Here is a 143,019-nt window from a genome sequence, read left to right as displayed (position 1 = left end):
TCAACATAATGAGCTTCATAACAGAGTTCATTAGAACCTCGCCTACAGCCTCTCTGGAGGGTGTCATTGCTGTCGGATAAGTGGGGCTGAGATATGGCAGGGCCGAAAGGACACGGCCCATATGCAGTGTCTGCCTGACAACACGGCAATCCACGACAGATGTGCTTGTTTTTCTCTCCCCCGGTGATACATGGGGTTCCTTTATCACACCTGTGATTTCTTAGTCGCGCAATAACAAAACATTTGAATGCTGTGTCAAGGCAAACAAGCGACAACGGCGACGAGCGGTGCATTTTCCTTTCTGAAAAATTCATGTGTGTAGCAATTGTTGCAATCGCTGAATTTGTCTTTCCAGAGTTGTGTTAGCATTGCAATATTGTAATAATAATAATATTAGTTATTCATTTCATTCATTCATCTTCCTAACCGCTTGATCCTCACTAGGGTCGCGGCGGTTGCTGGAGCCTATCCCAGCTGTCGTCGGGCAGTTGGCGGGGGACACCCTGAATCGGTTGCCAGCCAATCGCAGGGCACACAGAAACGAACAACCATTCACACCTAGGGACAATTTAGAGTGTTCAATCAGCCTGCCATGCATATTTTTGGAATGTGGGAGGAAACCGGAGCACCCGGAGAAAACCCACGCAGGCCCGGGGAGAACATGCAAACTCTACACAGGGAGGCCGGAGCTGGAATCGAACCCGGTACCTCTGCACTGTGAAGCCGACGTGCTAACGACTGGACTACCGGGCCGCCCATTATTATATTACTAACTAATATTATTCATTCATTCATTCATTCATGAATTACTAATATTATTCATTCATTCATTCATTCATTCATTCATAATATTCATTCATTCATTCATTCATCTTCCGAGCCGCTTGATCCTCACTAGGGTCGCGGGGGGTGCTGGAGCCTATCCCAGCTGTCTTCGGGCAGTAGGCGGGGGACACCCTGAATCGGTTGCCAGCCAATCGCAGGGCACAGAGAAACGAACAACCATTCGCACTCACACTCACACCTAGGGACAATTTAGAATGTTCAATCAGCCTGCCACGCATGTTTTTGGAATGTGGGAGGAAACCGGAGCACCCGGAGAAAACCCACGCAGGCCCGGGGAGAACATGCAAACTCCACACAGGGAGGCCGGAGCTGGAATCGAACCCGGTACCTCTGCACTGTGAAGCCGACGTGCTAACCACTGGACTACCGGGCCGCCTTCATAATATTAGTTAGTAATATAATAATGGGCGGCCCGGTAGCCCAGTGGTTAGCACGTCGGCTTCACAGTGCAGAGGTACCGGGTTCGATTCCAGCTCCGGCCTCCCTGTGTGGAGTTTGCATGTTCTCCCCGGGCCTGCGTGGGTTTTCTCCGGGTGCTCCGGTTTCCTCCCACATTCCGAAAATATGCATGACAGGCTGATTGAACACTCTAAATTGTCCCTAGGTGTGAGTGTGACCGTGGATGGTTGCTCGTCTCTGTGTGCCCTGCGATTGGCTGGCAACCGATTCAGGGTGTCCCCCGCCTAATGCTCGGAGACGGCTGGGATGGGCTCCAGCACCCCCCGCGACCCTAGTGAGGCTCAAGCGGTACGGAAGATGAATGAATGAATGAATGAATATAATAATAATATAAGTTATGACTTGCGGTATCTTGGCTTCTCGGTACAGTTAACGATTTGCAGTATTGCCGTGAAAGTACACCCTTTGGGTAATTTGTTTATTTATAAAGTACGACAATCTCAATACCAGATTTCCACGTCAAAGTCAATTTTTTTTACACGTTCAATTCCAGTCATTTTTTTTTCCAAGTCAGGAGAAAATTGAGTTCTCTAGCTATAGAAGCGTGGAACCTACCAAAAGAACGATTTCACCCTCTCCCTGAATGAGGAAAAATAGTACATTTCTACATTTTACCGTCTTTAATTAACAGCACTTGAGTATTGCTAAGTTTCTTGACAGTACTTGACAATTGCTGGTACATTTGACAGCATTTTTTTGACAGCAAGTGAACGCGATTTACAGAAGCGACCGAACACCGCAACACGCACGCCAGGTCCGTAGCGAGCAATTCACTTCGTAGAAAGGCGGCATGGCGGATCATGTGGCATACAGACCCCACGGTCATTTCATTGCGTGCGCGCAGCTCAAGTGCAAAGGTTTAAGGGGACTGTTTTATCTGAAAATGTTTCCCCAAAAACTTTCTAATGAAGCAAGAAAAATCCCCCCGCCCCCGCCCCAGCCTTTTAAAACAGCTCCAACTACAGTCTATCCGAGGGCTTGCCAGAGATTTGAATTCAGGCATGCATTTGTTTGCGTTTCTTCAAGTAGTCTGACAGAATGATGATGATGATGATGATGATGGCGGTGGTGGCGGGGGCCGGGGCGGGGGCGGGCTCCATTCTCTGGTGGTTTCATTACATCTGCTGCGAGACGTCTTGCTCGACTTTTCTATGATGACACTCGGCTGTGCGTTTGAAACCAATCAGCCTGCCCCCTAATGTTGCATGACGGATAAGAGTCTGCTTCTACTCTTTCGCCGTTGTGAAAAGCGCTCAAGACGTAGCACTACTAGGTTCCCGGTGGTGTGACGGGGATTCAAATTTGATGAGTAAATTCATGGCGGCGAGATGAAATACGCTTCCTCCTCAGAATGAAAGTGTCACTCCTTTAAATGATGTGCATTGCCAGTCTGAGGCAATGCTTCTCTTTGAACTTGATAGCATTTTTTGTCATGTGCACTATTTGCATTTTGCACAAACTTTAATCAGTGAGGAAGATGGCGGACTCCCGCCAATGTTGCCAGATCCTACTAGAGTGAGCTAGCGTGAACAGATGTTAATTGGAAGCCCCTGGAGTTTTCCATTGAATGTTAGCATCGAACTCAATCGGTATTTGTGATTGACTTGTTTGATTTACTCTACATGAGACAGACTTTAAAAGATATGCCTAAACAAAGGCATAATTTTCCCCTTGCCTAGCAGATACTAACAGTGCATTAATATTATTATTATTATAATGAATTAGTAACAAAGGTGTAACAAAGGCTCAGCGAGAAGCTCAGAAGAAGGTCTCTTTTACTGTCCATTTCAGGGACCTTTTGTGCGCTTACTCTCCATCAATAAAAGGATAGCAACAATTAAGGCTACAAGTGGAAGTGATGAGTAGATCACATTTAGAGGCGGAGCACCCCAGGGCTTTTACCCATCACTGGGAGCCTGCGCTCCTCAATGAGCTGTGGTTGTTATTGCTCTTCCTCCATACACATGGATGACGGATGATGGAAATAAGAGAAAGGTGTGCTTGCTTTTTTTTTTTTTTTTTTAATCAAACTGCATCATCCTCGGCTTTCAGTTCTTATATTGAATTGTTTCATGTTTAAATTAGCGTTGCGGGATCTACCGGGAGCAAGCTGTCAGTAAGCCACATGGAAACTTTGGAATAAATAGCAATTAGTTTGCTTTCTGGGGGGTGACCACGCTTACACGCTGAATTCCAAAATCAATAAACTTGTTAACGGCGCAGCAGCAGTAGCAGCACACTGTTATTTGAGTACACACAGTACGGACCAAAAACCAAAATACAAAGAAACATGACACTGGTTTGCATTCTCATCTTGTGGTTGGAGCAGAGGCTGACACATGAAATAAATGTACCAGTTCCAAAGAGTGAGGAAGCAAATTGACAAAACCATCCGAAGCAGCACCCCCCCTGCCAATTGCTGACTATTCGCAGTAACATGTTCGAATCCCTGTGGACAAAAAAAAATTGATAACAATGGAAATGCTCGATTCGGGGCAAGGGCTGTTATTACATCTCAGCCTTTGAGCTCATCTCGCTTTTAAAACAGAAAGGGAAAAAAAACAGTTTCTCTTTGTGGGTATGTTATTATTATTTTTTTTTTACTTTTTCCTTATATTAAAGTTAGCGTATCAATCAAGTAGGTAATACCATTTTTTTCTTTGACTTATTTTTCCTTCAGAGAGTGCAGTAAAATGCAATCAAGTCAAGTCAAGAGTATTTGTGGAGCACTTTCAAACAGCCATCGCTGCATACAAAGTGCTGTACATGGAGCGATTTAACATACACAATAAACAGTAAGACGAATCGGCAATAAAGGCGGTAGAAAGCACCAAGCAGTAAAATCAAGAACAAATCCAAGTCATGCTGAGTCAAACGCCAAAGAATACAAGTGAGTTTTGAGGAGGGCTTTAAAGATGGGCAGCGAGGAGGCTTGCCGAATGTTCAGTGGATAATCACATGTTAGCTATCAATCAAATGTAGCAACTCGAGTCGGGAAAATATCTTTGCTGGCCATGTCGTGCACTTAAAATCTGAATCCTCTTAAAACGAGCCCTAAAATGAGCCAGTGAAGTCAGAGTAGCAGTGATGCGCTCCCTCTTACAAGTACCCGTCAAGAGGTGAGCAGCAGCATTATGGATCAACTGGAGATGCTTCATGGAGGATTGGCTAACTCCGGAGAAGAGAGAAGCAGCAATTTATCGGTCCGATTTCAAATGGCTGTCCGGTTTAAGACGCAAACGAGATGTATAGAGCAGCTGTCTGGGTCTGACAAGATCCTATTTATTATTTCACGATTGAATCTGTGTATTAAATAGTCCCAAAAGAAAGAGGAAGCATGCGCTGCCACAGACAGACGGGGGTAATCACATCACGTCTTGCACGGGACGGACTCCACACCGCCAGAGTGAAACCAGGTGAGATTTGTCTGAAATAGAAGCGCGGCAGAAAGATGAGACGAGATCTCCATCAGTGGCTTTTAGCGTTGCCGACTATTCCTCGGTGGACGGACGATCCCGTCTAATTAAACTGTGATTAGGTTTCGCATCTCAAAAGCCTTCCAATAATAAAGATGTTTCCGCTGACTCAATTACATCCTCCAGTATATGAATTTGATTTTCTCATTACATTTCTTTTCACTTTGCAGTTTTTCCAAATTGCGGGGGGGGGGGAAGCCAAATGTGTCGAGCTGATCCGCAATCATGCGCAAACGGGCAAATCCCCGTGACTCCGCAGTCGGCAATTTCCCCGAGCCTCTCGGCCTATTGCCTTGAGCCGAGGCTTCAACGGGCTTATGAGCGCCGTGTCATAGAACCCCCCGTCTGACTAATGAACTTGTCCACAACCTCAAACTCCACCGATGCGCTCACAGAAAAAAAAAAGAAAAGAAAAAAAAATCGGAGTGATTTCCACAAGCTTGATGAGTCTTCAGCGGCGGAAGGCAAGTTTGAAGGCGTTCAAAAGAGAATCTGCGGAAGCGCATCGCGGCCGTCAGTCGTCAAAAGATGAGAGTGTGTGGCGGCTCACGGGAACTGAGGAGAGACCCAAAGAATGTTGTGGAGGCGAGCTAGTAGCCCAGCTGTCATGCGCTCGGCCTTATAGAATCACGGAAGAGGCTGCCAGCGCGCGGTGCCTTGACAAGGACTAGGAAGTGATGCAGAGCGCCGTCCCCGAGCTCAGCATTCCCCTTACCCTCTCGATTACAAGTCCGAATAGTCCCGGTAGTCCAGTGGTTAGCACGTGGGCTTCACAGTGCAGAGGTACCGGGTTCGATTCCAGCTCCGGCCTCCCTGTGTGGAGTTTGCATGTTCTCCCCGGGCCTGCGTGGGTTTTCTCCGGGTGCTCCGGTTTCCTCCCACATTCCAAAAACATGCATAGCAGGCTGATTGAACACTCTAAATTGTCACCTGGTGTGAGTGTGAGTGCGAATGGTTGTTCGTCTCTGTGTGCCCTGCGATTGGCTGGCAACCGATTCAGGGTGTCCCCCGCCTACTGCCCGGAGACAGCTGGGATAGGCTCCAGCACCCCCCGCAAACCGAGTGAGGATCAAGCGGTTAGGAAGATGAATGAATGTTTTTTTACCTTGTCATAATTCGGTCGTTCGGCCAGAAATGTGAATGGGTACATAGTTTTTTTTTGCTTTCTGTTTGATGTGCATGAACTTGGGCTTGTTTAACGGTTATAAGCCGCGGCCTACATTGTGACGTGGGCCTTATGAAGCGTAAAAGCCCTGCTCCCGTTATGCGCGCATGCTGGCACGTCAATCAGGACACTTGGTCCTCAATTTTCCTGCCGTCGGACTCCGATACGGTTACTTTTGCCGGATGCATGCGACCGAAAACCCGCAAACACTCCTCAGGAAGGTGGCGATTTCAACATTTGATCCAAAACGTACAACCCCATCGAGAATTGGAAAAAGTAATTGACGGGATGAAGGCATCTCTCAAAAGTGACAGGAGGCAGAAACGCTCCATGAGACATACTTGGAATTTCTTCTTTTTTTTTTCTTACATTGCTGTCAGTTCGTATGCGTGTCAGTCGCAACTTCAAATGGAGATTAGCGACTCTTCGGAACTCGGTGAGTGAGTCAAGACAAGGCACCTCTTGAGCAAAACAGAGAGCGTTTACCCCGTTTTATTCCATCAGGCGCTTCTTTTTTCTGGAATTGAGAGCAGTAATGTGGCAGATGCGCGAGAACAAAAACGAGTGCCTCGGTAAACGGCTATCATCTCCGTGTCGTCAAGTCACAGCTTCCCGTTGACATCCAGCTGCATCCCCAGTGCAATTAATGCGTGCGTCAAAGCGCAAGCGACACGCAGACCGTTCTTGGTTTCTTTCTCAGCGCCGGTGTGAACGTGTTGATGGGGCCCTGAACACAATTTGATGATTAAAAATAAATTGGACGGCGTCTTCGGATAAAGGCGACGTCACTTGTTTTCGTTTCATGGTGCACCTTCGCGTTTTCGGTGAAACGGCACATGTGCCGCGTTATATGTGGAATGTTACAAATGCCCCGCCCCCCCACACACACGTGGAGGGTCGCTGGCATCCGCAAGGTACCACAAAAAGCAATGGATGCAAATAGTGTTCCATGGGTGAGAACGTGAGCAAAGGCGGGACGAGAATCGTGATGCTAGCTGTCAAGTCGGCCCCGCAGGGCTTTGTGAGCGGCTGTCATCATTCAACAAAATGAAATCAGGGAAATAAAACAAGTCAAGTCAAGTCAACGGTATTTCTCGAGCACTTTCAAACAGCCATCGCTGCATACAAAGTGCTGTACATGGAGCGATTTAACATACACAATAAACAGTAAGACGAATCGGTAATAAAGGCGGTAGAAAGCACCAAGCAGTAAAATCAAGAAAAAAAATCAAAAAGGAAAAAAAATCAAGTAAAAAAAAAAGAAAAAACAGTTTTGTTGTATTTACCTTTTTTTACCACAAGTTGTTGCCGTTTGATCGTAAAGCGAAAAAGACAACATAGCATGTAAGAGGGAGTGAGAGGAACTTTTGCCTCGTCTTCATTCCGCGTCTAATTACTCGGTACTAAAGGCGGTAGAAAGCACCAAGCAGTATAATCAAGAAAAAAAAAATCAAAAAAAGGAAAAAAAATCAAGTAAAAAAAAAAGAAAAAACATTAGTTTTGTTGTATTTACCTTTTTTTACCACAAGTTGTTGCCGTTTGATCGTAAAGCGAAAAAGACAACATAGCATACAAGAGGGAGTGAGAGGAACTTTTGCCTCGTCTTCATTCCGCGTCTAATTACTCGGTACTAAAGGCGGTAGAAAGCACCAAGCAGTATAATCAAGAACAAATAAACTTGATATGGCCTCACCCACAGTTAAGAGTGAGATTTTTTTTTTTGGGGGGGGGGGGGGGGACTGGTGGGGTCGCTCCATCCTTGACCTGATTAGGGAACGATGTTTAGCTGAGCAGTCAAACGAAGAGCGGTGATTTGCAGCAAAAAGAAGCGCGCTTCAGCTTTTCAATGTTCTGCTTCTCAAGTGACAAAACATCGAGCCGCTAAATGCAATTTTATCTTGCAAGCCTTTAATGTTTAATACAGTGCCACAACCTTTGTCCTCTCGGAGAACAGAAAAGTCAATGTTCGTGGAACGTGATCCGGCACTTAAAAGCCATGCTCATGCTCTCAACGACAGTGTTGATTTTCAGTGGCGCACGCAAAACAAGGCTTGAGCCCAAGCGTAGTGCACCAGGATTGGTTCTTCCGTCATATGTCTTATCCCTAATATCGAGCTTCACCATCTATACTTGACATCAAGTTTGGCTTTCTCTTGGGAGAGCAAATGAAGAAGCACAAAAAAAAATACATGTTGCAGTTACCACGGCAACGGTTCGTATAAATCGGGCAGACATCATCAAACAGCATTTTGGATGGAGGTCCATATGAAAATGAGCCTCAAATAGTCAGGAACATTTAAAACTTGACATACTCGGTGTTATAGGTTTGAAAAAAAAATGAATCCATTCAAAAATAGGTATCAAAACACTGTACGGGACTATATGGAAATGCTTTTACTTTTTTTTTTTAATCCATTCATCCATTATCTACCGCTTATCCGGGGCCGGGTCGCGGGGTCAACAGCTTTAGCAGGAAAGCCCAGACTTCCCTCTCCCTAGCTACTTCTTCCAGCTCTCCCCGGGGGATCCCGAGTCGTTCCCAGGCAAGCTGGGTGACATAGTCACTCCAGCGTGTCCTGGGTCTTCCTCGGGGTCTCCTCCCGGTGTGGCATGACCGGAACACCTCACCGGGGAGGCGCTCAGGAGGCATCCGAATCAGATGCCCAAGCCGCCTCATCTTTTTTTTTTTTTAATTGTCTCCAAATTGGAATGCTTTGACAAGTGTATTACGTACGGCAGAATCAGTACATTCCTTTCAGGATCAAAAGTCAAATAATACTCAGCACAGACTGCACGGTGACTTGCGGCGATCTCCACATATGGTCTCGCAGAATTCTTGACGTTATCAGGGTTTTGCATCCTGGCCATAAACGACCACAATGGCCCAGTTTTATCAACCCAAATAAGTCACCTGGAGCCACTCCAACAGAAACGATTTTAAACGCCCGTGTTCTGTTCATATGACACGTTTGTCATTACAAAATGATTCTTGTATTGGTTCATTTCCGAAGAAAAGAGCTACGGGGGCATGCAGATGGGCGGGGCCAGTTGGGCAGTGGCAGCGGAGGCTGACATTTGATTTTGGGAATCCCGTCGGACTTCCACGGTGATGGGATGGGAGTCAACTTTACCTTAAATGATTGAACTGACATGGTACAGGATCAAATGTTCATGGGAGCAGACGTTTTCAGTCGGAAAAGGAAAACCTTGGAGGAGAAATGGGCCACAACTCATCAACCAACGAATAAAATGCAACTTCGGTGGATTTTTTTTGTTTTATTGTGTTTTTTTTTTTTTTAATGTAGCTGACCTCCAAAATGGTAGCAGTACGGGAGTGGGAGTAGTCATTCTGAGGATCTTTTTCAGCAGGGTGGGATGAGACCGGATTTCTCTTCTTTTTTTTTTTAAACTACGGAATGCAACGTGATTTTCAGAGCGACAGTAAGACTCATTGTGTCATCACAATTTATTGGTAAACCATAAAACGATCTCATCCGGAGCGACGACTTTACAAGCCATGAACTAAGTCGAATCAAAGAAAGAAGGCGGACCATTTGCGGCGCGATCACGCAGAGAAGGAGGCACACACGGTGGGGAGAGACGAGGAAGCTCCACGCTTGTGTTTGGAGAAGAATGACTCATGGCCTCGCTTTCACACACTGATGATTGTTTACTGGGAGGCATGCTCACCAAGAGCAAGGAGGATCCTGCCTGCCGCACCGAGTTCTTTCACTGCCCTCCAGTGGCTCTCTAATAATAGCACGCTTCATTCTCGCTTCCTCTCTCTCTATCTCACACACACACACACACACACACACACACACACACACACACACACACACACACACACACACACACACAGGCACGTGTTGTGCTTCACAAATATCCCATGAGCTGAAATCCTCAGAGAAGAGCCTTTCAATGTTGACTTATTTCAATGGTGTTATCATTTACGGTTGATCTCGTTTTGTGACCTCAGGGCATTTCTTAATCATTTTCTTTCCGTGTAATTTTCGGAAAGTAGCCAGTTACAACCCGATGTCATTCCAGCACACGGGATAGAAAATAAGCAGAGCGAGCCACTATTTGTCGCTTGGAATCTAATTGTTAAGACCCGGTTGAATGCAGGAAGAGATCCCGGCAGCAAAAGCTAAACCAGATGTGCTTGAACATTTTTTTTTTCCTGACTCTCTCCCTTTCTGCATGCGAAACCGTGAGGAATGCATCACCCTGGCAAGTTTTGCGCAAGCACTTGCGTGATGTCAAGGAGAAAGTTTGAGCGGTCAAATAGTTCACGGTTGTGGAATGGGCCTTCGTGAAGGACCGGTCAAAGGGTCACGCAGCGCATCAAATGAGCCGTACTGGGATATGGAAGGTGGCTTGGCGGGGGTGCATCTAGTCAAACAGCAGGGGGCGGTGTTGTGTTTCCTGACAGTAGGTCAAAGCGGATGGCTGCCCACCATTGCCCTCTCATGTGTCACTGAAACTGTGATCACAAGGGTCTGAGTTGAATCTCTGAAGAAAAATGTCTTTGGAATAATCATTTTGCTACGGACATGAAACAGAAAATCCCCAAGGACCGGAGCGGTCCGTTTGAGTCCACCACATTCCCTACAAGTAGAAAACAAATGTCGGTAGTTTGAAGACCCCGGTAGGCATAGGCAAGCAAAAGTAAGTTGATGCGGACGCGAAGCATTTTTAAAATCCAGGATTTGTTTTGGTTCTATTCAGTCATTTATGTCCAATCCATCCATTTTCGTATTTGCTTCTCCTCTCGAGGGTCAGGGGCACGCCGGAGCCCATCACAGCGGTTTTCGGGCCGCAGGCGGTGCATCCCCTCAACTGGTTGCCAGCCAATCGCAGGGCACACAAAGACGAATAACCATTCGCGCCCACAATCACACCTCGGGACAGGAAATCGGAGCACCGGAGAAAACCCACACAGGAAGGCCGGCGCCGGAATCGAACCCTGCGTCTCTTCACTCTGGGGCTGAGGTTCTAACCAGTCGAGCACCGAGCTGCCCATTTACATCCGATTCATTTAGAAATTCGACTGACCTTTGTACCGACATGTTCTTTGACACTTTCTGGAAAATGTCAAGGCTTTTCACGGATGTAGAGCCGCACGTGCGAGGGCCTGTGAAACGTTAGCTGATGTTTTGTTTGCTCCTTTTTTGCCTCCAGTCATTGCAAAAGATATCTTCGAAACTGTTTACATCAAGATGCTGCAGTCGAGTAGCTTTCAAAAGGTCAACACGGTCTCGTCCGTGTGGCAAAAGACGGCAAACTCAACTTCAAATGCGCCTTTTCTAAAACCACGAGGCACACGTTCCCTTTCGTCATCCACAACTGTTTTTCCAGTTAAAGAAAAAAGACGAGCTATCCGTGCACCCATCGTGATCAATGTGTCAATCTGACTCAAATAGCGGCTCTTTTTTCACATTGCTGGCGTCCACGTGATCTCATCTTTTCAACAACTTAAACCTTATCCGTGTCCCTTTCCATTGTGGCGTATGCTCCGGCAGCAAATTCCCTTTCTCGATGCACCTGGTGTCTCTCGAGCGAAGCCGCGACAAAAGATCAGTGGGGGATGGGGGGGGGGGGTCACATGGTCACATTTCCTTTCTCTTTTCCTCCCTTTGAACTTCGGACGGAGACACGTGAGTTTAAATGCCTCAGCCGAGAGGGTCAAGAAGGGAAAACCAGTTGTGGCATCCTTCCATTCGCCGATTCATAGGGATATTGTGTCTCGAACAGGTGTGTCGATCCCTTTGCGTGCGTTCACTCTTATCATTTGTCTCACTAGTGTGCCAAAAAAAAAAGTCATCAAAGCAGAAAAAGCGGTGCATTTTATTGGTCCTTGTTCACAGCTGGTTGGACTTATTAAAGGTTTAGGCACAAACAGATGTGTAAGTTGCTCTTCTAATGGGATGGACACAGGACTGCGTATGCTAAACGGGCAAAATGGCAGCACAAATCCTTTAGTTTTTTCTGAAAAGTAATGGGAGGAGCCATGGCTGGATTCTGCATCCACTGACCTGGAAAGGTCCTCACTTCCTGTGACGGAAGCGTTAAAAAGAAGCAGAGTCGCTATATATAGTCCCTCATGAAATATGCACTTGAGTAGTAATCCGCAAACAAATCTTTTTCAGTCGATTGTCGTTTTCATTCTATCTGTGGAACTCATCCTGGATACCCATGTCAGCATCACGTCACAGTCATGATTGGCGTCAGCAGCATCGACGACGAACAACTCGGACTGTCTTCCGAGCTAGTTGCACAAATAGCTACGAGAACATCAGTTAACCTGCAAATATTGTTCAGATATAAACCATATTCGTTGACTCCAAACCAAGTCTTGAAGCAGACGCTGGTTTTGGATGGGGGGGGGGGGGGGGGCAAACATACTCATCTGTTTCAATGTGCTCCCTTTGTGACATTTGTATCGTGTTCAGAGCAGCTTGACAGCGAGATGAGAGGGAACGGCGAGTGTGTTGAAAGCGCAACCTGTAATTCCCTGAATGGCTGTTCAGACACGTCCAAACTTTCTGATTGCGCACGTGTGGGTGAAGGAATTCCGGCATTCCTCGTCACGCTCCCTTTCCCCTCTTCCACTTTATGTATTTGTTCGTCCCGTCTCCATGATGTTGCATGCGTGCTGCGCGTTTTCGTTGTGCTGTAATTTGTTCTCACAATGGAGAATGTCCCATTGGACAGGAAGAAAATTTGGTACTCGCCTAAGACATCGGGAGCAAGGGGGGTTGAATTACAGACACTTTAAATGGATTTTGGCATTTTCGTAGACACGTGCGGTTAGTAACGGGCATGCTGCGCCGTTGCTGGCGTGAACACAGCCGACGAGTAAATTGGAAGCATCTCCGCTCATTCCCTTTAAATTTAGCGTGCAAGAGGCACGCGGGGTCTTTGAAATAGCAGAAGAACAAAGTTCCAAGGATGCTAAGTGTATACTTTTTTTTTTTTAAGGACCTGCAAAGCAGACCTCCAAGAGTGGATTTTGTAAAGTTGGCCAGGGCGAAGTCCGCTTTGTGTCAGAGTGCGACCTCAGCTGACTGGCGGGCGGACGCCAAGGCAAGAGGCCAACTCAGGCACCGCAACTGTCGCATTGGGACAGTAGCTTGTGGCACCTGGTACTTAAAAAAAATGAAATCAAGAGGGGGAAAAAAAATCCTTAAGGAGGTAAAAGTGAATTATCTTTTTGCATCACATTTGAATGCAATCTCGTACTCATGAGCTATAGCGGCAGAACTGAATTGAGTTGTGACATTCACTTATGTGGTGCCTGCTGGTCTAAAAAATGGGGTTTTTTTTCTCCAAATGTGTAAATACTACAAATTTTCTTTCAGCAGTCCACCAGATGGAATTTTCTCTGTGTAATTTAGCGGTTGCGCGGATTCCTTGTGGCTTGAGTCATGTGATGTCGTCGACGGCAGAATGAGGACTTTGAGGTCAGTCGATGTTTGCTTTGAAAGCTTTCCGAGTCAGGAGGAAAAGCTTCAATCTTATTAGGAAAAAACTGGAAAAAAAACAACAACAACAAAACTGGAAACTTGCAAATGTGTTGGATCGTGCGGTCGGTGTCACACTGTCATGCCAGAATGCGTCTCGTGCTTGACTGTGAAAAGAACGACAGTACAATGCGTGCGGCGACGACAACATGACTCCCAGAGTTGAGTCTTGGCTTACGCGGCCTGAACGTCCTCAGCCAGTACCTTGCAATATCGTAAGGCTCTCGCTCGAGATGTCCTGTTCTCATCATCATCATCATCAATGTCGTGGGAAGCCAATTTTCCCCTGGCCGCACTCGCTTTCGGCTCTGCTAATTTACTCCATCTGACACGTGACTCGCTCATGAGAGGACGATGGAATTTGACGTTGGTTGACTATGCGCGAGCTTTGGTGAAGCAACCGCCGTAAATCGTCTTTGTTTAAGCCTCCCTCGTTTTAGAAAAATCCCTACAAAGGCTTCTGGGGGTTAAACATTCTTCACAGGTCTCTTTTAGCTCATGAAGAATGTCGCCGGCTTCCTAATGCGCCTTATTTATGTTGCAACATTCTTGATGTACACAACAACGCGGCTCTCACGGGCCTTTTGAGGTCAGAAAGGCAGCGAGGACACGAGGCAGGTGGCTCGCAATGGAGCAAGTCTGCTGGCATTTAGGTCACGGAGCAAGTTTCAAGTGACAAAAATGAATCAATGCCGTAAAAGAGGAGGAAGTCTGCAAGTCTCTGTGCTTTCTCTCTTTATTCTGTTGATATTGCCTTTGACTAAATGCACTCATGTGCCAACTCCTCAGTCAGGAAACTCGCTATTGGCAATCCTAAAAGTCGCTGGAGGTTGCAAAAATGATTCCCTCACCCAATTTGCATCATTGGCCATGTTCCAGCCTGGATAAGCACTCAATGAGCACTCGGACGCAGACCTTTAGTCCCGCGAGAGGACCGGGCCGCCTTTGAGTGCTCCGGGGATGGGGGGGGGGGGGGGGCGACAGAAGCACCCGCTGCATGTCAAGAACAATAAAAACGATGCGTGCTCAACTCTTATATTTATAGAGCACTTTCAAAGAGCCATCGCCGCATACAAAGTGCTGTACACGGAGCGATTTAACATACACAATAAACAGTAAAACAAATCGGTAATAAAGACGGTAGAAAGCATCAGTCATCAGTCTCCAATAACACCAGAAAAGGGCGCTAGATTTGTCGCTAGTCGTCTTTTTTGAACAAGAATCCCGAGAGTGGTCTGGAAACTCGCTAAATAAAGCGAGAAAGTCGCTAAATTGACAACAGTGGACGTAATCCGACCATGGCCTTCAGAGAAAAGACATTTTCGGGTCAGTCTTTTTAGATTAGGACAATTGCTCTTGCCGTTTTGGTGTTCGACTTCCGGATGAGACTTGCAGCGCAACAATCCATCACTATTAGTGTTTGACTCTTCAAAAGCATCGTGCCGAAAAGAAAAGAAGAGGGGTAGAAGGATAAGAATGTGCGGAATCGCTTCAGGAAAGACATAATAAGAGTGTAGGGGTTAACCAACAATTGCGATTTAATTGATGGAGGCGTACCGTATGAGTGCCGAGGCTAAACAGGACCAGCTGCCCCTCCAAGAGGTCGGGGAGCTAACAAGGGAAGCAGGCGCATTCTGGTTTTAATCCCGGACAGATCAGTCACGTAGCCTTGCGCTGGTCAAGCTTCCTGGGCAGTATCAACAACCTCAGCATCTGGGTTGTCATAGATTAAGATATCCTTTATTTGTCCCACATTGGGGAAATGTACAGCCTCCAGCAGCAAGAATGTGGGTAGAAAGAAGAAAGAAAAAAAACAAAAAACAAACACCGTTCAATTCAGTGCAATATAAATACAAAATGGATAAATCGCAGTGCTATTATTAACGAGTTATAACTTATGACAATCATCAAAAAACACTCAGAATCATTCGCCACACACTTTAGCGGGGATCAAATTATCAGTCGCCCCGCTGTGTACTTGAATAATATGGAAAGAATTGTGTTGACAATGGATCAAAACAGTAATCCCCGATTTTGGAGGCGTCATTGTATTGAAGAAAAAAAAAACAATCAAAAATAAAACGCTCCAACTAGAGTTATAATTATCTTAACTGTCATTGCTAAAAAAAATTTTGTCTGTCCTGACTGCAAATGGCTTTTGAAATCATCTTCGAGTGTGAGACAGTATTTCGACTTTGAGACACTTGGATGGGAAGCAAAACAAAAGATCTTTTCCGTCATCACATTAAATAATAAATAATGTCTCGTTTGTTATTGGACTATTTTTTTTCTGTCAAACAAGTTTCATTTATGTAAAAAGACAAGTCTTTCATCATTCAAATGAATCAAGCCAAGGAAAGGTCTCTCTTCAGATTTATCATGCAAGTTAAAACAACAACAAAAAAAAGCCGACCTGAAATGAAGTGACATTATCAAGTCAAGTCAAGTCAAGTCAACAGTATTTCTCGAGCACTTTCAAACAGCCATCGCTGCATACAAAGTGCTGTACATGGAGCGATTTAACATACACAATAAACAGTAAGACGAATCGGTAATAAAGGCGGTAGAAAGCACCAAGCAGTAAAATCAAGAAAATCAAGTCATTCCAGCGTTCAACTTGAGAAAAACGCATCTCGGAGAACATCTGCTAAAGATTTCTCCCTTCGGGGTGTTGCTCGTGACATGACGCGTTCCTACAATCAGGGATGATGATCAAAAGCAATGCCACAAAAAGTGTGTCTATATTTAACGATGCGGATTTTCTCAGGACAAATGATGCTCGCTATTTTTATTCTGCCTTTGGGCATTTTTTTTTTGTCACTGAAATCCTGCTGGAATGGAATCCGTTTTGTTTGGAGGTGCATGTAATGCGCGAAACATATTTTCTTAAAAAATAAAAATGTCAATATTCCCCGCCAGGGGCGGAGCTATTTTGTAGCCAGGGACAGGCCTGGACACCACCAAGCCCTGTGGAAAGTGTTGATATCTATGAATTTTCTGACATTTCCACATGGATTGCGTATTTTCACCCCCATTGATACTCTCCGATATGTTTTTTTTTTAGAAAGAAGAAAAAATATTCAATTGACCTCAATGAAAACTCTACAACAATCTGTCTCATTTGAGAACATTTTTTTCCTCAAGTTTCAAGATTCAAAAGTCAATCCAAATCAACGACTTCCACGCCACAGCAAGCAAACGACATGGCCGAAAAGTTCATGTCGATCGCAACATCCACAGTCACAATTTCACAAAAAAATAAAGTGTGAATGCAGGTGTGATATTAGTGCCATTTTTGAAACTCCATAAATACACTTTTGGATAAGAGTAGGAGGCGACCGCAGTTTTTGCCTCAGCCTGGTCACGTTCTGCAAAATTATTTAAAAAAAAAGACATTTCTTTTTTTTTTGACTGGTGTCATTTCAAAGAAAGAAAAAAATCTCTTTCTGTGCATAGAAATCAAGAGTGATTAAAAAAAATTGTGAAGTGCCAAGAACTTTCACATGCAAGAAGTCAAATCTTTCTCTGCAGGGCTAATTAGACCAGTGCTGCCAGAATAAAAGATGAAAAGAAATCAGACCTGTCATAGAGTTTTTTTTTGGGAGATGCCGCATTCTCCCTTCACCTGACATATTGGATGGCGTGCCTCATGAAGAGATGACTTCACTCTCCGTCTTGCCGCATTAAAAAAGGAGCTTCTTTCATACCTTAAAATATTGAACGGTGTGGGATTCTCTGCCGAAGGAAACACGGGTATGAAAAGGGACGTCATATAAATGCTTTCGTTGCGTATGTGCAAGTACTCTTCCACTGGGCACTTAAGCATGTAATGTACCGAAAATGTATTTGAGGTTATTTTACAATTTTTTTTTTTTCATCTTGAGCCTCCATCACGTCCAAAAGAGGAGCTTCACGATGTGAAGCAAACCCTTTAGAAATCCTTCAGGAGAAATGCGATAGCTTTGAATTTTTTTTTTTTTTTTTTTTTTTTTTAGGTGTGCGCGAATGGATTTACAACCAGTTCAGGGTGTAGTACCCCACCTGCTGCCCGAAAACGGCTAGGATAGGCTCCAAGACGCCCGCAACCCTCCTGAGGATAAAGTGGTAATACGGTCACGGATGGATGGATGGATATTTTTGTTCTGTGAGCAAAATATCCTCCCGCCCACTTTTGTCTCAATACTGAATCGAGTTTCGCTTTTTCTTTCTGGCTCCAGCTTTTTTTTTTTTTTTTCCCTACGCATGTTCGTAATGTTCTGCAGTGCGCGCTTGTCAACGTGCCCCGCCGGCGTAACCAACTCAGCCGCAAATCAAATGAGGAGCAGCTTCAGGAAAAAAAAATAAAAAATGGATGGATGCGACCACAAAAAGAGACGTTAATAACAAATGCAAATAATGTAACTATCTGATGAAAGATCTTTCCTTCAGCTCATATTCGCAATAGTGCAGCCATCCAAAATCAATCGGAGCAAATCGTGGAACAAGACCGAATCAAGACGATCCAATTTGGGGAGGGACGTAACTGAAGCAAGCAGACCAAGTTGATGACATTTGGTGTGAAAAAAAGATTTCCGCTCGGCTATATCCTGCAGAAATGAAGGGCAACTTTTTGTTCCAGGAACGCAATGAAAGCGATCTTTGCGCAGTGTTTCTTGGGGCGTGAGTGGCATTTAAAAGACTCTCTATCGGACTCTCGAAGACCGATAATGAAAAGCAGACCGCCGTGGCTGCGGAACACTCTTGCCGCTAGATTTTATTTTGGTCTGGCTGGAATCCGCTTCAACCTCATGCGTACTTGCCTTCGGAGCGAGCGCTCTTCAATAGTCGCTTCAATTCATTTGCTTATTTGACGATAAAATTGGAAAGATTTAACTCCGCTTCGCAGCTCTGATGTTATGGGTCCAAATCTTCGGGTGACTCAAAATTGCCCGTTTTTTTTGGAAGGGATGTGAGCGTGAATGGGCCGTTTGTCTACACGTGGCCTGCGATTGGCCGATGACCAGTCGCCCACCACCGAGTCAGACCGGAAAGGCTCTAGCGCAAGCCCGGGTGAGGTGAAGCGGTCCAGAAAAAGGACACGCGGATAGTTGTGCCCTGAAACGTTTTCGTTCCTCTCTGTGCAGATTCGTCGAAAGGCAGCTCAGCTTTTTGCGGTAGCCGTTTTCCCACCGCCAACCTTCCTCGTTGCGACAGCTTTGATGGTCAATTATATTCAATAAAAAAGTTGGAGAGCCGAAATCAATCAATTTCAGGAAGGCCTAATCCTCCTTCGCAAGCAGACTGTGAAGCCGCAAGTCCTGCAGAAATGTTTGAAAATGAACTGTAATGGAAGACACATGTTCGGCCGCACAAGTCTCCATGGGAGCGCCGCCTGCTCCTTCAGCAACAGGCGAGCATGTGACATCAAGTAGCCTCAAACTATTTTTTTTTTCTCAACTATCCACAATGGGTTTGTTTTTTTCCTTCTTTTGCAAAAGATATTTTGCGCAATATGTCACCATTTTAATTGAGTGAAAGGGACTGAACACACGACCGCTGTTGAATTTCGGCATGTGGTAAGGGTAATTTACGCATTCTTTGGCAAAACAAAAAATAAAATAAAAATCTGAGCTGGATTAGCCCCTGAAGAGATACACTCAAGAGCACTTGTTGAGGTGTCTCGGCATTTGGAAGTGTTTCAAGATTGAAACCTCCTACTCCTTCTTCTCACGCCGCTGCAGACCTCAACCTGGATCGTCAGCCTGGAACAACGTGGAATCGTTTGGAAATAACATTGCTCTCCCCTTATGGTTTGGCGATTTAATAAAACGCATGTGATGATCAGAGTTAGAGATCGTTCCATAAAGATTAACTAGCAACAAAAATTTCATAAAGTCCACAATACTTAAAGATGTCAATTTTAGCCTGCATGTAAATATAGTTCATGAACAAGCAATACCGTGTGTGTCTTCTCCCAGATGCATTAAAGAAAAAAAAGTATTTTTCTTGGTGATTTCTCACCTTTGGCATCCTACAATTTTGAATGAGGACTGTTTGAATTTTGGAAGACGCCATCTAAGCCTCGAGCACATTTTTTTTTTCACATCTAAATCACTGAAGAAGTTACACTGCATAGATGGGCGCTATTCGACTCGTATCTCGACGTCATCGTTTTATGTTCTGTTGAGTTGTCATGACCGCTGAATTAAGAGTTTGTCTGCTTCCCGTCTTTTTTTTTCGGGATAACGGCGAAAAATGTCGGTCTGGCTACAGCACTGAGAAATATGACATCATCGCCTAACTTTAACACCAAAAAATGGCACAATATGCAACATGACTAAGCTCCATCTGGTGTGAGGACTTTGTGTGCAGTCTTGATGAAATCTGGCAAGAGAAAAGCAAGTTTGTGCAACAACCCCCCCCCCTCCGCTTAGATTGTATTCAATTCTTCAGCACATTTCTCCCGAGTTCAATCATTTTTTTAAAAATTTTATTTTGTTGTGTGATGAAGTTCCTGCCTGGAGAAGGTCCGAACATAACATTATTTTCTTTTCTTTTCAATTTGGGGTTGTTGCAGATCTGCCCTCCACAAGAAACGGGATTTCAAAAACAGGCCTTACACCGGGGGGGTGTCAAACTAATTTTTGTGGCGGGCCACATTACAATTAGTGTTTCCCTTGCAGGACCGTGATGACTGAAACGATATAAAGAAATCAAGAAGATCGTTTTCTTCAACTATTGTTGAAGCACCGGTAACTGTAATGAGGGGTTTTGGTAACACGAAAATGTTGACAATATGTCTCTGTTATTTATTACATCCAAAAATTTAAAAATTTTTATACATATTTTAGCAAGTATCATGGAAGTTGTCATCTTTGATTTGCTGTCGTGGGCCACTCAAAACGATGTGGCGGCCACATCTGGCCCCCCGAGCCTCAAGTTTGACACCGACGCCTTCCACTTGTACTCTGAAATGTTTTTTTGTTTTTGTTTGTTTGCGGAGGGGAAATATTCATGAATATATTTGGGACGAAAACTTTGTTTATATTAAAAGAGAAGAGAAGAAGAACTTCAATTTCAAGCACTGAGGGGTGCAAAGTAGGACGTCTCCTTAAGTGTGCAATTTGTTTACAGCGTGATCATTATCTTGCTAATTGCAGCCGTGAAACTTTTAATACGTTGCCTTTCAATGCAGACAAATGTTTTCAAGACACTCGCACGCAAAGTGTTGATCACAGCTGTCATTCTCACGGTTTATGAACATCTGAAGGACTGCTTTTGTGAGCACTGTTCTGCTCGAGATGAGCTCCACTTCATCCCGCCGCCTAAACAAACAATGCTGCTCTTCCTGTCTTTACTTTTTCTTTTCTGTTTGTTTGGGTTTTTTTGTTTGTTTGGTTTTTTTTGCCGATGCAATTATAGGAAATCGTTGTCTCCCGCGGACTGCTTCAAAACACATATCAGAAGCACCAATCCAGCCCCAAACTGTCCCCCCACAGAGTTGGGAGCGTGTCCGTAATCTCTCGGTATGCCCAACATGCCGGACAGATATTTTTTCCTTGTGGGAACAGGTCAGAGGTGCCCCCCCCCCCCCCCCCCAACATGACTGTGCGGCAGTGCCCAAAGCAGGAAGAATGCTCATAATTGCCCACAAACTCGATTCTGAACCTTGCAAAACAGCCTTCCCAGAAGAGTTGGAGCTCTTGTGGCAACCTCAAATCAAACCTGGAACCCCCCCACCCACCCCCCATAAAAAGCATGCTAAGCCGACCCAGCCCAGAATCAAACCCTGCACCTCTGCGGACGCACTCACCATGCCGCCCGCAGTAACATAAAATGCAAATTTGATCACAACAAGGCTCTACAAAACATCGAGACAAAAACCAACGATTTCTTCAAGGTCAGCATTTTTCAGTTTCTTTGTTTTTCCAGTCATTGTTCATTTGTCTCCTACAAGTAGGCCAGGAAATGAAATGCTAATAAGATCGTTGTTCCGTCTGCAAAGAATTAACATACTTTTTGCGCACAATATTTTGAACCAAAGCCTGAAAATGTTATTTTGCCCACACACTGCTGCTCCTTTGTGGGATTTATCTTGCATCGCAATCAGCAGAAGAACAACCAGCATCCAAAATAGCACAAATGAAAGAGGGCGGCCTTCTTTTTGGGTGATGTTTACAGGAAACCGTGTTGTGGAAGTGTGTTTATTTTCACACTGCGCCAAGGAATATAAGCAGAAGGGCTATCTGCGTTCCCATCGGATCTGGCCAGGTAGGGCAAGTCAGGCAAAGGCTCTTTTGGACAAAGTCGGGTTAAGGTATTTGCCTCTCCGGCATCTGAACTATTAGCCTGGGAGACGTGCGTAAGCAACCTTGCTGACATACAAAGTATGTTCCTATGTGTCCAAAGAGACAATTGACATCAAATCACATTTTCACACATGTTTTGTTTTCTTTCAGGTTTGCTCATATCCACTTTTGTGTTCCCCTGAAGGGGAAAGCAACAACTATGACCTCAGTCTTCTATTCTGGTAATGGCTAATTAGAAGGGACTTGTTTCCGATTAGCTCGTAATGCTACTTCCACAGGCCATTGCCTTGTTTCCGTGTATATTGAGTTATCCCTCACCGAACCCAAAACGATGTTGCTCTGCTGGTACTAATCAGGCGGGTTTGCTTTTCCTTTTGATCGAGTGCAAAATAAAGGCCATGGAACTACATTTCCCCCCCCCCCTCCATGTCACATTTCGATGACTCTCTGCCTTTGGACGAATGAGTCCGTGCAGTTGTGACCGCTTGACTGTTTTCATCTGTCTCTGTTACAGCCCTCCAAAACTACGTATTGTGGTTGAGGAAAATGTGTCAAGGTTTTATGATGAATTTGTCAGTTTGACTTAAAATGCTTTGAGAGACGAGTGCAAGTCTTTCCACAACAGTTAGCATAAAATAAGAACGGAACACATCAGACACGGACAGTCATACAATCGCAACCGCTCTCTCTGTAGACGCCTTGTCCTTTGAAGCAGTTCTCAACGAAAGAGGTGGAAACAAAGTGTCCTTTCACCAGTGGATCAGTCTCAAAACGTGCATGACGTTCCACAAGTCAGCTACAAGCTAAGATCGAGCGTAAACAACAAGCTGCGGCATCCATTGACGAAAAAAAGAGCTCGGTTCACTTCTCCCGTCCCGTGTGAATCCGCTTCATTTCCGAGCGCCGACTCTCATTTCCAAATCTCTCGTCATCCTTAACGCCAGCAGCCATCCATCCAGCCGCACCAACGCAGACTCTCGCAACAGCGCCGACATCTCTGCTGAATATAACCGGGGCTGTGAAAAATGCTGTCCGTTACAAGCGCAAAAAAAGCCGACCTGTACCGCAGGAAAAGCGCCTGGCAGTTGGAACCACCGCTGAGGCTGGTGACATTTCTCACCCTTTGTGACTTTTGTTGCCGTGTTGAGAAATCAGCCGTTGTTCAGCTCTGTTCCAAAGAATAAAGGTAATCACGGTCTCACGGCGGCGCTCAGCAGCCACGCGTGAGAAGTCGGTGGGAGTATGTGCGAGCGCGAACTACGCTCGTTGCGCTACCTGTCAACACCGGCGTCACAGCTTGCCGGCTCACGGTGGCTGTTGGCATTATCAGCGAGCTTTCAACGCCGCACCTTGTTATCTGGCGCTCCAGTCCTGCTGTCACTCAGGTGACAGGCTTGAACAAGAAGAGCTCGGACACCATTGGAGCACCTTTGAAATATGACAACCTGATACGCAAGAATTACTAGACTTTGTTTTTTTTAATGCCGCCACTGACATCCTCAGTCGGTTTCTCTTTGGTCAGGCAATGAAGGATATCAAGAAAGAAAATGAGTGTTGCCTCAACAAGTTACATTTTCCCGATTGGACAGCTTGCACAGGCGCGCCGATGAACATTTAATGCCAAGCATGCGTACGATCCGTGTAATTCACATTCATTTACCGTATTTTCACGACCATTCGGCGCACCGTATGGTTGGGCGCAGTCTCATTAATGGCTGCTATTTCTGTATTTTACACACAGACAAAATGCACTGTATTATCGGCCGCAGTTTTAAAGTGGTAAAACATACGCCAGCTTAAACATACGGCATGCATGCGCGCACGCTAAAAACACGTTAGCTTGAAGCATTCTATACACTCCAACACTCCATACAGGTGTTGGTACCTGCTTGAGGCGTCCCTTTAGCGTCCACTTACACGCCCACCCTTCACTGATTGGCCGACTTATTTGCCACATGCCTGTCCACAGACACTTCCGCCTTTTCTCTTTATAAACAGCGTGTCGGCTGTCAGTCAGGTTTTGGAACTCGGCGCATACACAAGACGCTCCGCATCATAAGGCGTCCTGTCCATTTTGGAGAAAATTTAAGACTTTTAATGGCGCCTTATAGTCGTGAAAATACGGTAATGTGTGCAATTACATACCAGTAATCAGATGCGCTTCATATAGACATGAGAGCAAACTTTGGAATGCTCTTTTCTTTTTTTTTTTTTTTTGCATTCACTCGAATAAGCCTCGGAGATAAAGGGAACCCGTTGCACTGTCGGTGTTATTTATAGAACCAGTGGGAACAGAGCTTACAGAAAAATCAACAGTACTTCATAGGCTGCAGAAGAGAACTTATGATTGGAGATTCTCAAGTGAACACCCCCCCCCCCCCCCCCCCCCACCGCAGCAAATGGAGGGAGTGGGACACTCATCTGTTCCTAATATTACACACTTGTGCCTTTGAAACCTCTGCAACGAATGCATTACAATGTGCTAGTCCACAGCAGAAAATGCCAGGACTTTTTTTTCTTCTTTTTTTTCCAAGACAGATGAAACTTTAGCAAGCCCGGTAGTCCAGTGGTTAGCACGTCGGCTTCACAGTGCAGAGGTACCGGGTTCGATTCCAGCTCCGACCTCCCTGTGTGGAGTTTGCCTGTTCTCCCCGGGCCTGCGTGGGTTTTCTCCGGGTGCTCCGGTTTCCAAAAACACAACATTCCAAAAACACGCGTAGCAGGCTGATTGAACACTCTAAATTGTCCCTAGGTGTGAGTGTGAGTGCGAATGGTTGTTCGTTTCTGTGTGCCCTGCGATTGGCTGGCAACCGATTCAGGGTGTCCCCCGCCTACTGCCCGAAGACAGCTGGGATAGGCTCCAGCACCCCCGCGACCCTAGTGAGGATCAAGCGGCTCGGAAGATGAATGAATGAATGAATGAAACTTTACTGATCACGTTTACTGTTTATTTGTGAGCAAACTATATTCATGACCTTGGCCTTATAAGCAAGCATAGTTAACGTTCTACACAAAATATTGACAACCACAAATCCTCAGGGACATAAAATGAGGACACAAAACACACCTTTCGCCTCTTCGGAGCGGCTGCCAGTGTAAAACTTGAACACACTCTGGCCATACTTCAGATGTCAAGTTGCCTCTTCAATGAGCCGCGCTAATCAGGAAGTTACGATTCAAATGCAAATTTCAAAATGAACTAAAATCACTGCTGCTATGGCAAACAATGACGAAGGTTATTTCCAGTGCTGTCGTACTTTGCGGCGTGTGCTGCAATTGCTTCCAGGGGATTGTTTGGCTTTTGTCCATTTTATCTTCATTTTTTCATTAAATGAGTGGTAAACAAGTAGCAGCAGCAATAACGATAATGCACACATTTTTGCTTTGGCCAGTGAACCATTTAGACCTGCCAAGGTGCAGTGTCAGCCAAATCCCTTCGTCTCCTATGAAGATCTAATTAGCTCCAGTATGTGACTTCAGATCTAGGTCAGATTTCGGGTTGTTGTTTTTTTAAAACACTTTAACTTTCTTCCTATTAAAGTGAGTTTTCCATACTTTTGATTTTTTTTTTTACTCTTGGGCCGTTCCTCGAACCACTGACCCACATCCCGTTTGTAGCCTCCCAGAGACACCACATGACAGCCTGATGTGAGAAGCAAACTTTTTATTGATCACACAGCTAATTGCTGGATTTGGTAACTAATCCGCTGGTTTGATCGCGTCATGCTACTTTTGATCCAGGAAATGCAGTCATTATGTTTATGCAATTCCAAGACGCGGCAAGATGCACTTTTTTTTTTTTAAATGACAGCGCCGAGTCACAGTATTCAGTTCACACCATCTGTCAGTGTACTTCACGAGCCCATTGAAGTCTCGTTGGTTCCCGTGAGACCTTTCCAAACAACCACTTACTCATTCACTTGAAGAGCCACAAAACTCAAATTTCCACTACCACCAAAAGTAGCCTACAATAAGTGACAATGGTGATAAAAAAAAAATAAAAAATTAAAAATCACGCCTTCGCCAAGTTTGGCATTTACATGTACGCATTTGTTAATTGTTCAGGGTACACACACACTTGCACAATTTCAGAGAGAGCTCTCGACTTTTTGCAATTTTGAACAGGTATGAGGAATGTTAAACATCCCCTTTGCGTACCCAAATTTGAGACAGCTCACGACTGCAGACTTCCCAGAGAAGCCCAAAATGAATCATCCGGAGTCACTTATTATTACTATCATCTTTATGTTTTCAAGTCGGCTTGTGTTCACACCCACAACGGTGCAAAATGCCATTTTTTCTTAAATGTGCCACACTGCACCTGCTGGCAAAAAAAAAAAAAAAAATCTCAGTCTAGTCGGCGTCTGCGCAGGTTGAGATCATGCCTCGTGCCAGACTTGTACAGGGTAGAAAAAAAAGAGCCATAAGGGTGAACACTGGGCCTGATGAATGAAACACAACCCCGATTTACTCACAGGGAGACTTACTTTGTTGTATCAATGAGAATAGGTGCATACACTGATTTGTCGTACTTTCCTCTGCCGTTGGACGCAAGAAGAATTCATTGATCTACATCAGCATAAGTGAAGTCAAACATGCTCTCTTTATATTAGAAGTAGTTTTCACACACACACAAACATTGGTGTGCTACCCTATTCACAACAAACATTATCCAGGTAAACAATAGAAATCAGCTCTTACCTGCATTTCTCCTCAAGCAGTGTGTTGACACTTGAAAGTCCAGTTTGTGATGGCTCTCCCAAGAAGCTCGTGTTCGCAGACAAAGTGCTCATGTCGTTTTGTCACACCTTTAATCGGTGACAAGTGGCAGTTTGTGATGGTCGTCAATATTGCAAAATGTATGGCCATTGTGCATCGGAGCGGCAGCATTGCACACCTCTTGCTTTGCATGTATTATTTCAGCAGAACACTGAAATAACTTTTTTTTTTAATGCGTGGCTCACAAGTTGCACAGAAATTTTTATAAAGTGTCCTTGGGTGTCTTGAAAGGCGCTTATAAATAAAATGTATTATTATTATTAAATGTAAGCAGAGAAACGTGTACAACGGGCAATCGGAGTGACCGAATGCGAGCTAAAAAGGAATTCAATTCAATTAATACGTCTACTTTTAGCATTGTTTTCGTACTCAATCGTGTACTTCTACATGAGTGGGCAAACTTTAGCCTCTTGATTATTTGTACACGTGTGTGTGCGTCGGTGATATGACTTGCACTGATTTCAGTTGAAGGGGAGCGTTCAAAGATATTTTCAAACAAGAACTTCAACATTGAATTATTTGTACGATTACAATTCCGGTAAGTTCTCTGTTCATTCTCCACAGTATTGCTGTTTCTCTCTTCTTCGCGTTTATGTGTAACAATTCTGAAGGTAAACTTGGGGCGAAAACAAAGGCTCTTTGAGCGACACGAGAACTTCCGAGCTGCACGCGAACGCACCAAGGAGTCAGTCAATGACAGGAGTTGAGTTAAAGACTGCGAGGACCCTGGAAGCACCAGTTGGTGTGTGAGCGCTCCTCCGATGACCAGCTAAGAACGCCCCGCGTCTCCGTCTCACGCTGCGGGGGTGGGGTGGCCAGAAGTTTCGGATCGGGCCTCGCTCAAACATGGGATTCGAGCTGGACCGCTTCAGTGGAACGGTCGACCCGGATTTGAAATGCAACCTGTGCAATAAAGTTCTGGAAGACCCTCTGACTACCCCGTGCGGCCACGTCTTCTGCTCAGGCTGCGTTCTGCCTTGGGTCATCCAGCAGAGCAGCTGCCCCGTCAAATGCCAGCGGATCTCCTCCAAAGAGCTCAACCACGTCCTGCCTTTGAAAAACCTCATCCTGAAACTGGAGATTAAATGCGACAACCATGTGCGGGGCTGCGCCGCGGTGGTGAAACTGCAGCACCTGGCCGAGCACGCCGGCGTGTGCGACTACTCTCCGGCCAAGTGCGGGAACGAGGGTTGCGACGAGGTGCTCAGCCTGCGGGACGTGGACGCGCACATGCGGGAGACGTGCGACTTTCGCGCGGCGGGCGCCTGCGAGCGCGGTTGCGGCTTGACGCTCACGCAGAGAGAGCGGCGACTCGACGACCACTGCTGCGTGAGAGCCCTGAAGGCGCACAACGGCGTGCTGCAATACCAAATGATGCGCCTGGATAGCGAGTTCAAGAAGCAGACCATCGAAGCCAATAAGAGGGAGAAAGCACTTCTGGCGCAACTGTCCGCCGCTCACGCCGAGCTGCAGATGACGGCGGTGAAATATCAGAAGAAATTCGCAGAATACAGCGAGAGGATCGACTCTCTCACCAGAACGGTGACTTTCTCCTGCAAGGTAAAAGTTGTGTGCAGGCTTCACTCGCTACTTTTCAAGCCTCCAGAAATGCTTTGCGGGTTGCCACTGTATCCGAATAGAACCTCGGGGTCACTCTTGTGTTGCTTGTTAGAGGTCAGCGTTTGCAACGCTCCGAGCTGTCTTCTTTGAGGCTTGGATGTCAGCTGTGCCTCCGGCCAGCTGGCAGTCAGCAATGGGGGCGGCAAATATTTACTACAGGTTTATACACAACAAGAACCAGGTTGCTCTTCAGTCGAATTTTTGGCAGCATGCTCGTTTGGGGTCCTGCCAGTTCAGGGTCACCTTTCAGTGCCACACTCACCAGGCTCATATTTTAACGTCGTGATGTCACTTGACTCACAAATAGCTCTTTCTTTTGTGACATCTGGACCGGTTGAATTTTTTTTAAAAAAACAAGCTGGTTTTACACACTTCAGAGCAGCCGGATCAGATCGGCACATATTTGGCATTTTTTAGGCAAAAATCGTCCGATCGGTTGTAACGTCATCATTTGAGGTCACGCACCATACCTGAACAATCTCATTCTGGGACTTTTTGTGTCGCCATCGTTAACGTTTCGCAGCCGGATTTATTTTCATCCATCTATCCATCCATTTCCCGAACCGCTTGATCCTCACTACGGTCGCGCGGGGGTGCTGGAGCCTATCCCAGCCGTCTTCGGGCAGTAGGCGGGGGACACCCTGAATCGGTTGCCAGCCAATCGCAGGGCACACAGAAACACACTCGCACCTAGGGACAATTTAGAGCGTCCAATCAGCCTGCCATGCACGTTTTTGGAATGTGGGAGGAAACCGGAGCACCCGGAGAAAACCCACACAAGCCCGGGGAAAACATGCAAACTCCACACAGGGAGGCCGGAGCTGGAATCGAACCCGGTACCTCTGCACTGTGAAGCCCACGTGCTAACCACTGGACTACCGGGCCGCCGGATTTATTTTCAGTATTTTAAAATTCATTTTTATTTGATTGCAGGCATGTAATTGCCATTTTCCACGTATTTCGTGTTCATCAGCGTTTTTGCTCTAATTGATCGGGTTAAATTGTTTTTTTTTTTTTTCCCCCAAAGCATTTCAGCGGGCTCAATTACAGGCCAATTTTGGTGATTCGTCGTCCGCTGCGGTTCCCACACGAATAGCAAAAATCAACTGCGGCAGTAAAATCAAACAAGGTGTTGAAATAGATCGATCAGATTGGTCCATCTTCGATTGGGATCGTGAGAGCTTCTTGTTTTTGGTTCAATCTCGTTGATGGGCTCCAAAATACTGACTGTGCATAGCCCCCCCCAAAAAATTATTCCGTTGCATCAAGTGCAACAGGCGCAAACACAGCTTAGTTGTGTCTGCCATTTAGTGGAGGAGCATGCAAATTATTGTACTCGATGTCGGTGGCATAGATTATTTTTATTTTCTACGCCCACGAAGGGGACACTCCAAAGTTTTTGTGGGGTTTTTTTTTTTTCAATTTTGCTGCTGGCGTTCAAGGAGAGACGGCCTCCATATTAGCTTGCATGTTCCGTTTCAAACCCTTCTAAAGAAGTCGTCCATTTGCAACCACCCATTTGGATCACTCTTTTGAAGTCCCGATTGAGTTTTTTTTGTTTTTTTATGTCTGCGTATTTGCCTGCGATGTGTCCTCGTTAGACTGGCAAATGGCGCATCGGACACACTGTTGTCAGGCATGGATGGGCTCGCTCACGGTGGTGTAAGACAACTTGCCCGCGAGCGGAGCTGTTTGTTATCCTTTGACAGCATGTCACCGTCCCACTGAGATATGCATTCATCACATCATTCCGAGTGCAGTCCCCTGTTCTGGCAGGCCTCGAACGTCAAACGTCAAATAAATGACGAGTGTTCTGGAAGTGAGCCACAAAAGCCACAACCAATTGTTTTTCCTTTCTTTCTTTATGGGGCGGAGCAGTAAAGCGCCGAACGGTCTTGGAGGACAACTTCATTTTTTGTGATGTCTCTCAGCACATTTTAAAAATGCATCAAGTGAAGTTTTGGTGAAGCAATGCGTCTCGTAGAATTTGACCTGTAGTTTTAGGAGCATTATTATTATTAGTCCGAGCATCTTGATGTCAAGGAAAAAAAAAGTCCCATGCTTTTGTACCATCTATTATTATAAAGTCAAGTCAAGAGTATTTCTGGAGCACTTTCGAACAACCATCGCTGCATACAAAGTGCTGTACATGGAGCGATTTAACATACACAATAAACAGTAAGACGAAATGGTAATAAAGGCGGTAGAAAGCACCAAGCAGTAAAATCAAGAACAAAGCTGCTTCTTCTATTCTATCCAAAAGGAATGAGCAACTCAAGACCAATAACACCCTCCCCCCTCCGCCCCACTCCTAATATATACACACACATACAAAGTGCTGTACATGGAGCGATTTAACATACACAATAAACAGTAAGACGAATCCGTAATAAAGGCGGTAGAAAGCACCAAGCAGTAAAATCAAGAACAAAGCTGCTTCTTCTATTCTATCCAAAAGGAATGAGCAACTCGAGACCAATAACACCCCCCCCCTCCGCCCCCCGCCTAATATATACACACACACAAAGTGACTGCACACCTACTGTAAACTCAGGCCAGTGGTGGGGGGGTGGGATGGGTGTTGAAAGGGGCGGGGGGAGGGGCAATATCGGCCAAAATCTGCCACGGTCACCCAGCTGCTGTGAACTTGAGTGTTTGCGCAAGATGATTCAGTCTCTTTTTTTTTCCATGGATGAAGCCTTTTCCAGTTGACCTATTACATTGCAACACCCCCCCCACACACACACAAAACAAACCGCATTACACAGCAGTACATTTTGTACGTTAGACATGCCCCCCCTGATTAAAATCAGACTATTCATTTTGAAAATGCGGTAATGTGGTACGTGCGCTTTTCCTTCTTGACTGGCTTCATGTATTCAATTACTTAGTCAAATGTTGGGGGGGGGGGGGGGGGTGGAACCATGAAGTGTGCGCAGATCTTCTTAGTCTGGTCCAAATTAGCAACGCGTTAGTCAGAGTAAAGGACACATTTATCTGTTGACCGTCAAGACTAAGGTCTCTGTCGGACCGAGGTAGGAATGACATTTTAACGTCACGTAAAAATGTCGTGGGCGGCCACTGACGAAAGGTGCAGGCCTACCGCGACGGTCGTTGTGTCGTGTGTTTCGATTTAGTCACCTTGACCTCCCCGATCGCCCTCTCGCCTGCATTCAGACCAGAAAATGACCATTTACGGCCACTCTGTGGCGTATACGAGTTTGCAATCAAGCTTGGCGCTTCTGAAAAACTGTACGAGGCCAAAGTCGGCATGCGGGGCGAGGGGGATCCCTCACAAAACGGATTTGAGGGCGGTCACCCTCCGTTGAGCACGCTATTCCTTGCCTTGTATGAGTTTGCCCTTTTACTGTATCTCGTGAGTCCTCAATCAGGTCTGGCTTTAGAGCGCAAAAGAATGAAACGCAGCAGTATTCGTTTTCCCTTTCCATACAGCGCCAACCCCCATTGACTCAATCGATTTTCTTGAACACTGAAGTGTACGGTACAGTACTTCCGTGTATGGCTGTTGCTCTCGATCGTTTTGCCAAGTCACCAGTGAAAAAAGGTTTGCACTGAAAAGTCGTCTTTCACTTTGAGCACCTGGACATACCTGACGCTTGAGGAAATGCACAACCTCCCGAAGAGATTCTCCTCGTTTAGCTTCGTGAGAGTGTTTGCAGATGTCTGAGAAAGTCCCCCGTTAATTACTCGCAGTACATTCTAATATCTCGCCGACTAAATGTTAGAGCACCTTCAAAAATCCTTCCAATTTGTTTCGGGGCTTTTGGCGGAATCTTGTAGCTCAGCTGCACACAAGAGTTTGATTTCATTCTGGCTTCTTGACTTTTTTTGGTGAAGCGTCCGCCTCGCTGATGTGACGGCATGTGTTGCTAATGCTGGCGTGACACAATGCAGGGCTGCGCATTCCTCAACGGGCTGACGGCACATGACGGACTTTTGTTTTTTTTTAAAGAGTCGAATGGCAGTTGGGGGGCTCTGTACGTGCTGATAATATCGTTGCTTTATATTTAGTCACATACATGTAGTGTTGGCTTGGAAGCAACCCGGTTCCTTCATCACGCTTCGTACATGCAGTACCTGTCTGATATTCATTCATTCATTCATCTTCCGAGCCGCTTGATCCTCACTAGGGTCGCGGGGGGTGCTGGAGCCTATCCCAGCTGTCTTCGGGCAGTAGGCGGGGGACACCCTGAATCGGTTGCGAGCCAATCGCAGGGCACACAGAAACGAACAACCATTCGCACTCACACTCACACCTAGGGACAATTTAGAGTGTTCAATCAGCCTGCCACGCATGTTTTTGGAATGTGGGAGGAAACCGGAGCACCCGGAGAAAACCCACGCAGGCCCGGGGAGAACATGCAAACTCCACACAGGGAGGCCGGAGCTGGAATCGAACCCGGTACCTCTGCACTGTTAAGCCGACGTGCTAACCACTGGACTACCGGGCCGCCCCTGTCTGATATTGTCTGGTGATATCAAATATTGAGTCGTCATTCGGATGTTAAAATCAAGGCAGAATTCGCGCTCGGTATTTGTCAGATTTGGAACGGAACAAATCGATCACTTCCGATCACGTGTCTTGTGTTGTCTGTATTTTCGGGCTACTTTTTAACGGGCATATCAGAGCACCAACCGGGAGGATGAGATATTGATCATAAAACATGGCCGTCAGAATATTTCAAAAGTCATTTGCCGTTCAGCCAAATCTCTCAACCCCCGGGTACCTTCCGCAATCACGTGATGTCCACTGGATTTTTGTTGTTCTATGACTATTCTATAACTGTTCTATGTCCTCCTCGCTGCCCATCTTTTTAAAGCCCTCCTCAAAACTCACTTGTATTCTTTGGCGTTCGACTCAGCATGACTTAGATTTGTTCTTGATTTTACTGCTTGGTGCTTTCTACCGCCTTTTATTACCATTTCGTCTTACTGTTTCTTGTGTATGTTAAATCGCTCCATGTACAGCACTTTGTATGCAGCGATGGCTGTTTGAAAGTGCTCGAGAAATACTCTTGACTTGACTTGATTATTGTGTGGGGGGGGGGTCTTATTTATTTATTTATTCATTTATTTATTTCTTTAGGTCACTTTTGTGACATTCCAAGATCGTCCGTTTCCTATTTTGTCGATCCGACGTATATCCCATCAGTGAATGTGCGTCAATGTTGGAGAGTTCCAAGTAACCGGCTGCATTTCTCCTCTGTGTGCCCGTAGGAAAGCGACACTAAAAGTGTGCCGGTTGTCCTTCTCCGTGACGGCGGCTCTCTGGGCTTTAACATCATGGGAGGAAAGCCATGTGCGGTAGGTTAGAAGCGGAGCATCTTGGAACTTTCATACCCCCCCTCTCCCACCCAGTGATCAGACAAGTGTCATATGTCAAGCCAGGAATGTAAAGCACACACTTTAAAGCACCGCAATCCTCCCCCTGCAAGACTGAGTGGAGATGTCCCAGTGTGTGTTCTGTCCATGAATGAACTGGACTGCATTATTACATTTCACTGTGCTTGTATTCGCTTCGGCTGTGGTTTAGGCACGTTACGGATTTAACAAAAAAAATCTATAATTACGTTGACGGTCGTTAAATATGGGGTCAGGTCTGTGACCTGCCTTGTGTCTCTCTCTAATTGAGGGCATTTTAGTGGTGAGGTAAAAACCAAAGGTTGCTTTGTCTGGCCTGTAATTTCCCCGAGCCGTTATGTGTGTTCCAACTCAAGTCACATTTGAACCCGATGCCACACACTTGTTGGGAATAAAACCTGTCGAGGGAGGCAAATGTTCTTGTCGCCGTGGAAGCAAAACGGCGCGATCGGTATCGGGTTCCCTTCGGGACGCCACTCGAGTCAAGTTATCCGCCGCCACGGAGACGCCATTTTCTGTCGCGACGTCGATTGGGACATTTGAAACTAAAAAGAGATTTGAAGCGACAAAGTAAATCTCGGGTTTTGCCAATGCGACTTGCTGTCATCAAAGGCCGACGCATCGCAAGAGCTGACATAATACTTGGCTTTTGCTTTTCTGCCAACCTCAAAAACCAACAGTCTGTGGAAGAGGCTACTCATTAGGACGGGGAGAGCTCATGTCCTTATAGCTTCTGACATACGCTTTTCATGTGGCCGTCATTGAGCAAAGGCTGCTACCAGCGATCGGCTGCCAGATTTTGCGGTCTCCGCCAGACCTTGTTTGTCTGCAAATGTCACGGGTTAGTCGTAGGGCAACGAGCGGGGAGCGTGGAGAATAATTTGCAGTGAAGCGGTGTCGACGTTGCTACTGCACGCTCCCTTTGAAAGAGGAAGCGAGCGGGTCCGGAGTAGTTGGTTATAATTTTTGCAGATGATGACTTCAGTTAAAATGTACTGCGGTGCTCGCAGCATGTACGCTTCGTCGGTTTGAAAGAGAATTTCAAAAGCGGGCCGAGGACCACCGTTTTTATATTCTTTCAAGTCGGTCGGTCTTCAACAGAGAGGCTTCAATGTGGACTGGCTGATGTCCAGGCAGAGTCGAATCGTTTGGCCAGGGAAGCATCATGGCCGCAGGTTTCACGCTAGTTCATCAACATGTAATAAATACCTGCGTGTGTTCATTTAGTTGAGGGATGGGCAATTGATTCTGCGAAGGGGCCACACGAGAAACTGGAACGCTTGCCGAGGGCCGAGCTAACATGCTAATCTCAACTTTTGTCGACGTTATAAAAAATATATATATTGTCCCGTTTCAGTAAATTGCAACACGAGTAGATGTGGTATGTATCGCCACAAATAGAGAATTATAAGTGGTCAAGGAAGGCGGCCCGGTAGTCCAGTGGCGAGCATGTCGGCTTCACAGTGCAGCGGTACCGGGTTCGATTCCAGTTCCGGCCTCCCTGTGTGGAGTTTGCACGTTCTCCCCGGGCCTGCGTGGGTTTTCTCCGGGTGCTCCGGTTTCCTCCTACATTCCAAAAACATGCATGGCAGGCTGATTGGACGCTCTAAAAATTGTCCCTAGGTGTGAGTGTGGGCGTGGGTGGTTGCTCATCTCTGTGTGCCCTGCGATTGGCTGGCAACCGGTTCAGGGTGTCCCCCGCCTACTGCCCGAAGACGGCTGGGATAGGCTCCAGCACCCCCCGTGACCCTAGTGAGGATCAAGCGGTTCGGAAAATGGATGGATGGATGGATGGAAGTGGTCAGGGTGGCACGCTGGTCGACCGGTTAGCATGCCGGCCTCACGGTGCAGAGGTCCAGGGTTCGAGTCCGGCCTTCCTGTATGGAGTTTGCATGTTCTCCCCGTCGTGCCTTTTGAAATCAAGCACCGCATATTTGATATTTTACTTTGACTTCATGGCCGCTGTGAGGGCCATACAGAGACTGTGGCTGAGCTCTGCCCGGCTCTGATTTAGCCCCAACCTCAATATGTCATTGGCCACCCAGCGCTTGGATAGCTGAGGTTGTTTGTAGCGTTGATCTCGAAAAGATGACGTTCCATCATGCGCTGTCGTGGTTTTGCAGATAATCATGCCACAGCGCCGATGTGTCATTTCGGAAACTTAAATGCATGGCTAATGAAAGGCTTTCACAATAAATATGCTTCCATTCACTTCCACTCATTGTATTTTTGAACTAGTCATTTGCAACTAGTAACCTTAAAAAATGAGATCGTTTGATGTGGGCCTATTTTAATACCTGCCCGGTTGGTGTTTGATGGCATGTTCCTCACCCCCAAAACTCTTTTTGTTTTTTTCTTGAATCAAACATAACATACAAGCTGTAAAATTCACAGTTTTCACATGTCAAGATGACTTTTGAGTGTGATGTCTGTAAATTCCTCCATAGGATATTCATGACGGCCCTTCAAACGAGGGGATCTTTGTGTCCAGAATTATTGAGAGCGGACCAGCGGACAAGGAGGACGGCCTTCAAATCCACGACCGGATTATTGAGGTATGTGACTCCCGATCCGGTCTTGCAAAAGGGAAAATTGGAAACGATCATGCAGATGCAAAGTTGGATGACTTCTCAACACTCACTGAATACGTATGCCTCAGTGACCGCACAAATCATCTCAAGATGACGCCTCGCATCAGCATTTTGTGATTTTATTGTCGCCAAGAATACGAGTCGGGTGTGCGATGGCAAAACGTTCTAACATTGAGTTCTTCGGGGAGCCCTGGAGCCCTTGTTAAGTGGGACTTCATTACAGCCAAACCGAAATTATGTCCTACTCGCTTACTTGACTTTTACTTGAGTATTTTGGTGAAACCGAAAAAGATCATTTCACTCCGTTCCCTTTGACTCCATCTCACTGATCACAGAGAGCCAGGCAGTCATATGACTGCGTACAAAGTCTCCGCATCCCCCAAGCAGGAGAAAGTTTTCGGATTGACCCATTTGTGTCTGGCGGCAGCAACGGAGACAGACGAGGCCGAGCGCCACTGGCCTCGCATTCCATCTGTGATTACCTTACGCACTCTAAAAAAAGAAAAGGGATGTCCTGCGCTGGGTTGCTTGTGTTACTGATTATTGTAGCATTTCGAAACAGTCATTCCTGCCTCCGTCACACCACAGCTGGATGACTGGAATGCTCTTTACTTTGGAGTCAGCCAATCCTCCATGAAGCGTCTCCAGTTGGTCCAGAATGCTGCTGCTCACCGCACATCACTCCTACTCTGGCAATCTTTTACTTGGCTCGTTTTAGAGTTCTTTTGAAGGTCCTTTTACCTTACCTCTCGGAGCTCCTTCGCATCTGCCTGGCAGCTCAGACGGACCAGACACTTTTAGAGGTACAGAGTACGTGGCGGAGGTTTAGAGGGAATCCAGCTTTTTCCGTTGCCATTCTCTTTGGAATGACCTCCCGCTGAATATTCGGCGAGCCCCCTCGGTGCCCATCTTTAAAACTCGTCTTTGAACTCATTTTTATTGTCTGGCTTTTGACGCGACGCTCCATTGGCCACGGCTCGTCGACTCATCTCGGCGAGAAAGAGTGCAACGTCGTTTCTGTGTCGGCAATGACGCTCATGAAAAGGTGACGGAGCAGGATCATCCCCGCTTCTTGGCAACATCTTGTGTGGAAAAAGGCCCGCTAACCCAAAGGTCAACTCGTGGGTTGCTTTGATGGAAGCCTTGTCAGCCTGGACCTTACACAATGGCTTCAGTGAACAAAGAGGTTTCTGTGGATTACAAGTGCGGATTACCGCACGCCGCCAGTTTGTTGTCAAACCTCCATGAATGAAATTGCCCCGGAGCTTTTTTTTGACCGATGCTGACAAAGATGTTTGTGGGGAAACGCTTTGAAGAAAATATTTCGCTCTCTGTCATTCCAGTGCTTGAAAACGACGTGCTTCCATAGCGGTCGCAGTAATGTCATGTTTTCAAGGCCTGAACGACGTTTGTGTTCACTTGTCAGCTGTGTGATTGAAATGACGGTCATAATTTATCTGCCGCATGGAACAGAGGCTTCGGGGCGACCTGTGCCCTCTGACCAGTCAATTCTTTGAGAGGCTAAGGCCAATGTCGTTGACTTTTGTCTCCTCCCATTGGGCGGGGCTGTGGGGGGGCTCACCCACAGCGAATCCTTGCATGATCCATTTGGCACGCCTGATACGCTCGCAGCGCCAAAGTTGAAAACGCTTCAGAATGGTTGTTCCACACTTGCGCTTTTTATTCCAGTGGTAACCCGATCATAGCGGCGCTCTCTCTTTGTCGGCCCCGCTTGAGCCAAGGCTTCCGTGTCATGTACTTTGAGATTTCACTTCAACCACATCTGTCATCATGACAAGCTTGCTATTGTTTTGGTTGCACGTGTGACGTAAGTTGACCTCTGGTTTGCTACGGTGGCTTTTTGAAGAAACGGAATCCATATTGCCCAAAGCAGTTGCCGTGTTAGTATTTTGAAAACGACTCCTTGTGGCGCCGTCCTCGTTTGTGTATATGTATTGTGCGCTACGCGTTTATTGGAACGGTATCGGCTTTCCTTTCTGGTTTACGATTAAGTGGAGCAGCTATACATACAAGGCACAAAGCAAGCCTTTCACTGGCTCGTCAAACGACAAGAAGCGGCCTACCTACCGCACGTAAGGCCCGATGAGGCCGAAATTGCAAGCGCCGTTGTCGAGGTGTTCATAATTCCGCTAAGTCTATATGGATGTAGCAAGTACATGAAGAGCCACGGCTCGTACTTCTACAACAAGCTCTTAGCGAGGGGGTGTGATAACAGATGGCTTTCCTCGAAGCGAGCTGTTAGGAACCCGCACATGAATGTGCCCTTGTTCAGTCAGAAAAGCTCGCGCTATGCTCGCATTTCCCGGAGACCCTCGCAAGCTGAAAATATTCCCACTCGGGTTAAGTGTTTGCTGCCACTTATTGTTGTCGTTATTTGTTTTAAGTTCTTATGTGCAAGATGAAATTCCCCGAATACTTTTTAACTTACTCAATTCTGGACCAAGTCTGAAAAGACGTTTAAAAACGTCTTTGGGAGTGAATGAGTTAATAGAAAAAGAATTGCACGGAGACGATGGGCACACTGCCTTTTCAAAGGCTAATGGCTAATTTAGCCATCCAATTGTGACATGAATACTGTACATCATGTCGACAATCCAAATTAGCCAGACAAATTAAACCATGATTGATTGCCAATCATCGACTTCTATACATTTTTTATTATTATTTTTTACATAAGTTTGTTCTTCAAATTTGTTGATTTGTTAGGATCCCCATTAGCTGTGCCCTTAGGCAGTGCCAGTCTTCCTGGGGTCCTCTTAACAAAAACACGACATACATTTAAAAAAGAACAAACTTCATTTCGAAAGAAAATACAAAACCAGCCGTTAGTTACTGCTGAGAGTCGGCGCAGCAGAATACTTCAATTCTCACAAGTCAAACTTGAAAGTGGACACACCGCAGGAGCTTTTCATCTGGAGGCAATATATTCAATTCCAAGTCAGACTTTTGTCATTCAAATGACCTTGAAAATCGGAACAGAACGATGACGTCCGGGCAGGCGTTGTCAGTGTCACCTTTTAAATCGTCAGCAAACATTCTCGGGTCGGGGGGCACGGGGAAACGCCGCTTCTCATACGGTGGGTAGGACTTTATGTGTGGGTACCTTTTTTTTATTTTTAGAGAAGGAGGGGGGGCTAGCCAGCAGGAATGTGCTCCAGCTAAGACAATATTTATATAAATGTATACACTTCTCGACTGCTGAGTGCAGAACGGAGGGGCAAAATTCCACAAAAGAACCTTTTCATTCAGTCTCAACGAGGCCAATCATCCCAAAGGCACTGTCCAAAAGTCGCAGACGTGCCTGCGCTTTGTTACTTTTAGCCATCACTATAGTGACCCGCTTTGGGACGATTTTCGCCGCGAAATCTTGGAAGACGTTTCATTTTCAAGGTTGTTGGCCCGAGTTGTTTTGGAGCCATTGATGGAGACAAATCCACTCTTTAAAGAGTCCCGACATAAGAATAATTCGGTATAAGATAGTCGAGCATTCTCGGTCAGCAAGGGTCAAATCGGGAACTAAACATCCCGACTTTCTTTTACCCGTCGGCTTGACCTCATGAGTATTGTAAAAGGGTGCCTTTGAAGTTATTTGCCTTGACGTCTCTCCTCTCGACTCCAATTTTTAACCGGCACACAGCTGCCTTTCTTACTTGTCACTTGCGTTCCGAGTTTCCTCGGTGAGGCACTAAACACCGCGAACCTCCCTGCAGTTGTTTAAGTATCAAGTCACCATATCCAGGAGACGGCTTTTAAAGCACGCCAGCCAACCAGCACTTCCAAGGTACTGACAGAAATGTAAATTGAGATTTGTCTCGGGGAGGCATGCCCTCCCCTCCCCATGGCTTTATTTTTCATTCATTTTTGCTGTGCAAGGGTTAGGTTATGGATGGCGGAGGCAGCGGCTTTCGCAAGGAAGCCCGTATTTCCCTCCCCCAAGCCACATCTTCCAACTCTTCCGGTGGGATCCCGAAGTGTTCCCAGGTCAGCCGGGAGACTTTCTCTCTCCAGCGTGTCTCTGGGGCCTACTGCCGGTGGGACATTCCCAAAACACCTCACCAGGAAGGTGATCGGGAGGCATGCCCGAGCCACCTCATCTGGTTCCTCTCAAAGTGGAGAAGTAGCAAACTCCTCACCCTATCTCTAATTGAGAGCCCGGACACCCTGCGGAGAAAACCCATTTTGACCGCTGGTATCCGGGATCTTGTTCTTTCGAGATTCTATTTTTAAAATTTGGACTGTTCTGTACCTCAATCTGACCCCCTCACCCTCTTTTTTTATGTTTAAGCATTCCTGTTGCCTTGTGTGTGGATTATGTCGAGTCATTTTATCTTTGGTATTTCCTTATTAACTGTCGGGAGGATCGATTACATGACACACGTCGGTGTAAAAATGCCGGTTCGAGTGCAGAGTTTTGCAGTTTATCTCGAGTCTACTTAGCATTCCTTTGGCATAAGAACGTGACATCATTCGACGCAACACATGGCATCCTCAGCAGGACGTTCCTCTATTACTTTGGACCTGTGGGGCGAAGCGGAACAGACAAGCGAGTTATTTCCCTAAGGAGGATCACATGTTGTTTGGTATTCAGAGTCAAGAGGCAGTTCTTTGTCAAACCCTTTATTGGATTTTAGGCTCCCAGCATGCTATGCGCTTACTCCCCTGATGGACAGCCTCAATGTGGCCACTCTGGACCCAGACATGTCGAATGAATCCATCGCAGACTAAGCAATCCAAGCCTGGTCGGTCGCCACATCACATTCCAGTGCCCCGTGGTCCAGCTGAGGCAGGAACAGGACATTAAATCAAATCGAACTTTTAGGAAGGGTGGACTCGGATTCTGGTCTTGGCGGTGGCTCTACGGAGAGCTGCTTTTAGGGAGTCAGGACAGGCACATCTTTGTTTTCTTGCTCTTCTTATGTGGGAGAGAGGGGGAGGGGGATTAATCAGATGTGTAGTCGTTTCAGTGTGGAGATGGTGTGAGGTGAGCTGACGCCTCACTCCAGCCAGACTGCTGTTTTTGTCTGCACCCCCCCCCCACCGCCCCCCACCCTCCCCCCCAGCGCGCATGCGCACACAATATGGTATTTTCCACTCACTTTAAACCGGCCGGGTCCTCAAAGGCAAGCCGGCGCTTGATTTCCGTGGAGACGTACAGTCCGCCTTGCCCGGCCGGCTTCTGGACGTAGCCGGGGTCATTTATGACACCCAAACTCCTTCAAGGGAGCTGAAATAGACGAGCGTAATGACGCTCATTTTCCTGCCATCGGCTTTGCGCAAAAGCATCTGCAACAATCGGCTCTGGTTTCTGAGCCAGCTGTTTCTCATGTCAGCCTCTGCCCCCCACCCCGAGCACAGACTGCCCACTGACTCCTAATTAACTCCACTCAATTAAACCCTAAATGGCTGATTAACAGACTGGCTTTAATGGCTGTTTCCTTCCCTCCCGGTGCTCGACTGAAACCACCACCCTGCTCCATCGCTCTTTCTACCTTCCCTATCTCTGGCTCTATCTGGGTCACTCACGATGGGTTTAGCGAGGAGAGCGAGTATTTGAGCGGGAAGTCCTGTGGGCTCAAGAATGTATCCAGCACATTCCTAAAATTTGAAGTAAATCACACTTCATTTCGTACAATCTGGAGCATAATTTATAACGGCATCGAGTTACTTATTTACTGTGACTAGTTCTCATCTTTCCTGAAACTCTAGTAAAATGTTAGCTTAACAATCAGTTTTTGCCCCAACAAATCGGAGCTCTCTTCTGAAACGGAGTTTGTTTGATTAAGCTTCCTTGCTGCAGAACGCTTAGCATTGTTTTACCCAAAAAATATGACGCTTCAGTCATGCGGGATGGTAATGTTCTTCATCTTGTCGGTTTTGCTATTAATTAACCTGCCGTGCATGTTTTTGGGAATGTGGGAGGAAAGCGGAGTACCCAGAGAAAAACCAGGAATCGAAGCCTGCACCCGTGCCGCCTGTATGATTCCACTTTGAACTAATTCATACCAAGCACAGAAAACAAACGGTGATTGGCAGTGGGCGGCCTGCGCCGTAGAAGTCTACCGATATCTATGACAGTCAATGAAGAAGCGGTTAAAAATTCATCAAAATAGTCTAAGCAAGGCCAAAGTTGCATATTTCCCGTCAAAACCCATCCCGTGCCAACATCTTCAGATGGGTGTGTACCCTTTACAGATAATATCTCGAACACTCCAATGGATGTAATGATCTAACTCGTATGACAGCGATTTCAATATGTTTTCGTTCAAGTGTTGGGCTTTCACCACACACTCATTTCCACATCAGTGAGGACTTAACGGAGGAACTGCCTCCACTGCTTTCATGGAGTTATTGCTTGAAATTGCTTCATCGTTTTGTTCCCACAGCAGCGCGTGTGTGGGACTTTCATCTCTACTCGTCCTTCATCTGTCGGTTCAACCGTTTTCATTTTGGGAAAATAGCTTGGCTTGTGTAGCAGGAAATTTCACAAGCACTCCATCTTTTTTTTTTTGACAACCTGCTTACTTTCTATCAAGTTCGAGATTAAAGCTTGGTGTGCTGTTGCCTGCTTTGTAGCGCACTGAACACCTGAACATGCGTCCACACTTTCAAATTCCCAAAAAAAAACCCAATAAATAAAATGCGCTTGGACATATTCCACCTGTTAAATTAGTAGGTGTGGAATTTTGATGCCTTGAACCGTTTCCCGACGTCATACCTGCTCCACTGGGGGCAATGGCCAAAACCGCCACGAGCAGATGTTGAGTTTCATTTTGTAAGACTCCACAAGGACTTCGCAGATGTAAAGAATCACTGAGCATAATTGGCCCTCCTGTACAAGGCAGATGTTGAGCAATATCTGAGCTAATTGGACTACACCAAGTCCTTTTCCAGTGATAAATGCGCTAAAGCTGCCCGCCTGAAGCCACCGCCGCCGCCGCCACTCGAATTCTTCCGCACGATGCCGCCTTCTCTCATGGAAATGTGCGCAAATAGTTGGAGAACGCCGGTTATCAGCGTGGCTCTACGCCTCTGCCTCGCTGCTTTTGCGTGAATCTCTTGTCTTCCCTTGAGAGAGATGTTCTTTTTTTCACTTTTGCCTCATTCGAGACTTCCTTTATCCTTTTTGACAAACAGCCAGGAGCTAGCGAGTGGCTTGTTGTATGTTTTTCCCGTCCCCGTCCCCCCCCCCACCACCACCCTCACCCCACAACTCCTCTTTCTCCCCGAGCTGGAAAAGTACCTCCACAGTGGGCTCTTTCTCAAAACACACCCCTAAAATACACACGTCCTGCCGCAAGACGTACTTTACTGTCCTAAGAGTCCTCTTCTATGTTCTCGATGGAGAGCCCACTGCATTGGGACAAAACGGGTTTAGCGCCGCTGTGATTGGCCACTCAAACCCATTTATTCACGGGGATACTTTATTTATTTATTTTTGCTTCGATTCGTTGTCGTGTTCTTACGTCAGCGGATCTCGCACCCGAGTCTGAAAAGTCTGCGGCCGCAAATTGCTTTCGATGGTGTCATACGATAGTGCTCCAGCAGAGAAAATAACTCCTGGGTTTTATTTATTTATTTATTTATTTTTTTTGAGAGACGCTCAGGACCACAGAGTGAGCCCGCGGGGGCCCGTGCCAAGATCAACGCCAAGGTGTCACGATCGATATCTTCATCGCTCGCTCATACGCAGAATATACAGATTAGTGTCCGTTACGTCGAGTGGTCCGACTAGATGGGCTGACATTCGAGGCAGCTATTCGTCTCCATCTTGGAGCGCGATCCAAATGAAAATTTCTCCATCCCCCACACCCCCCTCCCCCACCTTGCACATTGCAGGTGGTAAAAGAATCCTTCTGAGGAAGTGTTCCCAGCTCGGTCGAATATTTTTCTCTCGTTGCCGTCTTATGAAAACAGTAGCCTCAAAGTACAAAGCGGAAGCGGGCCGTGAAAAGAACAAGGAGTGTAATCTAACATCTAATGTCCCCAACGTCATGCCGATCCCGGCCGGACAAAAGGCTTTTTAGTGCCGTGCCGTCCGCCCAGCTTGCCTCAGGCAGACTTTTAAACGGCAGAAAATTCAACCTTTTGTCACTGTCGTTTTCACACACCCTCCTCTATGTCGATGTGGCGGTGGAAAATTGTCAAAAGGGGAAGCCAAATCTTCCTTTTGTGCATCTTACGTTCTCAGTTGGCTGACTTTGGCCACCGACGGCCAACATGACGTGGCTGGCAGAGATTTAAAACAGAGATCCGTTTCCCCTTTTGATCAGAATCAATCATCTTTATTGGCCGAGTATGTAGAACACACAAGGAATTTGTCTCCGGTATAACACACTGCACTAGTATCATCGTAAACAACAAAATCATTGAACCATTTTAGAGTAACCAGTAGTTTTGTAGTACCATTTTGTAGTACAAGAGTGTCTACGTCAGTGACTGTTTAAGGAGTTAATGGCTAGAGGGAAGAAGCTGTTTAAGTGTCTACTGGATTTGGTGCGCATGGATCTGTAGCGTCTGCCTGAGGGGAGTGGCTGGAAAAGGTGGTGGGCAGGGTGCGGGGGGTCCAGGAGGATTTTCCGTGCCCTTGTCTTGATTCTTGCAGTGTGCAAGAGTGGGTAGGGCGGTGCCAACGAGTTTTTCTGCCGTCCTAACTGTCCGTTGAAGTCGGATTTTGTCCTTTTTTGTGGCGACCCCAAACCAAACCGTGATGGATTGATTCGATGACTGCCGTGTAGAACTGTCGTAGCACCTCCTGTGGCAGGCCATGCTTCCTCAGCAGCCTCAGGAAGTACATCCGCTGCCGGGCCCTTTTCAGGATGCGGATTTCGTTCTGCGTGGCATCCTCCAGCCTTATTCTACCGGGACAGACTTTTGGGTGATAAGCGCATACAAAACATGGGGAAATATGGTGAGCGTGCGAGCTCAGGAATCCACCCCCAAAGCAGCAGCCGATGCAAGATAAAGCCGCAAGCCTCGATGGTCTGTAGGATATGTGACACCGCGCTTGAATTATACCGGAGCTCTGATTTATTTTCCCCAAGTGAAAATCTGAATTTTTATCATCCCTAGCCCTCCGCGGTCCTTTCTGGAAAGGGAGTCCGTGCGCAAAAAGGCGGCGTTTCTGTGCACGCCAGCAACGGCTATATCGGGCCACCAGCTGCTACCTCCGAGCAAAGGCACGCCGCCTTGCACACTCGCTTGATCTAACACATGGCCCTTTATTTTGGGAATTACGATTTGCGAAATAAAGAAATACGCCCGTCTATTTTATCCGTAATCCGTTGCCCCTCTTGTGTCATTTGTTGGTGCTGCACAGCTGTCTTACAAAGCAACTCTTTTTTAAAAAATTTTTTGTTCTTTTTGGTTTCTGTGCTGACATTCCTCGAACTGAAAGCAAGCAAGAGAGCAGATCAAAACAAGGCCTTGATAAGATCGAACCGATTGTGGGTTTGGTTCTGTTCTGGTCGAGCGACTGCACCTCCGTCAGCGAGCTCCTTACAGCACAAAGCCCAAATATCTGTCATACCATCTATGACCTGCTTTTGGTTAGGCCCGTCAACCGTGTTTTCTTTTTCTTGGCGTGCTGTGATGTGCCTGCGCGTCTTTGCAGCTCACATATTTGTTGCTTGCGAGTTTTTCAGCGCTTTCACCGCATTTGCTACTTGCTATGAAAACAAGAAGCCCTCCCAGCCCCCCCCCCCAGCATTGCTTTTGCATGGAGAGGTTTGGCAAAAATGAAAAGACTCTCTGTCTCATCCGGACCTCCTCCAAGAGACCGGCCCCGCTTCTGCGCACAAACCACCAACGTGGCTCACAATCCTGACCTCAGAAACAAAAAGGCGTTTCACATCCCGCAGGCCGAAATTTCCATTTCCAGAAGTCGCAAAGCTCTCACAATCAGAAATGGCCTGGAATTCGCTTTTAGCGATTAGCCAGGAAACCAAAGTTGTTCCAGACTGGTGATATTTGTCCCATCGCAGTCGCAGCCTTGTGATTATTTGGCTGTCGGAGGTCCAAATAAACCCAGCGTGCAGCGCGACCTTCCTAATTTGAACCAAATGCGCTGGACATTGCGTCCTTTATGCGAAAGGCGACCGAGCGCAAATGTGGGCCGATGGTTGCTATGTTTTGACACTCCTCCGCAAGGTTACATCAGAAAGAAACGGCCGTGGTTATACGCCAGAGGAGTTTATTTATCCGTCCTCATTTGTCAAGGATGCTGGAGACGGTTTCTCTGAGAGACGTACAGCATCCTCTTTTTTTCTCTCGCTGTCCATTTGCAATTTAGTGGCATCGCAAAGCCACTGCAGATATCTGACTATTCGTCCGTCTGTTCGGCTGCCCGTCTAGCCACCCGTCGCTAATATTCAGCGAGTCTGCTCATGGTGATTTCCAATTCTAGAAAAGAAAATTGTAGGTTAGAATGGTGCTTAGTTAGCACGTCTGCCTCACTGTGCAGAGGTTGTGAGTTTGATCCCGGCTGCGGCCTTCCTGTGCAGACTTTGCGTGTTCTCCCCATGCCTGTGTGGGTTTTCTCTGGGTACTCCGCTTTGCACCCACATTCTACCAATATGCGTGGCAGGTCAATGGAACGCTCTCAAATAGTGATTGGGAGGGTGATTGGTCATTCGTCTGTGTGTGCCGTGTGATTGGCCAGCCACCAATTGAGGGTGCCCCCCCACCCCCCGCCGACGACTGCCCGAAGACAGCTGGGATAGGCTCCAGCTCACATTTCAGGACGGCAAACATCAAGACGATCCTCCGCCATTCTTGTTTCGACACGGCTTACCTTGGCAGAATTTGTGCTAGGAAATAATTCATCAAGTGGCGAAAGGTCAAAGCAGGACATCAAGTGCGCTTCAACTGCTCGATCTCGACTGCTTTTCCTAGCAAATTAGCATTTCCGCAGCACTCTGAACGTGGTCAATATTTACTGGGATGGAGATGTTTACATTCAGGACAAGCCAGCCACTCACTTTCCACGTATGACCTTTTCTCCGACTTGACTCTCGCAGGAGTCCAAACTTTGGAGGGGGGTGGGGTTGCTCACCACCTCAGACCGGGTCTTGCAGTGAGGTCAGTGAGTCTGCGGCCCGACGTTTTTGTCTGTGCGCCCCTGACACCTCACAATGACACCATTTGAATTCCTCTCCAAGTGCGGGAATGAAGAACAAGCAGCTGACATTCAATTCACAAAACATGTTTTCTTTGGCGGCCCGGTAGTCCAGTGGTTAGCACGTCGGCTTCACAGTGCAGAGGTACCGGGTTCGATTCCAGCTCCGGCCTCCCTGTGTGGAGTTTGCATGTTCTCCCCGGTCCTGCGTGGGTTTTCTCCGGGTGCTCCGGTTTCCTCCCACATTCCAAAAACATGCATGGCAGGCTGATTGAACACTCTAAATTGTCCCTAGGTGTGAGTGTGAGCGCGGATGGTTGTTTGTCTCTGTGTGCCCTGCGATTGGTTGGCAACCGATTCAGGGTGTCCCCCGCCTACTGCCCGGAGACAGCTGGGATAGGCTCCAGCACCCCCCGCGACCCTAGTGAGGATCAAGCGGCTCGGAAGATGAATGAATGAATGAATGTTTTCTTTGTTGTGTGCTTTTTTTTTCATAAGACTGTGAAGTATTTCCAAATCAATGTGTCAATGGAAATTTTTCCGTGCATGCTGAATGTCAGCAGTTTTGTGCTTCTTGAACCGAAACAATCCATCTTTTGGGAGCATGAAGCTTCGTAAGGAAGCTTGCAAAGACTTGAGCCTTTCACCCTTAAAAAAAAAACAAAAACAACAGATCAACAAAAACTCAATTCATCTCTGTGCCAAAACGAGCATATGAACACAACCGTACGAGGTGGCCCTTGCACCGTCACCGCTGCCACCGGTGTGTATTTTCTTTGTGCACTGTAGAAAAAAGAAAGAAAACAGATGAACTCAAGCGTTTGAGCTCGTCGGAATGCTTTTTTTTTTTTTTTTTTTTTTACCCCCAAAGGTTTTTGCACTGGTTTGTTGGGCCAATAAAAAGACTTGCTGCCGCGATGATATTTCTCCGTTCAGTTTCAGCCACACTTTGCTGTGTTTGGCCACCCGTGAATTATGTTGCGCCATGCAGAAACTCTGACGCGGGAGGGGGGGCACGAAAGACTCCACTGTCGTTGACTCTGCAGGCCTTGCCATTCCCGGGAAGATTCTTGAAATGACAAGTCGTCGCTCAAGACGTTGAAAGCATGACACGCTGTCATTTCTCACCGTCTCTCTCTCTCTCGCCTCTCCTTCCCACATTTATTCACTTCTCGCTCTCCAAGTTCTGACGAATCAAGTATGACTCTCCAAGGAAAAAATGTAGCTTTGTGGTTCTGATGCCTCCTTGGTTGTTTCGATGACCAAATATGGCACGTTTGGTACGTACGACGTCAACTTTTACACGGCCGTTGTAATCCTTGGCTCAAACCTGACACGGCGTCCAAAGAACACATTCGACTTGATTGGTTGGTGAAGTGGCGCGCGTGTTTGTGGCTGAAGGAGGAACACCACTTGAGAGGATCTCACTGACTCGACTTCCAGGGGCGAAGGACGTCTCAACTCGCCTTGTCGCGGTGTCTCCCGGAACCTCCAGAGCGACCCGCCACGCTCAGGCTTGACTCTGACTGAGCTTGTTTGTCCGGCTTCTATCCTGAGAGCAAAAGTTAACATGGAGAATAAAATGTGCCTCACGTAACTCCATGCCACTTGCGTCCAATTATTTTTTTTTTTCCTTTGTGCCGAAACAAGCGTGTCATTCCACACATTCCCGAGTGGAATAATCTCTGTTCTTTCAGCATGACCTTCATCTTATCTCTCCATCAGAGCTTGTCTGTTGGGGAGAGAAAAGTGGTAGAAAATTCGACTTCTTCAGTCCAACGTCACCCATGGCACCACCTTCATGCAGCATCCATGCCCTGAATTTGGGTACTGGAGTGTGTCGTGGAAAAAAAAATATATATATATGCTTCACAGTGCAGAGGTACCGGGTTCGATTCCAGCTCCGGCCTCCCTGTGTGAAGTTTGCATGTTCTCCCCGGGCCTGCGTGGGTTTTCTCCGGGTGCTCCGGTTTCCTCCCACATTCCAAAAACATGCACGTCAGGCTGATTGAACACTCTAAAAATTGTCCCTAGGTGTGAGTGTGAGCGTGGATGGTTGTTCGTCTCTGTGTGCCCTGTGATTGGCTGGCAACCGATTCAGGATGTCCCCAGCCTACTGCCCGAAGACAGCTGGGATAGGCTCCAGCACCCCCCTAGTGAGGATCAAGCGGCTCGGAAGATGAATGAATGAATATATATATATATATGTATGTATGTGTGTGTGTGTTTTTGTGCTTTGGTCTGTATGTGGCCATGATTTGCCAACTCCCAGCTTGAGCTGCAGACTTTTGGAGTGGGAAACTATGCTCCGTATGGACTGTAACGACTGGCAACCTTTTTTTTTGGGGGGGGGGGCGATTAAATCAGATTAAGTAATGCTGCACGGCAATCCAGATTGTTAGGAAGAAAAGAAAAAACAAAACGTATGACGCTGTGAATGACATCACGGTTATCTATTAAAACGTCCTCATGATGAAGAGGGCGACATTTCGAGCAAAGTGTGGTCGTTTTTTTTAGTGGCCCCCGTCAATTTGGAATCCCATCAGGCTGAAGCAGAAACTTGGCTTTTGCACTTTATTATTTTTCAAACGTCAGCTTGACTCCAGCAAAGTCATCTCGTTAGAATGAACAATTAATTCCAAATTGCCGTCGTCCAACAGGGGCCAGCCGCAGAAATGTGACCGTCGCGAGTCATTTGGAATGCGGATGGCGCTTGTGAGACAGCCACTGGCTTTGAATCGGAGTTTGAAATCCCCAGTGGGATACTTTGACCGACTCTTTCGCGCTACTGCTAGCCTGAGCGGCTAAAGTGCTAGCTCTGTATCGGTGTGTGTGTTAGAGATTCCGAAAGCATCGGGGCGGATGACGTTTAGGTGGCAACATGTGGAAGCTGAAATTTGACAAATAAATCAATAAATAGCTGCAAATGACTGAAGCTGGGGGGCACGGCGAATGTGTTCAAGTATCGGAGTCGGTCCTTTGTCCATAACTGGTGGGCTGGATTCTCCAAAATGTGTGCTTGCGTAGAGCCGACGTCTCATCCGTCAAACGCTCGACATCATTCAAATTACCAACACATGTTGTGTATTTAACTCATTGAGCGTTGGATGACTATCAGGTGCTGGCATGGAGTCAAAATTGGTTATTTGTGCTTTGTTGCTCAAAGTCTTCAGGCTCGTCATTCATTTGTTGCGCTGCCAGTGTCGTAAATCAGCCTGAAGACTCATTGATTACCTCAGAGAATTTGCGGTTTTCAAAGTCATTTTACAAGATCTGCCACGGCGAAGACCGCAAAAGATTTTTATGCCGAGATGTGCTCTGCTACGCTCTTGCGAATTATAAGGTAGATGCGCTTTTTTTTTTTTTCATTTTCCTAGTCTATGCAGAATACTGATTTATTGAACAAAGCCACCACGATTACAACAATATTGTAGGGCGTGGGCGGACTAAACGACTCCAATTTGACAAGATATTGACATATTGACTGTCATCTCATGCATCAAATGCTTCACCCCCCCCCCTCCTCCCCCCCGTTGTGGGTTTTTGTTGATTTTATTTTGTCCCGTTTTCCATGTCCTCCTCATGGCATGATGTGTTTGCGCTCGCGGCGCCTTGCGTCTGCCAATCAGCTCCCTGAGCCACTCGTGTCTTGTCCGAGTGTTTCTCATCATCTGGTCGGCTGCGTGCATTTACAAGTTTCCTGCTTTCTTTCTGTCTTTGTTAATTCATTGTTTGTCTTTTGAGGTTTTCTATCTAAGTTGTGTCTCGTCGTGTCTCTTTATTTATTTATTTTTCTTGGTAGGGGTGTGTGAGGGGGGGGGGGGGATTTGGACCCTTGTTATTTTTTATTTTTTTGTACTTTTGTGTTTTTGGGGAATCCAAGTACCTTGTTTGTTGTGTTCTTTTGGAAAGTCCGGTAAATAATATCATGTGGTTCCAAAAAACGTGTTTTAAGTTTGTCAGACCCCCCCCCGCCCCCCCCACCCCCTTGCTCCCACTCATGCACACCAAATGAGCATGTTCGCTCACACAAAAGACCGCCAAAGCTATTGCTAGATGGCACTTTATCTCGTCGGCTGATTTTTTTCAAAAATTGTTTTTTGTTTTGTTTTACCCAACCCAGAAGCTCCACTTCATCATTTTGCACCTATTCACAAAGTGTCGGGTTTTTTTTGTTTTTTTTTAATCTTTCCACGTCACGCCATCACAATTAGTCTTGAAAGAGAGCACTTGATCCGTGTCTTGACGTGTTGTTGTCCTCCGATTGTGATATCGTAGCCGGCTCATATCTTTCGCTCCGTCTTGATCCGTAACCCGGAATAGAAACAGGAGCTGAGCATGGCTATTTTGACCGGCTCGTGTATAAGGAACTTTGTTGGTGCAGAAACAACACAATGTGTCATGAGGTCATTGCTGGCGAGGGAGGGTGAAACAAATGGCGGAGCGTAACGTGAAAAGGTACCGTTACTGACACCTGCGTCAACTCATGCCGAGCGTGTTAACAAAATCAAAGCAGCGGGGTGAAGACTCATAAACAGTCTTTATTACGAACACAAGACTTCGAAGTCCCATTTGCGCATTGAGGAACCAGCGGTTTGTCTTCATAACACTGCTCTGCTGTTCGCTCCGTGCTAGCTCGCTCCCCCCACCCCCTGCTGGCCAACTTTGTTTATTCTGCATTCGGTCATTTGTGTCCTTAAAGGCTTGGAGGCCCGCTTTTAACGGCCGGACGAAAGTGTAAGAGGGCTCTGTGTAAATGGCAGCGCTATTTTTGCGTCCTGTACAGTGGGAGACGTGTCGTTTGCTTACTCTTGAAGGTCCACATTCATCCGGTGAGGCCCAGCGTGAGCCAGCGGCTTGCCCGGCGTACAACGGCGCGTCTGTTTTGTAGACGGGACTTAAGGTGTAGCAGCTCCGTGAAAGAAAAAAAAAAAACATTCCAAAATTTGAAATGAATAAGACACGGGTCATTCATTTGATTTCTGTCCACCCGGAGTCTGGATTCTCGTCATAACGAGTGACCAATGTTGAATTTGCTTTCCGATTGTCCGGACCAGCCCGTTGTCTTGGTCACAGAGGTCAAAGCCGCTGGAGAAGAACTGAAGAACTTCCTTGAAAACAAGAGTATTGTAACTATTAAAACTCGAGCCACATCCTGAAACCAAAAAAGCCTGACACCAATTTTCCAAAAGGGCCGCCTTTAAGCAACTAATCTCATTTGCGCACATAAAAGCACACAAGTCTCAAAAGTCTTGCCAGTTTGGGATGAAAATCCATCAGGCCTATCCTCGGAACACGCGCTTCATTTTTACAGAGAACGCAGAGAGTCGATTTGGACTTAAGGGAGCGCTCACTCGAATCACCAGTTTTTGTTTTCTTCTCTATTATTCGAATCTATCGTGCTTTGCTCATCCATTTCCCATAAATAACAAATCACCATCACGAGCGGGAACAATTGCCAGAACACCCCAGCATATGAATGCCACCCAAATGACCATTAAAAAAATAAATAGGAGCACTTTCGAAGAGTCTCTACAGTATGAAAACATTCAAATCCACATAAAGAGATGATTTATGAACAACGCAGCACAAAAGCCCCCCGTGCCACTCCGCTACATCTCTATATGGTCATTTTGTTTCGAAGATGACCGAATTGCGAGGCGGGGGAAAGCAAAGCAGGAGGTGGAGGGGAATTTTAGAACCCTCCGGTCTTATTGGACTTAACTGCAGCATTTGATACAGTGGATCACAGTATTCTGCTGACTCGTTTGCAGCACTTTGTGGGCATTGGCGGCAGTGCTCTTGAGTGGTTTAGGTTCTATCTAGCTGACAGGACCTTTTGTGTCAGCCTTGGCTGCTCTGAGTCACGCACTGCTCCCCTGTCATGTGGTGTTCCACAGGGCTCAATTCTGGGGCCTCTGCTATTCTCGCTGTATCTTCTCCCATTGGGTTCCATCTTAAGGAAACATGGTATTCCCTTCCACTGCTATGCAGATGACTGCCAGATCTATGTCCCACTGAGCAAGAAAGACGCCTTCTCATTAAGGCCACTCCTATCCTGTCTGGAAGAAATCAAAACCTGGATGGCACAAAATGTTGACTTGACTTGACTTAAATACAAGATACTGCTGGTTTGCATCTTGAGAAAGGCAGACTATTTTTCATTCATTCATTCATTCATCTTCCTAACCGCTTGATCCTCACTAGGGTCGCGGGGGGTGCTGGAGCCTATCCCAGCTGTCTCCGGGCAGTAGGCGGGGGACACCCTGAATCGGTTGCCAGCCAATCGCAGGACACACAGAGACGAACAACCATTCGCACTCACACTCACACCTAGGGACAATTTAGAGCATCCAATCAGCCTGCCACGCATGTTTTTGGAATGTGGGAGGAAACCGGAGCACCCGGAGAAAACCCACCCAGGCCCGGGGAGAACATGCAAACTCCACACAGGGAGGCCGGAGCTGGAATCGAACCCGGTACCTCTGCACTGTGAAGCCCACGTGCTAACCACTGGACTACCGGGCCGCCCGACTATTTTTCAATTGAGGTGATTTACGGTAAATGTAAAATTGAAAGCGTCAATTATGAAGACACGTATATTGGACAAGTGGTCATCTTTACAGTTGTTTCTGTTTTGACGAGATCCTTTTTATTTTTATTTTTTTTAATGGTCTTCCTCCCTTCCATGGGCCTCTCGGTTTGATTTGGATTATCGTATAGCCAAATCGTACCGCTCGAAGGTTGGATCGTATGCTGAAGCTGGGATATCTTCCTAATGTGTTACACAGGCCCCGTGCTGGCGTGAGAAAGAGCAAAAAAAAAAAAAAAAGAAAGGAAAACACAATTTTTCATGGCAGCCTGAGGGGGGGAAAAAATCCTAGTTTGTGATGTTGTTTGGGGAGATTATGTCTCCGTGATGACCGACCGACGCTTTGGTCCCATTCGATTATCTCGGGAGAATGGAGCTGGATCTTCTCCTCTCCTCCCTCTTGGTCTCATCCGTTTGTTTTCCTTCGGCGCTATCTGTCTCCGGCTCTCTGTCGTGACAACGGCGCAACAGCTGCACCCACAGCTGTGCGTCAGGCCACGGCAGACTTGAGCTCTTTATCAGCTTGATTGGTCACATCTGCCGCTGCTCTACCTTGGTGGGGAGTTGGTGGGGGGGGGGCACAAGGTATGGGTTGTTGGTGAACTTTTTTCATAGTTCTGCCCTTTTAGGAGCAAATTATAGTCGACCCAACGTCGTGATGCTCCCTATATGGTGCCTGGCTTCTTTCTTTCTCAAATGTCCCAGAGGCACCCACAACAACCGCAGTGACAAACGAGGACAAGATTGTTTGTTGTAGTTGCATTGTGTCAAACGGAAGGGCTGAAATGTTTTGAAGACTTTGGGTACAATGGAGACGAAGCTAATGCCTCGCACGTGTCGCGAGCGGTGTCCCTCAGCCACCGCGCGGATGACATCTCGCGTACGGCTTCCAAGTCCACCTTCAGAAAACGCTTGTTCTGTCTTGAGATCTCTTTTCTTCCCCCCCCCCCCCCCCCCCCTCTCTGGCAAGACATGAAAATATGGCCCCACCCCACCCCCAGAGAGCCCGTTTCCTGCCGTGCCTCCATGTTGAAATCAGATCCCAACCATTGAAAGGCTTTGTTTTTCTTGGCTACGACCGCACACAGACACTCGCATGGAGCTGAAGGCTCCTGACCATTTCCACCCACCATCATGACCTCGCCCCCCCCCCTTCTCCCCACGATCCCAAACTCCCTCTTCTCCAACTCTTTTCCTCTCTTTATCAATTCCCAAGGATAAAAAACCCCTGATGTCAAATTCAACCTGTTTTCTCGCTAGCATCGAATCGGTCGAATGTGTTTGTGAAGGATTTATGAGATGTTAGATTGTTTCTCTCTTTCTCTCTCTCCACTTTGAGGCTTGTAGCTTGAGCCGGCACATCATTTAATGACGTATAAATATATCCAGATGTAATCTGACATAGTTCCAAATAAATGGCTCGTCTGGCTTTTAAGATTACTTTTTTTTCAATCTTGAAAAGACTAATGCATCAGTTTGGGATGACACCAAAGGCCAATCAGTGGTGAGAATAGCAACATTCCATGAAGTTCAGTGAAGATTCCGATTTTTGCTGTCCTCCTAGTTTGGCTAGTTAGTCTCAGTTAGTCTAGTCCGGACTAACTGCGCAGAAATCGAGGCAAAACAAAACAGTTTTCCACTCGTGTGGTTGTGCGGCTTTGTGGGAACAGAGACTGAAAAGGTGCTCTGTGTGGATCTTGCAGTGGCATTGCAGGAGCGCTGAGACTGTGCCGGTCGGGGCCGGTCTCAACCGAGGCGGAATTTGCGTTCGCTCCGTCTTTCGGATTGTGATTGCGTGGCTTTGTGTGTGCACGTATTGTATATCTCGGCGGCGCTACTGAAAATTGAGCTCAGCAGCAGCACTAATCAGTCCCACATTTCAGGTTTCAAGGTCTTTGTTCCCCCACGAGCGTATGTACTGTAAGTCACGGGTCCCCAACCACCGGTCCGCGGGCTGATACAGGGCCGCAAACAGCGGGTACTTGTCTCAACTGGTCCGGGACACAAAAAAAAAAAGGTTGGTGATGACCGAATGGACTTCCTTCGTCTCTTCTTGAGGTCCGACGTCCAGCGGTCAGGAAGCGTCGAGAACAAAAATATGACTTCTCATCGCCCGCTCCCACCCGCTGGAGATCACACAGCACAGCTGTTCAAATACATCCCGAGGCCCATGTCAAGCGCCGACCACGGCCTCCCTCCCCCACCTTCCGATCACGCGGCCGTCACTGTCCACCTCGCCGCTCGTTTCGCAAGAACACAGCGCGCCCTTTGTCTGCACTCCCCGATTTGATGACGTCGGCCCCGGCGGATGTCGGCCTTTGCGCAATCATCATGGCTTGTTGTTCTTTGTGAAATAGCGTCGTGTTCCCGGCTTTTCCCAGGGCTACCAATTAGTTGTGTGATGCGTGGTGCCAAAAGGGGGGCTGGCGGGCGCCGCCTTTTTACCCCACCTTAAGTGTGTATCTTTCCGGCCGAGGCCAAATTAAAAGCTTTTGCAAGTCGCGTTCACGGCGAGTTGAAAGGTCCCCTTGGCGGCCGTGGAGAAACAGCTGCGCGGACTCCATGCTGTCTGTTCTCACTTGTTGTCAGTGTTGTGTGCCTCAGAGAGAAGAGCTGGGCTCATGTCAGACTTTTACAACCCCCACCCCCCTACTCGCCCCCCCCCCACACACACACACACATCCTGATGTGCACACTGCATTTATTCACACACCCTCATAAAGAGAGAGCAGCGAAGACGGCCCAAAAGCCCCCCCATCTGTTTATTTGGGAGGCGGTATCCCCGTTTCCTCGCCAGCGTAATGTGGCGCAATTTCAGAAAAGATAAGACAATAAGCCAATGGGAGATGGAAGTAAATCATCACGTTTGAAAATATATTTGCCAGTCTGTATTCTTTGATGGTGAAAATATGTTTGTGTGACTTATTTCAAGCATTCGTCCTTCATCGTATCATTTTATTTCCATCCATTTTTGCTCACGCTCTAGTTTTAAGACGATACCGAGTCAGATGACTATGAGAAAGAGTCTCAAAAAAATAGACAAAACATATCAACACACGTCGGCTGGGTCGCTTGTGGTAGTGGCACAGTACGAAATTCAACCATCTTATGATTGACGGAAAAAGCCGCCGATGGGGTAGTGGGACACTCGCCTGACCCGCAGCAGCGTGGGATCGGCTCCCATTCGGTGACGGGGTCGGAGCGGCTGTGAATCCGTCTCCACGTGTGCCTTGCCGCTGACTGGCGACCAGTCCAGGGTGTCGTGCGCGACCACGTTGAGGATAAGCGGTGATGGGAAAAAAAAAATGGCCCTTCTTCATTTCAACTTTTTTTGTGAACAACATTGGAGAGAGGAATTTATGCTGTTGCGTTGCTCAATTGTGCTCGGTGTCACGATTTGGTGATTTAATTCATCCGCACGTTATGTACTGGCTGCTAGCTTGTCACGCTATTTCCACAGCAGCATAGAGACGAAAACGTGGATATACGGAAATGAACTCAGCTCGAAAATAAATATGTCTTTTGAATTCGGCACACCTCAGAGAAGAGAGTTGTTCACAACATTTCACCGTTTAATTTTTTTTTAAAAAGTATATGAAACGAGGCTTCACAATCATCTAAAAAAAACAAGCCGTTCTCTCTGCTCTCACATCCTGAGGGCGTGTCCTCGGAATTTGCTGAAATCACACCCTGCTCAGCTGTCAACTGTTACTGTGATTTCTCGAGAATGACGCCCTTGTTTTTGCGGGGGGGGGGGGGGGGGGGATCAAATTTACGGGAAAGCATGACAGAAAATTGATAAGAACAATCGTCATCATCATGCTCTTTCGACCGCGATGTTCTGTGACGCGATCGCTTGCCGACACTCTTTTCATGCTGTGAGCCACACTTGAAATGAACATGGGGGGGGGGCTGTTCTCCTCATGATATTTTGCGACGTGGTCACCACAAGTCACCAATCAACTGCCTGAGTTCCAGAGAGCTTAAATTCAAACCTGCAGACAGACAAGTCTCGCCAGCGGCCAATCTCATTCCAGCCTCTGGGGGGAGAGAGAGAGCGAGAGAAATAGACCCCCCCTCACCCTAAGCCCCTCCAGGCTTTTGAAGCTTCCTCCTCACACTGCCGCCTCTGCTTTTTCATTGCCCTTGCGTGTTCTCTAAACGCCTATTACGAAATGATAAATAATCGACAAAGGGTTGCGGCGGGTTTTACGAGTCTCCCGACGTCGGGAGAAAAGTGCTAAATATGTTTTCACAATGTATCATTTTGATTCACAATGAGCGCCCTCGCCGACGTTTCCGTTAGCTTTGGGGTGTCATCGTTTTGACTCGGCAGATTCCGTACGGTCCGACCTCTTTTCCCCGCACGGGGCCGCAACGACTCAATTAGCGCAACAGCTGTTTTCATTTGCCGCTACGGGCATCCGGGAGGATGTTTTCCATAAAGAAACTCATAGCGGGCCTGTTTTTCATCGGTTTGTTTAGGAAGGCGGTAAAACAAATATGAAGCTAAAAACAATGCTCGGTGTCACCTGGCTGACCCCGAGCAGGAGATCATAAAAACGCAGACGTGATAAGATTCCGAAAATATGTGAATTCATTAAATCTGTTGCTCGTGATTAAGTCGATGATTCAGCTGAGGCTGACCCGCCGGGCCGGGCCGGATCGTCTCCTTTTGGGGTTAGAATAATAGTGGTTGTTGTTCTGGAAAATGTTGACTCAACCTCCCTTTGGCGTGGAATCTTCCCGTATCCAAGCGCTAAATATTTTCTCTCCTCATATCACCTGACGAAGGAGGGACTCGGAGCATGTCGCTTCGGGCAAACGGGATCGTTAGACTGTACGACAACGTTCCCTTTTCTACGGCTGCATTGAAAACGAGTCCGCCCGCCATTTGGAAAGAGTCTGATGTGCGCCTTTCCTTAATTGCGGCAAATTTGAACCCTACGTACTTGGACTCTTCTTACTGAGCAGACCTCGCTGGCCAGACTGCTCCGGAGACAGACAAGATGTTTCCATTGTGGCCCCATCCACCCCCAAAACTCTGTCTTCCGAGACCGTTCTCTGTTCTCTCTCTCTCTCTCTCTTCATTCTTCTGCTGTCTGTAATCAGGACTCTTTGAAACGAGCCGTCACGATGGATTAGACCCGCGGGGTCTTTGACCTGGGGTGAACCGCAGGACAAGTAATTAGACGCGGAATGAAGACGAGGCAAAAGTTCCTCTCACTCCCACTTGTATGCTATTTTGTCTTTTTCGCTTTACGATCAAACGGCAACAACTCGTGGCAAAAAAAGGTAAATACAACAAAACTAATGTTTTTTCTTTTTTTTTTACTTGATTTTTTTTCTTTTGATGTTTTTTTCTTGATTTTACTGCTTGGTGCTTTCTACCGCCTTTATTACCGATTCGTAAACTCACTGTTTATTGTGTATGTTAAATCGCTGCATGTACAGCACTTTGTATGCAGCGATGGCTTTTTGAAAGTGCTCGAGAAATACTCTTGACTTGACTTGTAAATTCGGATTCCATAGCACGGGTTCTTCTGCCATCGGGTCAATGAAAAATGATATTAAAACGTGCAAATGACGTTGGAAAAAAAATTTGCTGCGTTGCTTTTTATTGTCCGGCCAAGAAACAATTTCATCCGCGTTGGCGTGTTGCTCTTCGCCAGCCATAATCGAGCTTTGTTAAGGGCGGAATGTTTGATCCGGCTTTCAATCCAAGCGTCTGCCAAATGTCAACGCTCAAGACTTAAAGAACATTTTTGCGTGATGAAGGGGAGAGCAGTTCTGACTTGAGGAAGACGACTCCTTCTCATTGTCCTCATCAGACGAGTTTAGCCCTCGGGGCTAAATATGGTCATGAGTCCTTCAGTCTCTCCGAGGCGGACAAAAGTCAACCTGAGCCAGAGAGGGGGACACGTGACAGGAAGACCCATTGGTGGAAAACAAAAAGTTAACCCGTCATGTCCTTATTTTTTTTTTATTTTTCCCTGCGGGTAAACGACATGTCCAGTATGCATCTTCACATTCTTGCTGCCGGAGGCTGTAAAATTCCTCAGTGTGGGACAAATAAAGGATATCTTAATCTTAATCTATGACTCGGCCTTTTGCATAAATCCTTAAAGTCGCGCTTCAGAGTCATTTGCAGGCAGGAGCGTGTCGTTATTACACGTTAAGAATGCCGAGGTAAACAGGTGAGTGACGGCGGTTGTAATCGTTATGGGGACGCCGTGGGGCGAAGAGGCCGAGGAGTCAGTCCAGAAGAAGAATGATGACATTAAACAGGAGCACCTTGAAAAGGCTTTCTATTTTGGGGGGGGGGGGGGGGGGGCACACCAAAGTGGCCAGTTTAATGCTCCTCTCGTGTTTACACTTCCAGCCATCCCTGCTACCACTTTTCCTTCACTCTGGTTGGTGGTTGTGCCGGAGCGTTTTCCATCTGACTTTGGGCGAGGGCGGAGTCCACAACCGAGCCTGGTCGCCAGCCAATCGCAAGGCAGACTGGAAACTTTGTATGATCTCATTTGGATTCAATTCAGTCGGTTTGTTTTGCTGAACACTTGATATCGAGATTTATTCGGGGTGGGACATCCAGAGGAAACGGGGGATCCCCCGCTCATGGTTTTGGAAGGACCGCTGAGAACTCGCCCACCTCACCACCTTCTCACACAGACGCATTTGCAGACTTGCTGCAAAAGCCACCAAGTGTTGCTTACATTACCGCCGGCACCGAAGCTTTTCTTGGGATGGCTAGGATTCAACAAACAGGGAAATTGAGGTTGACCGAATGACAAAGGACTCTCGAGGATGAAAAGTCAAGTCAAACACGGCAAGGCGCGTGTATTTTATAACTGGAAAGTTGTAATTGGTGTCAAGGAGCTTTTGCTGAAGTGATGCATCTGGACCGAGTCTGGGAGGAGCTAACTTTAGTCTGGGTTGTTAGTGGAGAGTTTTTGCTGCAACCACTTTGCATGTACATGCACACTTTCACGCTATTATGAGCAAGTCCAATCAGCCGTAAGCCCTCCGTTTTGAACGGTAACGTTGCAAGATGAGTTTGAAATGATACGGGCGGCTTTTGGATCATCATTGGTGGCATGTTTACAAGTGAAATCATTGAAAGGTAAATGGTACAGTGGCAACACCTTGCAGGTTATTGCAGGTTATTGATTGATTAAAAACGTGGGAAAATAAGGAAAGCCCCATCCATCCATCCATCCATCATCTACCGCCGGGTCGCGGGGGCAACAGCTTTAGCAGGGAAGCCCAGATTTCCATCTCCCTAGCTACTTCTTCTAGCTCTCCCCGGGGGATCCCGAGTCGTTCCCAGGCCAGCTGGGTGACATAGTCTCTCCAGCGTGTCCTGGGTCTTCCTCGGGGTCTCCTCCCGGTGGGACATGACCGGAACACCTCACCGGGGAGGCGTTCAGGAGGCATCCGAATCAGATGCCCAAGCCACCTCATCTGGCTCCTCTCGATGTGGAGGAGAAGCGGCTGGAAAGCCCCCTGTTTTTAAAAATAATAATAATAATTTACAAATGAAATGAGTCAGCGGCGTGCCACAGGTAATAAAGTGTCAAGACGTTTTCTTGCCATCGACACGCAACCGCAAGCGCAAGAGCTAAATTTACAGTTTACCACCGCATGTTTTTTTTTTTTTTTTCCCAAGGCCGAGGTGCCTATTAGAGGACTCTGAGCTTAATAGTCAATCAATTTGACCATGAGTCTTACCACATTGAAGAGCCAGAGGCATTCCGGCGTGTAAATCCTACCCCAGTTGACGGCATCGTTTTGCCTCTCGGCTATTACGCTCAAGGATCATGCCTAGGGTGTATTTAAGGTCCGAGCTTAAATACACACACACTGGCGACTTGATTCAGCCCGGCAGTCCAACCGTCAGTTTTGGGGAACGCAGCATGTTGTACGCTCTCACGTTCAGCCTCATTTTCTTTCCAAAGCGTCATCCACTTTGCCTCGACCGCACATCCTTCAGCTGTCAATCGTTTTGCTGGCCTGCTCGCGCACAACCATCCAGTTGCGACCTCAGATCGGGCTCCCGTTCAGCCCCGCTTCACTGCTAACTACCCTCAATTACATTTCGGGGTTACAGCTCTGTAGTGTTTGAGGTATCCCTTCTGTATTTATAAACGGCGATGACCACATTTGCTCAGTGATCGAAAGACCGCAATCCCTCGTTTATCGCAGGGGGGGGGGTTACGCTCCGAAAAGAACAAAGTGGTCATTTTTTTTATTTTTGACGCGGGTTCTTTTTTGGGAACGTAAGCCCCAAATTAGGACTAAAATATTGAACCTATACGACTTCTCCGCTATGACTCAAAACGATGGACAGGGTTTAATCAAGAGAAAGTGGGCGAAAGGAGACAGCAACACATTTCGTCTATCCCCCCCCCCCCCCCCCCCCCCCAGTGGCTCAGTGTTTGTCTTTCGCCGATACGGCGGCAGTCTAATGTTTGCCTGTACTTCAAAGCCCCGCTTTCTGCGGGCTCCTTGTTACGGTAGTTGAGTGTGAGAGGCGCATGAGTGACATCTGTTCGTTGTCAGCCTCGGTTTCGGCCTCCCGTGCTCAGACTTCCTGTCTTCATTGTTATTAAAAAAAAAAAAAAAGATTACATTTTTCTTTTTTTTTTCTTTCTTTTCTTCTCCCAACTTTGCTGAGCTAAGCTCTTTCCCAACACACAGTGTGGCATTCGTTTATTTCTCAGCCCGGCTTGTGTGTGTGTGTGTGTGATTACGAAATCACACACACACACACACAAGCCAGGCTTGCGTGATTTCCAACTTTTTAACTTCCTCGGCAATGTGAAAACAATTATCGGGTCGAGTGACAGAGGAACCGAGGGAGGCTCAAGAGGTCTTCGATTTTTTTTTTCCCCTGATCAATCGCCGCCCCCCCCCCCACCCCACCCGTGTTGACGATCCTGATTGAACCTTTGGGTGGGTTGAAGTGGGCCTATGAATTTTCCTGCTGGCTGAGGGTGTGAAGTTCTGTTCTTGATTTTACTGCTTGGTGCTTTCTACCGCCTTTGTTACGGATTCGTCTTACTGTTTATTGTGTATGTTAAATCGCTCCATGTACAGCACTTTGTATGCAGCGATGGCTGTTTGAAAGTGCTCGAGAAATACTCTTGACTTGACTAGACTTGACCAATGAGCGTCATACACGGCTCATCATCTCTTCTGTTTTGTTTAGTTGTTTTTTTTTGCGCAAAGGAGATCATCCTTGACTCTCATGGTTCCGGTCGTGCCGAAAGGCTTTTGGAGTGTTCTGACACAATACCTTTGCTCATTTTTCCTGCGGCACTCCACGAAACGTGATTGCATGCCGAAGTCGAGACTGATGCTGAATGGAGCGGATGGAATATTCCGATGCTTTGCTTTGACTCTATTTGAAAACTGACGGTGCAAGCGATCGTCACCCAGGACACGTTGGCGAAAAGTTCTGCCACATTATTTTTTTCTTTCACTGCATACATTTCAAAACGTTGACTTGATTCATGATGTAGCATGAAGACACACGATTTCCTTGTCTGCCCAAAGCCGCCCTCCCTCCGATGATATCTTCTTGGATGCGGCACTACTGAGTACGAGCTCCTTTTCCGGAGAATATTGCTGAGTTTAGATTTGGTTCCACACGGGCAGTTAGCGGGTTGGGTTTGGAGTTGCGGGGTCTGCACGGGTTCCCTCTATAGGTGAGCTGATGATGTGTTTAGTTTGGAGTTGCTGGGGGGGGGGACCAGGTGCTTCCTGTCGCTACATAATGGATGCACTTGCACTTTTTTTCCTTCAGGCAGAGTTAAACATGAACCTTGGCCCATTGTTGCGACTGCAAGAGTAGCACTGGACCTTTTAACATCCTTGGATTAACCCCGTGTGTAGTTTTTCATCACCCGCTCATTTCGCTCTGACTCTGATACTTTTATTTTTTTTTTTCCAAACAGAAGAGAGAGCAGAGTTCATTGTTACCTCAGAATTTATCTCTTTGCAGGTGTGCCCTTGTGCTCTGGGAAGCATGCAGGTGTATTTTAAATGCTAATTTCACTTGCCAATAAGAGATCTGCACCTTGAGGGTGGGGGAGGGGATGTTCTACATTAGGACACATTATCCTTGAAGTAGCAATCCAGAGAAGTACAGTTATAAAAAATAATCTAGCAGCTACTCGGGGGATGTGTGTGTGTGGCGGGGCGAGAGGGGTGGGGGGGGCAGTCTTAGATCCAGCTGTGAAGTATTTCTTTGCCTCCTGAACTCTGCATATTATATAGTATATTGCACGAATCGGTGTTAAAGAGCTGCCCTGGGTTTTCTCTCTGCTCTGAGGCTCATTTTGAGCTCAACCTCTTGTCTCCTCTCCGGCTAGCCCCGCCCACCTCATCACCACCCCCGAAAATGCGACACAGGAGGGATGGGGTAACCCCTGGTGGCCCAAGCATGAACTGACACGACCAGTCAAAGCACTTTGAAAAACAATGAGGTGGCTGTTGGGAATCTTTCGTGTAAATATTCATTGCTTTGATTTGACTAGCTTGCGTTCCCCATCCAAAAGGCTTTCCTTTCACATTTCCCACGTACCTCACATGACTTGTTCCCGTCTCCTGCTTATATCCCGACTCATCAACAGAGTCTGCCTGACTGAAGGATTGTGCGAATGTAATGAAGTGACCTGACGCAGACACGCAAGTGCATAATTGCATCAATACTGGCTTGGCAAGGAGCTCCTCTATTGTCATGCATATGATTGCCCCGGAACCCCAATCGCCTTCCCCACCCGTGCTGCCGTTTCCATGACAATAGTCGAAGTTGATGTGGTGTTTACCTCCAGGTAACAGCAGTCAGCCCAGTCTGAGGACAAGATTGTGTGTCTGTCTGCTGATAAGAGGGAAACTGAGTGTGAGGAGACAGGAATTCAAGGTTAAGAGTCTGGTTGTTTTTTTTGGGGGGGGGGGGTTGCTTATCCTTAAACTTCAATAGATTTGCAAGCACAATTTATGAGATCTCTTTTTTTTAACGTCTTCCTGAATTTTAACAGGTGACACCGGTTATTATGGTGGTTGCAAAGTCCAGTACCTTGAGCTCCTCCCACCTTTCCCTTCCATAAATAGTGAAGATCTGTGAATAAAGTCCTCCAAAAGGAAAAGCATCTTCCCCACGCATCTAGTCTGGACATAATAATGAACCCCGTCACAAAAGCGACTGCATTGAATAGTTCCATTATTCAAAAACAAACAAACACCTACACATGAGGCTCATCAACATGTTTTTGTGATTTTATGTCCTGTTTTTATATAATATCTCGTTTACTAATTTTTCATTGTATTTTCTTATTGTCTGTACAGTGTCCATGGGTGGCATGAAAGGCGCTTTTAAATAAAATGCATTATTATTATTATTTGTCTTAGCTAGCCTACTGGCCTAAGTAACATGCTAGCATCAACTGATGTGACAATTCACGTGGCCAAAGAAATGTGCGCACCAGCATTTTCAATCTTTAATCTCCTTTTACGCGCAATATTAAATGTTTGGGAATACACATGAGAGGGGAAACATGCAAACGCGGATGGAAACGCGCTAGCATTGCGTTCAACTGAAAAATCACACCAAGATTGCACCTAATGGCACCAAAGTTATACTTTAATTGCAAATATGCAAATTCACAAATGACGAAACGTAAACACTTGCAGGTGTTGACTGAACTGCAGTGCAACACCTTCTCAAACATTTTGCTCTGTTTATTTTGCTACACAGGAGTGTCAAAAATATTCAAAACACCTCCCGGGTTTGCTGTAATGGCAGTTTTTCGCCATGGTAAACTCTGCTCTCATTTTGTGAAATTAATGCAACTTTTTTCTATCGTGTCAATAAAAATTGACAGTCATGATAGAGGCATTTGATATACATTTAAATTGGCAATGAGCAAGTGTGACTGTTATCAAGTGTGTCCCAAGTGTACCAGGGAATTTAGCATTTCATGGACTGCAAAGGTTCAGCCAGTTCAGTTCACTCAATAGAACCTTCTGTGGAAAGAAGCTGTGAATGATTAGGTCTGGACCGGGTTCCGGTAACTGTAACTCATTTTCAAGTTGGCCTGCATTCCATAACGTTTATGTATTGTACTTGTTTGTGACACACTGCAGAACAGGTCACCATATAGGAACACATATTTTCTTCAGCTTGTTCCTTTGGTTCTGTTCAATGTCTAAATGTATAACTAGGCCCCGCCCAAAAAAAGAGGTTCTTGTCAAAACTGCAAAACAGAAGAATCTGTGAGGTATTGGAAAGGGGTTAAGTGTGCTGGATCTGCGTTTTTATTTTATTTGGGAAAGCTCCGACTTTTTGAACAGGTGGGCCATCCAAGCCTCCCCCACCAATGAACGTTGCTGCAAATGCGTCGGCCTTTCTCACGGGGCCCAGGCGGCTTTTGGTCGTGCTCCGGTCCACAGTGCAGCACGGGACTGCGCATTGAAGCTTGTGCACAAGAATAGCAGCAACCCAAATGGAGACTCTACACCAGGGGTGTCCAAACTTTTTGCCAAGGGGGCCAGATTTAATGTGGTAAAATGTCGGGGGGCCGACCTTGGCTGACATTCTTTACATTGAACAACAATATTGTTCAACAAATTTTAGTAAGCCAGTCTGTTTCACATTTCCATTTTTATTTTAATTTCAACAATCTTAAGAATTTCTTTTGGTTCATTTGAAACAGGTATATCACATGCAACTGCTTATTCACTTGACTTTTTCTTAAACGGAAGTCTCCTGAGTGCAAATTGATTGATTTGAAACATAAAATGTATCACCATGACTTTTCAATAGTCACAAAACCTTTGACTCGAGCAACAGGGAAATGAACAAGCAATACACATATCCACAACTGCAAGGATCATTTGAAATATGACATATCAGTCAATATAAACACGGAGTGATGTCTTGTTAACTGGTGAGTGATGCCCTCTAGTGTCTAAATGCTATTACTCATTTAGTGAATGCTATTACTCATTTAGCCACTAGAGGGAAGCAGTACTCTATGAAACATCACTCACCAGTCTACGAGACCTCAGTCAATGCAACACGTGTTCCATTGCGCCCAACCTGCGGGCCAGACGGCACTGATTTTATGACAGGGGCCGAGGGCCGGATGAAATTCGACCGCGGGCCGGATTTGGCCCCCGGGCCGGACTTTGGACATGCCTGCTCTACACTAATACTTTTTTCAGTCTTGCCCGCGATTCGCCGCTGTTTTTTATTACTCGGAGTAGACGGGCCAAGAGACACTGAGATGCTTGTTAAAGGGGGAAAGTCAGGATCTGAATGTGCTGATTACAGAGGCTTGAGTCAGGGGAGCAGCATTTTTTTCCCCCAAGTTTTCCCCAGGGGCATGGACACTCTTAAACTGTGTCATGCTCGACTGGAGCCATGGCTCCAACTCCCTAAGCTCTTTTCCTCCCCTTTTTTTTTTCTTCCCTCTCCTTCGACTACAGACTGAACCAGCTGGACTCCCGAAATGGAGCACAGACATGCACGCACACCGGAAGGATCGGAGGAATGGTGATTAAATACCAGAAGATGTAGTAATGTGGGGGGGGGGGGGGCGTGTCAAGCCCACGGTGAGATTGATGTACGGCTGTAGAATCTAGCATGTAAACACCATTGTGGTCTTCCCTCCCCCAAAGGACGTTACAGTCGGATTTGTCGAAATTGTGAATATCTTCCAATTCCACCGCGCGAAGCTTTTTTTTTTGTTATTCCTCACCTTATTTACTCCCTGCGTCGTTTTACTTGCTTGTTTTACTTGGCAGAAAATGAATTTGGAACCTTTTTTTCCAGCTCTGCGTGACTCTCTGGTTTCCATCAGACTTTTTAACATCACCAGCAGGGGGCGACACGACACAACACAAGCGCACAAAGCACTCTTTGAATAATTAACCACATTAGTTTCCCTTAAGGACACACTTGTGCCCCAATTCTGTCAGCAAAACCGATGTCCAAAATTTTTAAAAATAAACCAATTAACATCAACGATGCTTGCAAAAAAATGTGAGATTTGAATATGACTAAACTTCAATCAAAAACACGACGACATTTCAAATGACGTTTACCGATTTTATTTTATTTTTCAACGTGGGGGTTTATCGTTGTGAACCTCAAATAATGACGTCATTGTCAGCGACTAACCTCGTAGTCATGTCACCTCTCTGCAAGTAAACACTCGTGTAGTTGAGTAACCGTTTCCTCGCTTTGTTTGCCCACCGGTTGCCGAATGTGAGCGAGAGCGCATACCAGAGTTCGTGTGTGTGTGTGTGTGTGTGTGTGTGTGTGTGTGTTCTGTGTGTTTTGTTTGAAAGCCATCAAAGGCCCAGTCAACAATAGAATTCTCAGTGCGGCGTGTATTGTCAGAATTGGGAAGATTTGTGATGTAATCGGGGGTTAATCTCTTCTCTGGTGCTTTGCTAAGCAGACGCTTGGGGCAGCCCGCGCGTACATGAAAACCACTCTCGTTTTCACACACAATACATACACGCGCAAAATCCTCATATTAGTCGAAGTGCCCTGAGTGCGCATTTCAGTCATAATCCTGTTACCGAAGTGAGTTGGGTGAAAAGGAAATAATCGCATAAAGAGCAGTGTTAGAACACACCAGATGGAGTAATAACATTCCCGACTCGGCTCCCGGTTGCGTAACAGGACTGAGTGAAGTTGAGCTGCTGAGCTGAGTTGGAGCAGCCCTTCAATTCAAACGGGTTTGGACTCAGCAGTTGGTCATCATCCACTTTGCACCATCAAATTTTGGAGGGAAGACACACACCAAAAAAAAAAAAAAGTGGGATTTCAATATCTGACTTCTCTTTTTTTGCTGATTTTGGTGAGGCTTGGTTTCGGCCATTGATTTTGTTCCTTCTTCTATTTGCAAGATCTTGTTTGCTGCATGGCGGCCCGGTAGTCCAGTGGTTAGCACGTCGGCTTCACAGTGCAGAGGTGCTGGGTTCGATTCCAGCTCCACCCCAGCCAAAAAACACGAGCGAGCACACACACACACACACTAGGTTACTGCCATGTTTTTATGACAAGCTGGTATTGACCTTTCACTGTCTTCTGCTGAATGAAGGAATCCGCACTGATGTTCTATGAAGTTTCCTCAAAAATGTAAAACAGGACTGAGACTTCACCGCGGCAATTTTTTTTTCACGTCACACCACTAGCGGCATTAAATCAGCCAGGCGTTACGTGGTGTTTAGCCTTTTGTTTTCAGTGGCTTGTTGTCATTTGTTGGCCTCGGTCCGCTTGAGCTATTGTCTGGAACCATTGTGTCCAGTTGGCGGACAGCCACGACTGGCACGTCTCGCTGATTCTTCCTCACTTCTACTCTCAGAGGCAAAAATCTTAGAGGGAGAAAGAGGGGGAGAGAAAGAGAGAGAGAGAGATTTTGAGATTTTACGTTTGATAAGTTAACTTAGGGGGCAGCTCGGTAGTCCAGTGGTTAGCACGTGGGCTTCACAGTGCAGAGGTACAGGGTTCGGTTCCAGCTCCGGCCTCCCTGTGTGGAGTTTGCATGTTCTCCCCGGGCCTGCGTGGGTTTTCTCCGGGTGCTCCGGTTTCCTCCCACATTCCAAAAACATGCGTGGCAGGCTGATTGGACGCTCTAAAAATTGTCCCTAGGTGTGAGTGTGGGCGTGGGTGGTTGCTCATCTCTGTGTGCCCTGCGATTGGCTGGCAACCGGTTCAGGGTGTCCCCCGCCTACTGCCCGGAGACGGCTGGGATGGGCTCCAGCACCCCCCGCGACCCTAGTGAGGATCAAGCGTTTCGGAAGATGAATGAATGAATGAATGAATGAATTAGATGGGCGACTGGTTTGCACATCGGCCTCACAGTGCAGAGGTACCGGTTCGATTCCAGCTCCGGCCTCCTTGTGTGGAGTTTGCATGTTCTCCCCGGGCCTGCGTGGGTTTTCTCCGGGTGCTCCGGTTTCCTCCCACATTCCAAAAATATGCATGGCAGGCTGATTGAACACTCTAAATTGTCCCTAGGTGTGAGTGTGAGTGCGAATGGTTGTTCGTCTCTGTGTGCCCTGTGATTGGCTGGCAACCGATTCAGGGTGTCCCCCGCCTACTGCCCGAAGACAGCTGGGATAGGCTCCGGCACCCCCCGCGACCCTAGTGAGGATCAAGCGGTTCGGAAGATGAATGAATGAATGAAAGTTAACTTAAGCTGGCTTGGAAACAGCTCAAACGATGGCTTGGGAACCGAGAGTGGTCGATAAGAAAGTCGTAGTAAGCCTGAACTCACCAATCAGCCCTTGACGGATGAAACGGATAAATTGGGATGTCACGTTTCTATCTGTAATCTGCTTCTCTATCATCAGGACTAGACCTTAAGCACCGTATATACGCTGTACTAATGTATTTGTTTTGGGATGTAAATCGAATACAACAACATAGATGCAATGATAATGTGAACCTTGAACCCTATCCCAATTATTCCGATAATTGTTTGATAAATTGTCCGTACAGTGCGACCAAACTCTCATTAGGACGTGAATTACATTTGTGAGGACAAATTTTCAACTTTGTTTTTGGTGGGTGTCGCGGTTCTTTGCAAAGTGGTAGCTACCCGTCGTGGCCTGACGGTCTTGCAAGATCTCGGATCACGGCAGCCAGCTGTTGGGGCCCCCTCATATGGTGTGAGATTGTTCAGGCCTTGAACGCCCGATGCTCAAGGACCTCTCACCTCACTTGCTTATTGAGGCGTCCCAGCGGGCGCTCGGACAGCCTGCCAGCTATGACGCCAAACGGCTTGATTGACAGGTACAAAGTGGCCCCGATGTGTGTTGGGGGTTCCAAACCCCCCCCCCCCCCCCCCCCCGTGTCACTCAGCCGTGCCTGAACAATGCCGGGTTGTTGCAGCCAGCCAGCGGATCGGAGCGTCTTGTCTTTATTGAAGTGCAACACATGTCGGGCGGGGCCGCGCTCGCTTGAGTAATTGAAAACGTGGGATTAAAGAGAGGCAGGAATGTGCACCGGTGAGCATGACTTCGTCTGATAGGAGCAACGGTCGGGAGAGGGGGCGGGGGGGGGGGGGGGGGGGGGGGGGGTCCTGTGGCAGCATCATTTCAACATTGATGGGGGTTTATGTTAGTGTTCACTGCACCCTAAGCATCTGATCACTTTCACCAATGATTGTTTGTCTCTGCGGTCGTCTGGCAACCGGTTCAGGGTGTCCCCCGCCGACTGCCCGAAGACGGCTGGACTAGGCCCCAGCGCCTCCCGCGACGTTGCTGGGTAATTAAGTGTATCCATTCAATTTCTGCTCACTGATCATACTTTGAAATCTCAAAATTCACCTCCTGAAAGCTCAAATCTCGAATACAAATGCTTGTTTTGTCATTCAGCCCAAAGACGCGCGTCTTTTCTAAAGCGGAAATCAAATTCATTGTGATTGGAATCATCCTGGATCATTCCCGTCCGCATCTTTCCGGGTCGAATCTGACTACCGTCTGTCATCCTGAAGTCCAAGACCACCGATAAAGCTTATGTTGAGGTACGGGCACGTTCTTAAAAAAAAAAAAAATGGGCGCAGAACGGTAGTAATTGTTTCATTCCGAGAGCGTCTGGCTTGATGAAAGTGTGCTTAGTGCTCATTATTTTCCTTGATGATCTTAATCCCCCCATCTGAACTCGGGCCTGTCACATGCACCAAAGGATCTGAGAAGGCGGAGATCAAACCCCCCCCACCCCTGCACACCCTGAAATTCACCGTCTCCTCATTAAACTCGTCCACTCGACATCCTTTGCATCTGTTCTTTTTTTTGGGGGGGGGGGGGATTTCACCGTCTCCTCATTAAACTCGTCCACTCGACATCCTTTGCATCTGTTCTTTTTTTTTGGGGGGGGGGGGGATTTCTGATTTCCAAATAACCCAACCACCCCTGCGTCGACGCGCTCACTTTCCAGGGTACCCATGCAAGTGTTTTTATTAATTCTTCTCCTGTCTCTTTGCTTTTTTTGGGGAGGGGGGGGGGGGCCCGAATCTCTCCGCCACCTCGATCTGCAATTTCTTTGATCAACAGCAGGACTTGGAACCGTGACCGTCCGGTTCCGAAGTGCGGTTTGATGGACCTTTGGAAGATATTCTGTGCGCATATTCTGGACTACTTTTGTCCCTAAAATCTCTGCCCCCTCCCGTTTTCACGTCCTGCTTGATTATTATTTTGTTGACAAGCACACAAATTACCTTTTGAAGGAATGTCACGGCATTTGGATAATAGGCTGTAAATATCGTTTTATATGACTCGCTCGTCAATCAGGTGTGACCTGTTGTTTTTTATGGTCGCAAAGGTTAGTTGGATATTTTACTAGCCCCATCAGTGTATTCAGCCCTATGATCATGACTATTATTGTTATTACTATTCATTCATTCATTCATTCATTCATTCATTCATCTTCCGAGCCGCTTGATCCTCACTAGGGTCGCGGGGGGTGCTGGAGCCTATCCCAGCTGCCTTCGGGCAGTAGGCGGGGGACACCCTGAATCGGTTGCCAGCCAATCGCAGGGCACACAGAGACAAACAACCATCCACGCCCACACTCACACCTAGGGACAATTTAGAGTGTTCAATCAGGCTGCCACGCATGTTTTTGGAATGTGGGAGGAAACCGGAGCACCCGGAGAAAACCCACGCAGGCCCGGGGAGAACATGCAAACTCCATACAGGGAGGCCGGAGCTGGAATCGAACCCGGTACCTCTGCACTGTGAAGCCGACGTGCTAACCACTGGACTACTGGGCCGCCCTGTTATTACTATTAGTTTTTATTATTATTATTATTATTATTAGCTGTGAATACCGAGCTGAATGCCATCATTGAGACGTTGAAAGCTTTCAGACGGTTATCTTTCCATTCTCAGGCCAAATTTTGTTCCCAGCACATCGTTGTACATGTCCAACAGCAATACTGGGATTAGCAGCTTCACATTTCCTAATCACTATGTATGTATGGCGATAAATATATTGTTACTGTTGACATCTGCGCTTTACTTAGACTACGTTGGCAAAATCGAAGCAGCGCGTCCGTTTGCGGAGGTCTTGTGGTGTTGACTGAACTGACTTCTTTCACCACTTGATTCTTTGGCGTTCGACTCGGCATGACTTAGATTTGTTCTTGATTTTACTGCTTGGTGCTTTCTACCGCCTTTATTACGGATTCGTCTTACTGTTTATTGTGCATGTTAAATCGCTCCATGTACAGCACTTTGTATGCAAAAGTGGCTTGGCTTTTTCGTGAGCCCGTATCGGTTCACGGCTTATCGCGGTATTGCAATTATAGCTACTTTGAAAATAATACAAACAAGATAAGAAGAAGTATTTACGGGTTCCATGGATTGTGCCCTAAGGATTATTTACCACACGTCACTGGCAGAGGGGCAGACCCTTTGCATCTCCAAAAGAAGACAAAACAACAACACGTTAAAAGGAGGCTTGCAACTGCACGCACATCAAGATAGGCCTGATTTGATACCCGAGCACGCGTGCGCTCTCAATGAAAATAGAGCCCGGAGACTTGATGGATTTTCAATATGGAGCTAGTGTGACTTTTTCTTTTTCTTTCACCTTATCATTGTCCAATCATCTTTTGCTCCTTTCCCTCATCCTGCTGTCTGGACAGCGTATTAAGTGTTGGGTGGCTGTAAAAGAAACCTTTTTTTTATCAGTTTCAGCCATCAGTGTCCTATGTCTAACACCTCATCCCTCGTCTGCGTACATTCTCGCCACATCCTGTAGAGTCCACAAAAAAAAAAAAAAATCTTATCCTTGCCCTGATCACTCATGTCTAAGTTGAACAATGTGGAGCGAGTGGATTTTCCACAAGGCCAACTGAATTATTGAGGTCAGACTATGCAAATTCCGCAGATGTGCCGTCATTAATCTTCTGGTTTGTGGACAAACGTGATCATTTATTTGTGACCCACGTATGGTAAAATGTGAAGCCAAATAGTGCACGGCACACTGCCCCCCCCCCCCCGCCTCCCCGCCCCCCCATCGTTCTTTGAATTTGGTTGAAGTGATTTCTTTGTGGATGGAATATGTGTTGGTTATCAGTTATTGTTCTGCACAACAAAAGTAGATTCTGGGGGCGGGGGGTGCTGGAGCCTATCCCAGCCGTCTCTGGGCAGTAGGCGGGGGACACCCTGAATCGGTTGCCAGCCAATCACAGGGCACACAGAGACGAACAACCATCCACGCTCACACTCACACCTAGGGATAATTTAGAGTGTTCAATCAGCCTGCCACGCATGTTTTTGGAATGTGGGAGGAAACCGGAGCACCCGGAAAAAACCCACGCAAGCCCGGGGAGAACATGCAAACTCCACACAGGGAGGCCGGAGCTGGAATCGAACCCGGTACCTTTGCACTGTGAAGCCGACGTGCTAACCACTGGACTACCGGGCCGCCAAAAGTAGATTGTGTGTTTTAAAAAAAAGCAAGCCAAATAAAAGGCGCCTTCAATTGTTTTCTCGAGTAAAGCGTGAGATCATGTTGCTTGACTGTTTTTGACATTTTCTTTTTTAATTCAAGAGCAGTCATTGCGCATGAGGAGAGAGATCCAATGTGTATTCATTGGAAAAAAAAATTAACCACAAATTACATCCTTGAAAATCATAGCTACATAAACAGCGTCAGTGGGTCTTAAACAAGGCCCTGTGGGACACTCACCCAACAGATTCCGCGAATATGAACGTTCCAGATCAAATGCATTGGAGAACGCCAGCCTTAATGAAGACTTTCAGTGAACTCAAGCCTCAAGCGTGAAGTGTTAATTGTTTCTCATAACGAACCGCGCTACGTTCCTTTATTATTGTTTGGTCTCTCCCGCCGAGAAAAAAAATCCTCTCCGATCCTGAGACTGTGTCTCGACCAGTAATGGATATAACCGGCAGCGAATGAGAAACATGCGTGGGTGTGTTTGTTTAACCTGCAGATCAATCCACACAGCATGGACCAAAAATAAAGGGGGGGGGGGGGGGGACGTCCGTACGTCCCTGCTGTCCGTACTTGAAAAGGCTCTGACTTGACTTTCTTTGTCCATCCCGTGTTGCCGCAGATTATACTTTAATATGCGCATTTTTGCGCAGCGCTGTAGCTTAGCGCGCTTGCTCATATCAGAGCGTTTTTTTCTCCCTTCCAAATGGGATCATCTCAGCGTGAAAGAAAGATTAGTGGGACGAGAGCGGCAGCTACAACTCTGCGCTGATCCCAGCCCCCGGCGCTACAGTACGACTAATGTGAGCATAAGAATTGCTTTTCATGGTGCACTGGATGAAAGTTTCAGCCCCGCACCCAGACAACCCAATCCTGCACTCATTAAGAATAATCGCGAAATTCACAGAGATACCTTTTCGTTTGCCCCGGGCAACTTTTTGTCAACATGATCTGCGCCTTAAGTGTATTATTGGGAGATTTCTCTTGGTATTGTTGTCCACTGATTTGCTGGCTGTGGGAAGAGATGATGGATTCAAAGGCAGCGTTTTGCAAAGCCAACCAAAGAAAACTAGCAATCGAGAAGAAACACCCCCCCACCCGGCCCCCCATTGAGTTCATTCATCTAGACAAAGCAGCAATACAGCTAGTCGGATTATATCATCGAACTCCGAACTGACCACATTGTCATCCAGAAGTACAATACAAAGTTATTTTGTGTCATTAGTGATCATTTGTTTCCGCTTGACAGAAATGAAGTTGAGCAACGGTTCTGTCTTTATCTAATATAAACCTTTCATTCATTCATTCATCTTCCGAACCGCTTGATCCTCACTAGGGTCGCGGGGGGTGCTGGAGCCCATCCCAGCCGTCTCCGGGCAGTAGGCGGGGGACACCCTGAATCGGTTGCCAGCCAATCGCAGGGCACACAGAAACGAACAACCATTCGCACTCATACTCACACCTAGGGACAATTTAGAGTGCTCAATCAGCCTGCCATGCATGTTTTTGGAATGTGGGAGGAAACCGGAGCACCCGGAGAAAACCCACGCAGGCCCCCGGGGAGAACATGCAAACTCCACACAGGGAGGCCGGAGCTGGAATCGAACCCGGTACCTCTGCACTGTGAAGCCGACGTGCTAACCACTGGACTACCGGGCCGCCTTAATATAAACCTGTTTATTTAAATTTATTGCTTTTTTTTAATGCAGTACATCTGAACATTTGAATTTTATGGACATGACCTCTCTAAAAGTTGGACTTTAGTGGAGGCAGACATACTTGGCCAATGGCGAAAGAGAGAGAAAGCTGCAGGGATGGTGCCATTCTTTAACTCCGTCGAAATATTCACAAGTTTCAATTGCGATGAATTCAAACAGGAATAGGATCGGTTGTGGCTGTCTCTAGTGCACGTTTATCTTTGCTTGGCAAAATAGGGAAACTGCGGGACTGATGCCAGGTCTGGCTTATGCAGCCAGACGAGTTGTCCACACATGCACACACACACACACGTACAGCGTCGGACAGCGTGCAGAACAGCTTGTCACAACGCATTGGATGCTCCACTGGGTGAAGTTTGTCAGGCTAAGCTGCAGCGATATTTTTCCGATTTATTTGCTTCCCCTGGTTTTTGGATTAATGTTTGTAAAAAATGCACGGTGAATGAATTGTTTGCTTTCGATGGATTAGTGTATACTGTACTCAAACCCATAGCGCATCAAACCACTGCGTAATGCAATTTGACTTGGCAAAGAGGTCCGTGAATGATTTCCAACGCATCGGCGGCGTTATGAAGTGTACGCAAAGAACCCGCAATGGTATCAGAATTCAGCTCTACGATAATCCCAAGGTCGAATTTTGCCCGACAATGAAACCTGACTTGCAACGTTGTTGGACAAACTCTTTCAATACATTGTTGTTGTTCTCGGATCTTCTATAATAAAAAGGGTCAACATTTGAAAATGTAAATTTAAAAAAAACCCTCCCATGAAGCTTGTTTTTCTGAGAAATACGTCTCAGTAGGATCCAGTGCCGTTGCGCAACTCCAGTCAAATGTAGCTGTGCACTCACTTGTATTCTTTGGGGTTGGACTCAGCATGACTTAGATTTGTTCTTGATTTTACTGTTTGGTGCTTTCTACCGCCTTTATTACCGATTTGTCTTACTATTTATTGTGCATGTTAAATCGCTCCATGTACAGCACTTTGTATGCAGCCATGGCTGTTTGAAAGTGCTCCAGAAATACTCTTGACTTGACTTGTCTGACAGTGTCAATCAAATTTGATTCTTCTTCTTTTGTCAGGGCAGAACTCGTCTCTCGTACTGTGGTGCGTGTGCAATATTTTCCGTCACGGGCAAAAAGTGGTCATGTCATGGTCTACATAAACTCCCCGTCACCCGCTTGCTTCATGTTGTGCATTCATCGGGCAGCCATCCGCTTGAACGAGGGGATATTAGCCTCGCGGTGATGCAAATCACGAGGGTCATGAATATGCAATGAGCGGCTCTTTCATAAAACATGAGGGGCTGTATATAGCCCAACTCCCACTCTGGCCACCAGTAATGCAGCAGAGGCTTTGCCGGGAGGTGGGCAGGGAGGCAGCATGTGAGGTGAGGTGAGGAGGGGACGGATTGGGAGATACGCCCGCAAGCTGGGGGAGGACAGTCCAGTCAGTCCGAGACACAGCAAACGGAGACGGAATCATTCCGGAGGGAGACGGAAGATATCCGCTTCGGGACTCTTGCCGCCCGAGCGGCTGAGGGGGTTGGGGGATCCTGCATGGTGTGACCTCCTCCACCATGGGATGCCGCCCGTGTCGCTTGCAGAAGCCTCAGGAACATTACCAACTTCTCTATGAAGTCTGCCAGGTAACTGTCACCCCAGCGTGTTGGCTCGCGCTTTGTTTCTCGCCGGTTTTGTTTTGACACCAGCCCGCAGCGGTAACTCGGGTTCTCGTTGAGTTGTTGCCGAGCGGACAGCTGAGCAGGCTGAACTCTGGCCGCGGTGGGGGGGCATTGTGAGGTGGCGCGCTTTTGCTTAAAGGGAGACGATGATGAAGAGGTGACAGCTCTCTCAATGTGTCCGCTTAGTGTGCGCCGACCTGCGGCCACCTCCTCATTGTCGCTCCAATGCTGACTCGGCGCGCTCAGACTTTAACCCCGGTGTGACTTTATACAAAAATTTAGATCTAACAACTGCTGCAAGGTATCTAAACACCTCGTTTCCAGTGTCATTTATTTGTAGCGCTGAGACAACCCCTCTATATGAGGATTCATCATTTTCTTTTCCGTAATGACATTCTTCGGAAATAGTTAGTCATTTCGGTGTGGGCTACTGTGTTGTTCTCGATGTACACAATTTTACATGTGATACTTTATAAGTGACACTGCGAGCGACTGTCAGCTTTGACTTGGATCTCGCTAAACGAGACGCACGCTTGTTTTTCAAGAAATTGAGCTTGGAAATGCTTTTTTTTCCAGAGACGTCAACATTGACTGCATCCAGCAGAGACACTCGTGCCATAAAAAGAATTGTCAACACAAACATACACCGGTTGGCGTGTCAAAGACTCCAGAAATGATTCTCTGTGAAGTCAGTTTGATATACAGTACCCCGAACAACTCTTCACAACTCTCTCCGTCTCCTTGCTAGCAACCAACAAGAGAACATTTTATTTATTCAATTCAAGGCAAAACTTTTAAAAAGAAACTGATTGTGCTTTTCCTCATAGGTCTGGATTTTAAACAGGAACACCACTTTGTTCTTGATTTTACTGCTTGGTGCTTTCTACCGCCTTTATTACCGATTCGTCTTACTGTTTATTGTGTATGTTAAATCGCTCCATGTACAGCACTTTGTATGCAGCGATGGCTGTTTGAAAGTGCTCGAGAAATACTCTTGACTTGACTTGACTTATTTTTGTGAACAGACGGTCGACAGTCCAAATATTATCAAGCGCTATTAATCAGCGCTCAGTGTTCAAAAGAATTGGTTTTTCCCTTTTCGTAATGAGCAGAAAGAAAGAAAAAAAAAATAAGCCTGAGCTTGATCGCACCGCAGGGTTCCTTTTTAAACTTGACCCTTGTGGCCGCCGAGAGCTCTTCAAAGCACAAGGTAAGTGCCATGTGGAGATGTAAGTTTCGCTGCCTTTGTCTGAGGCTTTGCGGTAAGGTCTTGGAAAGTCAGTCCGAGCGACCGAGTGCGCTTAATTTTTCCATAAGCGCCACGTAATGGCTGCGGCGCCGTGCTGAGGACCCCGAGCTTAATTGGAGCCCTCGGTACAAGGTGGCTCTTGAGGTTCTGATCCACACTGAACTGAGTCGGGCTATTGTATGTCTGCCAGATCCTTTGCTTTCTTCCCAAATCCTGCTCAGCCAAGGAACGCCAGTTTACCCAGAAACCATTGATCCGCCTCAAGGAAGCTTCCTCTTCCAAGCTTCCCAGATACCAGTGCCTAATTACCCGTATTTCTGAGTGAAGTTGTCTTACGCCGCTCAAGAATCCAAGCAGTTACTCTACCAAATGATCTCAGTGTGACTTCTGGTGAACAGCGAGATCGGCAAACGGCGATGGAGACATTCGTATAAGGCACAGTCAGTCACAGTCTGGAGACCTTGCCATGCCGTCAGACACCACTGCCGTCAAAGCATTTACCAAAACACGCAGCGCTCTCGAATGACAATCGACACCTATCGCAAGCCCCGGCACTGCGCTCCTGACGCCGTGGCTTCTTAACTCATTCACTCCCAAAGACGTTTTTAAACGTCTTTTCAGACTTGGTCCAAAATTGGCTGGTTCTGAATGAGTTAATAACAGCTTGGATCAATCCCCTTCCTTGTGCCATCACATCTGCGAGACAACCGGAGCAGTTGGCTGCCACCCACCGGGGAGTGCCCGCCCGTGGAAGCGCATATGCTTTGTCGGCCCGACGGGAATTGCGGTCGCAGACATAAAACCACCTCTTAAATCAGAAGAATCCAACAAATCGACGGTAAATAAAGCATTTTCACCCTGTACATATGAAGTCAGAGTTTGAGGAGTTTAGCGCCTCTCAGGTAGTTCAGTCTGCCGAGTGAATCGTCCCGAGACACAAAGCTAAACTAAATAAGAAATGCAATGTACATCTCCGTTTTTGTCCGTATGCGGCTTGTGGCTTTGACGAAGGGGATCGCCTCGCATATCGGCGTTGTCCCATCGCGGTGCAAGCGCCTCAACCATTCCGGTGCCAAGAATACTGCAAACGGCAACATTGTGGATTACTCAGGGTATTTTGAGATGGCTACACACGAGGTGTGGCTGTCCGGTGAAAAGGGTTTGAGGTCTGTTCCACGGTGCCTTGGGCTAGTGAATTCCAAAGACCACAGCTGCGCAAATTCCTCACCGACCGCGAACAAAACAGACGTGATTTAGAACAAATTAGTACTCCTTTAAGTGCAGCTTTGCTCTTATCATTAAATGGATTTAACAGAGACCTCTCTCAGGGGACGCGCCGGAGGGGGTTGCCCGAGTCACTTCTGCATGACAGTCACGGTTAGTTACGTCAACGCGGACGATGGCTCAAGTTCGTTCGTGGAGGCAAATCCGACCCGAGATGAACACAACTGTTCACTTTGTCAGATTACGGGTTTATTCCGGCATAGTCTGAGATCTCCCAAGTGATGAAGCAACGTATATTGTGTGTTGTGTGTTTTTTCCCAGTCTGCCGCAAAGGGCCACTCGGTGTCAAAGGTGAGATTTGTGAATAGAGGCGGGTGGGACCCCCTCCACAGCCGGGAGGAGACTCCCCCCAATTGAGAGCACTGGAGCAGAATGCTCGCGGTTCAACATAAAAAAAGAGTGGGGTGGGGGGCTGGGGGGTCTAAAGGCTTTGTCTCTGGTTCACTGCTTTCAAGTAGCCTCGGGATTCCTGGCAACCAGGTTGACTGCGGGAGACGACATGCGGCATAAAGAGCACACAAAGGAGCCTGTATTTCTCAGATGATGCGCAACATCGGGGCTCTCCGCGGGCCACAAGCGACGATTCCAAGTCGTGTCTGACGTTGCGACGATTTACTGCCAATTTAGTCGTCAAGTCAAGAGTATTTCTCGAGCACTTTCAAACAGCCATCGCTGCATACAAAGTGCTGTACATGGAGTGATTTAACATACACAATAAACAGTAAGACAAATCGATTAATAAAGGCGGTAGAAAGCACCAAGCAGTAAAATCAAGAACAAATCTAAGTCATGCTGACTCGAACGCCAAAGAATAAAAGTGATTTACTGCAAAACAGCGCTTTAGTTTTCTTGACATCGATATCAATCTCGTGGTTTTGTTTCATGAATGCTTTTTTTTGGGGGGGGGGGGGGTGTTGCAGTTTTGACATTTGTCTTGTTACAAGCAAAATGTTGGCAATGTTTAATGTTGTGGAATGAGAAGTTTAATTCTGCTGAAATGATCCACTTATCCTTGAAGCTCAGGATTAACATGAATCTGTGCTGCTTGTTAGCCGGCTCACAACCTCTTGCTGATTGCTGCAAATATTTTTCCCGTTATAGTCGCCATTCTTCTTCACGCTATATATATACTGTGTGTATAGTATATATATATATATAATATACACAATGGGTGTGTGTGTATATACTGTATATACTGTATATAATATACAGTATCCACACACACACACGCACATCCTTGTATTGTTCCCAAAACATTTAGCCCGAAAAAACTGTTTTTTTTTAGGGATTGAAGATTTAAGGCAGATTTATGGACATTGAAGATTTATGGCAGATTTATGGACATTGAAGATTTATGGGATACCAAATGACCCGCAGCACCGGATGTTTTTGCTCGAAGGTCATTGCAAGAAAAAAATGTCGGGAGTGTTTTCAGTTGCATGGCAGGGGTAGGGACAGTCATGAGTAAACTCGCTTAGAACAAAAAGAAATATTGTGCGGAATCGGAGCGCTATTCCGAGAGTAACTCCACCCTGGCGATCACTTCTTCTGGACAGAAATGTTCCAACAAATTTGAGTTTTTCTTACGATATGAGCATCATTTGTTACAAGCATGCAATCCATTGCCGTCAGATTTGGAGGGTACGTGCTCACCACTCCTTCATAGCTGTGTTCAAAGGCCATAATTATTGGCTCCGCCTCTTTCCCAAAGTCACCTGGGATTGGCTTCAGCAATGATGGATGGATGATTTCATGTAGTGGCGGTTCAAATCTCATCCATCACTAATTGTTTTTGTCCTGGCCTCTCGCTCTCTTCAGGTTAATGGCAAAGACCTCTCAAAGGCGACCCATGACCAAGCAGTGGAGGCCTTCCGTACCGCCAACGATCCCATTATGGTCCAAGTCTTGCGGCGGGCCCCTGCGCCCAAACCGATTTCCCCCACTGCCGACACGCAACTGTTAGACACCAGCACGCAGACTGACATCACCCTCCAACACATGATGCCCCTCGCCACGTTGCCACCGCCGGCACCGCCTGTGACCGTGCTCCAGGACTACCTGCTTCCAGAGGGGTAAGCGCAACCTATCGACAATATTTAGGGGGGAGCGCGGGGGGGTCCATATTCTGGTCGGTGGGCAGCATGTGTGGCACCCAAGGCAACATGATGTGTAGCTTGTCACTTTATTCTGAATTGGTCACACGCTAGAGTTTATTTCCAGACAGCAATTGATGGTTGATACATTTCAAGGGGAACTCTCACTGTACGCCATTTAGAAAGTCCCAATGACGGAAAAGAAAGAAAAAACAAAAAGGAACTCAAACGCAGATCGAGCTTTCACGCCGGCAGCTAATTGGGATCACGACACCTTATCGCAAAGCTGTGATCGCGCAGGATTGGAGCGCGTACCTGTCGCAGGAGCCGACAACTTCCACGGCACACGAGGCAAATTAAATCAAGAACGGCGCGAAGGGATATTTGCATATTCCCTTTGTTTCTTTCCGCGTCAGGCCTTTAAGATAGGAAATCGCGGCTCCGTTTTGCGTCTTCCTCTCGAATTGATATCCTCTTCGAATTAGTCGCGGAGCATCTCTATTTGTGACAGGCCTCTGGGTTCGCACTGCAGTTCAAAATGGTAGCGGGGGCATCGCGATAAAGATTATTTTGCTTCCAAAGTATGTCGTTTGTCCTTCAATCTGTCTTTTTTTTGTGTGTGGGGGGGTGGTTGTTTCAGGCATCCTCCTGGGCATGAATACTTTGACCCCAATGATTTCCTGGATGGTATTAATCAAGACATTGAACGTGAAGAGCTGGAATATGAAGTAAGTATTGTTTGTCTTTTGTTTGGAACGAATGAAGTCCAAAAATGATTCCTGCGCTGGACGATTTGTTGCTACATTGTTGAACTTTCGCGTTGGGATTTGGTGAACCCGAGTGTTCAGTCGTATGAAATAATACACAACGAATAGATTCATTCATCCGTTTTTATTGAGGAACGACATGTTTTGAAGTGTCTTTGCTCCCGGGCAAATCCAGCAGGCGCAGGTACGGCACACTTCAATCTTCATCCAACAAAACCCGCAACACGTCAGTGCGGTTTAAGCCGACTCGGCCTCGCCTTTGTGTCCCCGGGCGCTGCCGTTTCAAGTGGCGTTTTATCCCAGGCGACATTGATTACCCCCCCCCCTCCCCCCCACATACAGACGCTGATATGTCGGCCAGACAGGAGTCATTACTTACTTGCGATAAGGCGTAATAAGTCTTCCCCTGAGCCCTGTGCCGTAGAGATGAATAGCTGTCAGGTAATTAGATCGAGCGGCTCACCGATCGGTCGTGATGGATTTGTTGATGTTCGTTGGAATAATCCCGGGATGATGTAGGTGTGGGCTCAGAGCCGTCTTTGTGATTCGGCCGTGACCTCTATCCACCTTGTTCCCTGGTTGTACAAAAAAAAAATCATATCAGGAGGGCGGGGGTTGGCCAAAAGCAAATGTGATGCAGCTCGGCGCTTGCCCACCCCATAGCATCTTTTATTTTGAAAATCTCCATTAAAAAAAGGCCACCAACAACAATGGAGTGCTACTTTAGTTTCATAAAGGATCAGAGCCATCATTTTAAGATGGTTCGAATTTCTCGACCAAGAAGCTACTCGGCGTACCTCAGACTGTGAGATGACATTTGTTGACAAGTGTAAGCGGGCAGCGTCTACCTGCTGTTCGCGACATCCTTTCTCGTTCTGTCGAAAGCAAATAGCTGCCCGGCATCTGGCTGCAAAATTCATTCGTGATTGACAAGTGGCGCTTCCCTCAGTGATGGAATTTCAGATTTTCAACCACCATTCCCAACGCGCATCAAAACAAATGATTCTGATGTGTTCACAAGAAATAGATATTTGCCTCGATTGATTGCCGGATTTTTGACGCAACGCGTACCAACGTACGTCAACAGGAGGTCGATCTGTACAGAGCCAACATCCAAGACAAGCTCGGCATGACGATCTGTTACAGGACCGACGATGAGGATGAAGCTGGGATCTACATCAGTGAGGTATGCTTGGAATATTTCCTTGTTGTTGTTCCTGAATGAACTTGTATTCTTTGGCGTTCGACTCAGCGTGACTTAGATTTGTTCTTGATTTTACTGCTTGGTGCTTTCTACCGCCTTTATTACCGATTCGTCTTACTGTTTATTGTGTATGTTAAATCGCTCCATGTACAGCACTTTGTATGCAGCGATGGCTGTTCGAAAGTGCTCGAGAAATACTCTTGACTTGACTTGATTTTACTGCTTGGTGCTTTCTACCGCCTTTTTACCATTTCGTCTTACTGTTTATTGTGTATGTTAAATCGCCGCCATTAACGCCATCAAAGTCAGCGAGGCAAACTAAATGCCATCAGGAATTTAAAGATTGCACGTTTTTGAGGGGGGGGGGGGGGGCGGCGGGGGGGGGGGGGCGAGAAGCTGAGAGCGCCCGACAGGAAATTCACGTCTTCTTCATGCGTGTCCTTTAGATTGATCCAAACAGCATCGCCGCCAAAGACGGCAGAATTAGAGAAGGTGACAAAATCGTCCAGGTGAGAGCTCACTATTCGATCCTGATCCCGTTGTCTGTTTGGTAATCGTTACCCCGGCAGATGATTTCAAATGATCTATGTTCTTCATGTCGCCCTTGAAGATCAACGGCATTGAGATCCAGAACCGTGAAGATGCGGTCGTGCTGCTGACCAGCGAAGGCAACCAGAATATCTCCCTGCTGGTTGCCAGGCCACAAATGCAGGTGAGAAGGATCGTTACGGAGGCCTACTCCGTCAAGGATGAACTACTGGAGCTTTTTTTTTCCGCGTGACGACAAGGTCGTCATTTTTCCAAAGCAAATAGCAAATCTTTGCACCTCCCTCCTGTGACTCAGCTGGACGAGGGCTGGTTGGACGACGACAGGAACGACTTCCTGGATGACCTTCACATGGACATGCTGGAGCAGCAGCACCGTCGGGCCATGCAGTTCACCGCCAGCATGCTGCAGCAGGTGCTTCTCCTCCCGCACACGTGCGCCGAGTCGGTGCGAAGACGCAAAGAAAATCGATGAATCGGCGATAGCGCGCGCGGTTATGAGCGACTGCGCGATCCTCGACTTTGACCGGAGCAGTCAACGGCGCAGGTGTTCCATTGTCAACCCGACATTCTGTTCGGCAGACGGTGTGCGACGCTTTCTCGATTTTTCTAACTGTAGAACCGTCTGAGTTTTTTTTTCCCGACATTGCTGTCCCAACATGTGCCAGGAACGCATTTCGATTCTGACAAATAACGATTATTTTCATTGCGGGGGTCTCGATCCGTGATTGGAAAAAGAGAAATTGAGCGCAGGGAGCTCGTCTTGGAATTCAAATCAACGTTTTCTTGTATCATCAACATTTAAAAAAGCGTTGAGTACCGACATCCAGCATGCAACAAGTTGTTCCAGTTCAAAGTATTTACGAGCCTTATGCATGGTCCTGGGTTTTTTTTCCCTTTCCCAGAAGAAGCATGAGGAAGACGGAGTGACCACTGACACGGCGACGCTCCTCTCCAATCACCACGAAAAGGACAGCGGGGTCGGCCGCACCGACGAGAGCACACGGAACGATGAGAGTTCAGAACAGGAGAACCTCGCCGATGACCATACGACGGCATCCAGCACGCTGAGCAGCTGCAGAAAACTGACCTACAGCCAAGACACCCTGGGCAGTACGGAGCAGCCTTTCGGCAGCGAATCCTTCATCTCCGCCGACTACGCCGACGCCGACTTTCTGGGCATCCCCGCCGACGAATGCGAGCGTTTCCGAGAACTCCTGGAGCTGAAGTGCCAAATGAGGAACGGGGGAACAACGCAGGGCTCGTGCAGCCACGGCGGCGGCGGCGGGGCCCAAGGCCAAGACCGGGAGGTCGCGGACAAAGAGCTGGAGCTGCTCAACGAGGAGCTGCGCAACATCGAGCTGGAGTGTCTGAATATCGTGCGCGCCCACAAGATGCAGCAGCTTCGGGAGCGCTGTCGCGAATCCTGGATGCTCCACGACAGCGGCTTCCGCAACTACAACACCAGCATCGACGCACGGCGACGCGAGCTGTCGGACATTACGGAGATGCCGGAGAAATCGGACAAAGACAGCTCCAGCGCCTACAATAGCGGCGAGAGCTGCCGCAGCACCCCTCTTACGTTGGAGCTGTCCCCGGACAATTCGCTCCGACGCGGGCCGGAGCACCGAGCCGGAGGGCTGGCGAAATCTCCCCAAGAGGCGTGCGGCCCCGGCGGGAGCGAAGCGCTTTCAAAGGAGTCGGATTGCGAGCGGAGCAAAGCGGGAGAGTCCGGCAAATCCGCGAGGGGCTTCGCTCCGCAACGCTCGCCGTACAAACACGCGCACATCCCCGCCCACGCCAGACACTACCAGAGCTACATGCAGCTGATCCAGCAGAAATCGGCCGTGGAGTACGCCCAAAGTCAGATGAGCCTAGTCAGTATGTGTCGGGACCCGAGCGAGCCGGGCCAAAAGATGGAGTGGAAGGTCAAAGTGCGCAGCGACGGCACCCGCTACATTACCAAGCGTCCCGTTCGGGACAAGCTGCTGCGGGAGCGCGCCCTGCGCATCCACGAGGAACGCTGCGGCATGACCACCGACGACGACGCCGTCAGCGAGCTGAAGATGGGCCGCTACTGGAGCAAGGAAGAGAGGAAGCAGCACGCCGTCCGCTCCAAGGAGCAGAGGCAACGGCGACAGTTCATGAAGCAGAGCCGGGCCGATTGCCTGAAGGAGCAACTCGGCCCCGAGGACAAAAAGGAACCCAACATCATTGAACTCAGCAACAAAAAGATGATGAAAAAGAGAAATAAGAAAATATTCGACCACTGGATGACCATCCAGGAACTGCTGACCCACGGGACCAAGTCACCGGATGGCACCAAAGTTTACACCTCACTCTTGTCTGTGACCACGGTCTAAGTGTCGCTTCGAGCGAGGAGGCGCGATGGGAGGACGGTGAGCTGGAAATGGGACTCGGGCAGTTGGCGTCGACTTTTCCGCTTCGTTCAATGTGGCAAATTGTTGTCAATGGCAAGAAAAGACTTTCGCGGAGAGTTTCCGCGGGATTGCTTCGATTGGACTGGATTTGTCAGTGGCCTTGGACTCGAACCAAATTCATACAGTTTTTTGTTGTTGTTGTTTTTTGGGCCTTTGTGCTTGCTCTTTTGAATAATCTTGGAAGCATACTTTTTATTTGGAGGTATGAAATGCGCCGTGCGTAAGCAGCCAGCCGTTACACAACATATTTTACGATACTTTGTTTTGAACTGCATATCTTTGATCAGTATTCTTCTGCTTCGCATATTCTTCTTTTACGGAAACACGTGATTGTTTTTGTTTGTTTGTTTTTCCCGCAAAGTATAAAACGTAATCCTCTCCTGTAAATAAATTTTGGCAAAAAATGTAATTTGCTTATAATGCTGAAAATTCCCCCCAAAGTTGTTACCGTCAGCGACATCCGTTCCATCGCGTTTGAGATCAACAGAGCGTTTAAGTGCCCGTGTTTCGACAAAAGGCATTTCATATATGATTGTGTTTTGCTGTTGAAGCACACTTTATAGTCACTTTTGTTTTCTTCAAGTCAACAGCGGCTTCCTCCGTAAATCCTGAGTTAGGCACAACATTTGACATCCTGTAAAATGACAGAAATAAATTATTGTTTTATATATGACGAGCACACTTGGTCGGGATCGTTTGTTGGAATTGTTGAGTGTACTTGGTCAAGAGCCGTTTCGTGGTTTGGGTTGTCGTAGCATTTTTTTTGCGGTGCTCTCCGGCGTGGACCAAAATAATCCATCACGATCATCCTAAAGCGTCCAAGGAGCCCACCTCCTCAGCTGCACGATGCACGGATGGCACATCCCCAAAATGGCAACACATGTACGCTCAGTTGGGGTAATTGCACCTTTATTAGTCTCGCGTTCAGATTTTTTTTACAACCCGGCGCAAAGACCAGATCGCATCTCCACTAATGGCCTCTAAAAGCATCAGGCTGTTAGAAACAAGGCCCTTCAGTGTCATTACACGGAGCGGTTGTGAGGGGGGGCGGGGCTCGTGCGGCTCCAGCGCTGGGGCTCCACGTTGTGTAAAAATGAATAATTATACTTCATTTGTGTGTGGAAAAAAACTTATCAGAAAAAAAAAACATCACATCACCATTGGCGATATTTCATTTCGATAATTCCATATCTCCAGTATATGACCAGTCTGTATCTGGCATGAGATCAACATTTTCAGTCAAGCGGTGTCATGTCTGTCTGTCTGTCTGTCTGTTTTGTTTTCAGGCCCAGCTGGAGTGAAGGGGCGGAGCCCTCCAGCGGGCGCACCTGTTCTGCGTTGACCACTCAAGCCTGCCGTGTAATTTAGGACTGCCGAGCAGCTGGACATCGCTTGCTGTCATGTTCAAAGTGTCATTTTCGAGACCTCTCAATAGTCCATTGTTCATAAGTACTTACATTTTTTTTATTGCTTTTGATTATTCTTGTCAAGCTCGGTTTCATTTGGTTTAAAAATAAAGTCACAACGACAAAACAGTCCCTCGTTCATTTTCAGCAATAATGTATTTATTGCTCCCATTGTCACTTTCAATTTATTTCAGTGGCATTTGTGTGTTTTTCTTTCTTCCACCAGGGGCGTACTAACAATGAGTTTGTTCACATGTGTGGGGGTAGAACTGATGTCTGTGGTTTTTAAGAAAATGAACGCGTTTGCAACCTCCACCCAACAGCTGAATGGGATTTGGACAAGTGAAAAAAAAAATGTTTGTCGATTTTAACTTTCATTCACAGGCCGCATGCTTTGGTGCCACGGGCGGAGGAGAGCCCGGGTTCATCCTGCGGACAGAATCGGGTGGAACTGAAAGAGAGCCTGATGTCTTGTTTGTGCTTTTTCAGGTTTTTCAATGAAGCTCATTTGGAGACACGGTGAATGTCACAACATTCCCCAGCAGAGCGAGCGCTGTGTGCATTCTGATTACACGCGGTGCTTCTTGGTCTGGCTGGGGAAACTACACGGCGCCCCCTTTCGGATGACAAAGGGATTAAACACAAAGAACTGTTGCGAGCAACTAAACACCTGGGTTATGATGACAGGTATTTTGATGACGTCACCGTAACCCAGCGTTTACATGTTTGTACCAAAACAATCAAGAATGATTTGTGATGCGTTCAGGGGGGACCTTGGTTCCATTTTGAAATTGGCTTATTGAGAAAGACGGCAGATCGCTGGTAGGACTAATGAAAGAAGGTCCACTGGAGATTGTTGGGTTCACCTGGCGCTTTAAAAGGGGCGGGGCTGTCACTGACAGGTGACCGTTCGCGCGACGTATAAAAAGCAGCATCGAATTATATTACGTTTGTGAATACACTCGCTTCGTCGTCGGCATTGCCCAATGGTAAGCTACGCGTGTGCTTTTCTTGACCAGATATGTAAAATTCGCTTTTAGGTTCGATCGTGATCGGTTGCTTTGTTTGTCTGCTTTTGCATCGTTGTCAGTTGTGCTTTATGTTTGCCGCATCGCTATGCAATCGCAGTCAGTTACCGTTCGCAATCGGCAATTTAAGCAGCGTGGGCTAAAGTGCTGCTAGAACAGTGGTGTCTTTTATTTAACTCATTTTTGCAAAGTTGTCATGTTTGTCCAGCTGCAATTTGCAAACGGAGTAAATTGCGTTGCAGCCGGGCTTAATCATGCCGGCGCTCCACTTGCGAGTTGGACCTTTGGGACTTGTAGTTCGTTTGTTGGAGACGACTTAATGTGTTTGTGATGTATGGTTTCTTAAGTTTAAAATGATGACGATGATAATAATACATAGTGAAATCATGGTTGATTAAAGTATTTATTGAATGTATTGTTAAAATAAGTTAATTGTCAATTCTATACATATTTACATCGTGATGCAGAAAGCTAGATTTTTTTTTTACTGCATTTATGTGTGCTTTAGGTTATTACCTGCTACTGCAACTACTTCTGTTACATTTACTATAAGTATGCAATGACAAACGTATTCCTTCATCTCTCTAAACTGATGTGAGATAAGAACTTGGCAGCAGTCGGAATGGGGCCAGAAAGGCAAAACATATCTCAAGTTACATCCATTGATGTTTTGAGATACGAGTGACCTTATGTTTTGAAGTGCGAGACTCGGTGCCATCAGTGTCACTCATGCTCATCATCACTCACTTCTGGGACTTTCTGGTGTTTTCTCAGGGAATGATGGACCCGATTAGTGGCAATGAAATTAATTTCAATGGAAAAAGATAATTTGCATGGTTCGAGAATGATGAGCATGTCCACAAGATGAATTCAACTCATCACGATTAAAATGTTTTCGACACCAATCCTGGGACTTTCTGGGGAAAGAAATCAAAAAGTGAAAGTCATGGTGAGTTGCGCAGTGTTTATCTGTGAAAATACCATATATGAGTAAATTAGTGGATACATATTCACATCATTGTGCAATACTGTAAAATAAAGATAAGTTGGACCAATGCATAAAAATGTTAACATTTATTGCTGTTTCTGAATACCCCATTTGAAATCAAAAGCATCCAGAGTGTACACCGAAATCATACAATTATATATGGTTTCACAAAGGCAGTGAACACATACTGTATTACAATCTACAAAAATCTACTTTACAGAAATTTAAAATCCTAAATATCAAAAAGTACAGCTGCAGAAAAAGATGAAGAACTGCAACCAGAGACTGCTCTGAAATCAGTCTGTGAAACGAATGTGACATCACAATACAAAGAAAGCGAACGTCATCTTTGTACTTACAGCTGGTTTTGGAAACTACAACCGGCAGACATAACAAACACAAATTCCAAAAAATAACCAATAGGATTGAAATGATCATATAAATAATGGTGACTTTCTATACCCGCGTGCCATTTCCCAGACGATGCCTCTCTGCAACGTAGCATCGTAATCGTGTCGTCCTGTGAGATTGGTAGTGTATCGAGCAAAAATTAGGTTTCAATCATGGCACGCACTGTGAAGAGATCCCCTTTCACAAGGATGGAGAAGTGACTTTAAAAAAAGAGACACATTCCCTCCAGCCTGGTGGCCAAACAGGACAGAAGTGATTGGGGATTGGGATCAGGTCAATGCACAACTCCAGCGCCGTCAACTGGCTACTCCTGTCGTCTGATGCTTGTGGCTTCAAAGAGACGCAGCATACAAATCCTTTCTAAACATGGAATGAGTGGCATCAAAGCTCGTCAAACGGTTCCAACTGGTGGCCAAACAGGACAGAAGTGATTGGGGATTGGGATCAGGTCAATGCACAACTCCAGCGCCGTCAACTGGCTACTCCTGTCGTCTGATGCTTGTGGCTTCAAAGAGACGCAGCATACAAATCCTTTCTAAACATGGAATGAGTGGCATCAAAGCTCGTCAAACGGTTCCAACGAAACACAGAAAAAAGAAGGCCGCCGAGACAACTCTTTAGCAAAAAAAATTATAATAAGATCGATAATATTCCAGTTAAAAAAAATATGTTCATATTAATCAATAGTTTGATCACATCAATGCCAGGTAGCCATTTTGGAGGAGCATCCAAAAGCGGAAGAGGTGTTTGTGTATGAGGTGAAGTTATCCTCATTCCCAGTAGTGACAGTCACGCTGGATTTCAAGGACAAGCTGGTTTGTGGTGTCACACGACTGCGGGGTGAGGGCCTTTTCAGTCTAGTCCTGCTCCATGGGCTCGTCGGTGGTTCCCATGTCCACGCTGGCGCTTTCCATGGCGCCCTCTATAGGTGGCTCATTCGTACTACTGGATGGAGTGGGCGAGACGTCTTCACGGTCCCCTTCTACACTCTCGTCGATGCTACAACTGCTACTATTGCTGCTGCTGCTGCTGCTGCTACAGCTGCTGCTGACTGGGTCACTGTGACTCTCCTCACTCTCTGCACTGGTCTCCGGGCTTGTTGCAACACCGGCCGATGCCGGCTGCTCCGTTTGATCCATGTCGCTGACATCGTGCTGCGATAGGCATGGCGCCACCCTTTCGGCCAACTTTTCATCCGGGCCCGAGTCCGGACATGCTTCGGCATGAGTGCTGCTTGTCGGCTCTGACATAAATAACACATAGTGGGGGACAATGCAAAGTCATGAACTTTTCAATCCTGAACTCACTTGGTCATCTGCTGGCCGACCTTTGGAGTTTTTGTGCACTTTTGGTCAATCTTTAAATTGTATCGAGGACAATGTCAAAAATCAATCAAACACAAACCTTGGTCTTCCACGACAGTCGCGCTGCAAGAGGCTTCCTTGAAAGTGGATTTTTCATCTTCCTCTTGGACCATGGCTTCTGCTTCTTTCGAGAGGCAAGGGGCATTCGAAGGCTTTGACGTTTCCACTTGCTGCTCTTCGTCTTCGTCCTCGTCCTCTTCCTCGTCCTCTTCCTCCTCTTCATCCTTGCCAAACTTAAGTCTCTTCACCTCCTGCTGCTCAGATTCCATGTCCTCTTCGGTGTCCGAGTGTTTGTTCTTGACCGAATTCCCCAGGCTATCTCCCGAAGCCGAAATCCCGCTAAAACAAAAAAGTGAGACGGGATTGTGGGTTGATGCCACCCGACCGAGGAAAGAGACATTCTGACATACCTTCCTGATATATCTTGAACACTTTCCGTGTCTGTTTTGAGGTGTTTGTTTTCTGTGCTGTCAGGCAGGCCATTCGCCGCAAGGGAGTTGACTAGAGATAACTTTGGGCGGTGGAGTGGCCGTGGGGTTCCCGGACCGTTCACTTTTCTAAAAATACCAACAGGACAGAATTACGATGCCACTGACCGAGTGATAACGAGACGTTAAAACGGCAAGTAAGCAACACTAGGACGTAAGCCCAACCTCTCTGTGAAGGACAAAGTGTTCCCAGGAAGCATGACTCCATTCATTCTACTGACGGCGCTGCATCCGTTTTTTCTGCAAGCAAGCGGGCGCCACCAAAGTCACAACAAAGTTAGGTTTCACAACATTTGTACAAGCCGTTTTGAGGATCATTCTTACTCTGAAATTGGATGAACACAGCTCACAACCATGATGTTCTAGACGAAAATAAAGTCAATTAGGTGAGATGCAAAAACAATTCACGCTTTTTTTTTTTTTTTGGACTCAATTAGCACTGACCTTCTCCACACCTCGAAGAAATTTATCCGTTCCTGTGTAGTTCTTCTTGGGTTCTGTGAGTAACTCACACAAGCGTTGTATAGTGAAGGGAATTCTGAAATAAGGAAAACAGCGGATGTGGGACAATGCAAAGTCAACCTTCCAGTGCATTTCTTCAGTCACAAAAGCCACCTGTACAATAGCACAGCATTTGCGGCATACTTTATGCCACCTTTGAATTTATGGAGTTTCATGGTTTGACACCACAAATGGTGCAACCCAAGATACCGCAACAAATTGCCAATCATTTGTCTCTGGTTCATCTTTAAAACGCCAATCCATGTTGAGAAAACCAATGTGCTATGTACAGTGGGCAGGGTCTTCTGAGATTAATTAATTTGGGATTACGCTGCCAAAAAAGACTATTCCGGGAAGTGAACCCAAGCTGCCATGGCAGAATACGAGCGGTGCGATCACCGCCAAGCACATTTTAGACAGGGCAACTCCATTAAAGCTATTGTTTGCAATTATACCATTTTACATTTGCGTGAATTAGCTTTGTGGGACACAAAGATATAGTCAAGTCGTAAATCCCACATTGCTCCATTTTATTTGAACTCGCTGATCAGCCCCCAACATCAGAACTATGTAAAACCTAATTAAAAGGCTACCTACCCATTATATCCGTCAACAATCTTCAAGATTCGCTCTTTCATATCTTCAAATGGGATTGACTCGACATTGGGATTGGCGGGGCCTCTTTGCTCAGGAGCTGAGGCTCTGAAATCATCCATGACCTTTTCTAATTTAAAAAGAAAGTAGTTCTTAAACTCAGACCATTGGACCCTATAGGAAACAGGAAAAAATGCCTTTAGACCCTGGTGACAAAGCACATTAAACACGTTGTATTGCAGGGATGATAGTAATGGTGTTTTTTACATGGTTTCTCCGGTCTTGGCGATATGACATAAAAACTGCTCCAATATAGGACATGGCTCCCTTTTCGTTTTCTTCTCAAAGTCTGGAGGATGAAATGGGACAATTGAGTCTATTATTGTACAGATGCGTCACAAAACTGCCAGAGGAAAAATGGGCTTCAATAGCCGCTGATAGTTAACTAATTAGTAATCATCCATACGTAAAACCGACAGTAGTTTCCCGTAACCATAACTGCTTGTGTGTCCACCTACAATTGTTTCCTTCAATGGTGGTTATGATAGTAATGGTGTTTTTTTTACATGGTTTCTCCAGTCTTCGCGATATGACATAAGTCAATGAATCATAAAATTGAAGCTAGCTCACTAGCTTAAGTTAAATGCTCGAGCGTAACCGGCGAACTAGTAGTAGCCAGTCTGACAGAAGCCGTCAACACTGTTGAATAACTTCATCTCGGCTTCTTTTTCCTTTTATATCAGCGAACATGTTTTAACCTGCCGGGGGGAAAACATTGGGAGCTGACGGATGAAACAAAAGGAAAAACGTGACAGTGAGCTTTCCCGAGTAGTCGCCAGAGAGCGAACCATTTCCGTAGAACAGCTTCAAAAAATGTTAGCTAGTGACGAGCAGCAGCTAGCCAACGACATTAGCCTGTGCGCTCCAATCACTTGGTGGTCGTTCAGTGTTTTGAACATCACGCGATCACATGGAGAGCAAAGCAAGGGGATGCCCTGAATCAATTGAACAAACCTCTGAGCGCCTCTTGAAGCGAGTCAATTTCCATCACGCCGTTGCCGTCTGTCAGTCCGGTGGATGTGAGAAGCAGACTGGCAGCGAGCTACTAGTGCTAACCGCTAAGCTAACATCGAGCAAGCGAAGGAGGAGGGAGCACATTAATATGGCGCCGTGAGGTCACTCTGCCTGGAAACCACACGGTGAATTACAGAAACGGCACGAAAATAAAATCCAAATCACAAGAACGCAGCTGTGCTCGTATACACGAAATAACCAACGACGCATCGATAAAATACATAACTGAGACTAGTTCATCAAATTAACTACCGTGTACATTTAAATTTGCTATATTCAATGAACTAACTTCATTTGTGTATTAGTGTCCCATCTTAACAAAGCCATTCATTCATTAGTCTATCCATCCATTTTCTGCACCACACGGCCTATCTCAGCTGACTTCTGCAGTGTCATCAGTCTGAATTACATAAATGTTTGAGGGACCTCCGTTGTTGTGTGAATGTAAAAACTATGGAGTGTGTCCAAGGGACTAGTGTGGAAGTGACTCTTGTGTTTCCCTGTCAGGGGTAGTAGCCAAAGACAGACCGTCACACGTTTGGCACAGTTAATACACCGCACACCCTTGCTGATGCAACCCACACTTCCTTAACAGGGCTTACTTGTGTATACGAGCTACCATAGGTACACCATTATTTTTCTTAAACATTTCTATAGCTGTTGATCGACTGCACGCATCACCAAATGTCATCATTCTTCCATTAGCATTCCAATAAATTACATAACTGAGGCTCATTCCATTGCATTGTTTATTTCAAAAACATATTTGTGCCGTCCAACCATGAACAGGTTCCAGTTGCAATGATTGAATAGACTGTATAGCCTATCGTCACACCACAGCAATGAGTACAGCACAACAAATAAAATAAAGATAAACCTTTCAAAGACACATATCTGAGGAGTTCATTTTGTTGACAGTAAACATGACAGACAACATTCATAGGACGTAACCTTTGCTGCAGTTCTTTCAAACACTAAGACTTTTGGTTTTGATCCGTTTGGACAGAGTGCCACGGCATCTAGCCATCCATTTTCACACCGCTTATCCTGTTCAGCATTGCGGGGAGCGGAAGCCTATCCCAGTCGATTTCAGATAGAAAAAAACACAAACGACCAAACCAAAAAATAATCACACGTTGCTGATCTTGTCTGGACCTATTGTTCGTTCATAGCTGAAATCATGAAAGTGCATTCCAATATTCTACATGTAACCTCAAACTCTATGTCTCCATTTGTGCTAAAGTTTAATACTTTGGGTTCAGGGTAGGGTCACCAACCACAGGGGTGAAGCCTTGGATAATTTGGTACCAGGCAGCACAGAAAGTACTCTGTACATTTTCAAAAAGTGGCGTTTTATTTATATGCATCGACTCCTTTCATCCGCGGCCCTTTATTCAATGATTTGTCACAGTTTTTTCATGCCTTGTGTCTGTGTTAGATTGAAATTGTTGGTTGTCCTTAAAAATCGCTTTGAGACAACTACAAATTTCCCTACGTTTTGGATGAAAGTCAAGGCAATAATGTCCTGAAATGGGCCACTTGGGCGCCAAAAAACACACTGCTTACATTTCCAGCATCCAAACTTTGCAAAGTAGTGCGAACCAAAATATTTGAAAAATTAAGGGGTGTAATTTACACAAAGAAAAAACTGTCAGTATTGCGTTTTCCAGTCACCCTCACATGGGACCACCGGATTGTGGGGAAACCAGTTCCGGGCACCCAGATTCTTCAGGGAACCCATTTTTGTTGTTGAATTGACTACATTTTAATTTGTCAAGTGGTTGAAGTAACTTTTAAATTAAATTTGTTTTAGTACACCATTCACAGTATAATCCAGGGTTCACCACAGAGCACGAAAACCTTCCAATTTCAAAGGTGGACTTTTTTTTTTTTTAAATGAGCAGAAAAACAACGTACCCAACAGTCAGGTGTAACCACCAAGATTACCGGTAATTATTGAAAAATGTATATTTTTGCCACATGTAAACAAACACGTGATTATACCATGATAATGGTATCATCATTCGCCAAAAGCGGTTTGACCACATCACTGACAAGCGGGCCGAACATGACGAGATTACAATGGTGCTTTCGACCATTACCATTCATCGAAACAGTTTAGGAAATATCATTGCTTTCGTACGTGCCGCCGCAAGTTCACTCAAAGAGACTGGCCCGACACACAGTCTGTTGCAAGAGCGGTCCGCAGTCCTCCAGTCACATTCATAGGAAGTCCATTGCACCGACAGTCAGTTGTGTGGCCTGATATGTCGGATTACGTTCTCCTCAAAGACCTTCCTCATGGTCTTTTCTATCTGCTTGAGGAAGACTTGTGGGATCCGACCACACAGAGTGTTGACCGTGTCCAGGAATTTGGCTTGGATGGGATAGAACAGCGACTGGAACATGTTGTCATCAAAGGGGAACTGCAACAACACCACGCTGTGTTACTTCTCATCAGCAACGCTGTTTCTTTTCATTAATACCACAAACGAATTACTTACAGATTCCATCAGCATGACTGGATTGCTACTTGGCACTAATTATGTGCTTGCCAGACTTGAAGTGTCTTATCTCAGCAGGGTAGAAGGAAATAGCACTCCAGTCACAGAAACAGATTTCTTTTTTTTTTTTTTTTTTTTAATGTGAGTGGAAGATAGTTGCATCCCGCTATATTGTATACGTTCACTAGCTCAGATCAGTAATCATCTCAATACACGCAAGAACGTGTTGACCTCGACACTGCTGGAGTAAAAACAGACCTTGGGTAACAAATTATATATATATATATATATATATATGTATATATGTGTGTGTGTGTGTATATATATGTATATTTGTTTGTTTGTTTATTGAACATAGGAGTAGGGCTTGGGTGGGGCTGCCATAAAACTAACCAGATGAAGACTTCCCATTAAAAGGTTGAATAGCATCAACTAGAAAACCATTTCAATAAAACAAATCAACAAATCACCCTTACAAAGGGAGTGTTACTGGACGGAGTATTAAGATTCAGCGCCGGTCTTGTCCGACTGTATGACTGATTCTGTTTGGGTCCTTCAGTCATTGGTGATGCGCTTGTGGGTGCATTTGGGGTCGCAACAGTAAAACGGTGATCCTCAAAGATACTTACATCACGAATTCCATCATAAACTACTTTGAAGGCTGGCTGCTTGTCATCATGATAGACTCCGCGGTTGCCGTGGAGGATGGACACACCGTCCTCTTCGGCTCCTTTGCAGTTACTCCCGTACATACAGTGATCAGGCCTGTAGTTCCACTGGCAAGGGAAGACGAATAGACACTCTGGAAAGACAAAAAAAATATTCATTCATTCATTTTCCGAGCCGCTTGATCCACACTAGGGTCGCGGGGGTGCTGGAGCCTATCCCAGCTGTCTTTAGGCAGTAGGCGGGGGACGCCCTGAATCGGTTGCCAGCCAATCGCAGGGCACACAGAAACAAACAACCATCCACGCCCACACTCACACTTAGGGACAATTTAGAGCGTCCAATCAGCCTGCCATGCATGTTTTTGGAATGTGGGAGAAAACCGGAGCACCCGGAGAAAACCCAGGCAGGCCCGGGGAGAACATGCAAACTCCACATAGGGAGGCCGGAGCTGGAATCGAACCCGGCACCTCAGCACTGTGAAGCCGACGTGCTAACCACTGGACTACGAAAATCATTATACTCTACGGGAGTTGTCAGAAACCTTCATGACACAGTGGATACCCAGAAGCATACCGAGTTTATATATTTGTATGTGTGATGCATATTTGTACATTAAACCATGTACAAAATACACAGAACGTTTCAATAAAATGCATTGCATAGAAAAATGTAAAAAGTCCAATAACCTGGTCAAATATGTACATGCATTCTAAACTAAAAACACTGGTGACCATTTTTTTAATCCTGACGTACAAGAAAAAAAGTACTGACCTTTTTTTTAAATAAATATCAGCGTCTGAAATATGTTCGGGGACACATGAAGGCTATCTCTGAATGAAATTTGCTTTTGACCCCTTTGACCAGCCAAGTTTAATGACCACATTTAAAGTACTGTATAGTTAGTTTATGTTGTGATTGTGTGACTCTACCTGGATTGTAGTGAAAGATAATGTTGAGGAGGTCCTGATCTCCCCATGTGATGTGGTTCTTGTACTTTTGGTAAAGTGGGTGCAAAAGGTCCTCCCAGGAAAGGCCATTGGCAATCATGCTGTTCTGAAATGTCAACAGAGTCCACTCACACACAACTCACAAGCTGTTTTTTTTTTGTTTGCTTTTTTTTGCCACAAAGTAAATCATCAAAGGAGGAGGAACATTTGCATTCCGGCTTCCAGCAGCAAATTGATGTGTAGTTAAACCGAGTTCTGAGACAAAACACATCCGTGATGCTTGCATAATCACAAAAGCTTCAGCCGGATGCACTCAAACGGCTCTGAGCCTACAACTCGAAATCAACAAAATGACATTCAGACTGCCAAAAAGCTTTCAGTGTCGAGTAGCAAAGAAATGATCATATTTGAGCCTAACCTTGAACAATGTGCTGCGTATCCTTGTAAGATTCATCAGCATGACACCCGAATTGACCCCCGAGATGCCGTAGAAAGGATGACGCGCAAAGCGGCTGTACCAGCCGATTTTGGGGACTTCGTGCTCCGGAGCCATCGCCGCCAGTTGTGTGCTGTTGAAGGACTTCAGCATTCTCCAGATATCGTCCATGGGTCGCAGGAACAGCACATCGGTGTCCACGTACAGCAACGAGTCGACGTCCTTGAGGATGACCTGCCGCATACTTGCACTGAGTTAAAAATTTATGATGGGGAACCACCAACCTGTAAGCATCACATGGGGGCGACCTGAGCCGTCCTGGGAGCCCGAGTGTGTAACATGCTGCTGAGCCATATTCATCTGGACCGAAGGGATGAAGCAATTCATTTGATGATAAATGGACATTCACTGCGGCTTTTGAGGGGCACCTCCGTGAAAATGATAAACGAGCCAATGTTTTGCACTTCATATTGAGCAAACCAAAATATTACAAACAGCTCTCAGTACAACACAGCACGGCTGTGAGCGCCTATATTATTAGATTGTGCTAGCGGAAGAGTCCTTGTCTGACAAGCGTGAATTAAGGTCAAGAGGTAGTCATCGCTCTTTGTCTGATTTATGATCCGTCGGTGGCCACGGTGAATTCTGGAAACTCAAAACTTTGACCGGTACTGCAGCTGAGAAGTTTTATGTTGTAATAACAGTGCTCACCACTCGGTGGTGCACATCACTCAAGAGCGCCAGATCAGAGAAACGAACAAACGCAGACGGTGGCTGAATTGGACAAACAAGCTCAATATAGAAGCAAGGCGGCGAGGACGGACTTTGAATGGGACTTTTTTGGGGCAAGCGAACCATTGGCAAATGGGGTGGGGGTGGAGGGGGGTTACCGTTTGTAGTTTGTTTGTTTTTTTGTTTGTTTGCTTCAAAGCCACTTTGACCGGTACTGGAGCTGAGGAGTTTTATGTTGTAATAACAGTGCTCACCACTCGGTGGTGCACATCGCTCAAGAGCGCCGCATCAGAGAAACGAAGAAACGCAGACGCTGGCTGAATTGGACAAACAAGCTCAATATAGAAGCAAGGCAGCGAGGACGGACTTTGAATGGGACTTTTTTATGGCATGCGAGCCATTGGCAAAGGGGGTGGGGGGGATTACCGTTTGTAGTTTGTTTGTTTTTTTGTTTGTTTGCTTCAAAGCCACTTTGACCGGTACTGGAGCTGAGGAGTTTTATGTTGTAATAACAGTGCTCACCACTCGGTGGTGCACATCGCTCAAGAGCGCCGCATCAGAGAAACGAAGAAACGCAGACGCTGGCTGAATTGGACAAACAAGCTCAATATAGAAGCAAGGCAGCGAGGACGGACTTTGAATGGGACTTTTTTATGGCATGCGAGCCATTGGCAAAGGGGGTGGGGGGGATTACCGTTTGTAGTTTGTTTGTTTTTTTGTTTGTTTGCTTCAAAGCCACTTTGACCGGTACTGCAGCTGAGAAGTTTTATGTTGTAATAACAGTGCTCACCACTCGGTGGTGCACATCGCTCAAGAGCGCCGCATCAGAGAAACGAACAAACGCAGACGGTGGCTGAATTGGACAAACAAGCTCAATATAGAAGCAAGGCGGCGAGGACGGACTTTGAATGGGACTTTTTTGGGGGCAAGCGAGCCATTGGCAAAGGGGGTGGGGGGGGGGATTACCGTTTGTAGTTTTTTTTTTTGTTTGTTTGCTTTAAAGCCAATGTATTTGAAGAGCGGATTGTTTGCAAAAGCATTCCAGCATTCAAATGTATAAAGATACGGTACGTTAGCTCAATAAACAAAAACAAAAAAACCTAATTCATATTTTGCTCTTGTCATATATCATTTGGAAGTGTGTGGTCCTATGTTCTTAAAAATGAGCAAGATGCAAAACACAAAGCCCTTCTCATTTACACTCAACTGGAGTGCTCAGCTAACCTCGTGCTATTGATGAGTTCTAGTTCTCGTGCGGCGTGAGCAGAATTTGTTGCCTACCTGATGATAAGAAACTTGTCAGCAGTTCACAAATGTTTTTTTTGTTTTTCGCAAACCTTGTGCATATGGTCTTATTCTGGTTCAATTGACTTTCAAAGGGCTGAGAATGTAATTTGTATACATTTAGTTATTTGTTTTACATAAACCCTTCAAACATCCATAACGTTCATGATTAGGCTTTCCTGATCAAGTCAATAAACGGCCATACAGCCCATCGACTCGTTTGCAGGAAGAAAAAAAAAACACTTATGGATTTGTCTGCAATATATTCATTATGCCGCGGCGTTGTAATTTCAACGAACACCAGCTGAAAGGGAAAATCGATACACTGCGCAGTCTCCCACTTGATGGAATGACTGAATCTAGACCAATGAGACTGTTTGTTTCAATTGAAAAAAAAAAAAATTAAATCTGCAGACAAGGTGCAATCTTATCAGTAAGCACACAATCAATTATTAGAGTGATGAACATAGGGAGTTGAGAGGGGGGGGGGGGCATCAAAAGACCATTTAGTTATAATGATGTAAATATGTGTTGCAGCCTTACAGGAAGAAAGAGTCTCTGAGCGGCGCAGGGCTTGAAGAGCTTCTTCCATTCGTCTGCGTTCCCCACTGAGAAGGTGATCGGGTAAAGCTGGTACTTGAACTTGGCTGAGATAAATCCAGGCCACTGGCGAAACTGGAAGAGACCAAACTGCTTTTTGAATTGTCTGTGTGCGTGTCAGTGACGTTGAATGAAATCATAGCTCTCAAGTTTGTCCGCAACAACGCATTTCAAACCGTGCATAGTTTATAGACCTAAAATCTTTAAAGCCCTCCTCAAAACTCACTTGTATTCTTTGGCGTTGGACTCAGCATGACTTAGATTTGTTCTTGATTTTACTGCTTGGTGCTTTCTACCGCCTTTATTACCGATTCGTCTTACTGTTTATTGTGTATGTTAAATCGCTCCATGTACAGCACTTTGTATGCAGCGATGGCTGTTTGAAAGTGCTCGAGAAATACTCTTGACTTGACTTGATTTTACTGTTTGGTGCTTTCTACCGCCTTTATTACCGATTCGTCTTACTGTTTATTGTGTATGTTAAATCGCTCCATGTACAGCACTTTGTATGCAGCGATGGCTGTTTGAAAGTGCTCGAGAAATACTCTTGACTTGACTTGATTTTACTGCTTGGTGCTTTCTACCGCCTTTATTAATCGATTCGTCTTACTGTTTATTGTGTATGTTAAATCGCTCCATGTACAGCACTTTGTATGCAGCCATGGCTGTTTGAAAGTGCTCGAGAAATACTCTTGACTTGTTGACTAAAACCGGACTGGTCCTCCAAAGCCGAAAGGACAGAATTGTCCACAACAACTGAGGCTGATTAACTGTTTTGAGAGTAAGGAGGAGGAAAACCGGGTCAGACCAACCATTGATTCCATTTTAGAGAGGCATGTCCCAAAACCTTTGTCACTATTAAGCACAGAATCCTTTCTGGCTTCTCCCGCAAGGTGACTTTGAAATGACGCACAGTGCCGGAGCGCAGCGGGGTGTCAGTGATAGATTGCATCCAAGTGCAGAGATAAAAGGGGTATGTGTCATTATTAGAACCTCTGAAAGCGTTGTTAAAAATGCTCTGAACTTGATGTCGTATATTACCGAGCGGGTTGAATGTTCGCTACGCTATACCCGCAAGGCTTGTAGACTGACGGAAAAAGAAATAATGTTTTACTATTTTTGTCTATGCTTCTCTGCAAAGCATTTCACTCACTTCCGGAGTGAACGCTGGCGAATTTTGGACGCCGCTACTCCCCGTGATTTTTTGATTTTTAAGTCCATTTTTATGTCAATTTTTTATCTTTTATAGCCGACATATTTTATGTCGACCTGCTTTTATGGTCACCGAGTGAACAATGATCAATCCACACTCGATCGGCCGAACTGTCATTACCTGTCATCGAGTATTGAGTTGTCGTTGAGTTGCGGCTAGCGGCTAGCTTACCCACTAACTGTTGCTGCTTCCCGACTTCATTACTCCGGTCCGGCTATGTCGATCAGCTGTGAGTGGCTTGCTTTCTGCTGGTTCGCTCTGTGTGTTTTCCACCACTCATTGGAAGCGCTTCACCAATATGCAGCAACTGAGCTCAAACTCAACTTTAATCCACACGGTCCACCACCGCCTGCTCTGCTCCAACACCCGGACATCCTTTACGTGCCCCGGCGAAGGTGCACTCACCGGGGCTCACGCCGAAACTATCAATACGACAACTCCAGCTCCGTCAGGTCGTTCTGGTCCACCGCTCGCCGCCCACGGAAGAACACCGGACGCCGTGCGGATGCCTCTGTGTTGACACGCGTCCCGAGGTCGGATAGCATCGCGGTCGCTCGCAGCTGCACTGCTGTCAACGTTGGCCTATTGAACATCCGCTCCCTTACGAGCAAGGGCCAGTTCGTCCACGACCTCCTGACAGACCGTGAGTTTGACATTCTGTGTCTGACTGAGACCTGGCAGCAGCCAAATGATTATGGTACTCTTAATGAAGCTACTCCACCGGGCTTTGTTTATCACGCTGTGCCGCGCACGACTGGGAGGGGAGGCGGCCTCGCGATGATTCTGCGCGAGGATTGGAAATTTGCACCTGTAAATGTGCCTGCTTTTTTATCTTTTGAAGCGACAGTTATACAGCTCTCTGGATCAACCCCCACACTGATTGCCACTATTTACCGTCCACCAAAACCAAACAAGAATTTTATCACTGACATTACTACACTCATCACTCATCTGTATACACTATCACCAAATGTGATTCTCTTAGGAGATTTTAATATACACATGGACAATATCAATAACTCACTCACCAAAGACTTTACCTCCTGCCTGGACAGTTTTGGTTTTCAACAGTATGTCAACTTTCCCACACACAGTAAAGGACATATTCTGGACTTGATCTGCTGTATTGGATTATCACCAACAAACTGTAAAACCGATCTCCTCCCATACACAGATCATCTATTGCTTTCATTCAATGTTAACCTGTCATTTTTCAAATCCAACCCACAACGCATTATACATTTCCGTAAAATCAAGGACATTAACCCGGACAATTTAGAATCACTTATCAACAACCTCCCCAGTACTGATTGTCTTTCTACAACAGATGAGTTTTTGACACACTACAATACAAATCTCCATAACATTCTCAATATCCTGGCCCCACTCAAAACCCGAACTGTCTCCTTCAACCAAACAGCACCCTGGTTTACCCCTACCCTCAGACAACTTAAATCAAAAGGCCGTCAACTTGAAAGATTATATAGAAAAACTGGACTCGCCATTCATAAAGAAATGTACACTACCCACTTTCTCCATTACAAGGACTCAATATCCAAAGCCAAATCAACCTTCTACTCTGGATTAATCAGTTCCAATGAAGGCAACCCCAGATCACTCTTTTCACTCATTTCTAAACTCAGTAAACCTGCTGACACTCTTCCCTCACATCTCTATTCCACTGAATTTTGTAATACTCTGGCCTCATTTTTTACATCCAAAATCCAACTTATCCACCAGCAACTCACCCCTTCAGCTGCTCCTAACCCTCCTTCTCCATTCTCCCCGGTTCCTACCCACCTACTCTCTGCATTTACATCCCCATCTGTCCACCAAGTCTCCATCTTAATCCAGAAGTCCAAATCCTCTACTTGTCAACTTGACCCTCTCCCTACTGTTTTAGTCAAAGCTTCTATCCCGGCCCTCTCCCCTCTCATCACTAACATTATTCAAACTTCCCTCTCTACTGGCATTGTACCATCTCATCTCAAAACTGCTGCTGTCACTCCCATACTGAAGAAACCTGGCTCTGATCCCTGCGACTTGAACAACTTTCGTCCCATATCAAACCTTCCGTTCATCTCCAAACTTCTAGAGAAAACAGTAGCTGCTCAACTTCACACCCATCTTTCCTCCAATAAGCTCTACGAACAATTTCAATCTGGCTTCCGTCCCCTCCATAGTACCGAAACTGCCCTCCTCAAAATATGCAATGACCTTCTTCTCTCTGCTGACTCCGGTTCACTCGCCATCCTCCTCCTGCTTGACCTCAGTGCAGCCTTTGACACCATCTCTCACTCCATCCTCCTCGACAGACTCTCCTCCATTGGCATCACCAGCATCCCCCTCTCCTGGTTCCGCTCCTATCTTTCTGACCGCACCCAGTTTATCCAGCTCAAACGTTTTAGATCTCACCCCTTTCCCCTCACTTCAGGTGTTCCTCGGGGTTCTGTCCTTGGCCCATTGCTATTTCTAATCTATCTTCTTCCCCTTGGTAATATCTTCAGGAAACACCACATTCATTTTCATTGCTACGCGGATGACACCCAGCTCTACATCTCTACCAAACCTAATACCATACTTCCACCATCCTCCCTAACCAACTGCCTGCAGGAATTAAAATCTTGGTTCACCTCAAATTTCCTCAAACTGAATAGCAATAAAACTGAATTCCTCCTTATAGGCACTAAATCCAATCTAAACAAAATAAACAACTTCTCCATTCCCTTCGAAAGCTCTTCCATCTCCCCCTCCCCTCAGGTCAAGAGTCTGGGTGTCATCCTTGATAGCACCCTCTCCTTCACCTCACATATCAACCACATCACTCGTTCTGCATATTATCATCTTCGAAACATCCACCGGCTCCGCTCTTCTCTCACTCCTCAGTCCACTGCTATACTTGTACACACCCTCGTCACCTCGCGACTCGATTACTGTAATTCCCTTCTGTTTGGTCTCCCTCAAAAAACCCTCCATAAGCTTCAGCTGGTCCAAAATTCAGCCGCCCGCATTATCACACTCACGCCATACATAAACCATATTACACCTGTCCTTCAACATCTCCACTGGCTCCCCATTCTACACCGCATTCAATATAAAATCCTGCTCCTCACATTCAAATCCATTCATGACCTAGCCCCTCCTTACCTATCTGACCTCATCCATATTCCTACGCCTGTCCGCTCTCTTCGTTCCTCCTCCTCTGTCCTCCTCTCTGTCCCCCCTGCTCGCCTCGTCACCATGGGAAATAGAGCCTTCAGTCGCTCTGCTCCCCAGCTATGGAACTCACTCCCCGCTGACCTTCGTAATACAGCCTCATTAACACATTTCAAATCCCGCCTCAAAACACATCTGTTTCGACAAGCCTATTCACTCAGACCATAAAGCCATTATTTTTATTTATTTATTTTTGTTGTATTTTTTCTTATTTTATTTGATGTAGTTTTTAACATTGTACTCGTGATTTTAACTGCTTGTTGTAAGGTGTCCTTGAGTTTCTAGAAAGGCGCCCACAAATAAAATGTATTATTATTATTATTATAAAGCCATATGTAAGTGTGTGTGTGTGTGTATGAGATGTCAAGTGAAGAGTATTTCTCGAGCACTTTCAAACAGCCATCGCCGCATACAAAGTGCTGTACAGCAATTTAACATGCACGATAAACAGCAAGACAAATCGTTAATAAAGGCGGTAGAAAGCACCAAACAGTAAAACCAAGAACAAATTTCATCACGAAGGCAACAACTTTCAGTGAACAGGTGCCCGAGCCATCGTACCTTTTCTTGAAACTGTGGGATCAAGAGATCCTCAGCAAAAATGTGAACCTTGATCTTCTTTAGGCTGAACAGGACGGCCGATTTGACGAGCGTTAAGGTCTCCTCCAGGCGACTCCCGCACGCCACCATAGCCAAGTGCATGAATTCCTCGACGCGGGTGCGCTTGCCCACAGCCCGTCCTGTTTTGCTAACAATACACAAATAAATAAAGAAGGACGTGACATGGTAATATTTTGCGGATTGTCGTCTTTTTGGTGCTCAGGTGTTTAGGTTGTACTACTTTCCTAGTCCACATAACATCGATAGAACCCGATGCGATCGCTCTGTAACCATTTTGTAGTCGCATATTAGTTTGCATGTTCTCCCCGGGCCTGCGTGGGTTTTCTCCGGGTGCTCCGGTTTCCTCCCACATTCCAAAAATATGCATGGCAGGCTGATTGAACTCTATAAATTGTCCCTAGGTGTGAGTGTGAGCGTGGATGGTTGTTCGTCTTTGTGTGCCCTGCGATTGGCTGGCAACCGATTCAGGGTGTCCCCCGCCTACTGCCCGGAGACGGCTGGGATGGGCTCCAGCACCCCCCGCGACCCTAGTGGGGATCAAGCAGTACGGAAGATGAATGAATATTATTTTATACTGCTCTCATTTGTTGTTTCGTACATCTTTTTCTGCACAGTGAATGCTCATAGCTAAATGAGTGAAATGTGACTATTTGGTTTTTTTTTTTAAGTGAGTATTTTCACTGAAATTGCAATAGTGAGACTATGAAGAGCAGTAACAAAAGAAAAATACAACGCTTGCGTTGTGCCAATTATTAAATGATCCATGTCCCCTGATTGAGTATTCCTTGTCGCACTACAGAGGTCGCCGACCCCAATTCAATTAAAACAATGTCGGAAACATAAAACATCAGCCGCTACGACACAAACTTATTTGATGCCTTCATCGTTTCCTTTTTTTTTTGCTTTCCATCTTTTTTGGCATGTTTTCAAATCATTTTTCACTCCAAAAAGCAAACGTCGGGCTAAAATGAGATGATAAGAGAAAAGTCTGGAGCCTCCGAGCGTTGAGACCATTCTGTGTGCCTGAGGCACAATGATGAAGTGCAGTTGAGGATTAAAGTGAAGGAGTTGGGAAATCTGTCTTTTGCACGTTTTCAAGGCCGATCCCTTGACAGGCGTGAACAAAACACACTCCTATTCTCAACAGAGATGATTGAAGTCCCGTCTTCTGTCAACAACTATGAAAAGATGTTGCACTAGGTCAAGCAAAAAAAAAAAAAATCAATTTCCATGCTTAAAACCGCTGACTGTACTCAATCAAATTCACAGAGACGCACGCTCACAATCGCCGGCTATTTTCTTCCAAAGAGTTTCATGAACAAAGCACACATGACAAGTTTGTTTCACGGCAGAGTCGCTCACATCTGGAAGCTGTCAAAAAGCTCGGCAGAGGAACCAAAGGAATGAATTCAATGCCTGTTGCGGAGCAAGTCTAAAACTGGGCTGTGCCTCAAAAGTCAGTGCAGACAACGTTTCACAGTGGAAAAGAAGGTCAAGCTTTAAAAGACGGTTTTCAAAGTTAATCCACAACTAAATATTAAACCAACAACTTATCTTGTCGCGTAACTCAGTTAAGAGGACCTAGCCAGGCCATGAGGCCCATTTCAGCTTCTTCCAGCCACATCGAGTTCACGCGGTGTTTATCAAAGCCATTCCACAATTTCACAATCTTCGCGAATACTAAACTCTGTATTTTTAGCCAGGGGAAGCCGTGGCACGGGTCAAGAGGAAATGATTGCGAAAACGTGAATGTTTATCGATTGCGCGTATTGCAAGGAAACGGGTCCTGCACACTTGGAAAGATCAAACATAAAACCGTGTGAGGAACACGTGCGAGCAAGACTGAAAATAGAATCTTCAACACATTATGTATCCAAGTACGCCTGCTGAGCTAAAATGATCCACTTTGGGGAAATCTTCTCCCAAAAATAAATTGTCTTAGACGTGTACGTTTTATTCAGCCAGACAATAAAGATTTCAAATGCGTTGACTCGGTGCTGCGTGTGTGTCCCTCAACCACAAAAGTCATTCTTTTGTGTTGTTTTTTTTTTTCTCCACGGCACCGACTGACACCTCCTCCAACCCATTTCCCTTATCAGTGGTGAGCACACACGGAGGAGGAGTGTGGCTTCTGGGCGGACTCAAAGGTCCTTTCTCCGTGAAACGCCTTGATGGCTTTTATCTCGGCAGCAAGCGTCTCCAAGCTGCAGTCTCTTGCTTTCGGAGGAGAATACATATTGCCCGACGGTAAAGAAAGAAAGAGTCTGCAGGCTTTTAAGGAGCCTATAGCCTGATGCAGTACAGTAAGAAGGCGGGGGTGGTGAGCTATGAGAGGTTTAATTCAAGGACGCCAGCCCTTGAACTTCTCAAATGGACAAATTGTAGGCGGATGCAGTGTGATTTCCTGTAACCAAACGTAGCTGACACCACAGCACTCGAACATCCAGGCTAGTCGTATTCCTCAATGTCTGTTGACATGGACACCTTGAAAAAAGGTCATTTAAAAGCTGTCCAATTGAACATGTTTCATTGTGTAATAATGACAACCTATGCTTGTTTTTTTTTCTTTCTTGTACTTTATATTAGTGCGGTTTGCCTCTCATGAGGTACCCAGTGGTTAATGCATCATTCTAATTATCGTATTTTATTGACAAAAAATAAAAATCACCCACCTCGACACGAGTCACACAATCACAGTCGAGGAACAGCAAAAAAGAGCAACATCGCATACCGTACTGTGCTTTAACCAAGAGAGTAACACCCAATTTGGGGGTGGCACAGTCAGAACGGAATCACTTCAACAATGCGGTTATTTTTACGGTTGGAGTTGGTTATGTAATGAATACAGCATGTTGTGTTGTTTCTACTATTTAACTTCATGCAAGAGGCAAAATACAAGTGTGTCGGCTCACAATGCTGATGCAGTGCAGTTTTAGAACCTTGGCAACAACAACAACAATAATAATAAGCATGCGTAAAAATTTATCTTCATCTACTGCTCAACCCGTATTGTTTTGTGTTATTGTAAAATGTCCTTGGGTGTCGTGAAAGGCGCTTATAAATAAAATGTATCATTATGTCATTCACAATGGCTGCCTGGGGTGGGCACACACACACATACACACATCTCACCACCCCCACCCCCCCTCAGGTGGATGCGCAGGGTCCCGGCCTCGTCTGCCAACATTTGCTCACCGGTGGTCATTCTTTCTGTAGACAGCGGTGTTTTATTTTTTTTTTCTGTAGGGATGTTCCATACTTTTTTCAGACCGATACCTCTTTTAATACACAAAACTTAATTCAACACACACAAAAATTGCAAACAAAAATCTTTCTTTTTGACGCAGGTGATGATTCGTTGACGTCAAACTGCCGCAGCATAGCACCAACTACTACTGCTGAGGATGACCTACTCAGTTTTTTTTTTTTACCTTGAGTATCAGTGGCTGGTATCGGCATCTTCCAAGATGACCCGATACCTAATAACAATTAATAATACCATGCTTGTCCATCCCAAATTCATCTTTTGCAGGTGTAATCAAAGAATGCTTTCGAGAGAAATGGACAAACAGGCTCTTGACAATGCCAACAACACATGGCAAAGCAAGTAAGAATATTAAAAGATATGAATGACAGTCAATTATCTATAATACTCTCATCTAGTAATCCATCAATCAGCCATCCATTTTCCGATCAGCTTTATTCTCACAAGGGGCACCAGCTGTCTTCGGACAGTAGTCGGGGGGAGACTAATATCATCATATGAATATTATTAGATGTTGTCAAGAAGTTGCCAATACGGCAAGTAATGTGTCATGACAGGCAAAAATGTGATTTGAGCAAGGCCTCGTGGTCATAGCCAACGCATCACCGTGCCCTCTTTTCAACATGACAGCCCCTCCGCTCATTCATTGTACGTTCTCGTCGATTTTAAACTCCACCAGTGGGATTATTAGCGACGGTGAAGCAATCGGGCATTGTTTGCGGTGTGGACTGCGTGTGTCCTCGCGGAACATACCACAAATCTTCCATTTGAAAGTGGCCGCTGATATTCCGTGCGCTCGCATTGTAAACGTGAAAGGGAGGAAAAGAAAATCTGCTCTCACCTCTTTGCGTTGACGTTGCCCACTCGCCTGGTCACTTTCGCATTTTTTCGTCCCGTGGGGAGATCTTCCTCACGCATCTTGACCGCTATGGGAGATTTCCTCGCCAACTTTGAGCCAACATAGTGATCGCGCTTGACCGACGACGTGGAAGAGTTCCTGCCCTCCTCCGCCGCAACTTGTTTCAGCAGCCGACCGTCCGCGACATTGCCTCCCCAAAAGTAGAAAAGTAGGAAAACTCCGAAACACAGGGCGATCACAACTACTTTGCAGTGGATCCGCATGGCGAGAGCGACTTGATCCGGGGGGAAAGAGCACATCGGACTCTTTTCATGTTGTCTGCGGCTAAGGGAGAGTAACCAGAGTTGACATTTTGTTGCGTATCTCCTCTTGGAATTCGCTGCTGCACATGATGATGATGGAGAGCGGAGAAGACACTTTCTCACAGCCTATGGAAGGTTACACAGCGGGGGCGTGGTCTCTCCAGCTTTGCCGTAAGTAATGGACTATTACCGCGTCGATTGTTAATGTCACTTCAAATGATGGGTAATTTTTCACACACTTGTAATTACGTAAAATAGCTGAAACAATCAAGAGACAAATACTCTACATTTATATCAAAGCAGCAACAATGAGATTTTCTTCAACTTTTGTCTGGGGAAATATCATCAACAAGTTGAAAATCCTGAAATTTTATGTGGGACATCTAAAGTCAATATATTTGGGCATTAAGAGTTGAAAATATGAATTTGGATTTTAAAAAAATATATTGGAAACACATTACCGTTTGAAAGCGGCCCGGTAGTTTAGTGGTTAGCACATTGACTTCACAGTGCTGAGGTGCCGGGTTCGATTCCAGCTCCGGCCTCCCTGTGTGGAGTTTGCATGTTCTCCCCGGTCCTGCGTGGGTTTTCTCCGGGTACTCCGGTTTCCTCCCGCGTTCCAAAAACATGCATGGGAGGCTGATTGAACACACTTAATTGTCCCTAGGTGTGAGTGTGTGTGCGCATGGTTGTTCGTCTGTGTGTTCCCTGCGATTGGCTGGCAACCGGTTCAGGGTGTCCCCCGCCTACTGGCTGAAGACGGCTGGGATAGGCTCCAGCACCCCCCCCCCCCCAACCCTTGTGAAGATTAAGCGGTTCAGAAGATGGATGGATTACCTTTTGAATGATAACAACTCTCAATAATTCAAATGTGTATTCATGTCAGTAAAATTCGCTGATTTTACAAATGGGATTCAGTAGAAGTAGAATGTCCTAAATGTTATTGGTTAAATCGTATGAAAATGGTACACAATGCATTATATATCGACCGACTGTTTTCTGTTTATCATTGACTGGTGGACTGGCCCAGTGTACAAGTATTATTGTTCATGCTGTATATTTCTAAACTCTTCATATCAACTGAAATAAAGACTGTTGAATACACGAGCTGGAGCCTATATCGTGCAAATAAAAGAATGTCAAAAATAAATAACACAGTCAAAATAAACCGACGAGTGACTATGACATCTTATTGACCGTGTACGCGGTTCATTACGGTAAAACATGGCCGCTTTATCGGGCGCTCTGTGTAAGTGAGGCTTGTTTCTGTCTGGTGAGTGCATACAGTCACGTTTTTACTCTTTAACCGTATTGTATGTTAACGGCAGTTCAACAAAACGGGTAACCGCTATTGTGCGGAATGAAAATGGAACAATGTTCACAAATTCGTGTTGTAACTGTGGTGATTTCGGCCACATTGCTTGTATTCGCATCAACGTGGTCCGGGTAAACAAAACTCCCATTGAAAAACTACGACGTCAGGTTTGCCGAGCAGACACGTAAAAATACTTTAACGTATGGACACAGCGCTGACTTTATTCTTCTTTCTTTGGCATTTCCTACGATTCGGTGTAATGTACACACAAATTATTGACATGTGCTCAATATCCAGAATTATATTGGCGTTACGGGCGTAATGTGCTCAACTCTTACTTACGAATTAGCGTGACAAAAGTCATGAATGTCAGTGAATGCGTCATCGTATTCTATCGCAAATACAGCCAAACAACCAAATACAATTCTAATCGTAATAGTATTTGTTGGCCACATGTTTAGGAGACATGTAACAAGCACAACGTTTTAACAGAGGGAACCACACAGGGGCGCACTACAGTCAGCAGGTCTCCAGCCAGCGTTGAACGCGTCCTTGTCCTTGCTCGCTCTGCAGGTCCTTCCTTTTCACCCCAATATTCACAATGATAACGCCTGCGTTTGACCTGAGCCAGGATCCAGAGTACCTTATCCTCTCGGTCCGTGTCCCCTACACCAGAACGTCAGAGTTCGACCTCTACATTGATGGAGCTGATGTGAAATTCTATGCCAAACCCTACTTTCTGAGGTGAGTTGATCAGCTTCCTCCAACATATAACAGCTGCTTTGGAGTGCAGAGGTGTAATGCAAATTCAATGTAATCAAAATGTCATTACCTTTAGTAGCAAAATAAGAATTTCAGGTCAAGTCAACCATCTCTGTCATTATTATTTTTAGGTTAACGCTTCCAGGAAGGGTAGTGGAAGATGGAAGAGAAAAAGCCACATTCGATATTGATAAAGGTATGTAATAACACAACGGGAAGGAAGGGGGTGGGAGGTTGTTTTAGTATGTAATACAAGCGTGTTTTATTGACAACATGCTGTGTCAAAATAATCCTGCATCATCTGCTCAAAAATCTCCTGGAATGAATGTCGTTGTGTAGACTTGTAACGAGCAACTTAGATTTTTTTTTGTAATAATGAGACCTGAAATCATATGCATATGCTGTATGGACTTTCTTACTTTTTGACAATTCGGTACATCCGTAAAGATAGATTGAGATACCACGAATAAAAGTGTAAAACTTGTCTATCTGCAGGACTCTTCACTGTGCACATCCCTAAAGAAACATCTGGAGTGCACTTTGAAGGCCTCCAGATGCTGACAAGTCTTCTCGCCCCCAGAGGGTCCCGCTCAGCAAAGCCTCTGTTAGAGGACATCAGCCCAGGTAAGTCACGACAGTGCGTCATCGGCAAGTGGCACTCATTTGCACATGTTCGTGTGACTTGTGTCTCCATCGGTGTTTGGATTTTGAAAAGATTGTCGTGAAAGTGGATCCAACGATGATGCGGAAGATGAGGAGGAGTTTGACTGGCAGGTGGAGCAGGAAGTGTACGTGGAGAAATCGGAGGAGGAGCTAAGTGGCCTGCAGAAATATGGCTTTGGCAATAAGAGGTCCGGAGTGTTTGGCAGATTACAGGTAAGACATGCGAAGAACGCCCTCGCCACGGATCAAAGCCGATTCCTGATATTAAGATTTAATTCGTCATGCCATTTAATTGTTGCTGTTGTTGTTGGTCTTTATGTTCTGACAGGAAGAACTCAGTGATGTGATAGATGTCATAAATCCAGACGGCACAACAACGGCGGAGAGGAGACAAGCACGGCTGGAGGCAGAGGCAGAGGCCTTTTCCCCGGATCATTACCTGTAACTATAACGCCAACCAAAACGGAAACGTCTCTTCTTTGCAGCGTGTCGTGTCTTTCCGCTGACCTATTTGGTATCGTCGCAGAGCTGATTTGTTTGAAGATGATGAGATCAGGAGACTGCTGCAATTCAAAGCTTGGTGGACAAAACTTTGTCCTTCACCTGAGCAGGAAGAAGAGCCCGGTATGTTTGTCTTGACCCGTTTATGCCAATGTATTGTAATCTTTAAAAATAGGACTTGTGCATTCCGTTTGATCCCAAATACGTTGCAAGTAAGGCCTCAGCTTGCATTTTGGTTAGCAGCAAGTTTGTTTTTGATCAGTCGTGTTCTGTGAGAAGTGAGGAGTCTCTTATAATCTCTTGTGTTATGTCGTTGTAGTTTTTTTTTTTCAAGAACTGCACTTGAGAAAATACAGATGGTCAAATTTAGGATGTCAACAAATAGTGAAATGAGATGCGCCCAAACGTGAGGGACCGCATTTACATCCGTAAACACTGCACCACCTGACGTTGTGTTTTGTCAGCATGCGTGTAGTTATTTATATTAAAATCCTGCAATACACATTGTTGTTTGGGGGGTGGGGGGGACTCCCCATACTAATAACTTTATCCTGTATCTGAAAATATTTTATTGCATATCAAATGACAACATGGAGTCCAAAATCATCATCATGTTAGTCTGACCTCACATAGCCGAAAGGATGTTGTCTCTATCTGAATAATAATAATATCTGAATAAGAAGGCGTGGCCGCGATCTTGTCGAATCTCTTTCAGCCCAGTTAATTACCTCCGACATCGTCCTTTTTTTTGTAGTACACTCCAATGGATTTCACTGGTGGGGGGGTTTCTCTTCAACACAGTGCTAACATTGTTCCCATGCAAATGCATGAATACCCAAAGGACACATCAGTCAAGTCTTCTTACGGTCCACCTCAAGAGGAGGAGGGTCAAGGCTCGGCTTGCCGGTTAGGAAGCTGCATTGCCTAAAATGCCCCAGGGCACCTCAGGAGCAAAATTTACGAGAGCTTGAACTCGGACCTCACTCAGTCCACTGGTTCACGCTGATGCCTTCTGGCATCGTTCAAGAAATGCTTCCGTGACAACCCGAAAAGGGGATTACAGATTCTCAGCATCATGCTTCCTTCCGCAGTTCAAAGTGGCTTTTATTATCCCTTTGCCATCCATCGAGAAAGAAAATCAATTGCTCATGAGCTTAAGGCGCAGATGAGCTCTTTGATAGCTGGAGCGTCCCGACTTTGTTTCTTTTTCCAGAGCCACGACGGCTGGCGAAGGCCTCCGCAAGCTATCCAGCGCGTCTCCACATCCGCTAATACCGACACGATTTAAGGAGGCGCACGGCCCCGCAGTTAACAGCTTAGATGGGAGTGCGCGGCCGCTAGCGGGCTCGAGCGAGGATTTAGATTTCAACAGATAACATTCTCACCGGAGGCAGCGCTTTTAGCGGTGTTGCGGGACCCTTCTCGCCGCGCGCATTCGTAACGATATTTCGAATACGTTCGCACTCGGGTGCGATGGCTCGTGGCGTCTGTTTGGTCAAGTGCCAACGCTATCGCGCGAAGCCCCGATGCGCGCCAAACCTGGCCGTGGTTAAACATCTGACAGCAGCATGTGTTCCTTTCACGGAGGTGTGCTTTTTGAAGTGCCAGTTTCTGTTTTGACGCATGGCAGGGGTGGAAGTGCACCGTAAAGCCGAAATGTGTAACAATAAACATCATTCTATGCAACGATGCCACTTATATTGACCTCTGCACGAGGCGAGTGTTGCCCGCGTTGGCAACCAATTGACTTCACACGTCACAGCTGATTAAAATTAATTAATTAACTAATTAATTAAAATTAATTTGACGGCGGCCCGGTAGGCCAGTGGTTAGCACGTCGGCTTCACAGTGCAGAGGTACCGGATTCGATTCCAGCTCCGGCCTCCCTGTGTGGAGTTTGCATGTTCTCCCCGGGCCTGCGTGGGTTTTCTCCGGGTGCTCCGGTTTCCTCCCACATTCCAAAAACATGCGTGGCAGGCTGATGGAACACTCTAAATTGTCCCTAGGTGTGAGTGTGAGTGTGAATGGTTGTTTGTGTCTGTGTGCCCTGCGATTGGCTGGCAACCGATTCAGGGTGTCCCCCGCCTACTGCCCAGAGACAGCTGGGATAGGCTCCAGCACCCCCCGCGACCCTCATGAGGATCAAGCGGTACGGAAAATGAATGAATGAATGAATAATTTGAAATAGTTGCACCTCACCGGGCAAAATGTCATATCATGTCCGATATTGGTCAGTTCTCAATGTATGCATACCTTTCTTATGACTCGGCTTTTGTATAAAGACAGCAATTCCCTTTTTTTAGGTCCACTTCAGCCCTCTTTTTTCACTGCTCTGCACGTCACCTGACAGATGGGTGCGGACCCGAGTATTAATGAAGTCGAAAGCGAAGCTTTTGTCTTCTCTGGTGTCAGGGCCATCACACGGACAGGGCCCAGCTGTCCACTGCAGGCCGGCGTTCATACACCGTCGCCAACTAAATGGACCTGACAGCTTGGCCTTTCACGACCTACTGAAGCTTGTTATGGCTAGATTTAGATGTCACTGGCAAAACTGTGACCTTTGACCACATTTAGGGTAACCGCGGCACAATCTAATGTTAAGTTTTCGAGTACCGTCCCTACTCAACTCAGCTATATTTCTAGAGCCCTTGAAAACAACCACCGCTGTTTCCAAAGTGCTGTACGTGGAGCAAAAATAATTCATCCTATAAACATTCATTCATTCATTTTCCGTACCGCTTGATCCACATGAGGGTCGCGGGGGGGGCTGGAGCCTAGCCCAGCTGTCTCCGGGCAGTAGGCGGGGGACACCCTGAATCGGTTGCCAGCCAATCGCAGGGCACACAGAGACGAACAACCATTCGCACTCACACCTAGGGACAATTTAGAGCGTTCAATCAGCCTGCCATGCATATTTTTGGAATGTGGGAGGAAACCGGAGCACCCGGAGAAAACCCACGCAGGCCCGGGGAGAACATGCAAACTCCACACAGGGAGGCCGGAGCTGGTATCGAACCCGGTACCTCTGCACTGTGAAGCCGACGTGCTAACCACTGGACTACCGGGCCGCCCCATCCTATAAACAATAAAACAAAAATAAATAACAGACGGTAGAACGCACAAAAACAGTCAAACTACGAATCAAGTCTCATGCTGAGTCGAATAGGATCTTCAAAAGAACTCTATAATGAGCCAATGAACGGATGTCAGAGTAGGAGTGACGTGCTCCCTCTAACGAGTACCAATCAAGAGGCTAGCGGCAGCATTTTGGACCAACTGGAGGCGCTTCATGGAGGATTAGCTGACTTCAAACTGAAAAGTGCCTTACAATCATCCAGCGGGGATCTAACAAAGGCATGAATGACATTTTCAAAGTGCTCCTCACAAAGGAGAGGTTTGACTTCAGCCAGCTGCCAAAGATGAGCTAGATTTAACAACAAATTTAACAAAATCCGAGACCGTTAGCTTAAGATCCGCAAAGTGGGATGTACAAGGGACACTGGGGCCGCAGTGTTAGCCATATTCTGACCCTAATTTAACAAACCAGGAATGGTTTTAAAGCCTCCATAGTCTTGATGGCAACGCGTATTTTCAAGAGATGGCGGCGAAATGAAAATTCATTGCTGAAATGTGAAACCGAAAATGAGGAAACCAATGTTTGTAGCAAATAGGAGGCTCTATTTTCAAATGCTAACAAAACATTGTGACCTTACTACATGGATTTTGCGTTGAATAAGCAACGTGTGAGCACTTGATGCATATTTCCGAGTCACACCAAATGAGCGCTGCGGGCGACGGGCTCGGGGGGCCGAGATGAGACGAACTTGGGATGGACCACGGCGTGATTAAGTTTGCGTCTGCAAAGTCATCAAGAGTAACACTCGTGTTGTTTTTAATTTCAGGACTCTCGATTGACTTTTGTTTAATGGTTGTTTTGGCACAAAAGTGAGGTGCGCCAGCTATCTGTCAAGTGGGGAGAATAATTATTTGATCCCTTGATGAAGTCGTAAGTTTACTTACTCAGGAAGAAGAGTTTTCCATTTATTTTTGCGCCTTTTCACGCCGAAAAGAACACCGCAGCCACAGTCTGCTTTAGCAGAATGCTCATTTTACCTTGACGGCTTTGTGACGACGACGACGTGGAAGATCTGCTGGCGATGTTTGACTTGACTCGCCACCCCTCCCTTAAGTTAGTGCCTAAGGAAGAGTGCAAACAGATGTGCTCGCTCGCAAAGTAGTGTAGCTCTTTGTTGCCCGTGCCAGACGCACCGAGGATGGAGTCAGGTAGCATCTGCGGGGAGCTCACGTAATGCGGCAGGAATCTCCGGAGCTCCCACTGCAGCCAGAGACCAAGTGCAATGTGTGCATGTCATGCAGACGCACGAGGAATGCATTTTTTTTTTTGTTCGCTGTTCTTTCTTTTTGAGTCGATCACTGCATCATCTTGGTCATACATGCAAACCTTCAGTCGTGTGGATAAATACGCTATTTGGACAAATCTATATATATATTGCGCCTCGTCCCGCACGCGGTCTGTCCTTCCGTCTGTCCCTTTTCAAAACGTACCTACTTCACCGCGCCGCTGCGCGCCGCCACTGCGCCGCTCAGGCAGTGGCTCACTACGATCGCGCGGGCATCTTAGCGAAAAAATGTTGTCTACCCACAAGCATTGCAATGAAATTGTTAGTTATTTAGTAGAGCTAAACATCTCTTTATTTTCGCGATAAGCAATGAAGATGAACAAAAAGTTGAACCAAGCAACAACACTTTTGTGGGCCAAAGGCCCACCTTACCAGCTAGTGCATTTATAAATAACCTGTCATGTCGGGTGAAAAAAAAAATAAAGCCGAAGCTGTTCTTCTTTCACGTTTGTATTATCTGCATGACAAAGAAGTAATGTGATGATATCAACTGCGTACAGCGCCATACTAGGGATGGCTGGGGCAGTTTCAGAAAGCTGTTTTTTCGATATTTTTTTTCCCCTGGCATGCTCGCAGTGGAAGGTTTCAAAGCAGAGGGCATTTAGTTGGTCGCAGTAGCGCTGGAACCATATTGCTGCATCAACGGTAAATTGCGATCCGAGAAATCTGTACGGACATCAACAGCTGTTCACTGACATTATTTTTGGGCAGAATTTTAAATCAGGCAGAGACATTAATATTTAAGATTGTCGCCTCGACGCGGGCGTCTGACGTCTTTGGGAAGGAAGGGGCAAAACCGGGACAAAAGCGGGAGCCGTGACAGTTTCTATTCATGACAGCACTTGGTGTAGCTCCTTCAGCCAGAGACTTGTTACACCCGCGTTGCGAGAAGGAGAGATACCCACGCTCGTTCCTACCGAGTGCTGTCAGGCTGCTGAATAAAAATAACAATAATAATAATAATAGGGCGGCCCGGTAGTCCAGTGGTTAGCGCGTCGGCTTCACAGTGCAGAGGTACCGGGTTCGATTCCAGCTCCGGCCTCCCTGTGTGGAGTTTGCATGTTCTCCCCGGGCCTGCGTGGCTTTTCTCCGGGTGCTCCGGTTTCCTCCCACATTCCAAAAACATGCGTGGCAGGCCGATTGAACACTCTATATTGTCCCTAGGTGTGAGTGTGAGTGCGAATGGTTGTTCGTTTCTGTGTGCCCTGCGATTGACTGGGAACCGATTCAGGGTGTCCCCCGCCTACTGCCCGAAGACAGCTGGGATAGGCTCCGGCACCCCCCGCGACCCTAGTGAGGATCAAGCGGCTCGGAAGATGAATGAATAATAATAATATTAATTAAATGATGTGAAAGACAATTGTAAATAGCACTGCGATTTTTCCATTTTGTATTTATATTGCACTTAATTGAATTTGTTGTTTTTTTTCTTCTTTCTACCTACATACTTGCTGCTGGAGGCTGTAAATTTCCCCAGTGTGGGACAAATAAAAGGATATCTTATTCCTCAATGTTTTTTGTTGTCGTTGTTCCCCCCGCCCCCTCTTGAAATTGCATAAAGACGATTCCCTAAAGCAGGCGTTGGTTTACCGTTCTGTGCATATTTGATTTGATTGCGATTTTAATGCCGGCTCCGTCTCGTTGTCATGCAGTTATCCAGTTCAGCAGCGAGGAGAAAGAGCAGTTGAGAAAATTCAACAACCGGTCGTACCTCCTCGACAAGACTTTGCGGCGCCAGGTGTGGCTCGGCCTCGTGGACATGATCCTGGCTTACTGCTATGAAGTGCGCTCGACGGAGGGAGAGCACAATGTAAGTGGCCGCGTTTTAGGTGTGAAGAGGCAATTCCTGCAGAGAAGCACTTGTAGCCCCGGATGACAAAGTCAAAATCTTTCACACCCCTTTTCCATTTTATTCATGGCCTTAAGAGATGACTGAGCGCTCGGTCATGACCTCTTTTGCCCCCCCCCCCCTTTGAGATGAGTGCACAGAGGCAAGATGAGCAAGGCGTTTGCCTTTGTAGAAGACAAGTGGCGCCCTCGAAATAAGACTCAAACCCTAAAATAGACGCATGAAAAAAAAAACGCTGAACCCAAACAGCTTGGTTGAAGGTTTCACCAACATCTACCAAAAGTTGGAGGCGTACGTGACGGCCAAAAAACGTCTCTGGAACCCTCGTCTGAACTCAACGGGACGTCAAATTATGCCTCATTTTTGGCCCTTTTGTCGAGGTTCATACTTTTTATTCTGATGTCCGTCCAATTTTTTTTCCCCCTAAAAAAAAATCCAATTCCAATGAGTCAGTATCTGCGAGGGCCCCTTTTGTCGCTGCTTGCGGCTCTCTCGTTTTATTTTGCGATTATTTCCCGTCCTTTGATGCAGGTGGAGTCGCCGTGGACAATCCGAAAACTCAGTGGGACGCTGTGTTGGCTGGAGGTATGTTTTGCCTCGAAATAACAATGAGTGCAATTCTTGTGGTTGTTGTATGATTGCCGAGACATTCGTAGTTATCTCATTTTTCAACCAAAAAAAAAAATTTTTTTTTAAAGCAACGGGCATGGTGATGTTACACTTTCTCAATGGATTTCTTTTCCAATATTCAAAATAGATTGTTTGGATTTTGTCATTGTAATTATAATTCTCTGGGCGGCCCGGTAGTCCAGTGGTTAGCACGTCGGCTTCACAGTGCAGAGGTACCAGGTTCGATTCCAGCTCCGGCCTCCCTGTGTGGAGTTTGCATGTTCTGCCCGGGCCTGCGTGGGTTTTCTCCGGGTGCTCCGGTTTCCTCCCAGATTCCAAAAACATGCGTGGCAGGCTGATTGAACACTCTAAATTGTCCCTAGGTGTGAGTGTGAGTGCGAATGGTTGTTCGTCTCTGTGTGCCCTGCGATTGGCTGGCAACCGATTCAGGGTGTCCCCCGCCTACTGCCCGAAGACAGTTGGGATAGGCTCCAGCACCCCCTGCGACCCTAGTGAGGATCAAGCGGCTCGGAAGATGAATGAATGAATTATAATTCTCAATTTACGGTTTGGGGCTTTTGGCTGAGCAATGCCGTCTGTCAGTGTTTAGGTACAGTTGCCCTTCCTCGTGAGGAAATGCAGATTAGGAAGTGGATCCAGTTTTCATCCAATGACCACAGCGAGGGGGGGGTGGCTCTTCCTTTGTGGCTGCACCAGAGTACAACAACAGCCTCCCACTGGCTCATCAGTCAGTCCGAAATTCTCCTGTGCCAAGCCCCACCAGAGATCACAAACTCATTCACTCCCAAAGACGTTTTCAACCGTCTTTTCAGACTCGGTCTAGAATTGGCTGGTACTGAATGAGTTAAAAGGATGAGCCTCATCTTTACCCCTCATCTCGCAGGCCTCCCTCCCTCCTCCCCTCGACAGCGTGAAACTTGTCCTCAGTAGACTGCTGGTGTGACTGAGTTGAATTGCCCGCAGCGGCAGAGCTTATTTACACACTCGTGCTAAACATGCCGGAGGGAGAGACTGATCTCTGATGACACTCGCGTCCCAGCTCACAGTGCACCCTTAATAGGCCTCGATGAAGGAGAAGAATACAAGAGATCAAATCTCCCGGGGCCGCTACCATTACCGGAGCGATCTGAGTGCGGATGCCGTGTTTAAGGACGAGCGGCAAATTAAGAGGCGAGTGGAGCGGCGGTGGTGGGAGTTTGAAGCGCCCATTTTGTCTGCTCAATAAACGGAGGGGGATTGTTCAAAGTAATTAACACGCCGCAGACTGCGATGAACGCCAATAGGAGTCTGCGTTAAAGTGAGAAAAAAAGCCCCCCGCGGCCAAAATGGCTGCACCCGCGTGGACTGCCGTCGCCGTCGGGAGGTGATTTCGTGCCGGGTTTATTTTGTGAGCGTCTTCTCCTCTGCCCCCTCAGACGTACAGCTCCTTGCAGGAGGTCCTGGTATCCTTCGGAAGAAGGGTTTTATGCTATCCGCTCTACCGGCATTTCTGCCTTGTGTCCGCTGCCGTTTCGGACGCAGCTGCGGTCTTTGGCTCAGGTGAGTTCTTCTTAACCAACATTGCGTCGAGCCTGCGCCTGCTTGCGTGAGGTTTTTTTTTTTTTTCACATTGCTGTGAAAACATAAGTGTCGCTAGTTGGTGTTTTTTAATTGGTTACCATTTTGCTGGATTTTTTTTTTTAGGGGGGGGCGGCAATGATTTTAAAGCTCGTGCATGACAACAAATTTTAGGCCTTTTTACCCGGGGTGAACATTTTTGCGCCTCATCCTGTCAGAATGCAAATTGATCCGGAGAAACGGCATCCGGTCTCGCTTTTCCCCTCGCCTTACCGTTGTAGCACCCTCAAAGCATGTTTTGCGCACTCAATATGGAAATTGCTGCTCTATCCGAAAACCTCCGCGGTGGTGGGGGCTCAGTCCTCAGGCGACTTGACTTTGGGACCAGCGGGTTTCACTTGCGATCCCACTGTGGGCGGAAATTGTGGCCGTTTGCCCACGAGGGTGAAAAACAAGCACCGTGACCACACCGGTCACGTGTTTTTCGTATGTTGGCTGTGATTCCTTGAGGTCTAACATGACATCATACATATTGGTGAACATTCATTCATTCATTCATTCATTCATTCATCTTCCGAGCCGCTTGATCCTCACCAGGGTCGCGGGGGGTGCTGGAGCCTATCCCAACTGTCTCCGTGCAGTAGGCGGGGGACACCCTGAATCGGTTGCCAGCCAATCGCAGGGCACACAGAAACGAACAACCATCCACGCTCACACTCAAACCTAGGGACAATTTAGAGCGTTCAATCAGCCTGCTACGCATGTTTTTGGAATGTTGAGGAAACCGGAGCACCCGGAGAAAACCCACGCAAGCCCGGGGAGACCATGCAAACTCCACACAGGGAGGCCGGAGCCGGAATCGAACCCGGTACCTCTGCACTGTGAAGCCGACGTGTTAACCACTGGATCACCGGGCCGTATGGGTGGACAACGCAGTCTAAAATATCACGTCTCTAATCTTCTTCCCTACTTAGCAGATGCGTCCTTAAATTGGACGTGCCATTCAACTGCTCCTTGGAGCAATTACTCCTCTGAATGTCAATAAACAATTTTCCGTATGAAAAAAAAAAAAGGGAATCTCGGAGGCAAGTGGGTGTTTTGACTTCACGCGATCCAAGTGGTGACTTATCGAGGGCAGAGTTCCCCCACCCCCCCCGCGCGCGCGATCCCGTGCTCAAACGAGAACCAAATGTTTGCGTAAGGTTTTCCGCACGGCGAGTGGACTGTTTATTTTGACTGGCTTGGAATGTCTTGGACAATGCCGCCTGGCTTTGCAGAGGCGGAGAACGGCATTTTCGCTTTCCCCTTTGGAGATTGTTGGCTCTATCAAGAGGCTGTTTAGGTGCGTGATTGAAGGGGAAGGAGAGCTTTGGCGGTCTCACTTCTCAACCGAAGCAAAAAAAAATGTTGGAATCATAAATACTGCAGCAGGCCAGAGTATCGTTCCACATGTGACGTTTTCGGGTGGAGAGGGGGGTTTAGAGACAAGTCAAGCGATGACATGGGTCCTGAACTATGGCAACCCTCCAGGAAAAATTGAGGAAATCGGCATGCTTGTGGCCCACTTCTGGTGAAAACAGTTGCAAAAAGACGAATGCCAACGCTAATTCGCAGTAATTGAGTTGGTTGAGACGTTTGCAAAATGCAAACGCGGAACAAAAGGCCCTCCGTGCTTCCCGATAAAAGAGCTCCGACGACTGCTGCTATTTTTGTTGTTTGAAAATCAAACACGTTTTTGACAGCGACGCAGGCTGCAATTAGGCAGACAGGTTGACGACTAAAAATAGAACTGTCCTGCTTTTTTCGTCTTTCCCTGGATTCTCCCCCCCCACCCCACCCTCTGCATAATCAAATTCTTGACCAGAAAGCCTTCTCAAACGGTTTGGATGAAATTACTCGCGTGCCTTAATGGGATTTTTGCTCTGATGTTGTACCCTTGTCTTTGATGTAGACAACACGGGCTACAAGCCCGGAGATGTGTCTGGCGTCTGTCAGCAGCTGGGGCTGCCTTGTAACGAATACAAATGTTTTCATTTGCATGCCGTGTTATGTTCCCCCCCCCCGCGTCTAGGGAGAGCCTGCGTCCTCAAATGCCTGCTTGATATTCACCAAGTCTTCAGACGGAATGACCCGGCCTACATACTCAACGATCTCTACGTCACCGACTACTGTATCTGGATCCAGAAGGTCAAGTAAGTTCACGCAGGATCGATCTGGCAACATCGACACACAACGCACGCCTTTTGCGACCTGCGTCTTGGAAATCATTGCCTAATAGCCCGGGGAAGTGCCACTCAGTCCGTGTGAAGCATTAACGCTCTTTGAGAGAGAGGATTAGCGGTGTTATTTGTCGGAGCGCCGCCAATTGAATTACCGCGCCAGGCTGAGATGCGGGTCTTGGCCGTCCCGCGTGTCAAAAAGTGCCACCGGCGCGCGTTTGGCGCGAAAGTGACGCGGCTGCGTCCAAAGGAGAGTCGGCGGCTCCTCGCCACACATCGGATGATTGATTGACACTTGCGCATAAGGCAATTTGCTGCCGCGGAAAAAGAAAATGTGATCGCCGCCGTTGTTATGAGCAAGTGTGGGAACGATTTGAGGCTCAACATACAAATCGGGGGGGGGGGGGGCTTGGTTTTAACATTGAACCACAAACAACACGGGAGAACTGTCAAGTATGAACGTATGAAATGATAAATACAGTGAAGCATCGTCGAAAAATACAATATGCAGTATACTGTGTATGCTGTTATTAGGGCTGGGCACGCCTTGTTGAGAACCTCACAAGTTAAGGCAGAGTAGATTTAATTTTTACATTTTTATGTTATTTTTTTGTTAGGTTGGGAATCAATTCGGGGCGGCCCGGTAGTCCAATGGTTAGCTCGTCGGCTTCACAGTGCAGAGGTACCGGGTTCGATTCCAGCTCCGGCCTCCCTGTGTGCAGTTTGCATGTTCTCCCCGGGCCTGCGTGGGTTTTCTCCGGGTGCTCCGGTTTCCTCCCACATTCCAAAAATATGCGTGGCAGGCTGATTGAACACTCTAAATTGTCCCTAGGTATTGAGTGTGTGTGCGAATGGTTGTTTGTTTCTGTGTGCCCTGCGATTGGCTGGCAACCGATTCAGGGTGTCCCCCGCCTGCTGCCCGAAGACGGCTGGGATAGGCTCCAGCACCCGCATGTTTTTGGAATGTGGGAGGAAACCGGAGCACCCGGAGAAAACCCACTCAGGCCCGGGGAGAACATGCAAACTCCACACAGGGAGGCCGGAGCTGGAATCGAACCTGGTACCTCTGCATTGTGAAGCCGACGTGCTAACCACTGGACTACCGGGCCGCCTCCCTGTTTATTTACTTTTTTTTAAAATACATTACAAAGATATTGAATGCGCATTCTATTGGCGTCGATCAGGTTTCTCTCGCAATGTCGATTGAAATGAAATCGTTGCGTCGCTCTGGCCTTCAAGAAAAACAATGCATGAAAATAAGCTATACGACGCTGACATCGAAAGAGGAGTGCAGAACACAGCGGAGAGATTCTCCGAACCCATTGAAACCTCATCAATACCAATTGACCAATCGCTTTGTGCAGATTTGCCAACGTACGCAGACTGACTTGCAAATGCTTGAAGTCGAGCGTTTTAAGTTGTCGCCAAAGTCATCGAATCAGCTCAGCCTTGGCTCGGATATGCCGTTTTGTTGCCGCAGCCCTTTTGTATCGTTTGACAGCATTGTTTTCTTGCTTCTCCGCGAGATATCCCAACCCCCCGCGCAGGATTTGTCATGTAAGCAAATCATCTCTGGGGGGGCTGAGCGGAGTGACGAGACGTAATCTTCCAGCCTCGGTGCCGTTCCCTTGCGTCTTGTCAGATGAGCCGAGACGCCATCGGTCTCAAATGAAGGGGGACAACGGCGATTAATGGTTGTTTGTAGGCCTGGGGGGCGTGGGGGAGTGGGGGGGCTTGATTTATTTAATCTTCTTGTCGTCCCACATGCATTTCTTCTCATAAAGTCCCCCCGACTGCACCGACATCAGCCTCAGATTTACAACCCTCATAAAGGCGTCACTGTGATTTAAGCCAAAGGGCAGGCGCTCCCTTTTTTTTTTTTACTCTCACCCGCTCGCCAGCGCTACGCAGTCAAAACAAAGCGGCGGCCTGGCGCACCCGCTCAGAAGCGCCCTCTTCAACAAATGACCGCTCAGATTCTCCAAACCTTGTGAAAGTTGCGCAAAGATTTGAATGCAGCAGCGGGTTGCCAACAAGTGGCCTCACTTCGCCGCATGTCTGATCGATACATCTGATCACACGCTTGATCCGTAAGAGGACGGCCGTGCACAGACCTGCCGAATCAGGTTCTCTCTGTCACACCGAGCGTCAGACTGTAATCGAGCGCTCCGATGCACCGACGCTGAACTTTCTCGCCGTCTTCCCATTTTCATGGAAAGACGTTTGGCAGACGGGAGGCGTCTTTGTCTTTACAAAAGTTTTCCACCCTGGAAAGAGCCCAGCCCTTCTCACTTTAATGAAGGCGAGCCAAAACGGCAGTGTAGTCATGACCGGTTTGTGTATGAGGTCCCCCCCCCACCCCCCTCCTCTGGCCGTAGCCTTTGTATTCACCACAGGCCAAGCTTCTCCCACCACAGAGCGAGGGAGGGGGAGGGAAAACAAGCTCGCCTCTCCAATGCTAACTCAATAATGACTTCCCACGGGAGGGGCGGGGTGGGGAGGTGGGGGGGGGGGCAATACAGGGCGGTCTTTGAAGTGGCTGGTCCGCTGGAGCCTCTCCTGCCTCAGTCGCGCCGTCGGACACCCCAACACAAATCATTAGCGACGGATAGAACGTCCTTGTCGCGTGCGCTTATTTTTCAGCTCATTGTCTGGACACGTAATGGAAGTTCCTTTTTGTCACGTTTCACTGATGGTGAACGTGAGACTTTTTTTTTTTTTTTTTTTTGAATGTCCCGATTCAGAACTCCGGTGAAAACTTGGACACGAATGGACACTTAGTCACGCCAAGGTCAAGTGATGCCTAATCTAATTGTCATTGAGGGGCGGAGTCAGTCTCTGGATCCTGCGCTACACTTTGGGCACGTGCGAATTGTTTCTGGTGATACAAGAGGCGGGTCTCTTGAAAGGGGAGAGATGGGAACGGATTGGATGAAGCCACTAAATGGACCCCCCCCCGTGCAAATCCAGGCCCAGGGACAGGTGTCTTCTTCTTCTTCTTCCGCAGCTCTGAGAGTCGACCACAAAGTGGTTTTGGAGGCCTCTCTACACCGTGACCCCGACGGACGAGTGTCAATCGCGGGCAGAGGAACTGTGGATCCACAATGCGGATTTCCCATTTGCCGGCCGCACGCTCCGCGAAATCAATCTTCAATTGATTGCTCAACAATAACAAATTGAATTTGAGGTCAGGCGTCTGTGAACGCTCTTCCGCGCGAGATTATGCCTTGATGCGCCTTGCTGGAAAAGAAGTTAGCACCAAGCGGATGATGTCAGGGCACCTTTGTCGTCGTCCGAGTTGGATCAACTGAGTGCAACCCGCCAGTCAGTTGAACCAATCAAAAGACGACGGAGTAAACACGGGGGCAGTAATCAAAGACATCCGCCGTGTGTTTGGTCTTCTTGGCCTGGAGCTGCTTTGTTGCAAGACAACCTTTGTTCTGGGAAATAACGAAAATGATTGACGTCAACCCCCTCAGCAGACTGCGGTGTCTCGCTTTAGCCTCGACGTGTCTTCCCTCCCGCTGAGGTTGGCACCATAGCGGCGGGGTGTCAAAACGTTGACGGAGCAGATCAGAAACACAAACGTGACAGAGGATCAAAACTGAGCCAAACGTTGCCGTTTGGTGCAAAAAAAACCTTTGGAAAGAGAACCGAGACAAGAGCGTCATAGCATCAATATTTCACTGCAAAGTGCTAAAAGCAAGGAACTAGTTTGTGTTCAGGGTTGGGAGGGGGGGGTCCTTGTCTGCCTGTACTTAATATGAATCAGCTCGCTTTACAGCGAGGTATTAATGAACACGCAGCCTAAATTTCCTTTAAAAAAAATAAAATAAATAATCACTCCTCAAGGGGGGTCGGGTGGGGGGGGGCTCTTAGGACTACACAGGAAAGAGTAACAGTTGTTCGACACAGGCAGTCGGTCAATTGGACGAGAGTGGGGAACGGGAGCTGAGAGGGGAAATGTGAATGACCGCAAAGGAGTTCCTCCCAAGCCCCCCCCCCCCCACACACACACACACACATACACACACACTGAGCACAAATCGGCTTCCCCAACCTGAACGGACACAGTCTGAATCTCGGTGACCCACAGAGGGCCGCTCGTAATCACCATGGCGAAGGAGGCGGCACGCATCGCGCAGAATGCAGTGCTCAAAGGGTTTAGGGTTGTTTTTTGGGGGGGGTTGTGGGGGGGGTTAACTGAGACGGCATGAAGTGTGTGCCGGCAGAAGCATCGATATGCACAATAGGAGCCTGCTTGGACTTGGACCCGGCAATAAAACACTTTGGCCCACGCTCGACTGGAGTCTGTGTGTTAAAACGATAAAACTGCAGCTGCAGGATGAGGCCGATGCTATTGTTGAGCTACTATTATGTGTAAAAAAAAAAAAAAAAACAGCCCCCCCCCACCCCCCCTCCCCGTTAATGCAGAACAGCCAAATCATGCAAAATTGTGAATAAAAGGTCATCCACTGCAGCGGGTGCGTTGAACAATGAAAAGAGAGTAGCGGCGTCACGGAGATATTTGCCGAGTCGCCGTCCAATTTTTTTTTTTTTTTTTGCTCGCTTTTGCACCGGAGGACCCGTCTCAGGAATCGGGCGCCCCTGAACTGAGTCGTTCTGTCTCTTTATCCAATCTCGTAGGTCAAAGAAGTTGTCAGCCTTGGCCGCTGCACTGCAAAAAGTCTCCCTCCAAAAAAGGGACTTAGATTTGGACATCGAGGAACTCGAAGAGGCGGCCACGGCGGTTCTCAAAGAGGAGGAAGACGGCGCTTCCGAGAGCGCTTCGGTGCATCATAGCGGCAACAGTTCCAGTGACAGCGGCGCTTCGGGAGACGACGACGACGAGTCTGAAGACGAAGGGCGAGCAGCCGGCGCCGAATGCCGTCGCGGGGAGGGAGGGGAGTCATCTAAGGACAGCCCTCTTCAGCCGCCACACACCTCCGCCGTCTGCGCCGCCGTCCCGCCGGAGCGAGCGGCCGCGCGGATGCCGGCGGAGAACGAGGTCCGCGTCCTCCCCCGAGCCCCGCGAGGCGCCGCGCCGCTCATCCAGGAGCTCCAGGAGCTCAAAATCTCGGAAGAATTCCGTGACGGACCTGAAGCGGAAAGAGAGCCTTCGCAGCGGAGCGGAGCGTCGTCGGGAGGGAACGGCGGCCGTGAGACTACTTTGTTGGAGTCGAGCCCTCGCGCAAACCCCCTGCTCATCATTCCGAAAGGGGAAGATCCTCACACGCCGGACTCGTGAAGTGCTCATTGGAGACTTATTTTCAAATGGAAATCCCCCCCCCCCCCCCCTGTGTAAGTCATTTCACGAATTGGGATCGCCTTTCATTTGTGTTCATGACTGTACTGATTTAATGTGTGCTTTCACACTCGTTACCATTTCTTAATTTGGGAGACTTTTCTTTGTTTCATTAAATTAGCATTGATAGCTTCTTTTTTTATTATTATTATTTTTTTTTCATCAGACAACAGTCGCCATGTGTTATTTTCTTATTGCCCGCCCGTGCCTGACTTACAATAAATGTTTATTGAAAGAACTGACATGTTTTTGCGCATTTTGTTTTTTTTGGTGAGAGTAGCCAGTCGCAATTTTGTCAAGTGGCTGCAGGTTGCTAAAGGAAACTCGACAACAACCAATGAGTTCACGTTGTCAAGAAGGTATTTCGCAACAGTCACTTTCGGTTGATGAAAAGCCACTCTCAGGTGTCATGTTTCGGTTTGTGACCAACAGGTGGCACTGTGGGGCTTTTCCTGCAGCTGCACACCTGTTGGTCATTAGGTAATTAGTGGCTATAAAAGGAGGTCATTAGGTAATTAGTGGCTATAAAAGGACTCCCGGCCAACTACTCATTGTTGGGTTGTTGTTTGTATGCTACTGTCATGTATTTTTTTTATCTTTTTATCGTCATGTGTTTTGTTTGATACTTTGGACTTTGTTTGTTTTGGATTTAGTTTTCTGTTTTAACACAGGGCGGCCCGGTAGTCCAGTGGTTAGCACGTCGGCTTCACAGTGCAGAGGTACCGGGTTCGATTCCAGCTCCAGCCTCCCTGTGTGGAGTTTTCATGTTCTCCCCGGGCCTGCGTGGGTTTTCTCCGGGTGCTCCGGTTTCCTCCCACATTCCAAAAACATGCATGGCAGGCTTATTGGACGCTCTAAATTGTCCCTAGGTGTGATTGTGAGCGTGGATGGTTGTTCGTCTCTGTGTGCCCTGCGATTGGCTGGCAACTGATCCAGGGTGTCCCCCGCCTACTGCCCGAAGATGGCTGGGATAGGCTCCAGCACCCCCCGCGACCCTAGTGAGGATTAAGCGGTTCAGAAAATGGATGGATGGATGGATGTTTTAACACAATCTTTCAAGTACACCCGGCTCCTTCCTCCTGCTTGCTTTTTTTGGGGTCCACCACCACCTCGCAAACGTGACATCCGCACGTGCCCCTTCCGTTACGGCTGCTGAGTCCCACATTCTTAACACGCTGGCGTAAGTTTGTGTGAATTTTCATTTGTCTCTGACAACCTCGACGTAGCTAAAGAAAGCTACTAAGCAAGCTAAAGCAAAGCTCGCTCCACTTCTTAAAGAGAACCCGAAGCGGAGAAGGGGCGGCGGCGACCGAGCGTGCACGAGTGATTGATTCATCCGGCGTGAACGGCGGAGCTCCGTCGACACGGCTCAATTTCAACTGCCTCGTACCGGGAGAGAGAAAACAAACACGGAAGCGCACGTCAGCCAGATAGATGGCGTCCGCTGAATGGGAGCTGTTTGTTTGAGAGATAAGAGTACCCCAAGGCCCGAGGTAGCCGCGAGATAGAGCTGCAAAGACAAACTGACACGAGCGCTTGTGCAGCGACCGCGGGCGTAATTCATTTCATTCGTACGACTGGACTGCCTACAAGGAACGCAGCTAGAGTGCCAGCCAAATATGATCTGCTTTGGATTGGGGGGGGGGGGGGGGGGGGGAGAGATTTTGATCCCTTGTGAAGGAGGGCCACCACCAGTGACGATTTGTTCCGCCGAATGATTTGACGTGAAGCACCGCGTTACCCAGATGGACGTTGTTTGTGTCCGGGACCTCCCAAGTCGGAGCATCCGCCGAGCGGCAACTGCTGCGACTCCGACCATTTCGGGAGTCGTGTGTGTGTGTGTGTTGGATTCTTTATCCTCTGGGATGATGTCGCACCATCCACGTAGCTGCCAGCCCACCGCCCTGCTCACGCGCCCTGTTATGAACACGCAAGCCGGATCAGGAGTTGCTGATGCCAACCCCGCATGGACCAGAGAACCGTCGGGTAAGAATAAACGAACCATCCGACTAAAGTACCTTTTGAATTTGCATCTTGTGACCTTGACCTGTTGTGTCAATGGACCCCTTTGGTTTGGCGCGCTCCACAAATACAGTGATCCCTCGCTACTTTGCGGATTTTTTCAAACATAAGATAATATAAGATAAGATATCCTTTATTCATCCCACACTGGGGAAATTTACAGCCTCCAGCAGCAAGAATGTATGTAGAAAGAAGAAAGAGAAAAAAAACAACAAACATCTTTCAATTAAATGCAATATGAACACAAAATGGATAAATCGCAGTACTATTTACAATCTTCCTTCCTTCCTTCATTTAATTATTATTATTATTATTTGTTATTTTTTATTTTATTTATTTATTTATTGGGAATGGTTTTTTTTTTTACATATACAGTACATGGAGTACAGTACTGTATTAGTTGCTCTATGTGACTTGCTGTTGTTTTGGAGCTTCTCGCAGACTGAGGACTTTTTTTTTACCCGTTTATGTTAATTGGACGCTACTTCGCGGATTTTCGTTCATCGCGGGTGGTTTTGGTCCCCATTAACCGCGATAAACGAGGGATTACTGTATTCCCTTTGGTGTTTTGTGAGAAAGGCGGCAAACGAGGCACCGCGGGTGGTCACGCTTGCGACTCAACTTGACTCTCATCGAAAACTCGATCTGCTCTCGTGGTTCCTGAGAGGCAAATTGAACGTGGTGCTCGAAAAGTTAAATAACCCTTGAGAAGAAATGAATCGGGTGAATCGTGCGAATCTAGCACTCCATTTTCAGAAGCGTTACCCCTGAAGGAAGTTTTGAAACAAATCCTTGTCATCACCATGCGGCAAGATGACGCCGCCTCAGCGGCTCTGCCTCGCCGTTTTTCCCGGGAATCGGTGCTCGCAACGTCCGTGAAATCTCCGCACGACCCCGGGCGGGCACGTGTTACCAGACGGCTTGACGCTGCGAATCGCCTCCGCCCGCGCGTTTCGTTCACCTTGCAAGGTGTGCTGGCCTCGAGAAGATGCCGTTGACCCGCTGACATCACGGTCCGTGTATTGCATTTAAAATTCTATTAGCATAATATGAGCAGGGGAGGGGGTGGGGGGTGCTGAGACAGCGTGGCATCGGGTGGGGAAAAAACAAGGGCGAATTTGGAATGAGGCTGACTTCTCTTGTCTCACCAGTTTCATGGAAATGTGACTTTTGATATTGCTTTGGTGTGCCGTTTTGTGGACTTGAGTTGGGACTCCTTGGCACTTGACTTTTCTCGGACGCGGCCGTTGGACTTGCCACTGGACTGACGTTTGATATTCCTGGAAATGAACATCCTCCTTCAAAAGAAACTGGAAGTAAAGGTTTTTCCGATGGCCGAAATAGCCGCATGGTTGGTTGACCCTGACTGTCAGCCAACAGCATCCATCCATCCATCCATCATCTACCGCTTATCCGGGGCCGGGTCGCGGGGGGCAACAGCTTTAGCAGGGAAGCCCTGACTTCCCCATCCCTAGCTACTTCTTCCAGCTCTCCCCGGGGGATCCCGAGACGTTCCCAGGCCAGCTGGGTGACATAGTCTCTCCGGCGTGTCCTGGGTCTTCCTCGGGGTCTCTTGGGGACATGCCCGGAACACCTCACCAGGGGGGCGCTCAGGAGGCATCCGAATCAGATGCCCAAGCCACCTCATCTGGCTCCTCTCGATGTGGAGGAGAAGCGGCTCGACTCTGAGCCCCTCCCGGATGACCAAGCTTCTCACTTTCAGCCAACAGCAGAGTTCTACAATTTGGTTTTACCAACCATGGAGGATCGGCATTAGCCACAATGTCTTAAGACAAAAAAAAAAAAAAAACATGAAGCAACCTGGAGAGTCTGTAGGACGACAATTTCGGACACCTGCGACACCACGTCAAACTTGCACTTGCGGAGCTGCAACAAAAAGTGATCATTGTTTTTGTTGTTTATCTGCACACGTGGCTCCGAAAGGCAAAACGGTTCCATGCCATCAAAGAAAAGTTTTGAACAGAATGACATTTTTCTCTTTCAAGCTTCACCCTTAAGATAAGATAAGATAAGATAAGATAAGATAAGATATCCTTTATTTGTCCCACGTCCGGACTTGATCTTGGACGAGATCAAGGTGGACTTGACGCCAACCCTGCAGCGATGCTCAATTGATGCATCGCTGCACCAATTGAGCGATGTCAAAGATTTTTGTATATTTTAGGAAATTCTCATGAGAATCTCGTGCACAGATATTTATGTTCACGCTCAGTCGGTGCGCAATTCTTTCAGTCAGGTGAGCAGATCTGTGGAAGTCACGAGAGGAAAGAAGGTGCATCTTGTCCATCAGGCCTCCAAGGCTAGGACTTTGTTTGCTTGGGTCCTTTTAGCGTGTGTGTGTGTGTGTGTGTGTGTGTGTGTGCGTCCCAGTGGCTCAGCGCAGGCTCATTCTCCGCCTAATGATGCCTCACGGATGTCGGCGTGTTGCTAGCAGACGTGGAACAAAAGGTTTCTAGTTCTTGAGCTCCCCCGGCCTTCGCCAGACAAGCTCCCCCGACGCGTTGAACACGGGAGCTCGACGCGGATAAAAGCTTCGATGTTCAAGCAAACACCAAAGAAACGCTCTGCGCGCTGTCAGTCGCGACGCATCTGTTGACACGTTCTAAGCAAACAAACAGATTTTTCCGCTACGCTAGCAGATTTCGGAGAGAAGCGCACCTTTCATCCTGTCGTGTTTCTTCCGCGCTTCTTGTCACTGTTGACCCGCTTAACGGCAAAACTCGCAACGGGCGTTTGATCCTTGAAACGACCAATCAATGTGGAGCGCACTTTCTCCAGACCAGAATCCGATTGAAAGGCCGCGCGATCAGCTGAGTCGCCGTGGAGGGGCTCGAAACTCCGCCTCGGCAGACAATAAGTCAACTCGTCAAGCTGTCATCGTTGCTCAAGGGCACGTGGCCAGTTATTGACTCGTTGACATTTTCGGTTGCGGTTGCGACACCGTTGTTGTTCACATCTGTCTCAATTGTTGGTTTGAGATGAGGAAATCACTTTTTCGTCCTTCTAGTCACGTGTCCCGCTTTCATATCAGCGTCGTGTGAACTTTGGACATTTTCCATAACCTTTCACCCCAAAGTCAAATAAATCACTTTTTTTGTGAGCGGCCTAGTTGAGAACGAGGCGGCCATATTGGTCGTTTTTTTTTTCCGATTCCGCTTGTCTCAGTTGAGCAGCCTTACACAGCGCCTCCACTTTTCTCTCCTTCTTACGTCGCAAAAATTGACCAGCCAACCCCCCCCCCCCCTCTCACCCCCACCGACGCCGCCATTATACTCCTTCTCGCTCCCGCGCTCGATGCGTTACTTGAAAGCCGATACGTGTCGGCGTGTCTCCAGCCGGCTTCCTGCTGAGACTCGATCGCTGTTGCACAGATTGAAAGGTGTCGATGACAACGCCGCGCTGATGCATCGTGCCTCCCGGGAGACACGCAGCATCACCACAGATTAAAAACCGGGGCCTGGGGGGGGGGGGGGGGGTGGGGGGGTTAGTGGTAATAGGAGAGAGGAGGAGAAGAAGGAGGAGGAGGAAGGGAAAAGTGCTTTCAACACACCAGCCCAAAGCTTCGAGCGCAAGGCTTCTCACACAAACGCAAGCTGTCTGACGCTTTTGAGGGAAATTGACCGTGGACTGGCTGTTAAGTTGGCCAATAGAACGGCGCCGACATTTGCCGCGACTTGAGCGACAGCTGGCTGATTTTTTTTTTTCCTGACACCGGAGTGATTGAACATCCTGCAGGAGTGTGTTGTTAGTTGACGCCGCCCGTGGCCTGTTATGTCAAGCTGCGGCAACCGAGTCAGGTTTGATATCACGCTTACGCGGAATAGGCTTGGGGGGGGGGGCCGCATGACTGCGCGGCGCCGTGCTCGATTAGAAAGGAACTGGCCGATAAGCTTATTTGGATGCACAGAGGGGGGCTCTGACCCTCGGCCGCTTGACCTGATCTGCTCTCGCTCTCGGAAATGATGATGGGATGGCATCAAGCTGAAAGGCAACCTTTTCATTGTGGGGTGTTGGTCCATCTCTGCTTTGCTGGAATTCCTCCATGAACGCGACACGCAATGTTTCCCAGTCACCCCTGATCATGAAATCGCGATGGGGAAAAAAAAACTCGCCCAATCGCTGATTTCACGACTTGTCGGCCCCTCAGTGGGATTTTACATCCGCCGCGAGCGTTGGCGACTGCGATGTTTGTAAGTCAAGTCAAGTCAAGAGTATTTCTGGAGCACTTTCAAACAGCCATCGCTGCATACAAAGTGCTGTACATGGAGCGATTTAACATACACAATAAACAGCAAGACAAATCGGTAATAAAGGCGGTAGAAAGCACCAAGCAGTAAAATCAAGAACAAATCATAAGTCATAGTCAAGTCATACTGAGTCAAACGCCAATGTCGAGTGTTTTACTGAAAATTCTGACACAGTTCCAACATCGTAACCGCCCTCCAACCCCCCCCCCCCCACACACACACACACACACCTCGGAACTTCCCCAATGACTTGGCAGCGCGGCTTGGCCAAGTTCCCAAGAGCCTTTTCCGAAGCCTCGCCGCAGTCTGATCACAGGACTAAATTAGGCAATGTTTGCTTCACACAAGTGCTATTCATTGATAGGGGGGGGGGCGGGGTGGGCGGGGTCATTATACATCAGCACAATTAGGTAAGCGGAGCTGCCATGTGTTTTGTTGGATGCACGGGTTTTGCATGAAGTTCTACTAAGCGGCATTCACTTAAATTAACGAAATACAAAATGTTGACTGGGGGCGGCCCGGTAGTCCAGTGGTTAGCACGTCGGCTTCACAGTGCAGAGGTACCGGGTTCGATTCCAGCTCCGGCCTCCCTGTGTGGAGTTTGCATGTTCTCCCCGGGTCTGCGTGGGTTTTCTCCGGGTGCTCCGGTTTCCTCCCACATTCCAAAAACATGTGTGGCAGGCTGATTGGACACTCTAAATTGTCCCTAGGTGTGAGTGTGAGCGTGGATGGTTGTTCGTCTCTGTGTGCCCTGCGATGGGCTGGCAACCGATTCAGGGTGTCCCCCGCCTACTGCCCGAAGACGGCTGGGATAGGCTCCAGCACCCCCCGCGACCCTAGTGAGGATCAAGCGGTACGGAAGATGAATGAATGAATGAATGAAAAAATGTTGACTGATTAGACTGTTGAGTAAGTTTGCGACCTGTTGTTGGATTAAATTAAGAGGGTGACAAATAGAAATAATCGCCCTGGACAAAAAAAAAAAATGATGGTAGTCGGAGAGAGCGCGGAGCGTGTTTCATGAGGACCAGGGCATGACTAACAAGTAGAAAAGCGACGTTTGGAAATTCTTTGAAGGGCCGCCGCGTGTTTGGTTGTTGAGATCCTCTTGCATCTGATCCAGTTTTTCCATCCGTCCGTTTTCTATACGTGAGGGCCTGTCCCAGCTGGTTTGGAGTGAGACAACCTGGACCGGTGACCAGTCGCCAAACAACGCTGGTGCGTGTTTTGGAATTGCGGGGGGCACCCCCTGAAAATACAATCCAGCAAGGCTTGAAAGTGTGAGGCGCTGCGTCGCTTTTGATTCTGTTCCACTTTCATGGATGAGCGCGAGACGCAAAACCAGCCTTCGGGCTGCGTTTTCCTCCGTGCGAGTACTCGCTCTGGTGCGCAAGGGACAAGCTGCAACCTTCGCCGACACCAGTCTGATCAGACACAGCTGTTTGGCTCTTTAATGGGGTGTGTCTCTTCACATGACGACCTCTCTTACGGTATAATGACCATCCATTATCCATTCCGGGGGGGGGGGGGGGGGGGGGGATCACATCTATGATTTACTGGCTCTGAAGTCCGCGCCATTCCGATGCGGATGGGAACATGCACGCCACCCCTCCGTGGACAAATGTGTAAATAAGCTCCTGCTTCAGCCTGAGAAATGGTTGAGTCATGGAACGAACGAGCGGAGTTTGCATGTTCTTCCTGGGCCTGTGTGGGTTTTCTCCGGGTGCTCCGGTTTCCTCCCACATTCCAAAAACATGCATGGCTGGCAGGCTGATTGGGCGCTCTAAATTGTCCCTCGGTGTGAGTGTGAGTGCGAATGGTTGTTCGTCTCTGTGTGCCCTGCGATTGGCTGGCAACCGATTCAGGGTGTCCCCCGCCTACTGCCCGAAGACAGCTGGGATAGGCTCCAGCACCCCCCGCGACCCTAGTGAGGATCAAGCGGTTCGGAAGATGAATGAATGAATGAATTGTTCCCAAACGGCGTCGGTTCCGCTTTTCAACGGGTTGATTCAATGATTTCAAAATGAAACAAAGCGGTTCTACGGGTATCCGAAACGGAACAATTTTTGTCTGTCGAGAGAAGCAGCATTGTTCTCTCTGCAAAGGCCGATTTTTGGATTCAGCGCCCGCGTCATCCCACTCAGCTACGAATATCGATTGCCGCCGCTGTTTGGACCGGATGATTTTATTCGCGTGCATGTTTGAGTCGAGGGGAAAGCGCAATCTGTCTTCTCTTAATGAAATCAAACGCGCCCGTGGCACGCTGTAGTCAAGCCAGAGGACAGTGAAGGGTAATTTGTGCGTCTTGAGAATGAAATGGGATGTATTAAAATCTTGCTGAGAATTCCACGTAAGCGTGTTTGTTCATCATGCAAGTGACTCCAGCTGATCGGCGTCTGTTTCCGCCATGTCAAGGAACCGCGTGCTTCTTGCGTGCCGATTTTTCGCAACATCAAACCAGATGTGTTCACGCCCACAACGGCGCAAAGTGCCTGATTATACTCGCGCGCAATACTTGCTATCAGTTGTCCATGCTCACAGTAGCACAAATATGGAGCCCCCCCCCCCCACCCTACCCCCTCCCAAAAGTCGGTGAATGAAGGAAGATCTGTTCCAAATCATTTCACATCGGTGTTAGCTTTTGATTCGGCGGAGTTAGTTTGTATTTGCTCCGTGCCGCAGAGGCGATGTTGGCTCTGCAAACGTTTCCATTTGTGAGCTCATCTGCGCGCGAGGTTGGCGGGAGTTACCTCCTCATAAAGTCGGCCTTCCAAGCAAGTCGCAGAGCTTCGGGCTTTCATATTCACAGACGCTTAAACTCACTGATGCGCCGCCGCCGCCACCGCCGCCATGATGGATGTCTCTTTTTTCTCCCTGGAAATTACACTGATATTGTCTCCGCCATACTAGGCGCACTTTTGGGTGTTTGCGCTCCAGCTCTTTCTCACCGAGGGGGTTAGCGAGTCCTTGAAAAGCAATTTGTCTCCTTCTTTCCGCCACCTTCGATGCTGGCTCCTCTCGCCATTTTCAAGCGGTCTTCCCTTCGCCTCTCGCGGCAACGTTGCACTCCATCTTCATTTTCCGCTCGGCTTTCATCACCTGCCGACTCGCCCGTTCCATCGCGGCACCTTTTCTCTGTCCTCCCGGATTCCTTTTCTTTTTCCACTGCGGCCAAAAAAAAAAAAGTGGACAGAAATAAATAAACGACGACATCCGACCCAGCGACTGCACTCTCCCTGCATAAATCTCCTCATCATCGAGCCCAAGGGTGTCGAAATTGAAGCGAAAAGACTGTATGACGGTCATTTAAGCGACCCCTCGGGACCATGATGGATGTCTTGTCTGATCGCTCGATGCGCTGAGTCCCGGTTGACTTTTTGGGAACGGGGCAAGTGTTGTCTTGACGTGGCTGACCGGTGCGGGGTGACGCTGTAAGCGTCTTACACCCTTGACCGATTAATTCCTGATTTAAAAAAAAAAATTCTGGTTTCACCTTTCCGACCATTGAGGCATTTTAACCAAATCTTGTAAAGCTGAAATAAGCCAAACCAAACACAGCCCAGAACTTGGATATTTGTAGCACTTTGTACACCCGAACATCATGGAATCTGAGAAGACGAAGAAAGAAAATGACATTTAAAAATAATAATAATTAAAAACGTGGTCCAAACCTTTGGGCTCTGAGTTCAAATAAAAGGTACTGATTGGTGGATAGATGACCTACCACTGATCGTCTGCATTCGGCAGCTGGATTGGGTCAAGTCATCAGCATGACTTAGATTTGTTCTTGATTTTATTGCTCGGTGCTTTCTACCGCCTTTATTACCGATTGGTCTTGCTGTTTATTGTGTATGTTAAATCGCTCCATGTACAGCATTTTATATGCAGCGATGGCTGTTTGAAAGTGCTCGAGAAATACTCTTGACTTGACTTACACTGTCTGTACTTGTTCGTGTATTTCCCGCTCTATATAATATTCAGTATGTGAAACCGTGGATGTAAGTCTTGACTAATTAGTTTTTCTAATTAAGCAAGCCTCCTCGCTGCCCATCTTTTAAAGCCCTCCTCAAAACTCACTTGTATTCTTTGGTGTTCGACTCAGCATGACTTAGATTTGTTCTTGATTTTGCTGCTTGGTGCTTTCTACCGCCTTTATTACCGATTCGTCTTGCTGTTTATTGCGCATGTTAGATCGCTCCATGTACAGCACTTTGTATGCAGCCATGGCTGTTTGAAAGTGCTCCAGAAATACTCTTGACTTGACTTCACAGAAAACCATCAATGGCGGCTTCGTCAGTGGAAACACTTTCCCAAGCGCCTGCGATTTATCGCGAGTGTGAACGCACAAGCGCTCGTGGAAATGCTCAAGGCTTTGATTGGAAAGGCCACTCGCACGCAAAGAAAATGAAAGTCCATTTCAGTGGAGCCCGTTGTTGTTCCGCCGCCCCTTTTGCAGAGACTGCTCCGGATTCATTGAAACCCTCCTCTGCCGGAGGATCCGCTTTTCGCCACGCAGTCGCAAGAACGCGAGCAACGGCAGCACGCCACAAAGGCCGTGGCTCCGCCAGCATTTAGTTTAGGTGTAATCTACCTTCCTGGAGGTTCGCCGCTACACCCGCCCTTTTCCTTCTCTCTCTTCCATTGGCAACAAGCGCTTCTTCTCTCGCCCGCCTCGTTCTTATCGGCGCCGTGGAAGCCGGACGGCGTTTCCTGCCAAATTTGGGATACGGCGAGCAGCCTTCTCCAACAACAACAACAACAACATGCATGAAGGCATTCCTCCACTGAGGGAGGTGAGGGGGGGTGTCCTCAACTGCCCCCCCCCCCACCCATTTCCAATCCTTAGACCATCAAACATGCACAAGCACAGACTGCAGCCATTGAGCGCAGCTACGGACATAGAAAAGACTTCAAGTGTGCATGACTATGGATGAGAGAAGGCTCGGAGGATGATTGTGTGTGTGTGTGCAAATGAGCATGAGGGGGCATTTCGAAAATCCCCCCCCCCCCCACACCTCCCCGCTGCCGAAAAGGGATTTTAAAGATTAAATCTTATCCCCACCACCGTATATGAACAAAAATCATCCCCGCTGGATTTCTTTGATTTGGGCGGCGGGAATCCCACTCGGGAACGAACGCCTCCTATTAGGAACGTCGCCCATTTGTACAATTAATAATTCACAAAAGCTTAACTTAAAACAACACTCTGAAGCACCGACAGCAGCTCCACGTGGCCACTCAAGTGCCGGGAGCACATCTGGATGTTTCTACGACGCTCTGAGACGCAGGCTCACTTGGGGCCGTATTCGGTGAAAGGTCAAGTAGGTCTCATTTAGAACTAAAAGCCACTTGGGTGTTCCCCTAATGACAAAGGCGGTTCAACTGTGACGGGGGTGCGGGGGGGGATAAAAATGGTATAATGAGTGGGAAAATGAAAACCCCACCGCAGGAGAAGATTTCTTGAGCAGAAACAAACATTTCGAGGGATAAGTGATCACTTGAGTAGGGCTTAAATAATTGAGACTGTTATTTCAAGTCTCGGCGATTTCTGCGCTCCGGTGAGCGCTCCATCAATAAGTGGCATGTTATGAGGAAAGTCTGCGTGAGATTGACTAATCCCGTTCCTCGGCGGCGGCGCTTACCGATCGATGCCGGAGACGGAGGATGCTT

At 47.0% G+C, this 143,019-nt stretch overlaps 4 protein-coding genes and 1 long non-coding RNA gene across 9 annotated transcripts; 3 read left to right on the top strand and 2 right to left on the bottom strand.

Moving 5' to 3' along the window:
* The first annotated feature begins 21,225 nt into the window (after positions 1-21,225).
* LOC127607654 (uncharacterized) lies at positions 21,226-22,610 on the top strand. The gene is made up of 3 exons (XR_007964112.1): positions 21,226-21,351; positions 21,911-21,981; positions 22,455-22,610. It is a non-coding gene; the product is annotated as an uncharacterized LOC127607654 (long non-coding RNA).
* A 4,628-nt stretch (positions 22,611-27,238) lies between these two features.
* Positions 27,239-88,011, top strand: pdzrn3b (PDZ domain containing RING finger 3b). 3 transcript variants are annotated; one of them, XM_052076059.1, is made up of 10 exons: positions 27,240-28,099; positions 33,398-33,484; positions 35,989-36,096; positions 82,103-82,356; positions 83,018-83,105; positions 84,232-84,330; positions 84,795-84,857; positions 84,959-85,060; positions 85,193-85,309; positions 85,800-88,011. In XM_052076059.1, exons 1-10 carry the CDS (start codon positions 27,386-27,388, stop codon positions 87,255-87,257), a joined length of 3,090 nt encoding a protein of 1,029 aa, XP_051932019.1. In that variant the 5' UTR covers positions 27,240-27,385; the 3' UTR covers positions 87,258-88,011. The 3 variants fall into 3 exon arrangements, with proteins under 3 accessions (XP_051932020.1, XP_051932019.1, XP_051932021.1); XM_052076060.1 differs by lacking the exon at positions 33,398-33,484 and having other exon boundaries at positions 27,239-28,099; XM_052076061.1 differs by lacking the exons at positions 27,240-28,099; positions 33,398-33,484; positions 35,989-36,096 and adding an exon at positions 77,440-77,715.
* Positions 88,012-91,826: 3,815 nt separating this feature from the next.
* ppp4r2b (protein phosphatase 4, regulatory subunit 2b) lies at positions 91,827-95,621 on the bottom strand. 2 transcript variants are annotated; one of them, XM_052076104.1, is made up of 9 exons: positions 95,130-95,621; positions 94,383-94,464; positions 94,119-94,289; positions 93,465-93,558; positions 93,345-93,382; positions 93,186-93,260; positions 92,943-93,089; positions 92,573-92,871; positions 91,827-92,411 (listed from the first exon to the last, which is right to left on the bottom strand). In XM_052076104.1, the coding sequence occupies exons 1-9, from the start codon at positions 95,161-95,163 to the stop codon at positions 92,026-92,028; spliced, it is 1,326 nt and encodes a 441-aa protein (XP_051932064.1). In that variant the 5' UTR covers positions 95,164-95,621; the 3' UTR covers positions 91,827-92,025. The 2 variants fall into 2 exon arrangements, with proteins under 2 accessions (XP_051932064.1, XP_051932065.1); XM_052076105.1 differs by lacking the exons at positions 94,383-94,464; positions 95,130-95,621 and adding an exon at positions 94,682-95,012.
* Positions 95,622-95,924: 303 nt separating this feature from the next.
* gxylt2 (glucoside xylosyltransferase 2) lies at positions 95,925-111,834 on the bottom strand. Its single transcript, XM_052076103.1, has 7 exons — positions 111,518-111,834; positions 107,352-107,538; positions 102,305-102,436; positions 99,728-99,979; positions 99,292-99,415; positions 98,323-98,495; positions 95,925-97,615 (listed from the first exon to the last, which is right to left on the bottom strand). The coding sequence occupies exons 1-7, from the start codon at positions 111,832-111,834 to the stop codon at positions 97,439-97,441; spliced, it is 1,362 nt and encodes a 453-aa protein (XP_051932063.1). The 3' UTR covers positions 95,925-97,438.
* Positions 111,835-113,019: 1,185 nt separating this feature from the next.
* On the top strand, positions 113,020-131,297 carry shq1 (SHQ1, H/ACA ribonucleoprotein assembly factor). Of its 2 annotated transcripts, none has more exons than XM_052076091.1 (12): positions 113,020-113,110; positions 113,726-113,896; positions 114,046-114,110; positions 114,410-114,538; positions 114,630-114,790; positions 114,906-115,018; positions 115,104-115,201; positions 121,152-121,309; positions 121,880-121,933; positions 123,394-123,517; positions 125,607-125,727; positions 130,402-131,297. In XM_052076091.1, exons 2-12 carry the CDS (start codon positions 113,754-113,756, stop codon positions 131,000-131,002), a joined length of 1,767 nt encoding a protein of 588 aa, XP_051932051.1. In that variant the 5' UTR covers positions 113,020-113,110; positions 113,726-113,753; the 3' UTR covers positions 131,003-131,297. The 2 variants fall into 2 exon arrangements, with proteins under 2 accessions (XP_051932051.1, XP_051932050.1); XM_052076090.1 differs by having other exon boundaries at positions 113,036-113,114.
* Positions 131,298-143,019: the final 11,722 nt, after the last annotated feature.

This window comes from Hippocampus zosterae, chromosome 9 (genome assembly GCF_025434085.1).
Source record: "Hippocampus zosterae strain Florida chromosome 9, ASM2543408v3, whole genome shotgun sequence".
NCBI classification, from domain to species: Eukaryota; Metazoa; Chordata; class Actinopteri; order Syngnathiformes; family Syngnathidae; genus Hippocampus; species Hippocampus zosterae.
Note: the sequence above shows the minus strand (reverse complement) of the source record. Positions and strands in the feature narration are given on the sequence as shown.

Bases quoted from the DNA above. Each gene is read 5' to 3' on its own strand.
- pdzrn3b (XM_052076059.1), top strand. From the start codon at position 27,386: ATGGGATTCGAGCTGGACCGCTTCAGTGGAACGGTCGACCCGGATTTG. The intron at 84,858-84,958 runs GTGAGAGCTCAC...TCGCCCTTGAAG, and splicing joins AAGGTGACAAAATCGTCCAG to ATCAACGGCATTGAGATCCA. The intron at 85,310-85,799 runs GTGCTTCTCCTC...TCCCTTTCCCAG, and splicing joins CCGCCAGCATGCTGCAGCAG to AAGAAGCATGAGGAAGACGG.
- ppp4r2b (XM_052076104.1), bottom strand. From the start codon at position 95,163: ATGGAAATTGACTCGCTTCAAGAGGCGCTCAGAG. The intron at 94,290-94,382 runs GTAAAAAACACC...TGTTTCCTATAG, and splicing joins GCCAAGACCGGAGAAACCAT to GGTCCAATGGTCTGAGTTTA. The intron at 93,090-93,185 runs GTTGGGCTTACG...TGGTATTTTTAG, and splicing joins ACTTTGTCCTTCACAGAGAG to AAAAGTGAACGGTCCGGGAA.
- gxylt2 (XM_052076103.1), bottom strand. From the start codon at position 111,834: ATGTGCTCTTTCCCCCCGGATCAAGTCGCTCTCGCCATGCGGATCCAC. The intron at 99,416-99,727 runs GTTAGGCTCAAA...TTGACATTTCAG, and splicing joins TACGCAGCACATTGTTCAAG to AACAGCATGATTGCCAATGG. The intron at 98,496-99,291 runs GTAGAGTCACAC...TTGTCTTTCCAG, and splicing joins TATCTTTCACTACAATCCAG to AGTGTCTATTCGTCTTCCCT.
- shq1 (XM_052076091.1), top strand. From the start codon at position 113,754: ATGATAACGCCTGCGTTTGACCTGAGCCAGGATCCAGAGTACCTTATC. The intron at 114,111-114,409 runs GTATGTAATAAC...GTCTATCTGCAG, and splicing joins CACATTCGATATTGATAAAG to GACTCTTCACTGTGCACATC. The intron at 121,934-123,393 runs GTATGTTTTGCC...CTGCCCCCTCAG, and splicing joins GGACGCTGTGTTGGCTGGAG to ACGTACAGCTCCTTGCAGGA.